The sequence below is a fragment of the Gorilla gorilla genome, chromosome 4 (assembly GCF_029281585.2).
Source record: "Gorilla gorilla gorilla isolate KB3781 chromosome 4, NHGRI_mGorGor1-v2.1_pri, whole genome shotgun sequence".
Lineage (NCBI taxonomy): Eukaryota > Metazoa > Chordata > Mammalia > Primates > Hominidae > Gorilla > Gorilla gorilla.
In genome coordinates this window covers 179,838,980-179,960,875 of record NC_073228.2, presented here as the reverse complement: position 1 = coordinate 179,960,875, position 121,896 = coordinate 179,838,980, and the positions used below count along the sequence as shown (strand labels likewise).

General features: G+C 46.0%; 2 protein-coding genes, 3 long non-coding RNA genes and 1 pseudogene across 26 annotated transcripts; 2 read left to right on the top strand and 4 right to left on the bottom strand.

Moving 5' to 3' along the window:
* Window positions 1-964: 964 nt before the first annotated feature.
* On the bottom strand, window positions 965-9,463 carry LOC129533405 (uncharacterized). The gene is made up of 3 exons (XR_008679619.2): window positions 9,015-9,463; window positions 5,526-5,643; window positions 965-1,831 (listed from the first exon to the last, which is right to left on the bottom strand). It is a non-coding gene; the product is annotated as an uncharacterized lncRNA (long non-coding RNA).
* Window positions 9,227-16,027, top strand: LOC129533404 (uncharacterized). Its single transcript, XR_008679616.2, has 3 exons — window positions 9,227-9,342; window positions 11,406-11,582; window positions 15,930-16,027. It is a non-coding gene; the product is annotated as an uncharacterized lncRNA (long non-coding RNA).
* Window positions 16,028-17,697: 1,670 nt separating this feature from the next.
* Window positions 17,698-62,423, bottom strand: LOC101130871 (protein FAM153B). Of its 21 annotated transcripts, none has more exons than XM_055386275.2 (28): window positions 62,102-62,423; window positions 52,735-52,878; window positions 50,469-50,527; window positions 49,576-49,600; window positions 46,690-46,769; window positions 46,196-46,220; window positions 43,070-43,140; window positions 42,586-42,610; window positions 41,408-41,478; window positions 40,921-40,945; window positions 38,845-38,915; window positions 38,378-38,408; window positions 36,680-36,750; window positions 36,195-36,219; window positions 33,835-33,905; window positions 33,373-33,403; window positions 29,155-29,192; window positions 28,667-28,734; window positions 28,473-28,578; window positions 26,183-26,832; window positions 22,733-22,887; window positions 22,432-22,617; window positions 21,447-21,591; window positions 20,627-20,696; window positions 19,466-19,524; window positions 18,754-18,877; window positions 18,442-18,611; window positions 17,698-17,846 (listed from the first exon to the last, which is right to left on the bottom strand). In XM_055386275.2, exons 1-19 carry the CDS (start codon window positions 62,421-62,423, stop codon window positions 28,485-28,487), a joined length of 1,347 nt encoding a protein of 448 aa, XP_055242250.1. In that variant the 3' UTR covers window positions 17,698-17,846; window positions 18,442-18,611; window positions 18,754-18,877; window positions 19,466-19,524; window positions 20,627-20,696; window positions 21,447-21,591; window positions 22,432-22,617; window positions 22,733-22,887; window positions 26,183-26,832; window positions 28,473-28,484. The 21 variants fall into 21 exon arrangements, with proteins under 21 accessions (XP_055242250.1, XP_055242259.1, XP_055242258.1 ...); XM_055386284.2 differs by having other exon boundaries at window positions 18,769-18,877; window positions 21,447-21,580; XM_055386283.2 differs by lacking the exon at window positions 19,466-19,524 and having other exon boundaries at window positions 20,627-20,718; window positions 21,447-21,580.
* Window positions 20,806-23,285, top strand: LOC134758617 (uncharacterized). Its single transcript, XR_010134009.1, has 3 exons — window positions 20,806-20,883; window positions 21,838-21,969; window positions 23,212-23,285. It is a non-coding gene; the product is annotated as an uncharacterized lncRNA (long non-coding RNA).
* An 18,074-nt stretch (window positions 62,424-80,497) lies between the features above and the next one.
* LOC115934561 (protein FAM83G) lies at window positions 80,498-88,906 on the bottom strand. 2 transcript variants are annotated; one of them, XM_031010664.3, is made up of 4 exons: window positions 88,817-88,906; window positions 83,030-83,189; window positions 82,649-82,809; window positions 80,498-80,776 (listed from the first exon to the last, which is right to left on the bottom strand). In XM_031010664.3, exons 2-4 carry the CDS (start codon window positions 83,049-83,051, stop codon window positions 80,654-80,656), a joined length of 306 nt encoding a protein of 101 aa, XP_030866524.1. In that variant the 5' UTR covers window positions 83,052-83,189; window positions 88,817-88,906; the 3' UTR covers window positions 80,498-80,653. The 2 variants fall into 2 exon arrangements, 1 of the variants encoding a protein (XP_030866524.1); XR_010134008.1 differs by lacking the exons at window positions 83,030-83,189; window positions 88,817-88,906 and having other exon boundaries at window positions 80,738-81,201; window positions 82,649-82,804.
* Window positions 88,907-101,092: 12,186 nt separating this feature from the next.
* LOC101132187 (olfactory receptor 1D2-like) lies at window positions 101,093-117,734 on the bottom strand (annotated as a pseudogene).
* Window positions 117,735-121,896: the final 4,162 nt, after the last annotated feature.

Genomic DNA, 121,896 nt, shown 5'->3' with positions numbered 1-121,896 from the left:
TGTACACCTGCAGGCTTAACACCATGTGGAAGTTGCCAAGGCTTACACTTTGCACCCTCGGAAGCAGCAGCCCAAGTTGTACCTTGGCCACTGTTAGCCATGGCTGGAGCTGGAGTGGCCAAAGTGCAGGGCATCATGTATTGAGGCTGCACAGAGCAGGAGGGCCCTGAGCCTGGTCCATAAGGCCTTTCAGTCTTCCTGGGCCTCCAGGCCTATGATGAGAGAGACTGTCATGGAGGTCTCTGAAATGCTTCTGAGGCTGTTTTTTCATTGTCTTGTCAATTAGCAATTGACTCCTTTTTACTTGGGCAAATTTCTGCAACTTGCTTTTAATACCTCCCCCTGAAAATGGATTTTTCTTATCTACTGCATGGCCAGACTGCAAAGTTTTCAAATGTTGGAGCTCTGCTTCTCTTTCAAATATAAGTTTCAGTTTCAAGTCATTTCTTTACTCAGGCATATGAGCATAGGCTTTTAGAAGCAGTTAGGTCAAATCTTGAATGCTTTGCTGCTTAGAAATTTCTTCCACAAGATACCCTAAATCACCTCTCTCAAGTTCAATGTTCCACTGATTCTTAGAGCAGGAGCACAATGCCGCCAGTCTCTTTGTTGAAGCATATGAGAGTGACCTTTACTCCAGTTCCCAATAAGGTTTTTATCTCCATATGAAACCTACTCAGCCTGGACTTCATTGTCCATATCACTAATCTGCATTTTGGTCACAACTATTTAACAAGTCTCTAGGAAGTTCAAATTTTTCCCTAATCTTCCTGTCTCCTGAGCCTTCCAAACCCTCACAGCCTCAGATGATTACCAGTTCCAAAGCTGCTTCCATATTTTAAGGTATCTTCAAAACAGTGTCCCACTCTGGGTACCAATTTTTGGTACTAGTTCATTCTTGCATTGTTATAAAGAAATGCCTGAGACTGGTTAATTTCCAAAGAAAAGAGGTTTAATTGGCTCATGGTTCCATAGGTTGTACAGGAAGCATGGCAGCATCTGCTCAGCTTCAATTATGGTGGAAGGCGAAGGGGAAACTGGCACATCACATAGCTGGAGCAGGAGGGGTGGGGGTAGGCACTACACACTTTCAAACATGATCTCATGATAACTTGCTATTGCCACAGAAACACCAAGGGGGATGGTGTTAAACCATGAGAAACTGCCCCCATGACCCAATCACCTCCCAAGAGGCCCCATCTCCAACACTGGGGATTATAGTTGAACATGAGATTTGGGTAGAGATAGAGTTCCAAACTGTATGACTCCATGAGCATTAAATATATGCAGAAAAAAGCATTAGACAGATTCAACATCTATTAGTGATGAAAACTATCAACAAATTAGGTATATAAAGAATGTGCAACTACACAATAAAAGCCACATATGACAGAGCCACAGCTAGCATCATCATCAACAGAGAAAGAAGATCCAGAACAAGACAACGATGCCCTCTCGCCACTTCAATTCAGTATAGTACTGGAGGTGTTAGAACAAAGGCAGCAGAAACAAAAGACATCCAAATTGGAAAGAAAAACGTTGAGTTGTCCATTTGCAGATGACATGATTTTTTTTTTCTTGAGACAGTCTCTGTCACCCAGACTGGAATGCAGTGGCATGATCATGGCTTACTGCAGCCCCCACCTCCCTGCCTCAAGTGATCCTCCTGCCTCAACCTCCCGAGTAGCTGGAACTAAAGGCATATGCCACCACACACGGCTTTAAATTTTTTTTTTTTTTAAGACGTTGTCCATGTTGCCCAGTATGATCTCAAACTCCTGAGCTCAAGCTCCATGACATTGATCTGGGCAATGACATTTTGGATTTTACCCTAAAAGCACAGACAACAAAAGCAAAAATAGACAAATGAGATGACAGCAAAGTGAGAAGCTTCTGCACAGCAAAGGATACAGTGAACAGAGTGGAGAGAAAACCTACAGGATGGGAGAAAATATTTGCAAACCACACATCTAACAAGCGGCTACTATCCAAAAAATATACAGAATTCAGACAACTCAATAGCAAGAAACAAAGAAATTAGAGGCTGGGCGTGGTGGCTCAAGCCTGTAATCCCAGCACTTTGGGAGGCCGAGGTGGGTGGATCACGAGGTCGAGAGATCGAGACCATCCTGGCTAACGTGATGAAATCCCATCCTACTAAAACAACAAAAATTAGCTGGGTGTGGTGGTGGGCACATGTAGTCCCAGGTACTTGGGAGGCTGAGGCAGGAGAAATGCTTGAACCCGGGAGGCAGAGTTTGCAGTGAGCCGAGATTGCACCACTGCACTCCAGCCTGGCAACAGAGCAAGACTCCGTCTCAAAAACAAACAAACAAACAAATAAGCAAAAAACAACTGAAAATGGGCAAAGGACTTGAATAGTCATTTCTCAAAAGAAGACATACAAATGACCAACTGGTGTCTGAAAAAAAATGCTCAAAATCACTAATCAGGGAAATGCAAATCAAAACCACAAGATATTTCCTCACATCTTTCAGAATGACTGTTACCAAAAACACAAGAGATAAGTGTTGGTGAGGCTGTGGAGAAAAGGGCACTTTGCACATTTTTGGGAATGTGATTGGTACAGCCATTATGGAATACAGTATGGAGGTTCCTCAGAAAATTAAAAATAGAACTACCATGTGATCCAGCAATTTAATTCTGGGTATATATCCAAAAGAAATGAAATCGGTACTTCTGCACTCCCATGTTCATTTCACCATTATTCACTATAGCCAAGATATGGAATCTTGGCTAAGTGCCTAAGTGCCCATCAACGGATGAATGGATTAAAAATGTGGTAAATATACACAGTGGAGTACTATTCAGCCATAAAATGAGGGAAATCCTGTCATTTGTGACAACATGGATGAACCTGTGAGCCGTTATGCTAAGTGAAATAAGCCAGATGCACAAAGACAAATACCACATATTCTCACTTATATGTGGAAGCTAAAATGATAGAACTTAAAGAAACAGAGAGTAGAATTATGGTGACCAGAGGCTGGGGTGGCTGAGATTGGGGAGGGCAGCATATACATTAATCAAAAGATATAAAATTTCAGTTGGATAGAAGGAATAAATTTAGTAGATCTAACCTACTACACGGTGAATTACACTTAATCACTTATACTCTTAAGAAATGCTTAGAGAGTAGGTGTTAAGTGTTTCAATCACAAAAATGATCAAAGTGAGTGATAATACATATGTTAATTAGCTAGATGTAGTCATTCCACAATGTATATATGCTTCAAAACATCATGTTCTACACGGTAAATACATACAACTTAAATCTTTTTTAGCATTAAAAAGAAAGGAATATTTCCTTATTTTTCTTCCCAGCCTACTGAAAGATGGGATGGGTAACAATCTGAGTTGTTAAAAAAAGCTCCATTATATAAATAGGACACCAAATGTTTGCCTTGCCTTTCCTCTCAGCCTTGGGCCATAGGAAGCCAGTTAGTAACAGTCTATCCGGAGTTCCTGATGTAGGGAGATTAAAATATTTCATAATCTTTCAAGTTTCATCAGAATTCATTTTCTAAATGTTAGTTTAGGTTAAAATTCTTCCATAAAGATTAAAGACCCTAAAGAAATCAAGCCCCATGCTTTTATTTTACACAATGTAGCATTTTGATGAAATTTCCTGTACAATAAATGTCATGGTATATGGGTAGGTGATTGGATGGTTTCAATTATCACTATTAACTGTTATTCACCAAGTCCTACTAATATTTCCTTTATGTTTAATGCATTTAAAGAAAAATAACTTTGTTCTGAGCAGAAGACAGTTAGCTTTGCTTCACTACTTAAAATTAAGCTGCATCATTTTTACCTATGTAGATTTTGTACACTGTGTTCAGACATAGGACCATATAAAATTATATTTGAGCCATTATATAAAGTAAGACATTATTGTTCATCTAATAGAAATCTCTAATAGAAAATAACAGAAACATATTGTTGGATTATACATATATCCTAGAAAATGCCTATACCACTATATTCTGAATGAGCTAAAATAATAAAGATTCATAACTCTATATAATGTCCAGATAGTCTTGTTTTGACTTCCTAATTTATTTGCTTTCATATTCCTTGATTTTATTGCTCTTTGCATATACCCTGGAATAAGTACAGTATATTTCATTTTGATTTTTAAAGAGAAGCTTATACTTTTTGTGCTATAAAATCCAGTAACGTCCCAGTTTCCAAGCTATGACATTTTTATGAGTAATTTTTGATATTTAATCAGATTTGACATTTGAGAGTTTAATTTTATGAGCATGGAAGTGACAGAAATCATATTATTTCTGATAGTAAATTCTTATAGACATTCCTTCAATGTTATTTATTAAATCTAAAAAGCACTTATTTAAAAATCTGAGACTAGGTGCAAGAATAGCTAAAATCTCTTATACAGTTATTAATATTTTATTAGAAAATGGTATGTTTGAAATAATACTATAATACATTATTTCATTTTATACATTAAAATTTAACTGTGTTTATTTGTCTTTTTTCTGCTATAGAACTTAACTCCAAGAAAAAGTATTTGTTTTCTTTTTTAAGTTCTGGAACTGCTTTAATTGGACCTTTAATGTTAAATATCCGTTTCAGTGAACAGATTCCATAGTACTGGACATAATATAAATTTTTAAAAACTTAGTTTTTGGCCGGGTGTGGTGGCTCATGCCTGTAATCGAGCACTTTGGGAGGCCAAGGCGGGAGGATCATGAGGTCAGGAGATCGAGACCATCCTGGCTAACACGGTGAAACCCCGTCTCTAGTAAAAGCACAAAAAATGAGCTGGGCGTGGTGGCGGGCGCCTGTAGTCCCAGCTACTCGGGAGGCTGAGGCAGGAGAATGGCGTGAACCCAGGAGGTGGAGGTTGCAGTGAGCCAAGATTGTGCCACTGCACTCCAGCCTGGGCGACAGAGCGAGACTCCATCTCAAAAAAACAAAACAAAACAGAACAAAACAAAAAACTTACTTTTTAAAAATTTAACTTGTAAGTTCAGGGGCACATGTGCAGGTTTGTTATATAGGTAAACTGTGTCACGGGGGTTTGTTGTACAGATCATGTCATCACCCAGGGATTAAGCCTAGTACCCGTTAGTTATTTTTCCTGATCCTCTTCCTCCTCTCACCCTCCACCCTCTGATAAATTATTCCAATTTTATAAAGGATAAAATTTACCTGGTTTGAAAGTTTTGTGTTCAAGAGTTGTTTAGGACTTGTGTGCCTAACACAATAGTTACTTGTAGTGGGATTTTTAAGGAATCAGAGAGATTGATGAGGTTCAGGAGGATATTTATTAATTATTTAGGTGCACTGGCTCAGTCAGATTAATATTCAAAGGACTGGGATTGTAGATTTGAGCCATCGTGCCCGGCCCTAAACTTTTTAATCATGTAAGTTCTATGCTCTGTACAGTTCCTCCTGTTTGCACTTAATTTTACCTGCTTAGCCAAATGCCCAGTAGTCATTTTATTCTTTGGATGTCTTGGGTAATCTCTCACCTTCTTCCAATTCTTTTTTGTTCATTAACTTTTTTCCACAGGGTCTTTAAATATATATGTGGCTCTGCACTTAATCCTTCAGCTCCTCAGTCAACAAACTGTTCTTCAGTTCTTTTCCCTGTGACAAAATACATGCATTTCATATTTACAATCTGGCAAGTATAATTTCCTTTATACATTAGCCTATTTACAATTGATATTGTATAATCAAACTCCATTTAACACCATCTGATATTGAATTGCAGTAGTTTAAATGGGCAAACTTATTTGATCATATTAAATTTGAGTGCATATTTATTTTATGAAATTTGAACACTCCTTAAAATAGAGAATAATATCACATTTTAATTTGAAAACATCAATAGTTACTGAAAGCATTTTAACTATGAAAATATGTGTGTAACCGTTGCAAAGGCATGGAATCAATCTAAATGCCCATCGACGGTAGACTGGATAAATAAAACGTGGCACATATACACCATGAAATACCATGCAGCCATAAAAAAGAACTAGATCATGTTCTCTGCAGGAACATGGATGGAGCTGGAGGTCATTATCCTTAGCAAACTAACATAGGAACAGAAAACCAAATACTGCATGTTCTCATTTACAAGTGGGAACTAAATGATGAGAATATATGAACACATAGAGGGGAACGACACACACTGGGGCCTATCAGAGAGTGGAGGGTGGGAGGAGGGAGAGGAGCAGGAAAAATAACTGTTGGGTACTAGGCTTAGTATCTGGGTGACAAAATAATCTGTACAACAAACCCCTGTGACATGATTTCACCTGTGTAACAAACCTGCACATGTGCCCCTGAACTTAAGATGAAAGTTAAAATAAATAAATAGGCCGGGCGCAGTGGCTCACATCTGTAATCCCAGCACTTTGGGAGGCCAAGGTGGATGGATCACGAGGTCAGGAGATCGAGACCATCCTGGCTAACACGGTGAAACCCCGTCTCTACTAAACATACAAAAAATTAGCCAGGCGTGGTGGCACACGCCTGTAGTCCCAGCTACTCGGGAGGCTGAGGCAGGAGAATGGCGTGAACCTAGGAGGTGGAGCTTGCAGTGAGCCAAGATTGTGCCACTGCACTCCACCCTGGGCGACAGAGTGAGACTCCGTCTCAAAAAATAAATAAATAAATAAATAAATAAAATTAAATAAAAAATAAATAAATAAAAGAAAGTCTGAATAAACTAAAACGTGTATAAACAGCCTCCCAAAGTGCTGGGATTCCAGGCATGAGCCACCATGCCCGGCCAGCTAGCATAATATTTTTACATAATTTTTTGCTGGTAGAATTTTCACATGGCATTATGACAGTAGCACTTTCCTTGTGTAGGTATTTAAGATTGTGTGCTGAAAAATTAATAGCATAAACATACTTTAAATTAGATAGAGATGACTAAGGGGTGTCAAGAAAGGGAGGCAGAGCCCGGGGTGCAGGCCCTCTTCTCCTTGGGGACAAAGAGAAGTCAGGGCCAGGCCTCCTGGGCAGTTGCAGGCTGGCACGTCTGCCTTGCACCCCACCTGGCCCCAAATTCCCCTTGTGGGACCTCAGGAGGGGCCCCGTTTCTACTCTGCTGGATGAGGAGTTCTTTCCTGCTGCCTGATGTTCTGGATCCTGAGCCCACACCCAGGCCCTGGCAGGGCTGAGTCTCCTCTCCCTGCAGCCTCCAAGGCCAGCAGGCCCCAGGCTTCAACTCTGTCCTCTACTGGACGACCCTCTGGTCAGGTTCCTGGACGTGCACGTGGGAAAAGATATACACCCATGGGCATGTGTGTCCACATATGTGGAGACAGGTGTGTGCATGTGTGCAAGCGTGCAGGGTGCACCCATGTAAGATCCCCTACAGACGTTTTTCTCAGGAGAAGGCTGTATCCCCCCATGGTGTCAGGTCTCCACTCAAGCTCCCCAAGGGTGGGGTGGAGAGACAGGGGAGAAGTGGTTCGGATTCTGGGAACTGCCATCTCAGATGGGCCTCGAGGCCGTCACAGAGCTGAGCTAGACATTCAGCTTGTGCACGTCAGCCAAGGTCTGGCCAGAGTGGTCCCTGGGAAGTGTGGGGAGGGGGCTATTCAGACTCACCCGCTTACCTCTTCATTCTCCTGGAAGACAGTCACAGGAGCTTGTTTGCCACCAAAAGTTCCACGCACCCCTCGCCCCCAGCCTCTCCCTCCTTATCAGTTCCCTTCCCTGGGTATAGGCGTGAGGGTGCAGCCTGGGTATCTGCTAGCCACAGAGATGGGACCCGTCTGCACCCTGGGGAGCTCCCTGTGGCCAACTGCAGGTTTGTCAGCCCCTGACGAGGGTGGGTGGCAGGCAGCACCTGGTCCCTTGGTCCAGGTTAGCCCTCCTGGGCTGGCTGCCCCTGCTCCCAGGCTCCCCCCACCACCTCCCCCTCAGCAGGCCGGCTCTGGACATATTGGTTGGCTGAGTCTGAGCCAGACCCTGTCTTGGCAGCTCTCCATCCTGCCTGCGAGGGCGACTTCACTTTGACTTCAAATCTGCAGAGTGATGTGCAGATTGCAGATTCAGCCCTGAGCCCCACCAGGTTCCAGGTTCCTGGTTTCTGGACGTGCACGTGGGACGCAGCAAGGACAGGAGCAGCTGGCCCGGGGGCACCCCAGGCTCAGGTTCCCAGGCCCTCCCACCCCAAGGCCGCATGGGCTTCCCTTCCTCCATCCCTCTGTGCCTAGATGCAGGCCGGACCTCAAGAGGCAGCTAGGGGATGGGGAGAGAACAGAGGACTTTCCCCACAAAGGCCCAAAACCCACTTCCAACCTCAGCCCACAACCCCCCAGCGCAGGCCCCCGGCTTCTCCTTGTGAGGTGAATATGTTCATGGCCATCATTTATTTGGGGGAAACTAGGGTCTTTGGGGCTCCAGTTCCTCTCTGCTGCCCGCTCTCCTCTGCTGCCCGCTCTCCTCTGCTGCCCGCTCTCCTCTGCTGCCCGCTCTCCTCTGCTGCCCGCTCTCCTCTGCTGCCCGCTCTCCTCTGCTGCCCGCTCTCCTCTGCTGCCCGCTCTCCTCTGCTGCCCGCTCTCCTCTGCTGCCCGCTCTCCTCTGCTGCCCGCTCTCCTCTGCTGCCCGCTCTCCTCTGCCGCCCGTCCCACATCCTAAGAGTGCGCCTGTGTAGAGGGGGGGAAGGGCGCCCACCCTTACAGCTCCCCCCGTGAGGCTGAAAGGTGCCCAATTCTCCCACAGACCCGATGTACACAGCTTCCTTGAATAAACAGAGAAATCGATCCTGTTACTCTTAAAGAAAGTTACATTTGTTTCATCTGAGGTCCCAGAAACTTACCAGCCCAGGACCTGGCAGTGAGAAGCCAGCCCCTCAGCCCCTGTGATTGTCTAAGCCACCACCTGCTGCCGGGTGACCAATTCCTCTTCCTCGCCCCTCCCCAATTCCTGTTTTTCCACACATGGTTACATTTCTTCCTGGCTAGCCCTGCAGGACCCCCAGCCTATCCACTAACCTGGATGTTGAGAAAGGGCTCTCTTGGCCCCCTTCCCTGCCCAGCTCTTTCCGTCCTCCTGCCTCTGCCCGGTCCCCACCCCTTCCGCAGAGACCCAGCTCCACAGGGCCTGGGCCTCTGAAAAATCGCGGGGGTGGGGGGTGGTGCGCTCTACCAGGGGAACCTGGGGAGGCGGGGCGGTTCTCCAAGTCCCCTTGGTCGCACCCCCAGCCATTCCCGATCTTGCATACCCGCGAGGCTTCCCTGCCCTCTCTGTGCAGCCAAAAGAGGTAAATGCACGACTTGCAAGCTGGCGCACCAGGTGAAAAGAGCGGCTGCGCCTGCAGAGGTACGGGGACCCAGGCTACTGGTGGCCTTTCCAGCATGAGGTTTCGATCCTACCCGCGTCCTGCACCCTACTCCTGCTGGCACCCCGCTCCTACCAACGCCCTGCCCTGCCCGGTCCTAACCGCGCCCCGCCCCACCGGCACCCTGCTCCTACCGCTCTGCTCTACCCACACCCGGCCCTGCCAGCACCACATCTTACCCGCCCCCGCCCCACAATCACCCTGCCCCTACCGCACTCCGTCGCATCCTCCCACGCGCCTCCAGGACCCCGATCCTACCCGCACCCCGCACCTACACGCTTCTCCCCACCAGTACCCCGCCGTGCCGTGCCCCGTCAGCATCCTGCTCCATCCGGACCCCGCTTCTACCTGGGCCCTGCGTCATCAGCACTCAGTTCCTACCCACACTCTCCTCCTTCCTGGGCCTGGCCCAGCTGTCATCCTGCTCCTACCCACACCCCGCTCCTACCTGCGTCCAGCCCCGGAGCACCTAGCTCCTACATGGACCTTTCTCCTACCTGCTGCCCTGCCCGGCAGCACCACATCCTACAGGCGCCCCAATCCGCCAGCACCCAACTGCTACCAGTCCTACAGCACCCCATCCTACACATGCTCGCCCCGCCAGAACCCCAGTCTTACCCGCACTCCACTCCTACCCATGCCGTGCCCCGCCAGCACCCTGCTTCTACCTGCGTTCTGCTCCTTCCAGTGCCGTGCCCTGCCAGCACCCCATCCTACACATGCCTAGCCCAGCAATCACCCTACTCCTACTTGAACCCGGCTCCTACTCGCACCCCACTGCTACACATGCCCCACCACTCCAGCGCCAGCCCCTACCTGAACCCTGCTCCTACCCACACCCTGCCCTACCAGTACCCCATACCACCCATGCCCCACCCCACCAGCACCCCAATATTACCCACACCTAGCTCCTACCTGCAACCTGCTCCTATCTGTGCCCCACCCCACCAGCACCCGACTCCTAGGAGCACCCTGCTCTGACTCGCCCCCCACACCTACCCCCACCCCTGCCCCACCAGCACCCCACTCCTACTGGAGCCCATCTGCACTGCACCCTGGTCCTGCCTGCACCATGATCCTACCCCTGCCCAGCTCCTGCCCGCTTGATGTCTTCAGACTATTAACGTTTAGACAACCACACAATCCATTAGATCCATTCAAAATGTTTATTGATAAACTAAGTAATTTATGACGTGAAAGTCACACACAACATGTTGCAGGAAACTGAGGACTGGAGAGACTGGTATGAGAGTACAGGAGGATTGTTTATTTTAGGTACACATTGGCTCAGTGGATTCGCATCCAAAAAGCTGAGCATTAAACAAAGACAGAGCGGGGTTTTTGTAAGTGGACTTACAATAAATAAAACAAAAGCAGCTAATCATATGACAGGTCACATAATCTAGAGCATAGCACAACTTGTGGCCTTGCATAGCCAGTGGCCTTGTAGCTGCATTGAAAGAAAAACAGGAACTAGCTAAATACGGACATTTGTAAAACATAATCATGCTTAAGAAGGCTGGGGAAAGAGTAACAGTAAAATAAATTGTCTTTTTCTTTTTTTTCCTTCATCCTTGCTCTGGAAGAGGGGGTGTCTGGAGCCCATTCCTTTGGCCTTGGCTTCTCAAACAGCCTTATCTAATAACTGTCCTTGAAGTGAGCTGCTAAGCAGAGGAAAACTTGTTCTTTTCTTTTTAACCCTTGCCTTGCCTGTTACTTTTCTTGGAGTGAATAATTGCATATTTATTTTTAAATTTCTGCCTCACACAAACAAAATATGCTGGAATTTAATTTAAAATTAAAGAAAGAGATCTAGGAAATAAGTCACCAAATTCTCAAAAATACATTTATTAGAGTAACATGTAATTTTTAAAAGTAGTTTTAGACAAAACGTAGTTTTAGACAAATCAAGACAATTTTATTTATGGCACATGAAATTCCGTAGTCTTGTGCATAACACTTTACAATGAGAACTTTTGTTAACCAGGACACATTATTTTCTATGTTCATTTTTTTGACACATAGATTTATATTTCCCTCCTAGACTTTCTTGCAAAAATGCCTGTTTGGGATTCCTCAGAGTACAGACAAAAAGGAAGGCTTGATCAGCATGTGGTGGATCTGAAGATTCAAAGAGGTGCCACAGCTCAAAAGTAGACATTTTGGTAAATGTGAAGAAGTGAGATTCAATGAAGATAAGAAATGAAAGGTGTTACCAAAAGTGAGTATGTGCAGCTATGCTTGTCACACAAAGTAGGCTTTAAGTCAAAAAAGCACAAAATAGAAAATAAAGGTCATTATAAAACGATAAAGAGATCAATTCAGCAAGAAGGTAGGACAGTTGTCAATGTAAACACACCTGACACAGGAGCCCCAGTTATTAAAGTAAGAGTTATTCGAGCAACAGACAGAGACAGACAATAATAGCTGGGGACTCCAACCCCCACTTTCAGCAACAGACACACCCTCTAGGCAGAAAAGTAACAAAGACCAGACTGACTCCAAGAGAAGTCAAAGGGACCTCACAGGTAATTACAGAACATTTCACCCACCAACTGCAGAACGTGCATTCTTCTCATCAGCTCACAGAACATTCTCCAGGATAGACCACATTTTAGGCCACAAAACAAATCTCAAAAAAGCATTTAAAAAATGAAAATCATAGCAAGTATCTTCTCAGACCAAAGAGAAACGTTGGAAACTCTCCAGGTACATGGTATATAAATAATGGTAATGGTCAGTGAAAAAATCAAAAGGACAAAAACATTTCTTGGAAAAAAAAGGAAACAAGAGAGAAAAAATGCATATAGTAGGTGTTTTTGAAGTAAAAAATGCAGAACAATAAAATTCAAAGATACAATGAAAGAAACATTTTCTGAACTAAAAATTGATTTGAATATGTTTTCTTTCATTGGTAACACAATGACTGGCAGGGAAAGGTGACGTCCCTGATTAGATAACTTTTTTTTTTGAGACGGAGTCTTACTCTGCCACCCAAGCAATTCTCCTACCTCAGCCTCCCGAGTAGCTGGGATTACAGTCATGCGCCACCACGCCCAGCTAATTTGCTGTATTTTTAGTAGAGATGGGGTTTCACCATGTTGGCCAGGCTGGTCTCAAACTCCTGACCTCAGGTGATCCACCCACCTCGGACTCCCAAAGTGCTGGGATTATAGGTCTGAGCCACCACACCCAGCCAATTAGATAAGCTTTTAAAGCCGCAGCGGAAGGGGCAGCAATGTCTGTAACCAGTGGCCAGTATTAAACTCCTGGGTTGTTTTGGGAGGAGTCACTACAACTACAGCCCAACTACATTTATTATGCCAGATAACACAGTGCTGGGGGGACATACTGGAGTTGACAAGATCCCCTGGGGGCACAAGTGGCAATGGCTGTGCACCAGTGGCTGGACATTCCTGAAAAATGAAATAAACATAAACTGTGGTCACCCAAGAAGATGTAGAATTAATGTACCAAAAAGCATTGATGAACATGGTCCAGGTCAACAGGAAAGCTGCAGGAATCATGTACACATTCAATGCCCACGCAGCCATTGTTATCACTGGTTTCAGGGTTTGGGAACAGGTACAGAATATGACCAGGCAGCAGAGGTGCTCTCTTTTTAAAAGTGCTTTCATGGGCAGGCATGCTGGCTCATGCCTGTAATCCCAGCACTATGGGAGGCCGAGGCAGGCAGATCACCGGAGGCTGTGAGTTCGAGACCAGCCTGACCAACATGGAGAAACTCTGTCTCTACTAAAAATACAGAAAATTAGCCAGGCGTGGTGGCACATGCCTGTAATCCCAGCTACTCGGGAGGCTGAAGTAGGAGAATCGCTTGAACCCGGGAGGCGGAGGTTGCGGTGAGCAGAGATGGTGCCATTGCACTCCAGCCTGGGCAACAAGAGCGAAACTCAGTCTCAAAATAAAAAATAAAATAAAAGTGCTTTCACATATGACAGGCATTACCAATAGTAGTGTCAAATAGCAGTTGGTGTCTTTTCATTTTATGTATGTTTATCATATAAGTCTGATCTTTTTTTAGTGTCTTGAATGGTTTTCTGGAAAGACAGTATTGGCAAGTGGCACAGGATGGTATCCCAGTTGTAAGAGGGTTGCATGATTCCTTTGTCTTTGATTTGAAAAGCCTGGTCTTGGACTGGGCTCGGTGGCTCAAGCCTATAATCCCAGCACTTTGGGGGCCCCAGGTGGGTGGATCACGAGGTCAAGAGATCGAGACCATCCTGGCCAACATGGTGAAACCCCGTCTCTACTAAAAATACAAAAAAATTAGCCGGGTATGGTGGCGGGCGCCTGTAGTCCCAGTGACTCGGGAGGCTGGGGCAGGAGAATCACTTGAACCCGGGGGGCAGAGGTTGCAGTGAGCCGAGATTGCGCCACTGCACCCCAGCCTGGTGAGAGAGTGAGACTCCATCCCAAAAAAAAAAAAAGAAAAGAAAAGCCTAGTTTTGGCACTCAAGAGCATCTCACACCCAGGACATTTTCTAGTACTGCATTCTGTTCAATACAGTAAGTGCTTCACTGCATAAAAAACACTGTGAAGACCAAAAGAAATCTTATCTTTTTGTAGCCTTCCTGATATTTACAGTAATACTATTAACTGTTTATTGACAGGAAAAACGAGATATTTGCAATATGATGTAATTAGGATTTTTTTTTTTTTTTTTTCGAGATGAAGTCTCACTCTGTTGCCAGGGCTGGAGTGCAATGGTGCGATCTCGGCTCACTGCAACCTCCACCTTCCAGGTTCAAGCGATTCTCCTGCCTCAGCCTCCCGAATAGCTGGGATTACAGGCGCCCGCCACTACACCCAGCTAATTTTTTGTATTTTTAGAAGGGATGGGGTTTCACCATGTTTGCCAGGCTAGTCTCAAACTCCTGACCTCGTGATTCACCCGCCTCGGCCTCCCAAAGTGCTGGGATTACAGGCGTCAGCCACTGCGCCCGGCCGGTTTTTTTGTTTTTTGTTTTTTTTTTGACCAAGTTTTGCTCTTGTTGCTCGGGCCAGAGTGCGGTGGCACAATCTCATCTCACTGCCACCTCTGCCTCCCGGGTTCAAGCGATTCTCCTGCCTCAGCCTCGCTAAGGAGCTGGGACTACAGGCACCTGCCACCATGCCCGGCTAATTTTTATAGTGACAGGTTTTCGCCGTGTTCGGCAGGCTGGTCTCCAACTCCTGACCTCAGTTGATCTGCCTATCTTGGCCTCCCAAAGTGCTGGAATTACAGGCATGAGCCACCGCGCCCAGCTGAAATTAGATGTTTTTTAGTGTAACAAGGAATTGCCTTCCAAAATGAAGTTCATGTATTATGCTCATTTGCAATATATAATTAACTGTGCAAAATGATTTTTAAATATAGTCAATAACAAAGATTGTTCTGTATATGGTAGTGTTTAATACCTTTTTTTTTTTCCCTGAGACAGAGTCTCACCTGTAGCCCAGGCTGGAGTGCAATAGCATGATCTCGGCTCACTGCAACCTCCTCCTCCTGGGTTCGAGAAATTATTCTGCCTCAGCCTCCCAGGTAGCTGGGACTACAGGCATGTGTCACCACACCCAGCTAATTTTTTATTTTTAGTAGAGACGGAGTTTCACCATGTTGGCCAGGCTGGTCTTGAACTCCTGACCTCAGGTGATTCTCCTATCTTGGCCTCCCAAAGTGCTGGAATTACAGGAATGAGCCACTGCATCCGGCCAATACATTTTTTAAAATCTTGTATATTGATTTCAGGCCTGTTTTCTTAACAGTAGCAGCTATTTCGCCTAATTCTGAGCAGTGTTTTGTTCTCTGGGCCAGTAGGATTTTATGCATGCTTTTTGTGATCCGTGTTCAAAATCTGGATTGCCAACATTGCAGCTCCAATGTAAGCTTGTTATTCAAATAAATATTTAATTTTTAAACTTGCTCCTGTATGGCTGGGTGCAATGGCTCATGCCTGTAATCCCAGCATTTTGGGAGGCTGAGGTGGGTGGATCACCTGAGGTCAGGAGTTCGAGACCAGCCTGGTCAACATGGTGAAACCTTGTCTCTATAGGTTCAAGCGATTCTCCTGCCTCAACCTCCCATGTAGCTGGGATTACAGGTGCCAGCCACCACACCTGGCTAACTTTTTGTATTTTCAGTAAAGACAGGGTTTCACCATGTTGGCCAGGCAAACTCTTGACCTCAGGTGATCCACCCTCCTCGGCCTCCCAAAGTGCTGAAATTACAGGTGTGAGCCACTGCTCCCAGCTGGGATACACATATTTAAAGTTGTTACCAAACTTCAAGGATCAAAGAAAGATTCCTAAGGAGGGTACATCCGAGAAAAGAAAAAGTTCTGTTCAAATAAATATTTTTCTGAGAGTTTTCCATAGCAATGTTTAATGCTAGAAAAAATGGAATAATATGACACATATGTGTGTATACTGTACATATAACTAAGGACATATACAATGGTCTGAAATTACAATGCACAAAGCCAATAGCATTAGTTACTTCTGAAAACTGTACTGGAATTGAAAAGAAGACATTGGTCTCGTGTAGAATTTTAATTTTTTAAACAGAGTATGAAACAATGTTAATAATCACCACCGCAACAATAAGAACAATGCTGAAGCAACCTCTTCCAAGTTATCAGGACAAGACCATGTGATCCAAACAGGTATGTTCAAGTTGTTTTTTAAGTAGAAGGAAGCAAACCTCATTTTCAAATATACAAGGATAGACCCATCTCATGAAATAATTTTGATAAGCAAGAAATGACTGGAGAAGCCATGACTTTTAAAAAATTGATAGTAAGCAACCAATCCATTATAAAATTGTTAGATGATTATAAAAATGGTTATAGAATTACATGCTGTAATTCCTCAAGGAGGAATATGGTGGGTGAGTTCTCATATATGTAACATTGATAAATGTGAATGATGTCTTACAATTTAAATTATGCCAAAAGAAGTAATGTGTTTTTGATGGTGTTATCAGATTAGATTCTTCCAGAAAGGTTGAAGGATCTTTTGGAAAGATTCGAACATTAAACAAACCAGAGAATAAGGTAATAGATAGCCATTGTAGGTTCCTGGATGGTATGGCAGATTATATTACTCTCAAGAAGCATTTGTTCCCTCCCCAACCCCAACGCCGCCTGCATGTACTACCCCATTTCATTAATGTTGGACTTGACCAGGTGACTTTCTTTGCTCAATGTAGCATTAGCAGACTTGGTTCTGCCATTACTGTTACAAGAATAACGGAAAGCTGACCATTCTTCTTCTTTAGTTCCAAAAGTAAAAATAAAATGACTGTTAAGAGACAGAATACAAGCCACAGACTAGGAGAAAATATTTGCAAAACACATGTCTGATAAAGGGCTTATATCTAAACTAGACAGAAAATTCTTAACAATTAAAAAACAATTTAAAAGTGAGAAAAAGATCTGAAGAGACATCTGAACAAAGAAAATACACAAGAGACAAATCAGCAAATAAAAAGATTCTCAGCCAGTTGCGGTGGCTCGTACCTTTAATCCCAGAACTTTGGGAGGCCAAGGTGGGCAGATCACCTGAGGTCAGGAGTTTGAGACCAGCCTGGCCAACATGGTGAAACCCTGTCTCCACTAAAAATATAAAAATTTGCTGGGAGTGGTGGCATGCGCCTGTAATTGCAGCTACTTGGGAGGCTGAGGCAGGAGAACTGCTTGAACCCAGGAGGCGGAGGTTGCAGTGAGCAGTGATCACACCATTGCACTCCAGCCCAGGCAACAGAGTGAGACTCCACCTCAAAAGAAAAAATAATGCAATTTTACAGTAAATACGAAATCTCATTTCTGAGGGCCCCCCCCCCCCACCTCCAGTTAGGTGATCCATTTGGTATGGTTGGGAGATGTGACACTCAAGGCTGGTATACCACGTGGTTACTGATTGAGAAATGTACATCACTGGGAAGAATGGATGGACTGCATATTCTCTCTATGCAGCTACCAGTACACCTCTCTCTAAGCTGGCTTTTGAAAAATATGGCTGTGAGTTTCAGGTGATAACACTACCCCCTCTCCAGCAGCTCCTGTGTCGTGGTGCATGTATCAGGTGGTCTTTGTAGCCAGTGAAGATAGAATCCGGATTGGAATATATGTTAAACAAAGGCTGAATCAGGACATGTGCCAAGCTGAAAGACTTTTCCAGTTCTGCACAACTGAGCCTCAACAGTGTGTTATGACAAAATTGTTCTCCAAACATTAATTTGTGGTCTGCTCCCATACACAAACAATACCAAATAATGGACTATGTGTCCATCTTGTCCATCTTTGACACTGTGTTCTACCAAGAGAGACACCTCCCAAAGCCAGAAAATGTTTATTAAACAAAATCAGTGAAATGTCTGAGCACAGTCCAGGTGGCAGAGGTTTACTTCTTGAATAAATGACTTCATCTTTTAACACCATTTCACACTGAAGTCCAAATGGCCTCACAAATGTTTCCTGGATCCTAACAAAGAAAATAATCTCAGTTGAAGATCCTGTATTCAATTATTTTGGCAACTATTTCTTACGTGTTTTCTTTTTCTTTCTTTTCTTTTTTTTTTTTGAGAAGGAGTCTCGCTCTGTTGCCTAGGCTGGAGTGCAGTAGCACGATCTCAGCTCACTGCAAGCTCCGCCTCCTGGCTTCACGTCATTCTCCTGCCTCAGCCTCCCGAGTAGCTGGGACTAGAGGTGCCTGCCACCATGCCCAGCTAATTTTTTTTTTTTTTTTTTTTTTTGTATTTTTAGTAGAGATGGGTTTCACCGTGTTAGCCAGGACGGTCTCGATCTCCTGACCTCCTGACCTCGTGATCCGCCCACCTCAGCCTCCCAAAGTGCTGGGATTACAGGCGTGAGCAACCGTGCTCGGCCATCTTACATATTTTCTTTGTCTAAATGACTGAGCTGGGTGCTGAGGAGATGATGTTGGCCAGGATGGTCTCTATCTCCTGACCTCATGATCTGCCCGCCTTGGCCTCCCAAAATGCTGAGATTACAGGCGTGAGCCACTTTGCCCAGCCAAGATTGAAATCTTGATGAAAAAAAGCAGTTTGGAAACTTACCTGTTTTTTATTCAAAGCCCGTCCTCTCCTTCCTGCTCATGAATGGCAGGCATCCTGTGGTGACTGAAGAAGGGCCTACCAGCGAAGGGACTCCATCGGCCCGAGGAGCAGCTTCCGCAGGAGCTCCGGCAGGTTCCTTGGAAAACGTGGCAGTGCCGGGCCATGGTGCCCTGTTCAGAAATACAAGACTCAGATTTAGTAAAGCCAGTTGTGTAATGTGAAATTCGTTTAAAAAATCCTTAACCAAAACATTTCATTTCATGAGACCGATGTATTCTATCAACAGTTTTTTACTGTATGTTCATACTTAACGGCATTAAGAATCACCGTGATGGGCTGGTGACGTGCATCTGGTTCATCAATGTTAGTGGCAAAGATTCCAGCATCTACAACTCTAGTCACCAAAATCAAGAATGTCTTTCTCTTCTCTTTTTACCTAATTACAAAAAAGGGATTGATTTATGAAAAGCAATATATTAACAAATAGCACAACTTATGTTCATATCATTGCCACTTCTAGCCACAAATTAGGAGTCAGGATTAAGGAAAACTTAGCTAAGTTTTCCCAGGCTATTTTAAAATTGCTTTTTTTCTACAAAAATAAATGTTAAATTCTTCTTTTGAGGTAGTCTCAATTAAGTTGCTGCTAATTGGAAAAGACTATTAGATCTTAAGCTGAACTGACAATTTTATAAAATAAATAGACTTCCTTTTCTACTATCAGAATGTTCTAATAATGAGTTCTATTATTATAGTAATACTTCTGAATTCCCTTTTAAAATATTGTTACTATCTTGGCATTTTTCAGACTTAACCTGAAAATGTTTTAAATATCAAAATAGACATATCCGGAGTTTACAACAAGGGTGTACAATCATGATGGGCACACTTCCTCAAACATGGGGGACCAACCCAACTCAGACCCATCACACCCTCAGCGTGTGGAAATGTTAAACTATACAGGAACCATGGCTGGAGACAAAACTCTGTAGGTGTCCCTGACATAAAATGCCATAGTACTTGCCTGCAGCCTGGACACACCCTCCAATATCCCTCAAGTCATCTCTAGATTACCCACAATACCTAATACAATGGAAATGCAACGTAAATGGTTGTTATACTTTACTGCATAAAGAATGACAAGAAAAAAAGCTTGTACATATTCAGTACAGATGCAACCATCCTTTTTTTTCTGGAATATTTTTGATCTGAGGTTGGTAGAAAGCAAGGATGCAGGACCCACAGATAAAGAGGGCTGACTGTATTTAACACACACACACATTTTCTCTTGCCTGAGTAAAAAACAAAATTGTACTTGTAACACAGCTAAAGGATGTCAACAACTGTTCTTCCCAACCTCAAATTGATAGAGACGACCTTCAAAGTCCACATAGAACCTCTTATTGCCTTTTGTATTTTTAGTAGAGACAGGGTTTCACCATGTTGGCCAGGCTGGTCTCAAACTCCTGACCTTGTGATCCGTCTGCCTCAGCCTCCCAAAGTGCTGAGATTACAGGTGTGAGCCACCGCACCCGGCCATCTCTATTTCTTATACACAATAATATTATAACAAGAAAGATATAAATTTGCTTAATATGCAGCTTCTGTTTCTGAGTTCTGTAGCTGTCACTCAATAAGATAAGAAAGCTACTGATCTCACCAAATCAAGGACACAATACTGTTCCCTCAGGTAGCACAAATTGCATGGGCTCAAAATATGGGAAAGACAATCAATATTTTATGAAATGGTGTATTTTAAGGCTGACCTACAGATAGGAATTTTTTTTCCAATCCAGGCAATAAAGCTTTGATGCGGATGTTCACTCCACATCCTGTCCTGATCCTCAGCTGCCAGAGGACAGCCTGTACTTGCCTTCACACTGTGTCTTCCTTCATGGCTTCAGGCTAAGATTGCCGGGAGCCTCCTATAAATGTGGTCATCTTATGGATTAAACACTTTTTTTGTTAGTTTTTTTTGTGTTTTAGAGACAGGGCCCACTGTCATCCAGCCTGGAGTGCAGTGGTATGATCATAGCTTTCTACAACCTCTAACTCCTCATGATCCACCCACCCCAGCCTCCCAAAGTGCTGGGATTACAGGCGTGAGCCACCATGCATGGCCCAGATTAAATACTTCTTTAGATGATGGACTAGAAATGGGTCATCAGAAATTGTTTTTACTTACATATGAAGAATTCTAATCTTCAAAAAATTTTAGAACTCAATCAGAACTTGAGAACTTCTTTCAGTAGGTGCTGTGATTCAATAACCAGAATTCTGCTTTACTTTATAGTTATACAAGTATTTCTGTCATTTTCCTACTAAATTACATGAAGGGGGTTGTCTGCTTATGAGCTGCACCACCGAGCAGCATGCCTATCAGTGAGAAGGTGCCTGACAATTCTCAGTTGAAATGTCCTGACCAAGTTCCCCCAGAAATTTGTGAGTATTCAACTGTATTAAAACTAAATATATTGTTTTTAATGACAAATAGTCACTATTTAGTAAAATGATTACTGTGCTATAATAGAACAAGTCCTTAGCCCAAAATTAAATGGCCACAGATTGACTTATGCATAAAGCTTATCAACTATCACATATCACATTTTAACAAAAATCAAGAGGACTAATAGATGATCTCTTCTTCTTTTTCTTTTGTGAGACAGGGTCTTGCTCTGTCACCCAGGCTGGAGTACAGTGGCACAATCATGGTTCACTGCAGCCTCCACCTCCTGGGTCCAAATGATCCTCCAACCTCAGCCTCCCAGGTAGTTGAGGCCACAGTCGCATGCCACCATTCCCGCTTAGTGTGTGTGTGTGTGTGTGTGTGTGTGTGTGTGTGTAGAGTCTGGTCTCAAACTCCTGGGCTCAAGCAATTCTCCCTCTTTGGCCTCCCAAAATGCTAGGATTACAGGCATGAGCTAAATCGTACCAAAGAAATTATATTTTAAAAGTGAAGTCAAAGGTAGAATTTAAGAACAAAGGAATTCTATTTCTATACTTACTAGTCCCAGGTAGACAAACAACACAGCCTTCCTCAGCCTCTACCCGAGTCGTTTCAGAAGAGTGTGAGCCATGAGAAATCAGAGCTGTTATTTTCTGGTTGAAACTGACACTTTAGGCTACTGTTTTCATTTGCCTGTTGAAAGACTAACTTAGCTGTATTAATCATTTAAATTAAAATTAAACATTTTGAAGGGGAAAACATGGGGAGCAGACAACATCTACCTTACTCAAGGAGGCAAGTAATCAATGTAAAAGGAATGAGAAAAATCGCCATTGGAACCATGGGAGTAATGAATGTTTCCAAGAGGCTTCAGCAATGGCGCTGAAACCAGCTTGTGAAGGTTGCCGGGGAGTAAGATGTTCACAGTGCTTTGATGTCTCATCCCACAGATGACTAATAACAAAAGGGAAAAGCTACCCTCACAAGGAGATGTCCAGTTGACACTACCTCAACCAAAATCATTAAACATAGCATCAGCAATCGCGGGACAAACAGACGCAAACATCTCCTGGTGTGAGGCGGTGAGTACGCAACACTGCCTAATCTGAATTAGGCATTATTCCCTGTTTAATCTGGATCCACTCATGAGAACACTGTTTAATCTGTATTCTTGCCAAAATGCTCAATCTATTCTAGTCAGGAGAAGAAAAAAGCAACCAGATATATCTAGATTATGGGTCACTCTACAAAACAAAGAGCCTAGATTTTTCAAAATGTTTCATGTATTGAAAGAACTACTCCAAAGTAAAAGAATAGAGAGACGTGACAACCAAAGGCAAGGTTAATCTTTGATTAAACTGTGAATCTAAAACAAAAATAAAGAACATTTTGGAGACAATTGGGTAAATCTGAATATGGGCTGTACATCAAATTACTGTATTATAGTTAGATGGTAGAACTGTAATTACATAGAAATATGTCATTATTCACAAGAGATAAATGCTGAAGTGTTGGGGTAAAACATCATGCTCTTTGCAACTTACTTTCAAATGATTCAGAGAAGAAAGTACTTATGGAAAGAGAAAGAAACTGCAAAGGTGGCAAATGCTAGCCACTGGTTGATCTGAATGAAGAATATGTAGATGTCCATTGTTTTGCCTTTTAATTTTCTGTAGGCAAGGGAAAGATAGGAAGGAGGGAAGGTGCAGGCATTTCTTATCAATTCATACCTGTAAAAAACAGAGTTAAAAGAAAACCAAAGGCTTAAAATTCATGTAAACATCCAGTGAGATCAACAGTGATTTTCTGTCAAATTTCTGACAAGCCATTAAGACTGTAACATACCTGACTAGGATCACCTGTAGGTAACTTAAAGTACTTTTTCTGGAGGTTCCAGTCCTTCTACTTCATATGTTTTATTCCATCATTCCTGGAATTGCCAGTTGTTCAAAATAAACCTCTAAATGATCATCGTAAGACATTTCATCATCAATATCATCCTTTAATAAAATTAAGAAAAAATAAAACAGGCTCTAAGGCAGTGACTAAACAATAAATAATTTGTAATAAAAAGGGCTGAGATATAAATGAGTCAATAAAATTAAGAAAAAATAAAACAGGCTCTAAGGTAGTGACTGAACAATAAATAAGTTGTAATAAAAAAGACTAAGACATAAATGAGTCAATAAAATTAAGAAAAAAATAAAGCAGGCTTTAAAGTAGTGACTAAACAATTTGTAATCAAAAATACTCATCAGACATAAATGAGTCAATAAAGTATACAATTTTTTTTTTTTGAGATAGAGTCTTGTTCTATTATCCAGACTGAATGCAGCGGTGTGATCTCAGCTCACTGCAATCTTCACCTCCCAGATTCAAGCCATCCTCCCACCTCAGCCTCCCGAGTAACTGGGACTACACACGTGCACCACCTCGCCTGGATAATTTTTGTATTTTTTTTTTGTAGAAATGGGGTTGTCCCATGTTGTCCAGGCTGGTCTTAAACTCCTGGACTCAAGCATTCCACCCACCTTGGCCTACCAAAGTGCTGGGATTACAGGTGTGAGCCACCTCGCCTGGCCTGTTTTTATACTTGACATGAGAAAACTGTTATAACTTCAGTCAATTATAAGTCATTATAAAAAAATATTTAACCTCTTTGAGAGGACAGGACAGAAAGATCCTGACACGTTATCAAAGCTTAGGGTAGGATAAATGTGCTATCACAAATGAATGCGGAAGAGAGCAGGCCCTTCAGAAAATGGTGTGGCAAATGGTTACCTCTATCAAAAAAGTACAGACGAGCCTATCCTAAGAGAAGTAAAAGGAAGAAAGGGAGGAGAGAGAGAGAAAGAGAGAAAGAGGGAGGGAGGACACTGCAGAAGGCTTCAATGTTGTAACACCCAGCTCAGCAAGGATAAGATAAACCAAGAGCTCTCAGTCATGGTCTAAGCTGGCACTGGCTTTTTTTTTTTTTTTCGAGGTGGAGTCTCACTCTGTCACCTAGGCTGCAATGCAGTGGCGTGATCTCAGCTCACTGCAAGCTCCACCTCCTGGGTTCACACCATTCTTCTGCCTCAGCCTCCTTAGCTGGGACCACAGGCACCTGCCACCACATCGGGCTAATTTTTTGTATTTTTAGTAGAGACGGGGGTTTCACCGTGTTAGCCAGGATGGTCTCAATCTCCTGACCTCATGATCCGCCCGCCTCGGCCTCCCAAAGTGCTGGGATTACAGGCGTGAGCCAGTGCGCCCGGCCTACCTTTTTAGAGGTTAATTTTGCAATTAACATTAAGAGTCTCAAAAACACTCATCACCTTTGACTTAGCCATTTCACCTCCAATAATCTAGCATACTAAAACACTCTAAGATCAGATACATTTAGGTCAATAATTCTTTACCCACCAATTACACAATCCAAAAAAATTTTAAAAACTCTTTTGGCAGCACAAGCTGTCCTCAATAAATGTGATACTATTTGTAGTTTCTATTTATACCACTCAGCTGGCCTTCAAAGCCATGCATACTTTTAATGTAAGTAGCCCCAGCCTACTTCTCTGGGCTTATTTACCAACACAGCCTCCCACAGATGCTGTAAACCTGACACAGAAAGCCCCTGGCTGTTCCCCAAACACTGCCCACATGCCTCACAGCAGCGCCTTTGCTGACACTGTTTCTGCTTCCTGACACGCCCTCCTTCTCCCACGTCTAAGGCCTGGCACAGACCTCGTCTCTTTTCGTAAAGCTTCAGCCGTACCTGCCTCAGAGGTAAATTTCTGACCCCCATGATTCCCAGGCACATTTTGGTGCTGCTGGGTGTACATAACACAATCTGAAATGCGGTTCTACATCTCTTCTTTACACCTGGCTGAGGTCTCAGAGAGCAGAGGCTAAATATTTCATGGCTCCCTCAATTTCTAAACACAGTGCTGTATATTGAGTGGCACCTCTAGGTGACTACTTTGTACCCTAAATGTTAAACTGAGGGATGAGTGAAACCATATCAGGATTAATAAATAAATACATTCTTGAATTCCATCACTTAATAGAAGTGGCCATTTGAATGCTGGCAGGTAGGAAGAAAAGAGGAGGACAAAGAACCCCAAAAGTTGGCATCATAACTACTGCCACAAGAAAGGAGAATCAAGCAGATTGATAAGGTAAAGACCAGGGAAACACAGGTCACTGCAGGACAGAAGAATCTTCCAAGCTTGTCAGTAATGTAAGTTTCTCATTTTCCAATAAACTAGTGTGGCATAGGTCACTGTTTAGAGTCTTGTCTTCAAAATGTTTTCCAGCATCAAGGAAAGCAATCTACAAGAAACAAAATGGTGAGAAAAAGCAGCACACTCACGGCTCTGAAGAGCACAGCATAAGGCTACAAAAAGGACCAAGCACCTTCTCAGCCTGCAATGTGCTCAGTGTCTGTAAATCACAAGTTAGGTGATGAAGGGCTGGTAGTTTCCCATGAATTAATAACTTTCCTTCTTGCCCCCGTGTTATCTCCCTCACCTGACCCCCCCAATAAAACATCCTTAAAAGGCTCTTCTCAAATTCCTTGCAAATATTAGGCTCCTCTCAAATTCCTTGCACATGCTTGGAGAAGCTCACAGTGGTCAGTACATTCATACACAACTGAACTTGAGCGACACAAAGCTTACAAGACAGCAAAGACAACAGCAAAGCTGGGCCCAGCAGCCATCACCTAAAGAACTCTTCACTCGTTACATTGGAGCAAGTGATCTCTCTGGAACCAGGAACCACAGAACCCTGAAGGACACAGAGCTGGTGGCTAAGGATTCAAGGCCTGCAGTGAAAATGTAACATTTCCCTCCAAGTGCTTATTTCTGCCATAAACTGGTTTAGTTTTGCAATGAACAACTAGATTTCTAACTGATATTCACATTAATAAACATTTTTCTTTTTTAAGACAGGGTCTTGCTCTGTCACCCAGGCTGGAGTGCAGTGGTGCAGTCATGGCTTACTGGAGCCTCAACCTCCTAGGCTCAACCAATCCTCCTGCCTCAGCCTCCCAAGTAGCTGGGGCTACAGATGGATGCTACCATGCCCAGCTAATTAAAGGATATTTTTTTTTGTAGGGATGAGGTCTCACTATGTTGCCCAGGCTGGTCTTAAACTCCTGGGGTCAAGCAATCCTCCTGCTTTGGTCTCCCAAACTGCTGAGATTACAGGCGGTAGCCACTGCACCAGGCCATTAACATTTATATATGTAAAATACATACAGAATATAAATCACCACAAAACATAAAAATACTCCATCTTGATGTAACTTACCGTACTATGGATTTGTTTTAAAAATGAGGTAAAAGTCATTAAGAAAATGAAAGCACAAAAGAAGTCTATCAAAATTACAAAAGCTTAAAACTGAGTAAACAAAACTTCAGAAAGAATGAAAACAATTGGAAAATAACTTCCAATGTAAAATGGAAACAATACAAGAACAATTTGTGCCCTCTGAAAAACAGAGGTTAAAGTCAGAATTTTTTTGTTCTTTTTTTTTTGAGACAAAGTCTCGCTCTGTCGCCAGGTGCTGGGGTGCAGTGGCATGATCTTGGCTCACTGCAACTTCCGCCTCCCGAGTTCAAGTGATTCTCCAGCCTCAACCTCCCAAATAGCTGGGAGTACAAGAGTGCGCCACCACGCCTAGCTAATTTTTGTATTTTTAGTAGGGACGGGGTTTCACCTTGTTGGCCAGGCTGGTCTTGAACTCCTGACCTCAGGTGATCCACCCGCCTCGGCCTCCCAAAGTGCTGGGATTACAGGCATAAGCCACCACGCCCAGCCAGGAAAGTATTTAAAAACAAATTAAGCAAAGATTATAAAAGTTTTTGGAGTAACACATTTCCCGAAATGATCACGATCCACATCAAGTCTGAGCCATGTTGACATCCCCACATCGGGGCCCTTCCTGGTGTTCGAGGAATCTGCAACACAGACAGAGGTGCAAGGGTCACTAGGGAGGCACAGAGGTAGAGGGAGGAGGGGCTCCCTGGGATGGGTGTGCGGGTGAGACCTCCTTGGGCCCTGGAAGGTGACCTGGGTCCCCTGAGCTCCCCATAATCAGGTCTACTCAGATGTCAAGGCACTGAGCCCTGTGTGCTGCTCTCTGCTGAGGGGTTATCTGTCCACAGAGAGTGTCTGTGAGTGTCATGGAGGAAGAACTGAACCTGGGCGCTCACACGGGCACCTTCAGGGGGCTGGTTCCCCGGAGGGTAAAACAGACACAGAGAAATGGGGGAATTTCAAGGATACCAGGATCAACAGGCAGAGTCCCATGCCCCTGGGCCCTAAGAGGAGCAGGAGGTCTCATGACACAGGGTGGGGGTGGTGACCCTGCCTTGCCACCCAGATCCTCTGTGCCACCCAGACGGAAGAGCTGCACGTTGAACATGCATAGCTTCCTGGAGAAGAGCTGCACGTTGAACATGCATAGCTTCCTGGAGAAGAGCTGCACGTTGAACATGCATAGCTTCCTGGAGAAGAGCTGCACGTTGAACATGCATAGCTTCCTGGAGAAGAGCTGCACGTTGAACATGCATAGCTTCCTGGAGAAGAGCTGCACGTTGAACATGCATAGCTTCCTGGAGAAGAGCTGCACGTTGAATATGCATAGCTTCCTGAAGCACGTCATTGTTATTGCCTAATAAGACCTGGTCTTTCTAGCATCCCCACTGGACCTGTCTTTGCTTTGTAATTTTTAAGATTATGCTTTGGTAAGACACAAATTTCTCATGTTTGTATATTCTAGCATAAAAGGGTTACAGAAGACATACATTTGAAAGAGTGAAAAACAGTGTGTATGTACGCACACACACACATTCATATGTGTACCTTATTTCAAGATTGGAAAATATATTTAAAAAACAGAGGCTCGCTAAATCATGCCCTCAAACCCTCCCAAGTGAGCATGGCCCTGAAATGTCTTCAAGGGTTTGTTTTGTTGGCATTTGGCCCAAGCCAGTGCCCTCTACATACAGAAGCCTCCAACCTCATCTTGAAAAATGGGGCCATGAGGCCACCCCAGGCCCCCACAGAGGCTGAAGGACCCCTGGAACTGGAGGTCCCCAGACCCCCCAGAGGCTGAAGGACTCCTGGGACTGGACACATTTCAGTGCTTCTTGGATCCTGCCGTGTCCCCTGCTTGACACCAGGACCTACTGAGGGCCTGCTGGCCCGCAATACTGGGTCGGGTGGGCTGCTCGCTTGTGTGACAAGGAGCCTGGGGGTGCCTCCATCCCTCTCACACCTTTCCCAGGAGGCCTGAACCAGGGGGATTCATGTCAACCCTAGTGTCTCCTCAGGATGAACTAGTGATGCTCCCTGTTGTCCTCAAGGGGCTGGGAGGACAGAGCTAGGTCCCCCCAAATGAGATGTTGGTGAGCTGAAGAGTTACTGCAGACAACACAGTGCAAAGCCCTTGGAGTCCTGCACATGGGGTGCAACCAGCACCTCAGTGTCTTCCTCACTAAGCAGCCCGTGGAGGGCTCAGCCCAGCAGGCTCAGGGGCTGCTATGGAGTGGGTGCCTGTTTCCTGGAGCATGTTCTCAGGGCATCCTTCACTTACCTTCAGAGGTCTCTAAAATATGTTAAAAATGTCCCAACATTTCAGGACATTCCACCGGCTTTTCTTGCTGGGCTTCCTGGTTTTCTTCTTGGGCTTTCTGGTTTTCCTGATAGGACAACAAGAAAGTGAGCGTAGCCAAGAAGAACATGGGCATGTGCCTGCTTCCCTCATCATTCTGCCCACCGCACACTCACACTTCCTCTTCCACTTTGGTCTTTTCTGTTGCTTCTTCTGGAGGTGCAGAGGAAGGACTTGCTGACATCTGTGAGGAATAGAACAATTGTGCATGTCCAGAGACGCCAGTGCAGGAAAAGACCTATCTGTGAAGGCGGTGCCCAGAGCAGACCCAGATGTCACTGGGGGTCCCTCCAGCAGGGTGGGGTCCAGCTCTTCTGACCCCAGCCCAGCCCCCTCCCCTGGACCCTGTAGGGTTGTTCAGCAAGATTCAAAGCTGCAACCTGGGGGCCAGTAAACAGGGCAATGCCAAGGCAGTGGGCAGGAGGGCTGGAGAGGGATTTTATCAACACTGAAGACCCGAGGACCTCAACTGTGGGATGAGACCAGGTCCTTCAGGAGAACAATCACAAGAGAGGGAAAGAGGAAAAGGACTAGAGCTAAAAAAGGAGCTCATGAGTCAGAAAGAGGATAAAAGACAGACAGCAGGTAAGAGGAGATTAATTACCTGCTGGTGGCTGCCTGTAATGGTGGAGTCTTCCAATTCTGTGAAGCAAGCATCAGAGTGTCCGGAGGAGCAGCAGTGATGGGGTTGCCATAAGAAGGAAAGGGGAGAGTTAGAGTCGAGAGAACCACTCAGACCCCGCTGTCCTGGGGCTGTGGAGCCAACCCCAGAGCCTCTGATGTGCTCATTTCTGGAGCCTTCTCCACAGCCTGTATCATTTCCTCTGTGCTATGAGGGAGGGACCTCTGACTTCCCACGTACTTTCCCAGCCCTCACATTCCATAACTGAGCCAAGGGAGGGGAAGTCGTGTCATTCTGTTCCTCCAAGAGGCAGCCGCCCTCTTCACAACGTTGTGCATGATGTGGAATTCCCTCCCTTCTCCTCCTGTAGGGCCTGTTTCTGTTCCCTCATGAATCCCATTTCCTTTCTCCCTGTGGACCTCCACCAGTCCTACTGTTCTCCAATATAAGAACACTGGAAAGAAGGTCAAGGCTGCACTGCCAGGGCCTCCAATCAACCCGCGGATCGCACCCTGGGTCAGCAGCACCTCCCACAGGCCTGGGGTTGTGTTGGGGCCTGCGGGAGGTGATGATGGCCGATGTCACTTATACAGTGACTGTTCTATGCCTGGAATGACCTTAGAGACTTGGAAAATATTCAGCCCTCAAAAGAATCCCAGCAGCTTCTGAATATTTGGAAACAATGGAACAGAATTCAAGGTAAAGCTTGTCCCAGTTGCCTTAATCTGCAGGTGAGGCCAGCAGTTGCCAGCACAGAAATGAGGGGACCCTCCCAGGGTTTGCCTGAGCTGTGGGAAGACTAGGAGGGAAGGTACCTGGAAGACCTGACACAGAGAACAAGCTGGGCCTGACTGGAGTGTGGGGAGAAAGGACAAGGCTGCTGAGCCAGAGAGGAGGGTGTGACAAGACAAGTGACCACTGTGCCAGCTGCCCAGAGGCTCTGCCCTGGGCCCAGTGGATTCCAGGGACCAGGCTACAGGGAGGGTGAGAGCCACTGCCTACAGCAACACAGCAGCCCCTCCACACATATCCCTTAGGATTCCTGCCAGCCACAGAGGGCCTTGAGCAACAGTTGGACTTGGACCTCTCCAGTGAAAGCCAATTTAGGTTTCATTCAAAGCACAAGGATTTGGGATTGGATGGGATTGGGTGAGGGGTGGAGGCCAAAACTGTGCTCAATCATGTGTTCTGCCCTCAGGACTCCAGGATGCTGGGGCACATGTAGGAATCCCAGAGGAAGGATTCCCTATGTCATCTGACCCAGGGAGCACCCTTAGAGCAGGAGCAGACAGTGAAGACAGGACAGGAAGGTGCTGTTGCAGGTCCCGAGAGTGTAGAGAAAGACAGTGGGCTCCTTTCACCTCCTGGCACACGTATGAAGGACTTTGTCTTCAGGATCACGTAGCGCCTGTGTGGGGCTGTGTCCCACCCCACACTCAACTTTACACCTGCATACTCATCTTGTGATCTCTATTCACAAAAAAATGCCACCTCATCAAAACCCAGGGCTCTGGTGCTTGCTGTGGCAAAGGCAGGAATGATCTGGTCTTCTGCAAAATGTAATCTTTAAACACCAGAGCAAGAAATGATGGTGACATACACAACTCGCACAAAGCCCGTGAGAACAAAACTCTTAGGACTTTCTCATTAAGATACAAAAAATCCCAAGTGAGACTTCTACACCTGTTTCATATTTAGTCACTTCACTGATCCCATCCTAGGCTCCAAAACAAGTGTAACCCAATTCCCAAGAACCCTGTCTCACTGGTCAACCCTGGAGCGTTGGTCCCTACGTGACCAGTCTATTTCCTCCTGGATGGATCCAGAGGTGGTGCCCATGAGCCCATGTACAGAGACACAAACATTAGCACTACTGCTCTGTCCACTGTGATTCTCCCTGGGCTCTGTGAACTCAGGGGCCTTTATGAAGGCACTGCTCACAGTTGTGAGCCTTCAGGTAAGACAGAGGACCTGAAATAATCCCTTTCAACTGTTCACCGACACTGGCTCATAGCATCTCTTACCTCCAATCTGAGAACCTGAGATTCCAGCCTTGATGCAAATGCACTGAGTTAGGTGGGTGCAGAGAACAGAACCTGGGCCAGACTCACAGCAGCTGCTTCCCAGGTGATTCTGGGAGAATGGAGATGCTCTCTTAAGAGTAGACTTTTGGCAACTGGGAACTTCTAGCATGGCTCTTGTGAGGAGGTTATGAATTTTTTCATTTATTTTAACATGAATGGGCACATATGCCACTGAGGACCATACTGGAATGCACAGGTCTAAACCCAAAGATGAGGAAGATGTGACTCTCCCCCCTGGTGATTCCTGGCAGAGTGGTTTGCTGCTCTGATCTGATCATTCATGGATGGGTACTTCAGGGGCACAGGAACAAGCTCCAGGCCCCCTGTGAAGTGCAGGGATGCCACAACAAAAATAAAAAAGCCTGGTCCAGCAAAGGAGGACTTGTAAACAGAAAAACAGCATCTTCTGCAAGGAGAAAAGCTGAACCAAAGTAGCCAGGGTAGAGAGGAGGGGGACACTTCATTGACTTCAGGAGCCCACCCTATTCTCCTGTAACCTTGGATCAGAATCCACTCAGGTTTCTAAATTACCATGAGAAACAACAGATTGAAGGAGATGAGCAGGAAGCCTTTTCACACTGGCGCTGGATCTCAGCAAAGGGTTTGGCAGCATTGGAACATTACTGGGGCCCAAGATGGGCTGCCCAGGGCTAAGCTCTGGGGTGAGAAGGAACGAGGAGGACATAGTCCTTCCCCTCCGTGACCAGCCATGGCCAGGATTCATCTACACATGAGTAAAGCAAAACAGAGTTTAGGACTAACAATTCCAAGACTATCTCAGAGAGAAAGGCAAAGTGATGTCTTATACGTCACGCAGGAGAGTTGCAAGGACCACCTGGACTCTGGAGCAGCCCCTCTCCCTTTGCCGAGTTCACCTTGCACTGAAGCAGGGTCCTTTCTCACCTCCCCTGCAACTAGTGTGGGGCAGGTATCCTGCCTGATGATTATTTCATTAAATACAATAGAATATGCCACTGATGATTGTCTGCTTTTGAACAGGAGCTGAGGAATGACTTCACCATTCTAGACCAAAAGCCTGAGGACTCTGTGTGTTTTACATTAATGATCACACTAAAGCCCACTGCGCAATGTACCTACTCAAACCCTGGGTTAGCTGACCATTGAGACAATCCGATAATGATAGTGTTTGGGATCTGAATAGCTTTCCATTCTCCCACATGCACACAGAAGTGCTGGAATAACTTGGCCTAGCAAGAAATTATACCAGGGCTTTGTGACAAATTCAGTGTAGTAGCCCATGGCATTAACCTTCCACTCATCCCCGAGTTCACATGTGCCTCTTCCACTTAAAAGACCAAGAGCTTGGGAAGTTCAACTCTGCAGCATGTCCATCTGAGGACTGCGGATATTAAACTTATCTTCAGGTACAGCTGTGGTGGAGGATGAATGGGTTGATTTATGCAAACTGTGCAGTGGTGATGGAATTTTTCTTGGACATTGATCCTCGTGTTGTGCTTTGAACATGGGAGTATGTTTTCTGGGGAAATGCACACACACTCGCAAAGACATCCACAATCATTCCATATAGACTCTCTCCTCTGTCCCTCCCAACTCTGATGTACTACCCCACCTTACATGACACTGCTGCTTCCAGGGGTGACAGTAGCATGGTTAGAGTACTGGACTCTTAGTTTGTTGGGGTGTTTTTTTTTTTTTTGAGACAGAGTTTCACTCGTTGCCCAGGCTGAAGTGCAATGGCACAACCTTGGCTCACCGCAACCTCTACCACCTGGGTTCAAGTGATTCTCCTGCCTCAGCCTCCTGAGTAGCTGGGATTACAGGCATGTGACACCACACCCAGGTAATTTTGTATTTTTAGGAGCAATGGGGTTTCTCAATGTTAGTCAGGCTAGTCTCAAACTCCTGTCCTCTGCTGATCCGCCCGTCTCCGCCTCTCAAGGTGCTGGGATTACAGGCGTGAGCCACTGTGCCCGGTGTGACTCTTAGTAGTTTTTAAACCAAACTTCCCAAATCTCATTTCTGGCAGAAAGCTCAAACCAGAGTGGCCCTTGAGCAAAAGCAGGTGAAGCAGCGCCACCTTTACAACACTATAAGATTTCAAACCTAAACAAAGAGATGATCCCAGAATACGTACTCTTTGCCGGTGTGGCTGGGTCCACCTGCATCTAGAGAAAAAGAAAACACTATGAGGGTCAGACCATGCTGTCTCCTGTGTGCGCAGGTCTTCACTTGTTGACGTTAAAAAGCCAGATGGTAAACAGTGGTTGAGACAATGGCCCCGGTATCTAGAAGACATGCGTGGAAAGGCACAGGATTTCTGTGCAACATTTTCAATTGTTTCTGTTTGACGATTCCAAATTCTTCTCAAGAAGAAGGCATTTCTCTTAAGGAAAATGCCTGTTGACACACAGTTTGTAAGTGTGGATGCCATCTGAAACCACTGTTTAGTTGATAATGAACTCTGGCATTTGCCCACCAAGAAATTCTGTCAGTCACCTATAGTGTACATGGTGAGATGTATACATCTTAATTCAATTGAAACAGAGAAACCGAGAGAAATAAAATTTCCTTTTCAGAGGAAAGAAGACGACTTTACCATGTGAACCCCTGTGGCTTCCTCAGAGACTGTCTGCCCTGGCACATGCTCCTCCAGGTCTTCCAGGTCACCTAGGAAACAGAGTCGCTATAAGCACATGAGCTCCACTGAGTGAATCCCTCAGGTGGTCTTGGAGCTGTGGACACGGGGCTGGCGTGTGTGGAAAGGTGTGTTCACAGCACAGACTCAGCTGCTGCTGGTCCATCCTCCATGGTGGAGAGCGAAGGCAAATGGTGAAGGAAGGCACCAGGAAGGCCTCAGAAGACAGAGCCTTGGTCCTCTAGCTACGTCAACCTCTTCGCCATGAAAGAGCCCATCGCAAACAGGGCACACCACACAGTGTTTCACTGCAGCATCCAGGGCTCCTCCTTCCTAATCTGACCTCAGCTAACTTGTCCTCCCTTCTTTATCCCCTCGAGGTCATTTCCTCCCAGGATCCACCTGTCCTGCTGCTGTGTTTTTTGTCCCTCCCAGAACTTGCTTTTTTTTTTTTTTTTTTGAGATGGAGTTTCTCTTTTCTTGCCCAGGCTGGAGTATAATGGTGCCATCTCGACCCACCACAACCTGTGCCACCTGGGTTCAAGTGATTCTCCAGTCTCAGCCTCCTGAGTAGCTAGGATTACAGGCGTGCATCTCCATGCTTGGCTAATTCTGTATTTTTAGGAGAGACGGGTTTTCTCCATGTTCGTCAGTCTGGTCTCGAACTCTCAACCTCAGGTAATCTGCGCGCCTTGGCCTCCCAAAGTGCTGGGGTTACAGGCGTCAGTCACCATGTCACAACTTTTCTACTAGATAAAAAGCAACCCTTCCTCAAAGAGGAGACTTAATTCTAACTAAAATGTCCTATGTATTCACTAACCTTTTGTTTTAAAGAAGACTAAGCCAAGATTTGAAAATACTCAATTATCCTACCATTTAAAGATGACCGCTACTTGGCCCGTGATGTTTGTGCTTCTGCTCTTCCTTTTAACACAGTGTTTGTGTGCCACGGGACCTGCTGCTCCTCATGCTCACACTGGCTCCAGCACTAGGACAGCCCATCATGGGGGCAGCGGAGGGGGGGGGGTGCTGAACCTCTCCAACCCAGCTGTGTAGAAGAGTCCAGCAGAGAAGATGAGGACCAGGGTAACATCCAAGTTTTTCCTTTGGTTCTGATTTGGTGCTGTGTCTTGGGGGTATGTGCTGAACTGCAGCATATGTAAGGCTTGTGGAGATTATGCCATTAAATACAATATAACACGCCTGATTATTTTGTGCTTTTGATCAGGACATGAGAAAATAACACAGCACTGCATGAGCCACCCTCCATCATGCTAGGAAGGCAAGTGCTCACCCTGCCTCTCAGACCCTAGGGCAAACCCCTTGGTTTTCTTTTCATGTTGCTCTTTCTGAGCTGAGCACACAGAAACCATGACTAGGCTGAGGGATACAAGGCTGAAACTCTACACGACCCTGGAATTATCCATTCTGGGCCCCATTATCTTATGGTCAATATGAGGCCTCAATGGAGAAAGTTGGGGTGATTTCCCCCTAACCCCGCCTGCAGGCTCCTCTCTTCTCAGTTTCCCAGCAGAACTCGCTGTAGCATGAGGCTGCTCCAGGGTCTAAATGCACAGGAAGAAGCCCTGCCCCACTCTCCCTGCTCAAGATGGGTGGTGGAGGGTCAATTCTGAGGGCTTTGGTAGATAAAAGGCTTGTAAAGGAGGGAAGGGGCTAGAGTGAGGTGTCATGACCACTCCAGTGGCAGAGGAAATAGAAAGGCCTGTGAAGAGGTGAGGTTTATTAGAAAATAAAGTATAGCAGGGAATTCCGAATGAAAAAATAAAATCAGCAGAGATCCTGACACAGTCCTGTTCTATGGGTGCGCAGTGAGAATTTGCCTGGGTGTCGAGAGGATTTCTTTTAGGTTAATTAAAGTGTCCTGTGCGTGAAATAAACTGTACACTTTGGAAGCTTACAAGTTAATTTTTTCATGTGCCTGCAACAGGACTGCAACGGTGACGGAAATCTCTGTTGAGAATGTGGACGCTAGAAAATCCGGGGATATGTAGTACGGAAACCCACACACACCCCCCCAGACACACTGACCACGGCACCACATGAATTCACAAAAGACATGAGCAGGCCCCTTGCACGGGATCCCACCCCACCTTCAGAGAACACAGTTGCTCCCGGGGACTGCAGAATGTGGCCACTGTTTCTTATCTAGAAAAACCATTTCTCCCATCACAGTCTAGGTCCTCATTCACAACATGAAGCTCAGCTCAGGCTGCCCGTCTACAGGAAAGCCAGTGAGACAGGGCCACATTCCTCAACATCTGGATTACTCATCAGTATGAGAGGGGTTCCCCAATACGTACCACGTTGTGGAACTCCCAAGGATGTCTGTAACGACAGAAAATAAATTGCTATGAGCATCAGACCATGCTGTGTCCTGTGAGCACAGGACTTTTCTTCACTTAGTGACATTAGAAAACAAGATGGAAAACCAGTGTTCAAAGGAACCCCAAAGAAGAACAGAGCAAATCAACTCATACTAAAGACACACATTTTTCTCAGAGGATGTTTCCTCTGAAGTCCATGTTGGCTGGCAAGTAGCTGATTTTGCTCCAAAGAGAACAAAATTGGTAAGGCTCACTGCTACACAACGGGTGACTGATGCTGTCATTTTCTCCCACTGTCTTAAATCAAGCCTCAGTGGGGACAGACTCTCACTTACCATTTCCCCCAAGGACACTGTGTAACTAAGATATATATCGTCAGATTCTCATATCTTAATTTAATCCCAATAAGATAAAGCTAAGAAAGCAACAGTTTTTTCTCAGACAAATCCAGGTGGCCTGACCTTCACCTCCTCTGGGTCCTCCTCCTCGCCGTTGTAACTGGACAGCTCCTGAAGTACATCCCTGATCAGAACTAGGAGAATACAAAGTGACCGTCAGCACCTTGGTGGTGGTGCTCATGAACAATTCAGTAACACTGCTTGAGGTGGGTTTGGGAGGAGGGTAGCAGGCACAGGAGAGATGCAGGAAGAAAGAGAATCAGGGCCTTTGGCTTCCTAGCTCCAGGCCACCTCATAAACATAAAATAGCCAGTCTCAAACAGTGCACACCACGCAGTGCAGGCTGTGTGTCCCTGGCAGTCTCTTAGGGCTCCTCCTTCCTAATCTGACCTGAGCTAACTTGCCCTCTTATTGATCCCTGACAAAGTCATTTCCTCCTCAGAATCCACATGTGCTGCTGATCTGTTTATCATCCCATCTAGAAGATTTTGTATGGAATAAGAAGTAAGCTTTCTTAAAATAGGAGATTTAATTCTAGCCAAAAGATTTTATTACTAACTTTCTGGTACAAGGCAAATAAACCAAGATTTGAAAATAATTTTCCTACCATTTAAAGAGGACCCCTACTTAGCATGTGGTATTTGTTCTTCCACTCTCCCTTTTCAACAGAATTTGTGTGCACTATGATGTTCACTGCTCCTCATGCTCACACTGACTCCAGCACTGGAGCAGCCTGTCATGGGGAGCAGCGAGGAGGTGTGGGGGGCGGGCACTGACCCTCTCCAACCCAGCCGTGCAGGAGATTCCAGCAGGGAAAATGGGTGCCCGGCTAACACCCAAGTTGAGCCTTGACTTTTTTTTATTGGATTCTGTCTTGGGATTGGGTTCCACTGAACTTCTAAGACTTGCCGTGATTATCTCATCAAATACAATAGAGTATGGCACTGATTATTGTCTGCTTTTGAACAGGAGCTGAGGAATGACCTCAACGCTGTAGACCAAAAGCCTGAGGACTCTGTGTGTTTTACATTAATGATCACACTAAAGCCCACTGTGCAATGTACCTACTCAAACAAACCCTGGGTTAGCTGACCATTGACACCATCTGATAACGATAGTGTGTTTGGGATCTGAATAGGTTTTCATTCTCCCACATGCACACGGAAGTGCTGGAATAACTTGGCCTAGCAAGAAATTATACCAGGGCTTTGTGACAAATTCAGTGTAGTAGCTCATGGCATTAACCTTCCACTCATCCCCGAGTTCACATGTGCCTCTTCCATTTAAAAGACCAAGAGCTTGGGAAATTCAACTCTGCTGCATGTCCATCTGAGGACTGGGGATATTAAACTTATCTTCAGGTACAGCTGTGGTGGAGGATGAATGGGTTGATTTATGCAAACTGTGCAGTTGTGATGGAATTTTTCTTGAACATTGATCCTCATGTTGTGCTTTGCAGATGGGAGTGTGTTTTCTGGGGAAATGCACACACACTCCCAAAGACATCCACCATCATTCCATATAGACTCTCTCCTCTGTCCCTCCCCACCTTACATGACACTGCTGCTTCCAGCGATGACAGTAGCATGGTTAGAGTGGTTTACTGGATCTTAGCATTCTTTTAAACCAAACTTCCCAAATCTCATTTCTGGCAGACAGCTCAAATCAGAGTGGCTCTTGAACAAAGGCAGGCAAAACAGTGCCATCTTTGCAACTCTGATATTTTGAACCTAAACAAAGAGATGATCCCAGAATACGTACGTTCGGCCAGTGTGTCTGGGTCCCCCTCCATCTAGAGAAAAACAAAACACTATGAGGATCAGACCAGGCTGTGTCCTGTGTGCACAGGTCTTCTCTTCACTTGTTTATGTTAAAAAAACAGATGGTAAATAGTACTTGAGACAATGGCCCCGATATCTAGAAGACATTCGTGGAAAGGCACAAGATTTTTGTGCAAGATTTTCAATTATTTTTGTTTGACAATTCCAAATTTTTCTCAAGAAGAAGGCATTTCTCTTAAGGAAAATGCCTGCTGACACACAGTTTGTAAGTGTGGATGCCATCTGAAACCACTCTTTAGTTGATAATGAACGCTGACATTTGCCCACCAAGAAATTCTGTCAGTCACCTATAGTGTACATGGTGAGATGTATACATCTTAATTCAATTGAAACAGAGAAACCGAGAGAAATAAAATTTCCTTTTCAGAGGAAAGAAGACGACTTTACCATGTCAACTCCTGTGGCTTCCTCAGAGACTGTCTGCCCTGGCACATGCTCCTCCAGGTCTTCCAGGTCACCTAGGAAACAGAGTCGCTATAAGCACATGAGCTCCACTGAGTGAATCCCTCAGGTGGTCTTGGAGCTGTGGACACGGGGCTGGCGTGTGTGGAAAGGTGTGTTCACAGCACAGACTCAGCTGCTGGCGGTCCATCCTCCATGGTGGAGAGGGAAGGCAAATGGTGAAGGAAGGCATCAGGAAGGTCTCAGAAGACAGAGCCTTGGGTCCTCTAGCTAAGGCAACCTCTTTGAGATGAAGTAACCCATCTCAAACAGGGCACACCACACAGTGTTTCCCTGGAGCATCGACGGCTTCTCCTTCCTAATCTGACCTGAGCTAACTTGCCCTCCCTTCTTGGTCCCCTAGAGGTCATTTCCTCCCCAGGATCCACATGTCCTGCCGCTGTGTATTTTGTCCCTCCTAGAATTATTATTATTATTATTTTTGAGATGGAGTTACTCTCTTCTTGCCCCGGCTGGAGTATAATTGTGCAATCTCAACCCACCACCACCACTTCTGCCTCCCAGGTTCAAGTGATTCTCCAGCCTCAGCCTCCTGAGTAGCTGGGATTATAGGCATGCATCACCATGCCCGGTTAATTCTGTATTTTTAGGAGAGATGGGTTTTCTCCATGTTGGTCAGCCTGGTTTCGAACTCCTGACCTCAGGTGATCCACCAGTCTTGGCCCCCCAAAGTGCTGGAATTACAGGTGTGAGCCACCACGCCTGACCAGAATATTCTGTACTAGAAACAAAGCAACCTTTCTTCAATGAGGAGATTAATTCTATCAAAATATTCTATGTATTCACTAACCTTTTGTTTTAAAGAAGACTAAACCAAGATTTGAAAATACTCAATTATCCTACCATTTAAAGATGACTGCTACTTGGCCCGTGATGTTTGTCCTTCTGCTCTTCCTTTTAACACAGTGTGTGTGTGCCATGGGACCTGCTGCTGCTCATGCTCACACTGGCTCCAGCACTAGGACAGCCCATCATGGGGGCAGCAGGTGGGGGTGCTGAACCTCTCCAACCCAGCTGTGTAGAAGAGTCCAGCAGAGAAGATGAGCACCAGGATAACACTCAAGTTTTTCCTTCGGTTCTTATTTGGTGCTGTGTCTTGGGTGTGTGTGCTGAACTGCAGCATATGTAAGGCTTGTGGAGATTATGCCATTAAATACAATATAACACGCCTGATTATTTTCTGCTTTGGATCAGGAGATGAGAAAATAACACAGCACTGCAGCCAAAAGCCTGACCTCTCAATGTCTGTTTCCCATTTGTCACCACACCAAAGTCCACTGTAAAATGTACTTATTCCTACACTGAGTTACGTGACCATTGAGACAATCCTATATGAGAGACAGTGTTTGGGATTTCTGAAGGCCATCCAACTTCCATATGCACACATAGGTGCTAAAACTCTCTGGCATAACAACAAATTATACCTGAACCATGTGATTACTTCAGAGCAGTAGCCCATGGCATCAACCTTCCACCCACTCCTGAGTTCACCTCTGCCTCTTGCACTGAGGAGATAAAGCGCTTGGCAAATTCATCTCTGCACTATCTCCAACTGCGTACTGGGGATATTAAACTGGCCTTCGGCTACAGCTGTGGTGGAGGATAAATGGGCAGATTGATGTTAAGGTGTGCAGTGGTAATGGAATTTTTATTTACAACACTCATCTTTGTGTTGAGCTGTGCACATGGAAGCATGCTATCTGGAGAAATGTACACATCCTCCCAAAGACATTCATAATCACTATACACAGACTCTCTCCTTATACCCGCCCCCCACCCTGATGCACCTCATTGGATTTCATAAAATGACACGGCAGCTAACAGAGACTACGTAGGATGGTCACCACTCCTCAGTACACTCTTAGAAATTTCTTCCCAAACCTCATTTTCCGACAGGAAGCTCCAATGAGAGTGGTTCTCCAGAAAAAGCAGGCAAGAACGTGTCACCTTTCTCAACACTTAGATTTTTCCTTAGCAAAAAGGCGATCCCAGAATACGTACCATTGGTTTGGGTGCCTGCGTCTGCCTGCGTTTAGAGAAAGAAAAACACCATGAGGGTAAGATCATGCTGTCTGTGTGCACAGGTCTTTTCTAAACTTGGTGCTATTAGAAAACCAGATGGGAAATTCTGGTGGAGGCAATGGCCACAAAAATAAAGCCTAGAGAACATCTGTAGAAAGGCACCAGGTTTTTGTGCAAGATTATTTAAAATTTATTTTGGTTGCAAATTCATAATTCTCAAAAAGGTTTTTCTCCTGAGGACAATGCTTGCTGACATAGTTTGTAACTGAAGCTGTCATCTATGAATGCCATCTTCAATCAGTTCTTAGTTAGTAATGAATTCTCATTTTACATTTTCCCACCAAGAAATTCTGTAAGTCATCTATAATGTACATGGCAGTAAGATTTTCCTATCTTTGTTCAAGTGAAATTGAAAGAAACCTAGGAAAATGAAATTCCCCTTTCAGACAAAAAAAGAACAACTTACATGGGCAACAGTGAGGAGACTCTCATTGGATGCTTCAGGTAGATATTCTGCTACAAACTCCTCTAGATGATCTAGGAGAAATAGGGTAAGTGTCACTGCATGGATTCCGCTGAGGGAATCCCTCGGGTTGTATTGGGTGGTGTGGACATGAGGCTGGCATGTGTGAAGAAGGTGGGCTACCCCAGACGGAGCCGCAGGCCCTTTCTCCTTGGTGGTGCAGGCAGGCAAATGAGACAACGAGGAAAGCCATGGGAACTAGAGCCTTGGTCCTCTGGCTAACGCAAGCTCAGCAATGGCACTCAGCTGATCTCAAAGATGGCACACCATAGGGGCAGGCTGTGCTTCCCTACAACGTCTCAGGTTCCTCCTTCCTAATCTGACCTGAGCTAACTTGCCCTCCCTTTGTGATCCCTTCTGAGGTCATTTCCCCCTCAGGATCCACATGTGCTGCTGCTGTTCATCATCCCTCCTAAAACATTTTGTACTGCATAAAAGCAACCTTTCTTCAAAAAAATTTAACCTTTGGTGATCAAGCCTGGCAACTACTCTGTGTCTGGCCTGACCCTGAAGTCAAAAAAACTTATGACTTCACTGAACCTTTGAGTCAAACGGAATTAAACCAAGATTTGAAAATGCTCAATTATCCTACCATTTAAAAATGACCCGCACTTAGCTTATTTGTCCTTCCACTCTTCCTTTTCAACACGATGTATGTGTCCATGGAGTCAGTTGCTGCTCATGCTCACGCTGACTCCAGCACTAGGACAGACCATCATGGGGGGCAGTAGGTGGGGGCGCTAACACTCTCCAAACTAGCTGTGCAGGAAATCCCACTGGGGTGATGGACACCAGAATAACACCCCAATTCTTCCTTGAGCTCTTATTCTGCACTGTGTATTGGATGTGTGGGCTGAATAAGGGCATGTGGAACACTTGTGGCCATCATGTTATTAAACATAGTAGAATATGTCCCTGATTGTTCTCTGCATTTTTTTTTTTTTGAGATGAAATCTCACTCTGTTGCCCAGGCTAGAATGCAGTGCCATGATCAAGGCTTAGGTGCAGCAAACTACCATGACACATTTACACCGATGTAACAAAGCTGCATGTTCTACACATGCATCCTAGAATTGCAAGCAAAATAAAAACAATAAAAAGAGTAAACCCAGAATACATACCTTCTGATGCAAAGCGTACACTTCTCTGCAAATAGAGAAAAGAAAAACATTATGAGAGTCAGACCACACTGTGGCCTGTGTGCACAGGTCTTTTCTGCATTGTTGACATTATAGAAAACCCAATGGAAATAGTGAAAATAGTCAACACAAGGGCCCCAAATTAAAGCCTAGAGGGCACGTGGAAAGGCACAAGTTTTCTGTGCATGATTTCCAAGTTTAATTTCATTGCATGTTCATTGCATGATTAGTTTCAAGAAGAAAGCACTTCTCCTATGGAAAATGCTTACTGCCCTAGAGTTTTTAAGTGAACCTGTCATCTTGAATTCATTCTTGCTGGTAATTGACTCTGACTTTACAGCTGCCCACCAAGACATTCTGTAAGTCATCTATAATGTACATGGTAAGATGATCATCTCTTATCTCAATTTCTATGGAAACTAAGAGAAATAAAATTCCCACCTCAGATAAACAAAAAAGACTTTACCTTGACAGAGCCTGGCAATGTCTCCGAGAGTATCTCGGGTGGACGCTCGCATGATGAGCTTTCGTCATGTTCTAGGAAACACAGAGTAATTGTCAGCACGTTGGGTGCACTGAAGGAATCCGTCAGGCAGACTCGTGCTAAAAACACGGGGCTGGCACATGTAGACAAGGGGGGTTAACTGCAAAAACGGACCTCCTGCCAGAACATCCTCCTTGGTGATGAAGCAAGGTCAATGAGACCATCAGGAAAGCCACGGAAGACAGAGCCTTGGCAGCACAGACATGCACTGCTGATGCCATGGCAGTGTCTCATCACTCCCCTATGCGTTTTGAGGCCTGGGAAATTTCCACTTTCCTGTTGAAATGTGACAATGTCATTTATCTTTCCTGGGTCTACATATGCCTCTCTTGCACTTTCCATTCATTTTATTGAACTTCAGACATTGTTGTGGTAAAACATATACAAAATTTATTATTGTAATCATTCAGTGCACACTTCAGGAACAGACAGACCAGAACCGCAGGGGCAGAGAAGAGAAAACCTCACTGTTTGAGGAGCCCACCCTCTTCTCCCCGACCCTGGATTACAACCCATGCAGGTAACTGGGTAAGTGTGGGAACCCGGAGACTATAGAAAATGAGCAGAAAGTTTTTGCACACTTGTGCTAGATCTCAGAACAGGAATGCAGGCATCGGAACATCACTGGGGCCCAAGATGGGCTGCCCAGAGCTGAGCTCTGGGATGAGAAAGAAGGAGGAGGACACAGTCCCTGCCCTCCCAGTGACCAGCCATGGCCAGGATTCCTCCACCTGTGAGTAGGAGACTACAGACTTTGGGACTGATGATTGCAAGGCTGTCTCAGAGAAACCGATCTCTTATGGATCACACGGGAGGGTTGCAAGGACCACCTAAACTCCAGGGCAGCCCCTCTCCCTTTGTTGAGTTCAGCCTGCCTTAGAGCAAGGTCCCCTCCTCGCCTCCTCCAACACTAGCATTGGGCAGCTGCCCTGCCTGGGAGCTGAGGCTCCCTCCAGTAAAACGGAACTCTGGGCCAGGACACTCTTGGCCAATAGTAGCTACACAAGGACCACCTGTCCAGCGACTCCCAGAAGCTGATCTTTGTCCCAGCCACAGGGTGATCAAGCCTGGCAACTACTCTGTGTCTGGCCTGACCCTGAAGTCCATCCCTAATGATCATGTCCTCTCTGGGCTAAGTTGAACATTTCAGGAACTCACTCCTGTTCTCTGTCTCTCACTAATTTCTGGTGGTGCCATTGCTGTCAACACACAGGGAGATGGAGAAGACAAGAAACAAGAAAGTAGCTCCTCTGTCCAGGCTTTTGGGAAGATGGCCAATGTTCAGGCCAGCCATGAAGTCGGAGCTCAACTCCTCCTTCAGATGAGGCTTGAACATTCCGGCCGCGCCCAGGTGATGTAGAACTGACTCTCCTGATGCTGCACCTTGGCTTCCCTCGTGGCTTTGCTGCCCTCATGCCTTCCTTCTGCTCCTCCAAATCATGTTCCTCTGCAGGCCCAGGCCAAGGCTGTAGCCTGCTCTCTCTCGCATAGAGCCCAACGGGCAGCTGTCTATGAATTTTTACAGCCCCAATGTTGGTAACACTGATTTGTACCTTTAATCACTCACAGCAGAAAGCCCACTGAGTACCACAAAAAACTATATTCTAGAGATTAAAGATGACTAGGGGAATCGGGTTATGAGGAGACAGTTTCTGAGGTCAGTGAAGGACATTTTAAAATCACACCAGCCTGATTGTTTTACAATGTGGGATAAGTAATGACACCTACACAGCAATCAAATTTGATTTATACACAGTAAGTTTCCACCAAATGCATACTCCAAGAAAAAACTCAAGCTAAATTTGGCTGAGTTTATATTCCTATTCACCGAAACCAACTGCGTTCACTTGTTTTTTTTTTTGTTTTTTTTTTGCAACAGCCTTCAGAAACAAACAAGCACCTTTGCCAACAGTCGGTTGAATGGGGACATCGTGGAGCCTCTGCAGTACCACAGTCGAGTTTGCTTTCCCACCTGCAGTGCATGAGCCACCCTCCATCATGCTAGGAAGGCAAGTGCTCACCCTGCCTCTCAGACCCTAGGGCAAACCCCTTGGTTTTCTTTTCATGTTGCTCTTTCTGAGCTGAGCACACAGAAACCATGACTAGGCTGAGGGATACAAGGCTGAAACTCTATATGACCCTGGAATTATCCATTCTGGGCCCCATTATCTTATGGTCAATATGAGGCCTCAATGGAGAAAGTTGGGGTGATTTCACCCCAACCCCACCTGCAGGCTCCTCTCTTCTCAGTTTCCCAGCAGAACTCGCTGTAGCATGAGGCTGCTCCAGGGTCTAAATGCACAGGAAGAAGCCCTGCCCCACTCTCCCTGCTCAAGATGGGTGGTGGAGGGTCAATTCTGAGGGCTTTGGTAGATAAAAGGCTTGTAAAGGAGGGAAGGGGCTAGAGTGAGGTGTCATGACCACTCCAGTGGCAGAGGAAATAGAAAGGCCTGTGAAGAGGTGAGGTTTATTAGAAAATAAAGTATAGCAGGGAATTCCGAATGAAAAAATAAAATCAGCAGAGATCCTGACACAGTCCTGTTCTATGGGTGCGCAGTGAGAATTTGCCTGGGTGTCGAGAGGATTTCTTTTAGGTTAATTAAAGTGTCCTGTGCGTGAAATAAACTGTACACTTTGGAAGCTTACAAGTTAATTTTTTCATGTGCCTGCAACAGGACTGCAACGGTGACGGAAATCTCTGTTGAGAATGTGGACGCTAGAAAATCCGGGGATATGTAGTACGGAAACCCACACACACCCCCCCAGACACACTGACCACGGCACCACATGAATTCACAAAAGACATGAGCAGGCCCCTTGCACGGGATCCCACCCCACCTTCAGAGAACACAGTTGCTCCCAGGGGCTGCAGAATGTGGCCACTGTTTCTTATCTAGAAAAACCATTTCTCCCATCACAGTCTAGGTCCTCATTCACAACATGAAGCTCAGCTCAGGCTGCCCGTCTACAGGAAAGCCAGTGAGACAGGGCTGCATTCCTCAACATCTGGATTACTCATCAGTATGAGAGGGGTTCCCCAATACGTACCACATTGTGGAACTCCCAAGGATGTCTGTAACGACAGAAAATAAACTGCTATGAGCATCAGACCATGCTGTGTCCTGTGAGCACAGGACTTTTCTTCACTTAGTGACATTAGAAAACAAGATGGAAAACCAGTGTTCAAAGGAACCCCAAAGAAGAACAGAGCAAATCAACTCATACTAAAGACACACATTTTTCTCAGAGGATATTTCCTCTCAAGTCCATGTTGGTTGGCAAGTAACTGATTTTGCTCCAAAGAGAGAACAAAATTAGTAAGGCAAAAGCTCCCTGCCCCACAATGTGTGACTGATGCTGTCATTTTCTCCCACTGTCTTAAATCAAGCCTCAGTGGGGACAGACTCTCACTTACCATTTCCCCCCAAGGGCACTGTGTAACTAAGATACATATTGTCAGGTTCTCATATCTTAATTTAATCCAAATAAGATAAAGCTAAGAAAGCAACAGTTTTTTCTCAGACAAATCCAGGTGGCCTGACCTTCATCGCCTCTTGGTACTTCTTCCATATGCTGTATAGGTGGAGCTCCCGTAGTCGCCGTATTTGCCGTTTCATCTCAACTAGGAGGATACAGAGTGACCGTCAGCACCTTGGTGGTGGTGCTCATGAACAATTCGGTAACACTGCTTGAGGTGGGTTTGGGAGGAGGGTAGCAGGCACAGGAGAGATGCAGGAAGAAAGGGAATCAGGGCCTTTGGCTTCCTAGCTCCAGGCCGCCTCATAAACATATAATAGCCAATCTCAAACAGTGCCCACCTCGCAGTGCAGGCTGTGTGTCCCTGGCAGCCTCTTAGGGCTCCTCCTTCCTAATGTGAACTGAGCTAACTTGCCCTCTTATTGATCCCTGCCAAAGTCATTTCCTCCTCAGAATCCACATGTGCTGCTGATCTGTTTATCATCCCTTCTAGAAGATTTTGTACTAAACAAGAAGTAAGCTTTCTTAAAATAGGAGATTTAATTCTAGCCAAAAGATTTTATTAGTAACTTTCTGTTACAAGGCAAATAAACCGAGATTTGAAAATACTCTATTATCCTACCATTTAACGATGACCCCTACTTAGCATGTGATATTTGTTCTTCCGCTCTTCCTTTTCAACACCATGTGTGTGCACCATGGAGTTCACTGCTGCTCATGCTCACACTGACTCCAGCACAGAGACAGTCTGTCATGGGGAGCAGTGAGGCGGGGCAAGGGGTGGGCACCGACCCTCTCCAACCCAGCTGTGCAGGAGATTCCAGCAGGGAAAATGGGTGCCAGGCTAACACCCAAGTTGAGTCTTGAGATTTTATTGGATGCTATGTGTTGGGATTGGTTTCCACTGAATTTCTAAGACTTGCGGTGATTATCTCATTAAATACAATAGAGTATGGCACTGATTATTGTCTGCTTTTGAACAGGAGCTGAGGAATGACCTCAATGCTGTAGACCAAAAGCCTGAGGACTCTGTGTGTTTTACATTAATGATCACACTAAAGCCCACTGTGCAATGTACCTACTCAAACAAACCCTGGGTTAGCTGACCATTGACACCATCCGATAATGATAGTGTTTGGGATCTGAATAGGTTTTCATTCTCCCACATGCACACAGAAGTGCTGGAATAACTTGGCCTAGCAAGAAATTATACCAGGGCTTTGTGACAAATTCAGTGTAGTAGCCCATGGCATTAACCTTCCACTCATTCCCGAGTTCACATGTGCCTCTTCCATTTAAAAGACCAAGAGCTTGGGAAATTCAACTCTGCAGCATGTCCATCTGAGGACTGCGGATATTAAACTTATCTTCAGGTACAGCTGTGGTGGACGATGAATGGGTAGCTGAGTAGCTGGTATTACAGACATGTGCTCCCTGAGTAGCTGGTATTACAGACATGTGCTTCCTGAGTAGCTGGTATTAGAGACATGTGCTCCCATGCCAAGCTAATTTTGTATTTTTAGTAGAGATGGGGTTTCTCCATGTTGATCAGGCTGGTCTTGAACTCCTGACCTTAGGTGATCCGCCCTCCTTGGCCTCCCAAAGCACTGGGAGTACAGGCATGAGCCACCATCTCCAGCCAGAACATTTTGTATGAGGTAAAAAGCAACCTTTCTTCAAAGAGGTGATATAATTCTAGCCAAAATATTCTACATATTCACTAACCTTTTGTTTCAAAGAAGACTAAACCAAGATTTGAAAATACTCAATTATCCTACCATTTAAAGATGACCTCTACTTGGCCTGTGATATTTGTCCTTCTGCTCTTTCTTTTAACACAGTGTGTGTGTGTCATGGGGCCCGCTGTTGCTCATACTCACACTGGCTCCAGGAATGGGACAGCCCTTCATAGGTGACAGCAGGTGGAGGCGCTGACCCTCTGTTACCCAGCTGTGCAGAGATTCCAGCAGACGAGATGGGCACCAGGCTAACAGCCAATTGGCTCTGTGAGATCTTGTTGGGTGCTGTGTCTTGGGTATGTGTGCTACTGAATTGGAGCATTTCTAACGTTTCTGGTGATGATCTCATTAAATATAATAGAATATATCTCTGAATGTTCTCTGCCCTTGACCAGGAACTGAGGAATACCCCATCACTTAAGACCAAAGGCCTGGCAGCTCCCTCTGTATGTTTCATATTAATGACCGCACCCAAGTTCACTGTACAATGAACCTACTCAAACTCTGGGTCAGCTGACCATTGAGACCATTCTATTGTGGTATACAGTGCTGGAGATCTTTATAGGCCAACATACTTCCACATACACATAGATGCTAAGGACTCTCTGACATGGTGACAAGTTACACCAGGGCCATGCTATAACTTCAGACTAGTAGCCCACAGCATCACCCTTCCACCCATTCCCGAGTTCATCTATGCCATTTCCATTTAGGAGACCAAAAGCCTGAAAAATTCATCTCTACATCATCTCCATGTGAGGACTTGGGATATTAAACTTACCTTCAGCTACAGCTGTGGTGAGGAATGAATGGGTTGATTTTTTGCAAAAATGCAGTGGTGATCAAATTTTGTTTCTAGAATATCAGTCTTTGTGTTGTGCTTTGCATATGGGAATGTATTTTCTGGGGAAAAGCACACAAACTCGCAGAGACATTCACAATCATTCCACATTGACTCATTCCTCCATACCTCCCAACTCTGATTCACAACACCCTCTTCTATCCAAATGACCCTGTTCCTTCCAAGCACCAGAGTCAACGGTCACATTTCTTGACCAGGTTCTTCACTTGTCAAGACAAAAGTGCTTGAGCCACATTTCTGGCAGGAAGTTCAAACCAGAGTGGCTCTCCAGAAAAAATGAGGCAAGAAAGTGTCACCTTTGTCAACACTAGAATTTTTCCTCAGCATAGGGGTGATTCCAGAATACGTACTGTCTCTCTCTGTGTCTTTGTCCACCTGCATTTAGAGAAAAACAAAACACTACAAGGGTCAGACCATGCTGTGTCCTGTGTGCACAGGTTTTCCTTTTCCCTCCCTCCCTTCCTTCTTTTCTCTTTCTTTCTTTTTCTTTCTCTTTCTTTCCTTTCTTTTCTTTCTTTTTCTTTCTTTCTCTTTTTCTCTTTCCTTCCTTCTTACTTTCCCTTCCTTCTTTCTCTTCCTTCTTCCCTTCCCTTCTTCCTTCCTTCCTGCCTCTCTCTCTCTCTCTCTCCCCTACTCCCTCTCTCCCTTCCTCTCTCCCTTTCTTTGCTGGAATTTCACTCTGTCACCCAGGCTGGAGTACAGTGTCATGATCATGGCTCACTGCAACATCCGCCTCCTGGCCTCAAGCGATCCTGCTCCCTTAGCCTCCCCAGTAGCTGAGATTACAGTAGCCGGTCAGCATGCCCAGCTAATTTTTGTATTTTTAGTAGAGATGGGGTTTCACCATACAAGTCTTTTCTTTACTTGGTGACATTAGAAAAGCAGATGGGAGACAGTGGTTGAGGCAATGGTCCTAAAGCCTCAAAGACACTTCTGGAAAGGCACAAGATTTTTATGCAAGACTTTCAAGATTGTTTTGGTTGTATAGTCACAATGTTGTAAGAAGAAAGCTTTTCCCCTAAAAAAATTCTTTCTGCCATACAGTTCATAACTGAAGGTGTCATCTAAGAATGCCATCTGAGATCATTTCTTACCTGGTAATGACCCTCACATTTTCCCACCAAAATATTCTGTAAGTCATGTATAAGGTACATGGTAAGATTTTCATATCTCAATTCAAATAAAATAAAAAAGAGCCAAGAGCAACAAAATTTCCATCTCAGAAACATAAAGAAGAACTTACCGTATGAACGCCCAGGACATCTTCAGATGAAGCTTCCTGCACCAGGTCCTCATCGTAATCTAGGAAACACAGAGTAACTGTCATCATGTTGGTTCCACTGAAGGAATCCCTTAGGCAACCTTGGATGCTAAGGACAGGGGGCTGGCATGTGTAAAGGAGATGGGTTAAGGGTAGAAACTTGGCTGCCACTGGGACACACTCCTGGGTGATGAGGGAAGGCAAATGAGACCATCAGGAAAGCCACAGAAGTCAGGACCTGGTTCTCTGGCTAAGCCCCCACACCACTGCGAAAAAGGCAGAGTTCACACAGGGTGGCACACAAATGCACTGCTGATTTCGTGACAGTGTCCCATCACCCCCTTGTGCATTTCGAGGCCTGGTAAATTTCTTTTGTTGTTGAAATGTTATAATGTCATTTATCTTTCCTTGATCTACATATGCTCCTCCTGTACTTATCATCCACTTAATTGGCTTTAAAATCAGTATTGTGGCCAAAATACATCGTATTTATTATTTTAATAATCAAGTGCACACTTCAGGGGCACCAGTGCCATTCACAATTCTGTGCAGTAAACTAAATGTAATCCAAATCCAGATGTCTTACTTTCCACCTTAGGAAACTAGAGAAAAAAGTATAGTGTAATGTAAACCAGGCAACCCTCCTCCCCCAAAATATAACAATATTTGCAGAAATCAATGTAATAGAAATAATAAAATAAAGAAACTCAACAAAACTAAAAACTGCTTCTTAGAAAAGATCAATAGAATTGGTAAACCTCCAGCCAGGCTAATCACAAAGAAAATACAGAAGACACGACGTACAAACAATATGAATAGAAGAGGAATTATCCTTGCTGATCCCATGATCATTAAGAAAATAATAACAATACTTTCAACAAATCTATGCCTGCAATTTTTTAAGTGCAGGAGTGAAAGTCTATTGAAAAGTTTGAGAGTAGGAATGACAGGAAGCACAGTAGCCTTTGATGAGAACCAAGCAGGCAACTTGTCAGATTCAAGTGTCTACACCCACAAATTTCCTAGCTTAGATGAAATGGACAAATGCCTTCAAAGGGAGAAACTACCATAACCACCCAAAGGAGAGATAGATAATCTGAGTAGGCCTCTATCATTATAGAATTTAATCAGGAAGTAATAACTTAAAAAAAAAAAGCCCACATAATTGTACTGGTGAATTCTACCTAACACAATGGAAGACATAGTCTTACCAGCAAGTGATCAAAATTCTACATATTTACCCAGCTAAATTAGAAAATTATGTTCATCTTAAAATCTGCACAAGAATGTGGGCAGCTTTATTCATAATTACCCAAATTGGAAGCAGCTGAGATGGTCTTCAGGCAGTGAGTGAACCAACTAACCCTGTTCGATGAAACCAATGGACTATTGTTCACTGATAAGAATTATTAAGCTGTTAAGCTTCAAAACGATACAAAAGATCTTACATGTATATTGCTAAGTAAAATAAATTAGTTATACGTAGCTACATACTCTATGATTCCAACTCTGTAAAATTCTGGAAAAGGAAACCTATAGAGGCAGTAAAATCATCCATAGTTGTCAGGAATCCTCAGAAAAGGAGAGGAATTAGTAGATGCAGCTCAGGTCATGTTTAGGATGTGAAATTATTCCGTCAGGGTGACAAAAGACATTGTCAGTTTGTCAAAACCCATAGGCTGGACAACACAGAGTGAACCTTGATGCTAACCCTAGATTTCTGTTCATAAGAATGTATCACTATTGGCTCAGTCACTGATGCTAACCTTGGACTTCTGTTCATAAGAATGTATCACTATTGGCTCAGTCATTGTTATGAGCGTTATCACACTCACAAAGACGGGATCACCAAAAAACACGGAGGAAGGTGGGTTTATGGAAATTTTTGTTGCCACTTCCTCCATTTTTCGGTTACTTCCAAATAGTTTGAAGTGATGTCCATTACTTTACAAACCTGGCAACACTGTCTCAGAAAAAGATCCTTTTTAATTAATGTTTTAACAATCAGCAAAATGTCTACAGTTTGCACTGAGATGTTATTTACTATTAAAAGTAAACCCAAATCTGGAATGGAAATACACCTTTACTCCTCTGGTTGTAGCACTAGTGATTGACTTAACACATTTAAATATGCACACATGAAATAAAGAATATAGCATCGCAATTTTATAATTGTCTGAAATATGAGACACTGAAGAATCTAGAAATCATATCATGAATGAACGGAATGACTGAATTTCCACAACACCTTCCATTGATGCAACTCTAGGGTATATATGGCCGGGATGCCAGTGATACCAGTGATAGCTGATTTTCTTCTCACGCTCGCGGTGGCAGACGGTGGATTCCCCTGGCATCCTAGGATACACTATTTCATCCTCGTCACAACACACTGGGAAATGAATTAAAATAAAGACAGGTGTTGGTGTCTTGCCGCAAAAGATCAGAGAAATGAGTAATTATTTATTCACAGCTTAAATGTTTGATTCCATTGTTCATCATCTGCAGAGCAAAGCCCTCTGAATCTGAGTTGGGCTTCAGAAAGACTTGCACTGTGGGTTGCACATATAAGTGTGCAGGCAAATGCCTGTATTGAGATGAGACATTACAGAAAGGTAGTAGATTGGAGTGACCAAGAGCATAGGGTCCAGAGCATAGGATCTGAGCTCAGGGACTTCTGAGAAGCTGCTAGAACCTGAGGAAGTTCTATAGATCCCTCTGTGCCTCCTAATGGCCTACGTTATGTTAAAAGGGTAAGAATAGTTAAATGGACCTAAAGCCTTAAAACGGGTGCTTCCTAAGTGCCATAAAGTGTTCAATTATTTCATATCTGGAAGAATAAGCCAGGCCCTTGGTAGTGGTTAATAGAGAAGCCACTTGGGGGACTCCAGGGCAGTGGAGGCTAAAATTCTTTTCATTCTTGACATGGGTCTCATGCTTTAGAACTCGTGAAAAGTTTTTGTTTGAATTTCCTGTGATGCCCACATCGGCCCAGAGAGATGGGCAGAGCAGGGGCTGCCACTCAGAGTTGACGGTTCAGGGAAGTGAAATGAAGAGATTGGAAGCAACCTGCCTAGGGTCACAACACTGACGAATGATAGATCTGGGACGAGAATTTGGTTGGTTTTCTGGGGACAGAGATCCCTGAATACCTGAGGCCTCTAAATCATGGCCTGGACCCTGAACCTGGAGCTCTTTCCACTCCCTTTCTCAATCCTCCTGCACCAAGGGCTCTTCAGGAAGGTTGATGTATTTGGAAGAGGTGGTGAGTCCAGAAAAAAGCCAAATCATTTAACAAAACAAAACTCCTGTCTCTAGGTTTTAACTCCTGGGCTAAAATATGGCACTTTCCTGCAAACGAAGCCTCTCTGAGGAACAAATTCAAATGTCTGGTCATCCTACCCATTGCCCTGTATTGTCAGCTGTCTGGCAGTGAGCACCCCTCCATGACCAACTGACCACAGCAAGGGACCAAGTTCTGCTTGGCACCCAAGGTAGTTCGGAACTTAGGACATTCCAAACTAACTACCACTTGATGGCTGTGCCAAGAATAAACTTCCCTTCAACTGAACCATTCTGAAGAAGCAATTAATGGCAATTAACTGAAAATGTGGCCCCCCAGTGGATTTTTCAGCAGTTTATTCTGTATCTAGTCTATGAAAGTGTGTGTGTGGCGGGGGAGGCCGGGTGTGGTGGCTCCCACCTGTATCCCAGCACTTTGGGAGGCCAAGGTGGGCAGATCACAAGGTCAGGAGTTCAAGACCAGCCCGGTCAATATGGTGAAACCCTGTCTCTACTAAAAATACAAAAATTAGCCAGGCATGGTGGCAGGCACCCGTAGTCCCAGCTACTTGGGAGGCTGAGGCAGGAGAATTGCTTGAACCTGGGATGCAGAGGTTGCAAAGAGCTGAGATTGTGCCACTGCACTCCAGCCTGGGTGACAGAATGAGACTCTGCCAAAAAAAAAAAAAGAAAAAAAAGAAAAGTCCAGGCACTGTGGCTCATGCCTGTAATCCCATCACTTTGGGAGGCCAAGGAAGGTGGATCAGGAGGTCAGGAGTTCAAGACCTCCCTTGCCAACATGGTAAAACCCTGTCTCTACTAAACATACGAAAACTAGCCAGGCGTGGTGGCGGATGCCTGTAATCCCAGCTACTCAGGAGGCTGAGGCAGGAGAATTGCTTAAACCTGGGAGGTGGAGGTTGCTGTGAGCCATTATCACACCACTGCATTCTAGCCTAGGCAACAGAGCAAGACTCTTCCAAAAAAAAAAAAAAAAAATTGGCATTGGAAACAGTGTATTTTCTAGAGAAAAGTATTTGAGGCAAAAATCTTGATAGAAGAATAAAAAAACACAAATTGAGTAATAAAACTCTGAAACATATTTATAAATCTGTAGACAAATAGGAGCTGGGGAAATAAAAAAAAATCAGAATGACATTTAACGTACAGGAAAACTGGCTCATCTGAAGAAATTGCAGTCAGAAGATGGAAATGAACATACATACCTTCAAGAAAACAACTATAAACACATCCCATTGTGAGTCCTCTGAGACAACTAAGCTGCGTTTACTGCCAACGTTCAGTTGCCAGAATGGCAGTTAAAATGAAAGGCAAGACCTATATCATCAGATCACCTCAGCAACAGGTCACAGTAGAATTTTCGCAAGCATCCATGTCACAATATGGGACCCAACTGCTGTGATCTAGACCAGTCCATTGTCACATCGACAAGGGGTCACTTAGACTCCATGTTTCATTTCAAAAACTGAATCTCAGACACACAGTATTATTCTATGTGTATGAAACAAACATTAAAGGAGGAAAAAGATTTGCCTCTCAAATATATTTGATAGTGAAAATTTCAGGGTAAAGATAAGAAAAGCTAATACATTGAGAATAAAGGGAGATTCCAGGCTTGATGTGAAATGCCTTCCCCACCAATTTCTACTATTCCTGAGTCACCAGAGAGTCCTAGCTTCAACAATTCTAAACTAGCTCCAAATTACATTTAAAATGCATTAGTGTAACTTCAATTTTAAAGCCAATCTCTAACAATATAATTCATAGTAATAAAAAAAGATATGATTCAGTACAACTTTCCATCACTGTTGATTCATCACAAGTTTTAAGAACTATTAAATCAAATGGGTCATTAATGAGGCACAAAAACTGCATTAATAGGGGGGTGGAGCCAAGATGGCCGAATAGGAACAGCTCCAGTCTGCAGCTCCCAGTGTGAGCGATGCAGAATACGAATGATTTCTGCATTTCCAACTGAGGTACCAGGTTCATCTCATTGGGGATTGTCGGACAGTGGGTGCAGCGCACCGAGTGTGAGCCGAAGCAGGGCAAGGCATTGCCTCACCCAGGAAGTGCAAAGGGTCAGGGAATTCCCTCCCCTAAGCCAAGGAAAGGGATGACAGACGGCACCTGGAAAATCAGGTCACTCCCACCCTAATACTGCGCTTTTCCAATGGTCTTAGCCAACGGCACACCAGGAGATTATATCCTGCACCTGGCTCGGAGGGTCCTATGCCCATGGAGCCTCGCTCATTGCTAGCACAGCAGTCTGAGATCAAACTGCAAGGCTGCAGCGAGGCTGGGGGAGGGGTGCCTGCCATTGCCCAGGCTTGAGTAGGTAAACAAAGTGGCTGGGAAGCTCTAACTGGGTGGAGCCCACCGCAGCTCAAGGAGGCCTGCCTGCCTCTGTAGACTCCACCTCTGGGGGCAGGGCATAGCCAAACAAAAGGCAGCAGAAACCTCTGCAGACTTAAATGTCCCTGTCTGACAGCTTTGAAGAGAGTAGTGGTTCTCCCAGCACACAGTTTGAGATCTGAGAATGGACAGACTGCCTCCTCAAGTGGGTCCCTGACCTCCAAGTAGCCTAACTGGGAGGCACCACCCAGTAGGGGCAGACTGACACCTCACATGGCCGGCTACTCCTCTGAGACAAAAATTCCAGAGGAACAATCAGGCAGCATCATTTGCTGTTCCTCAATATTCGCTGTTCTGCAGCCTCCACTGCTGACACCCAGGCAAACAAGGTCCGGAGTGGACCTCCAGCAAACTCCAACAGACCTGTAGCTGAGGGTCCTGGCTGTTAGAAGGATAACTAACAAACAGAGAAAGGACATCCACACCAAAACCCCATCTGTATGTCACCATCATCAAAGACCAAGGGTAGATAAAACCACAAAGATGGGGAAAAACAGAGCAGAAAAACTCAAAATTCTAAAAATCAGAGTGCCTCTCCTCCTCCAAAGGATTGCAGCTCCTCACCAGTAACGGGACAAACCTGGATGGAGGATGACTATGACAAGTAGAGAAGAAGGATTCAGATGATCAAACTTCTCCGAGCTAAAGGAGGAAGTTCAAACCAATGGCAAAGAAGTTAAAAACCTTGAAAAAAGATTAAATGAATGGCTAACTAGAATAACCAACGCAGAGAAGTCCTTAAATGACCTGATGGAGCTGAAAACCACGGCATGAGAACTATGTGACAAATGCACAAGCCTCAGTAGCCGATTCGATCAACTGGAAGAAAGGGTATCACTGATGGAAGATCAAATGAATGAAATGAAGCGAGAAGAGAAGTTTAGAGAAAAAAGAATAAAAAGAAGCAAACAAAGCCTCCAAGAAATATGGGACTATGTGAAAAGACCAAATCTGCGTCTCATTGGTGTACCTGAAAGTGACGGGGAGAATGGAACCAAGTTGGAAAACACTCTGCAGGATATTATCCAGGAGAACTTCCCCAATCTAGCAAGGCAGGCCAACATTCAAATTCAGGAATACAGAGAATGCCACAAAGATACTCCTCGAGAAGAGCAACTCCAAGACACATAATTGTCAGATTCGCCAAAGCTGAAATGAAGGCAAAAATGTTAAGGGCAGCCAGAGAGAAAGGTCGGGTTACCCACAAAGGGAAGCCCATCAGACTAACAGCTGATCTCTCGGCATAAACTCTACAAGCAATGACAATGAAAGCCAAAATTAACAAATGGGATCTAATTAAACTAAAGAGCTTCTGCACAGAAAAGAAACTACCATCAGAGTGAACAGGCAACCTACAGAATGGGAGAAAAATTTTTGCAATCTACTCATCTGATAAAGGGCTAATATCCAGAATCTACAAAGAACTCAAACAAATTTACAAGAAAAAAACAACCCCATTAAGAAGTGGGCAAAGGATACGAAGAGACACTTCTCAAAAGAAGACATTTATGCAGCCAACAGACACATGAAAAAATGCTCATCATCGCTGGCCATCAGAGAAATGCAAATCAAAACCACAATGACATACCATCTCACACCAGTTAGAATGGTGATCTTTAAAAAGTCAGGAAACGACAGGTGCTGGAGAGGATGTGGAGAAATAGGAACACTTTTACACTGTTGGTAGGACTGTAAACTAGTTCAACCATTGTGGAAGAGAGAGTGGCGATTCCTCAGGGATCTAGAACTAGAAATACCATTTGACCCAGCCATCCCATTACTGGTATATACCCAGAGGATTATAAATCATGCTGCTATAAAGACACATGCACACGTATGTTTATTGCGGCACTATTCACAATAGCAAAGACTTGGAACCAACCCAAATGTCCAACAATGATAGGCTGGATTAAGAAAATGTGGCACATATATACCATGGAATACTGTGCAGCCATAAAAAATGATGAGTTCATGTCCTTTGTAGGGACATGGATGAAATTGGAAACCATCATTCTCAGTAAACTATTGCAAGAACAAAAAACCAAACACCGCATATTCTCACTCATAGGTGGGAATTGAACAATGAGATCACATGGACACAGGAAGGGGAATATCACACTCTGGGGACTGTTGTGGGGTGGGGGGAGGGGGGAGGGATAGCAATGGGAGATATACCTAATGCTAGATGACGAGTTAGTGGGTGCAGCGCACCAGAATGGCACATGTATACATATGTAACTAACCTGCACAATGTGCACATGTACCCTAAAACTTAATGTATAATAAAAAAAAAAAGAAAAGAAAATGTGGCACATACACACCATGGAATACTGTGCAGCCATAAAAAATGATGAGTTCATGTCCTTTGTAGGGACATGGATGAAGCTGGAAACCATCATTCTCAGCAAACTATCGCAAGGACAAAAAACCAAACACCACATGTTCTCACTCATAGGTGGTAATTGAACAATGAGAACACATGCACACAGGAAGGGGAGCATCACACACCGGGGCCTGTTGTGGGGTGGGGGGTGGGGGGAGGGATAGCATTAGGAGACATACCTAATGTTAAATGACAAGTTAATGGGTGCAGCACACCAACATGGCACATGTATACATATGTAACAAACCTGCACGTTGTGCACATGTACCCTAAAACTTATAGTATAATAAACAAAAAATAAAAAATAAAAAAAACCAAAAAAAACTGCATTAACATAGATGTTGCAATTTTTTTCAGGAATTATCTAATTGAAGGGGTGGTTAACAGAATTTGGGAAGGAACACATATTACCTGTGTAAATGGAGAATTTTAATTGTCAACACTGAATAGAAAATTGGGCAGGTGTGCACATATATATATACACATATATGAGAGAGAGTGAGAAAACTCAATTAAAAAATACTAGACCACAGATTTATATCTCTTAATGCCAAATTGGGAAATACTTTTTTTTTTTTTTTTTTTTTTTTTGAGATGGAGTCTCGCTCTGTCGCCCAGGCTGGAGTGCAGTGGCACGATCTCGGCTCACTGCAACCTCTGCCTCCCAGGTTCACGCCATTCTCCTGCCTCAGCCTCCTGAGTAGCTGGGACTACAGGCGCCCGCCACTGTGCCCAGCTAATTTTTTGTATTTTTAGTAGAGACAGGGTTTCACCGTGTTATCCAGGATGGTGTTGATCTCTTGACCAAGTGATCCACCCTCCTCGGCCTCCCAAAGTGTTGATATTACAGGCGTGAGCCACTGTGCCCAGCCCCTGGAAAATACATTTTTAAAAACAGAATATGTTAGGAAGAATAAAAAGGAATGAGCATAAGGCTTTCCTTCCTGGTGCCACCTAAGTGTTCACAGTAAATGAAAATCAATGAGTCTTTTACACTGGTAGCCAAAGTCCTTTGACAAAGCTTTGTCACGGTGTCAGTGCTATATGATTGTTCAATTAATAAATCTGGAAAGATGTGCAGAAACTTAACAGTTGTTACTTCCAGAGGCAGAAGCTGGCAGGCTACAGAAGAGGAAAAGACAAGTCCAGATTTCGGTGTGCATTCTTCTGTACCTCGTGAATGTCCTACAAGTGTGTTATTCCTGATGTCTTTACTGTGATTATTTTTAAATAAAAAAAACTAATACCCCCAAATGCTGGTAGAAAACAAACATTTCAATTTGCTAATGCTTCACAGGGACAAGAATTCAGGTAAGACACAGAAAAGATAGCTTATTGGTCCTTGTTGCTGTCTGGGGACTGCAGAGAAGTCTTATGGAGCGGGACTGAATCCACAGCAGGAGGTTGGAATCATCTGGATATGCCGTCATGCACAGGTCTGCAGAGGAACTTGGGCTTGGCTGGAGAACTTACACGACTACCACCCACACTTCCACACCCGCTCAGCCCAGCTGCAGCAGCTTGGCCAAGATAATGGGCGCTCCTGCTCAAACGAGATTTCCCAGCTTTTGCGGAGTTCATCACCAGCCTCGCTAGCAGCGAATTCCCACTTCTATGCAAAGGAAACTGCCAACGAGGTTCCAACCAATTTTTTTTTCCTAGAGTGAGGCCTGGCCGGAAAAGGGCAGGCCATCCTAGTGGCCTGTGAATGACCTTGTGAGGGTCACCAGGCCCCCTCGGCTGCAGGGCTCCAGAGCCCTCCCCTGGCCGACTACATCATACACTGGCCCTAGCCTGGGGTGATGAGGCCAAGGCATCACCAGCTTTGACCCTGGTGCCTCTGGCCTGGGCAACTGTCCCCTGTGCACTCAGCAATGCACATGCTAATTTAATCCAATCTGTCAGCCCAGGCACCTGGAGCTGAAATGGCCTGCCCGCTTTTGCCCCACCCCAGCCCCTTTTCTTTTCTTTTTTTTTTTTTTTTTTTTTGAGACGGAGTCTTGCTTTGTCGCCCAGGCTGGAGTGCAGTGGCGCGATCTCGGCTCACTGCAAACTGCACCTCCCGGGTTCACGCCATTCTCCTGCCTCAGCCTCCCGAGTAGCTGGGACTACAGGCGCCCGCCACCATGCCTGGCTAATTTTTTTTTTTTTTTTTGTATTTTTAGTAGAGACGGGGTTTCACCGTGTTAGCCAGGATGGTCTCGATCTCTTGACCTCGTGATCCGCCCGCCTCGGCCTCCCAAAGTGCTGGGATTACAGGCCTGAGCCACCGCGCCCGGCCGACTCACGGTATTTTTTGATAGAGGAATGAGTTCTCTCATTAGGCACCTCCTATAATGTATATAACATCATGTTTTAAACGTGTAGGTTAAAAATAACACTGTGTATGCTTAGCTTTGTGAGTTAAATCACTCACATTCTCCACCAAGCGCTCCAGCTGGGGAATTATGAGGGAGGAAGAGCAGCTGAGGCTCTGTTTGGCACCACCCCTCTGAGGGTGCCCTCCGAGGCCCCATCCCAGGGGCTGCGGGGAAGCCGGGCCTGGGGACCCCCTCCCACCCTGGGCTGAGCCCCCACCCCACTGCCTGTGCTGCCTGTCCCCAGCTTCCAGGTCTCTGCTCCTGCACGCCAGGCAGCGCTCCACCTCCGCGGCTTCGCCCTTGACAGCGCCCTGTGGATCTTCCGATTCGGTACCCCGAACCCCTGTAGACGTGGCCTAGGGAGCCCCGGACCGCCGGCCCCTGCGGCTCCCAAAGCCGAAGAACTTCTTCAAGGTGGTGAGTTGGGGGCTCAGACCCCCAACCACTGGCTCCTGAGCCGCGGCAGCTCCGTGTCACCTTTTCACTCCCCCTCGCCCCACACCCAGCCCCAAATCCCCAATCCAACTCCAAATCCCCTATCCAACCGCCAATCCGCGATCCAACCCCCAATCCGCGATCCAACCCCCAATCCGCGATCCAACCGCCAATCCGCGATCCAACCGCCAATCCGCGATCCAACCCCCAATCCGCGATCCAAACCCCAATCCGCGATCCAAAAGCCCAATCCGCGATCCAACCCCCAATCCGCGATCCAAACCCCCAATCCGCGATCCAACCCCCAATCCGCGATCCAACCCCCAATCCGCGATCCAACCCCCAATCCGTGATCCAACTCAAAATCCCCGATCCAAATCCCAATCCGCGATCCAACCCCCAATCCGCGATCCAAACCCCAATCCGCGATCCAAAAGCCCAATCCGCGATCCAACCCCCAATCCGCGATCCAAACCCCCAATCCGCGATCCAACCCCCAATCCGCGATCCAACCCCCAATCCGCGATCCAACCGCCAATCCGCGATCCAACCGCCAATCCGTGATCCAACCCCCAATCCGCGATCCAACCCCCAATCCGCGATCCAAACCCCAATCCGCGATCCAACCCCCAATCCGCGATCCTACCGCCAATCCGCGATCCAACCCCCAATCCGCGATCCAAACCCCAATCCGCGATCCAAATCCCAATCCGCGATACCAAGTCTGCGATCTAGCCCAGAATCCGCGATCCCGCCTGGTCCACCCTTCAGCAGCGACACTGGCGGCCTCCGACCTCTCAGACCTAGTGAGCCTCGCAAAGCCGTTAGGCGCGCGCCTGCACCGCGGGGGCCGCCCGGCTCCCGGAAGCCGCAGGTGCAGGCGCCGCTGGGCTCGCGGGTTCTCCTGGGCTGGCCCGGGCTGCCCCAGGACCACGGACGGAAAATCGCAGGCGCGCGGCCCACCCCGCCTGAAGGGGAGGGCCCGTCTGGCCGTGTAGCCCGCCCCTTTCCTCCTTCCGAAGAGAGATCTGGTGCTGGCATGGGCACCCCGCGGCCACCGGGGTGGCTTCCCGGATGAGCCTGGCTTCAGCGCTGACGCTCTGGCCCTGGGGGCTGCCTGGCTGGTGTCAGGTAGCGGAAGACGCCTGGAGAGTCACTCGCTCCTTCCCCCACCCGCCCCCACCGCTGCTCGTGCCAGGACGCGCAGTTTGCAGTTGCAGCTCTGGCACTGGCGCGGGATGGCGGAGCTTCCCTTGGATGGCGTCAGGGTCACCGAGTGCACAGCCTACCTGGTCTGAGGGTCTGCTCCTCCTGGACACCTCTCCGGATCCTGATCCCTGGCGCTGGGCAATCCACAGGATGAGACTCATCGGCTGCTGGCGAAGCCGACCGCCTGACTTTGCTGCCTGGGCGGCTGGCCCCGGGATCCGCGCTGCTGGGGACGCGGGCCTGGTCTGCGGTGTCCAGCCACTTGCTGCGGGCGCGCCACGTCTAGGCTGGTGGCTGCAGCCGCAGCTCCGCGCCTGCGGGGGCTAGCGGGCCTGGTACCTGATGTCCTCAGGGTCAAGTGCATCGCTCACCCACCTGAGGGTCTGCTCTGCCTTGACCTCCTCCAAGAGCGCAGGGGCCACTGGGGAGGCAATTTAGGAATGCCTAAATGGAAGGAACTATCCTTTATCTGTCTTTAAGAAATAAGCGGCTTTTGTTTTTGTTGTTTTTGTGATACCCAGCTACAGCAGAAAGCAAAGGGGATGCAGAGGTGAAGGTCCACAGCCAGTTGTTCCTCTACTGATTCCCTCCAGGCATAAATGTTCAATCTAACGGCTTTGGTTGGCACTTTCACCTCAGCACTTACCTATGCCTACAGATTTGTTCAATCACAGCTCTTGGATTTTGAATTATTTAATACCCAATTATTTCATAATTTAATACCCAAACTATTTTAATAGTTTACCATCTCTGCAACCCTGAATTAATTTTTTCTTTGTTTATAAAACAATCACTATAGTAAGATAAAAATCACAAAACACTTCCACATTTCATTGGGCTAAAAAAGCATTAAAACATTATACGTAAAAGATAAAAAATATAGTTTCATCATAAAAATTATGGCTTTGCAAAATTTTTTTACCTTTAGCTACATTCTTACGATTCTTTAACTTTTCACTGTTATTTTATACATTTTTAAAACAATGCATACCAGTGTTTAAAAAACAAATGCAGCATTTCATCTAGGACTGAACATATAACGCTGGTCAGCTCTTTCAGCATCCTGCAGGTGGGGGCCTCAGGCTGCTTTCTGTTTACATGTATCAAATGACATGACCATCTTAACTGCACAGATACCATCTTCTCGGCTTCTTTCTTCTCCCCTAAAACTATTTAATGTTGCTTTAATGGCAACATCAATTTAACTAGTTTTGTAATTTCTGTATTTAATTGTCACATAACATTATATCCGTTTTTTTTTTTTAAAAAAGGAAAGCATACAATCTTAGTTGCTAGGCCAGTTCTTCTGAATCAATTTGAAATCACCTTTTTTCTCTTTCATAATAACTACTTATTTTAATCAACAAGTCAACTATTATTAGATATTAACTTATTTTTTCTAGTTAAAATTTTGCTATCTTTCAAATAATTCCAACTCTTACACACACATTTAATGTACATAACTGTAACATATACATATATAAGCACAGGTTAAGCCAGATCTAACATGAATTTAGATATGCCAAGAAAGCCACATGACCATTATTTACATAAGTATGACCAGTGTTCACATTTATCAAGGCCAATGAATATTAAGGTGATTGCTTCAATAAGAAATTAGGTGAAGAATTATTTGTTGAATATTGTCAAACACTGTTTTTAACCTGTTAAAGTTATTTAAGCCTGACCCAAATAATTTTTAAACTTTTTATTCTATCATGCCTATAGACAGCTTCATATATTAACCATTTCTGCTTTCATGGTCCTTTGAGAATGGTATCTTAGTATGTAAGTGCAATAAATAAACAACTTTTAAAGGAATAAAGAAAATGGATATAAATTAGTCTGGAAAATCTAGTCTGTAGCTGGGCAGCCAGGTGCCCAGCTAAACCTCAAGGGATGGTTCTGTTAAAATGAAGAAAAGAAGAATAGTATGTGACAGAAGCCTGCTCTGTGGCCCCAGGTTACAGCTGTGGACACCCAATCTGCCTTGTGCCTCCTTCTTCTCACACAGGACACACTCATCCCAGCCCCAAGCAAGAAAGACCAAAGTCCCTTGCCAGGCGCGGTGGCTCACGCCTGTAATCCCAGCACTTTGGGAGGCCGAGGCGGGTGGATCACGAGGTCAGGAGATCGAAACCATCCTGGCTAACACGGTGAAACCCCGTCTCTGCTAAAAATACAAAAAATTAGCCAGGCATGGTGGTGGGTGCCTGTAGTCCCAGCTACTCTGGAGGCTGAGGCAGGAAAATGGCGTGAACCCGGGAGGCGCAGTTTGCAGTGAGCCGAGATCGCGCCACTGCACTCCAGCCTGGGGAACAGAGCAAGACTCTCTCTCAAAAAAAAAAAAAAAAAAAAAAAGAAAGACCAAAGGCCCCTTCCGTTACTGTATCCAACCCACAGTGCAGGTCCTGTGGGCCATGTGCTGTGCATCCCACCTGCATTCCACCTGGTTCACAAGTGGCTCCTTGATGTCCAGTGACCTATGAAAAATCATTTGTTAGGCCGGACGTGGTGGTTCACGCCTGTAATCTAGCACTTTGGGAGGACAAGGTGGGCGGATCACCTGAGGTCAGGAGTTTGAGACCAGCCTGGCCAACATGGTGAAACCCTGTCTCTACTAAAAATACAAAAATTAGCTGAGTATGGTGGTGGGTGCCGTAATCCCAGCTACTTGGGAGACTGAGGGAGAAGAATCGCTTTAAGCTGGGAGGTGCAGGTTGCAGTGAACCGCTATTAAACTCCACTATTCTTTATTGGGCACAACCCAGGAGGTCAACAAATGTATTTTCCTGTTTTTATTTTATTTATTTATTTTGAGACAGAGTCTCACTCTTTTGCGCATCTGCACTCTAGCCCAGGTGACAAGAGTGACACTCCATCTCAAAAAAAAAAGGTAATAATAATAATAATAATTATTCGTGGACCTGCTGGGTTACACCCAATAAAGAATAGTGGTGTAGAATCAAAATAGTCCCAATAAAATTTATATATATATATATATATATTTATTATACTTTAAGTTCTAGGGTACATGTGCACAACGTGCAGGTTTGTTACATATGTATACATGTGCCATGTTGGTGTGCTGCACCCATTAACTCATCATTTACATTAGGTATATCTCCTAATGCTATCCCTCCCCCCACCCCACAGCAGGCCCTGGTCTGCGATGCTCCCCTTCCTGTGTGCATGTGTTCTCATTGTTCAATTGCCACCTATGAGTGAGAACATGCAGTGTTTGGTTTTTTGTCCTTCCGAGAGTTTGTTGAGAATGATGGTTTCCAGCTTCATCCATGTCCCTACAAAGGACATGAACTCATCATTTTTTATGGCTGCATAGTATTCCATGGTGTATATGTGCCACATTTTCTTAATCCAGTCTATCATTGTTGGACATTTGGGTTGGTTCCAAGTCTTTGCTATTGTGAATAGTGCCACAATAAACATACGTGTACATGTCTTTATAGCAACATGACTTATAATCCTCTGAGTATATACTCACTAATGGGATGGCTGGGTCAAATGGTATTTCTAGTTCTAGATCCCTGAGGAATCGCCACTCTCTCTTCCACATTGGTTGAACTAGTTTACAGTCCCACCAACAGTGTAAGTGTTCCTATTTCTCCACCTTCTCTCCAGCACCTGTCGTTTCCTGACTTTTTAATGATCACCATTCTAACTGGTGTAAGATGGTATCTCATCGTGGTTTTGATTTGCATTTCTCTGATGGCCAGTGATGATGAGCATTTTTTCATGTGTCTGTTGGCTGCATAAATGTCTTCTTTTGAGAAGTGTCTGTTCATATCCTTTGCCTACTTTTTGATGGGGTTGTTTGATTTTTTTCTTGTAAATTTGTTTGAGTTCTTTGTAAATTCTGGGTATCAGCCCTTTAGTCAGGTGAGTAGATTGCAAAAATTTTCTCCCATTCTGTAGGTTGCCTGTTCACTCTGATGGTAGTTTCTTTTGCTGTGCAGAAGCTCTTTAATTAGATCCCGTTTGTCAATTTTGGCTTTTGCTGCCATTGCTTTTGGTGTTTTAGACATGAAGTCTTTGCCTATGCCTATGTCCTGTATGGTATTGCCTAGGTTTTCTTCTAGGGTTTTTATGCTTTTAGGTCTAACATTTAAGTCTTTAATGCATTTTGAATTAATTTTTGTAAAAGGTGTAAGGAAGGGATCCAGTTTCAGCTTTCTACATATGGCTAGCCAGTTTTCCCAGCACCATTTATTATATAGGGAATCCTTTCCCCATTTCTTGTTTTTGTCAGGTTTATCAAAGATCAGATACTTGTAGCTATGTGGCATTATTTCTGAGGGCTCTGTTCTGTTCCATTGGTCTATATCTCTGTTTTGGAACCAGTACCATGCTGTTTTGGTTACTGTAGCCTTGTAGTATAGTTTGAAGTCAGGTAGCATGATGCCTCCAGCTTTGTTCTTTTGGCTTAGGATTGACTTGGCAATGTGGGCTCTTTTTTGGTTCCATATGAACTTTAAAGTAGTTTTTTCCAATTCAGTGAAGAAAGTCATTGGTAGCTTGACGGGGATGGCATTGAATCTATAAATTACCTTGGGCAGTATGGCCATTTTCACAATATTGATTCTTTCTACCCATGAGCGTGGAATGCTCTTCCATTTGTTTGTATCCTCTTTTATTTCATTGAGCAGTGGTTTGTAGTTCTCCTTGAAGAGAGCCTTCACATCCCTTGGAAGTTGGATTCCTAGGTATTTTATTCCCTTTGAAGCAACTGTGAATGGGAGTTCACTCATGATTTGGCTGTTTGTCTGTTATTGGTGTATAAGAATGCCTCTGATTTTTCTACATTGATTTTGAATCCTGAGACTTTGCTGGAGTTACTTATCAGTTTAAGGAGATTTTGGGCTGAGACGATGGGGTTTTCTAGATATACAATCATGTCATTTGCAAACAGGGACAATTTGACTTCCTCTTTTCCTAATTGAATACCCTTTATTTCCTTCTCCTGCCCGATTGCCCTGGCCAGAACTTCCAACACTATGTTGAAGAGGAGTGGTGAGAGAGGGCATCCCTGTCTTGTGGCAGTTTTCAAAGGGAATGCTTCCAGTTTCTACCCATTCAGTATGATATTGGCTGTGGGTTTGTCATAGATAGCTCTTATTATTTTGAGATACGTCCCATCAATAACTAATTTATTGAGAGTTTTTAGCATGAAGGGCTGTTGAATTTTGTCAAAGGCCTTTTCTGCATCTATTGAGATAATCATGTGGTTTTTGTCTTTGGTTCTGTGTATATGCTGGATTACGTTTATTGATTTGTGTATGTTGAACCAGCCTTGCATCCCAGGGATGAAGCCCACTTGATCGTGTTGGATAAGCTTTTTGATGTGCTGCTGAATTCAGTTTGCCAGTATTTTATTGAGGATTTTTGCATCGATGTTCATCAGGGATATGGGTCTAAAATTCTCTTTTTTTGTTGTGTCTCTGCCAGGCTTTGGTATCAGGATGATGCTGGCCTCATAAAATGAATTAGGGAGGATTCTCTTTTTCTATTGATTGGAATAGTTTCAGAAGGAATGGTACCAGCTCCTCCTTATACCTCTGGTAGAATTCGGCTGTGAATCCATCTGGTCCTGGACTTTTTTGGTTGGTAAGCTACTGATTATTGCCACAATTTCAGAGCCTGTTGGTCGGTTCAGATATTCAACTTCCTCCTGGTTTGGTCTTGTGAGGTTGTATGTGTCAAGGACTTTATCCATTTCTAGATTTTCTAGTTTATTTGTGTAGTGGTGTTTATAGTATTCTCTGATGGTAGTTTGTATTTCTGTGGGATCGGTGGTGATCTCCCCTTTATCATTTTTTATTGCCTCTATTTGATTCTTCTCTCTTTTCTTGTTAGTCTTGCTAGCAGTCTATCAATTTTGTTGATCTTTTCAAAAAACCAGCTCCTGGATTCATTGATTTTTTGAAGGGCTTTTTGTGTCTCTGTTTCCTTCAGTTCTGTTCTGATCTTAGTTATTTCTTGCCTTCTGCTAGCTTTTGAATATGTTTGCTCTTGCTTCTGTAGTTCTTTTAATTGTGATGTTAGGGTGTTAATTTTAGATCTTTCCTGCTTTCTCTTGTGGGCATTTAGTGCTATAAATTTCCCTCCAACACACTGCTTTAAATGTGTCCCAGAGATTCTGGTATGTTGTGTCTTTGTTCTCGTTGGTTTCAAAGAAGATCTTTATTTCTGCCTTCATTTTGTTATGTAGCCAGTAGTCATTCAGGAGCAGGTTGTTCAGTTTCCATGTAGTTGAGTGGTTTTGAGTGAGTTTCCTAATCCTGAGTTCTAGTTTGATTGCACTGTGGTCTGAGAGACAGTTTGTTATAACTTCTGTTCTTTTACATTTGCTGAGGAGTGCTTTACTTCCAACTATGTGGTCAATTTTGGAATAAGTGCGATGTGGTGCTGAGAAGAACGTATATTCTGTTGATTTGGGGTGGAGAGTTCTGTAGATGTCTATTAGGTCTGCTTGGTGCAGAGCTGAGTTCAATTCCTGGATATCCTTGTTAACTTTCTGTCTCGTGGACCTGTCTAATGTTGACAGTGGGGTGTTATGGTCTCCCATTATTATTGTGTGGGAGTCTAAGTCTCTTTGTAGGTCTCTAAGGACTTGCTTTATAAATCTGGGGGTTCCTGTATTGGGTGCATATATATTTAGGTTAGTTAGCCGTTCTTGTTGAATTGATCCCTTTACCATTATGTAATGGCCTTCTTTGTCTATTTTGATCTTTGTTGGTTTAAAGTCTGTTTTATCAGAGACTAGGATTGCAACCCCTGCCTTTTTTTGTTTTCCATTTGCTTGGTAGATCTTCTTCCATCCCTTTATTCTGAGCCTATGTGTGTCTCTGCACGTGAGATGGGTTTCCTGAATATAGCACACTGATGGGTCTTGACTCTTTATCCAATTTGCCAGTCTGTGTCTTTTAATTGGAGCATTTAGCCCATTTACATTTAAGGTTAATATTGTTATGTGTGAATTTGATCCTGTCATTATGATGTTAGCTGGTTATTTTGCTCGTTAGTTGACGCAGTTTCTTCCTAGCCTTGATGGTCTTTACAATTTGGCATGGTTTTGCAGTGGCTGGTACCGGTTGTTCCTTTCCATGTTTAGTGCTTCCTTCAGGAGCTCTTGTAGGGCAGGCCTGGTGGTGACAAAATCTCTCAGCATTTGCTTGTCTGTAAAGGATTTTATTTCTCCTTCACTTATGAAGCTTAGTTTGGCTGGATATGAAATTCTGGGTTGAAAATTCTTTTCTTTAAGAATGTTGAATATTGGCCCCCACTCTCTTCTGGCTTGCAGAGTTTATGCCGAGAGATCAGCTGTTAGTCTGATGGGCTTCCCTTTGTGGGTAACCCGACCTTTCTCTCTGGCTGCCCTTAACATTTTTGCCTTCATTTCAGCTTTGGCGAATCTGACAATTATGTGTCTTGGAGTTGCTCTTCTCGAGGAGTATCTTTGTGGCATTCTCTGTATTTCCTGAATTTGAATGTTGGCCTGCCTTGCTAGATTGGGGAAGTTCTCCTGGATAATATCCTGCAGAGTGTTTTCCAACTTGGTTCCATTCTCCCCGTCACTTTCAGGTACACCAATCAGATGTAGATTTGGTCTTTTCACATAGTCCCATATTTCTTGGAGGCTTTGTTTGTTTCTTTTTGTTTTTTTTTTCTCTAAACTTCTCTTCTCGCTTCATTTCATTCATTTGATCTTCCATCAGTGATACCCTTTCTTCCAGTTGATCGAATCGGCTACTGAGGCTTGTGCATTTGTCACATAGTTCTCATGCCATGGTTTTCAGCTCCATCAGGTCATTTAAGGCCTTCTCTACATTGGTTATTCTAGTTAGCCATTCGTCTAATCTTTGTTCAAGGTTTTTAACTTCTTTGTGATGGGTTTGCACTTCCTCCTTTAGCTTGGAGAAGTTTGATCATCTGAAGCCTTCTTCTCTCAACTAGTCATAGTCATCCTCCATCCAGGTTTGTTCCATTGCTGGTGAGGAGCTGCATTCCTTTGGAGGAGGAGAGGCGCTCTGATTTTTAGAATTTCAGTGTTTCTGCTGTTTTTCCCCCATCTTTGTGGTTTTATCTACCTTTGGTCTTTGATGATGGTGTCGTACAGATGGGGTTTGGGTGTGGATGTCCTGTTTTTTAGTTTTCCTTCTAACAGTCACGACCCTCAGCTGCAAGTCTGTTGGAGTTTGCTGGAGGTCCACTCCAGACCGTTTGCCTGGTTATCAGCAGCGGAGGCTGCAGAACAGCAAATATTGCTGAACAGCAAATGTTGCTGTTTGATCGTTCCTCTGGAAGTTTCGTCTCAGAGGGGTACCTGGCTGTGTGAGGTGTCAGCCTGCCCCTACTTGGGGGTGCCTCCCAGTTAGGCTACTTGGGGGTCAGGGACCCACTTGAGGAGGCAGTCTGTCCGTTCTCAGATCTCAAACTGCGTGCTGGGAGAACCACTGCTCTCTTCAAAGCTGTCAGACAGGGACATTTACGTCTGCAGAGATTTCTGCTGCCTTTTGTTTGGCTATGCCCTGCCCCCAGAGGTGGAGTCTACAGAGGTAGGCAGGCCTCCTTGAGCTGCAGTGGGCTCCACCCAGTTCGTGCTTCCCAGATGCTTTGTTTACCTGCTCAAGCCTCAGCAATGGCAGGCGCCCCTCCCCCAGCCTCGCTGCCGCCTTGCAGTTTGATCTCAGACTGCTATGCTAGCAATGAGTGAGGCTCCGTGGGTGTAGGACCCTCTGAGCCAGGTGCAGGATATGATCCCCTGGTGTGCCGTTTGCTAAGGGTGTTGGAACAGTGCAGTATTAGGGTGGGAGTGACCTGATTTTCCAGGTGCCGTCTGTCACAGCTTTGCTTGGCTAGGGAAGGGAATTCCCTGACCCCTCCTGCTTCCCAGGCGAGGTGTTGCGTCACTCTGCTTCAGCTCACGCTCAGTGCACTGCACCCACTGTCCTGCATCCACTGTCCGACAAGCCCCAGTGAGATGAACCTGGTACCTCAGCTGGAAATGCAGAAATCACCCATCTTCTGCGTCTCTCATGCTAGGAGCTGTAGACTGGAGCTGTTCCTATTCAGCTATGTTGGAACCCTCCCAGTCCCAGTAAAATTTTTCATTTGGAAAATAGAAGATGGGAAAAAAACACAGAAGTCACTGATCCATTGCAATAGTGGAATTCTGTAGGTCAGATATTATAAAGATTTTGTTGTGTCCATGTACAAAGTTCTTCGTTCTGACCCTGGATCCACTCTCTGAGGAACTGCCTTGTTTTTTGTTTTGTTTTGTTTTTTGAGACAGAGTCTTGCTTTGTTGCCAGGCTGGAGTGCAGTGGCACAATTTCGGCTCACTGCAACCTCCAGTTCCACTGCCTCAGCCTCCCGAGTAGCTGGGACTACAGGCGTGCACCACCATGCCTGGCTAATTTTTTTGTATCTTTTAGTAGAGATGGGGTTTCACCATGTTGGCCAGGACAATCTCGACCTCCTGACCTGATGATCTGCCCACCTTGGCCTCCTAAAGTTCTGGGATTACAAGCATGAGCCACGGCACCTAGCCTTGCCTGATCTTTTTAAAGATCACACTATATCTACTCAAAGCACACAGAAGAAATTATACAGAAGAAAAACTTAGAGAGAGAGAGATCCTCAGCTTCCTGCAGGACAATGCTAAGTTGAGTTTCTTTGGTCATACTGAAGAGTTCTGATCAGACACTCTCTGGTAGAAGAGCACACAGGCATTCCAGTATCTTCAGCATACAACACTGTACAGGTCTGCATTATAATAAAACATTAAGTAAGAAGTCTGTAAAAGTTTTTCTTGTCTTGAAAATCTAAAACAAAGGGTCCATAAATTCAGCAAAAATAACTACTCACTAAACTTGTTAAATGCACAATATAAAGAAAATGTGGGTCTCTGTAGAGTACTGCTTCGAATGGAGCTCAGGGTACTTCAGTTCTGGGACTAAAACCAATCCCTTACTTGGGAGTGATACTGGGGGGGAGGAGGAAGTAAGGGAGTTGTTCAGTAATGGAGTAAGGAAAAGAAATAGCCTAGAAAAGTCTACATTTAAGCAAATAGCAAGTAACCTTTTAAAATATGTTCTATGGATCTCTTGCTACAGCAATGCGAGTGGGAGAGCCAGGAACCCAGTCTCCGAGCGGGACACCACGGATTGTTTTATGAAAATGGCAGCTGGGACGTGGAGGAAGAGCCACCTGCCAGTTGGACTGGAGCCACAAGCTGCACTGTGAACCAGGTCACTCGGCACCAATGCCATCGGCCCGTGGGTATCTGAGGGGACCTGCCAATTGGACTGCCAAATTCCCCAGTTTGCTCCCAGATATTATAGAAAATTATTTGTATAAATAATGTAAAGAAAACACACCTATGGCAAAAACATATACGTGTTCTTTAGCACAGGGTGAAATCATAACTGGCGTCATGTAAACATTTCCTCAAAGATCAGCCAAATCTACGTAAATTCTGGTAAATATACTATATTCAACCTTAAAGCTTACCACCATTACATGCATGGCTATGATAGTATGGTATCAACATCTAAACTAGTGAATCTAACACAGGTAAGAATTTTAAAATGTCCCCAGATGACTTCAAGGCCAAATTTCTGCTAAGGTCTCCACAAAATGGCTATTTTCAAATATAGCATATTCTGACTGGGTTTTCTGAGGTACTTTCCCTCATACTTTTTTTGTTCTGGGACTGGGGGCTGTGGAAGGAAAGACTGCTTTGCAATGCTGCATAATAAATATGGTTTTAAAAGTGCAAGCGTTACAAATGTCTTCCCTAATTAATCACACTCCTATATAAGTGAAAAGGTAATCTGAAATTTTGGTGGAAAATTACTTCTGCTGAAACTAATCTTAAGGTTGGACTTCTTTATTCATTAGTTTCTCTTTGATATTCATATCATCCCCTTAACTTACTCCTCTCTCACACCAACATGCACCCCCGCCAAGGCTGTCGTAAAGAATTATCTTTAAAAAATCTTATAAGCAGCTACAACATTTTCATTCCAGTTATCAAAGAGGTCATTCATGGTTCTGTAACTAGAATAGAAGTATTAGAAAAAGGATAAAATCTATTGTAGTTGTACATAAAGAATATTACTTCCAATGTTATACAGAACTGCAAATTAAAAATAAACTAATGGAAAATATCTATTTGTAAATAATTACTTTGATCATAAACTTCTGATCTATATTCTCCTCCAAAGCATTCACACTTCAGGGTCTCACCATTTAGGTCAAAGTCTCCTCTGTGTCATTAAATGTATACCACTTTCCCTTGCCACTCCCCATAGAGCCCAGACATCAGACAAATAGAAGGTTAAAAAATAAACATCCTGGCTGGGTGCAGTGACTCCTGGCTGTAATCCCAGCACTTTGGGAGGCCAAGGTGGGAGGATCACATTGTGCTCTGGAATTTGAGACCAGCCTGGGCAGCGTGGCAAGACCCCGTGTCTCTACTAAAAATACAAAAAAATTAGCCAGGCTCGGTGGTGCGTGCCTGTAATCCCAGCTACCCAGGAGGCTGAGGCAGAGAATCGCTTGAACCTGGGAGGTAGGGGTTGCAGTGAACCGAGATCACAACACTGCATTCCAGCATGGGCGACAGAGCAAGACTGTCTCCAAAAAATAAATAAATAAATAAATAAATAAATAGAAAGTAAAGTATTATTAACTACTTGTTTTAAAAACAAAATTATTTCCAATTTATGTTCCCTCACATTTCTAAATTTTTGCAAGTGCTATCTCTTCTATCTAAGAAAAGTGTTTCCACTTCATTTCCTGCAAACGTTGATATTAGGTAACACTCCACTCTGACCTACAAAGAATAAGTCTGACTTCCTATGACATTCGAGGAAAAAGCGAAAGGCAGCTTGAAAAGCATCCTCCCGTCCCTGGTCTGGTATTCCAGTGCACCCACAACTTACCTCCCTCTTGCAGATCCCAACACATACTGAGCTGTTCATGGCTCCATCACTGGGCTCACATTCTTCTCATTGCCGGAATGGAATGACCTTCCTCTGCTTGCTTCACTTGGCTCGATAGCTTTTAAGGCTCTCTTTTAAATTTCACCACCAGGCCCTAAATTTCATCCACCATACATGAGGACAATCCTAGGTGGACATCAGAACCCAACTGGACATCCCATCTCCAGGTGAATACTAGGCCCCCAGTCGATATCTGGCCCCAGGTTGACACCAAGGCTCCAGGTAAACATGAGGCCCAAGGTGAACATTAGGCTTCTGGTAAACACCAGGCCCATGTGGATTACTAGCACCCGGGCAGACGTCAGGCACCACGTGTACCCTCGGGCCCCAGGTGAATATCTATGCCCCAGCTGAACATCAGTCAACAGGTGGATGCCCAAGCCCTTGGTAAATACCAGACAACAAGTGAACATCAGGCCCCAGAGAGACATTTGGTCCAGGTGGACACCTAGGTGGCCTGGTGAACATCAGGCTCCTGATAAAAACCCAGGCAACAGAAAGATAACAGGCCACACCTAAACACCCAGGCCTCAGGTGGGTGTCAGGCCTCAGCTAAATACCAGGCCCCAAGTGGACACTGAACTCAGCTGCCAGGCTGACACCCAGGCCCCAGTTGCACCCCAGGTCATAGGGGAATATCAGGCCCCAGGAGGATACCCAAGCCCCAAGTAGGTATGAGGTCGCAGGTGAACACCCACCCCCAGAAGAATACCACGCCTCAAGTGAACACAAAGCCCAACGTGGATATGAGAACCCAGGTGGGCACCTGGCCTAGGGAGTATACCTAGGCCCCAGGAACTCATAAGGTCCCAGGTGGGCATCAGCCAGGTAAACCCTCAGGCCCCACGTGCACACGTGGCACCAGGTGAATAATCAGTCCCAATGTGGACACAGGACCACAGGTGAACATCAGGCTCAAGGTTGACACCCAGGCCCCAGGTTTACGTGAGGACTCAAGTGAAAACTTCACTCCAAATGGACATCAGACCCCAGGCGAAATTCAGACCCAGGTGGATACCTAGGCTCCAATTGGACAGCTAGTCTCCAGGACTTCAGGCCCTAGGGTGACACCCAGGCTCCAGGTGGACACCAGGCTCATGGTAGAAATTAAGACACAAGTTGACACTAAAGAACTCAGTAAACACGAAGGCACATGTAAACTACTAGGCCCCAGGTGAACACCCATGCCCCAAGTTGACACCAGGCCCCAGGCGAACATCAGGTCCCAGGGTGACACCAGGCCTCACATGGATACCTAGATGCCAGGTGAACATCAGGCCACAGATTGAAACCAAAGCCACAGAAGGGTATCAGATCCCATGGAAACACCCAGGCCCCAGGTGGGAGTCGAGACCCCCTGGTAAACACCAGGCTCCTAGTGGACATTAGGGCCCAGCACAACGCCTGGCCCCAGGTGAACAACAGGCCTAAGGTAGCTATCAGGACCAAGTGGACACTGGATTCAAGGTGTACATCAGGTGTACCATAGTAATCCACATGGGACCTGGTGTTTACCGGTGTCCAATGTCCCAGTTGGACACCAAGTCACATGGGGACACAGACTCCAGGTGGACACCCAGTCTCAGGATGGAAATCAGGCCCTAGATAAACAGAAGGCCCCAGGTGAACATCAGGCCCCAGGGTGACACCCAGGCCCCAGGCGGACATCAGACCCAGGGTGAATACCCATCCCTAGGTAAACACCAGACCCCAGGCAGGTTATAGGTCCCAGGAAAACACCCAGGCCCCAGGGAGAAATCAGACCCTAGGCGAACTCTGGTCTGCAGGTGCACATCAGGCTGGGTATACATCTGGGAGCTTGTGTTCACCGGGGGCCTGTGTCCACCCCTTGGGCCTGCTGTTCATCTGTGGCCTGGCATTCACCTGGGCCCTGAGAGTCATCCTGATGCCTGATATCCACCTGGGACCTACACAGCCACCTGTGACCTGGTGGTCACTTGAGGGCTGGTGCCCTCCTGGGGCCTGATGTCAACCTGCAGTGTAGGCATCCATTAGGGGCCTGATGTCCACCTGAGGTCTGGGGTTCACCTGGGGCTTACTGTCCACGTGGAGCCTTGGTGTCACTCTGGGGCCTAATGTCCACCTGGAGCCTGGTATCCATCTAAAGCCTGGGTTCCACCTGGGGCATTATTATGTCCACTTGAAGACTCGGTATCCAACTAGAGCCTGAGTTTCACCTAAGACCTAATATCCACGTGAGGCCTGGGTGTCCGCCTGAAGCCTTGGTATCCTCCTTGGGCCTGAAGTCCATCTGTGACATTCAGTTCACCTGGGGCCTGGGTGTAAACCTCGTGCCTGATGTATACCTCAAGTCCAGTGTGCACCCGGGACCCGATGGCCACCTGAGGCCATATATCCACCTGGAACCAGAGTGTCCATTTGGGGCCTAATGTTCACCAGGAACATAACTATCCACGTGGGGCCTCATGTCTACCTGAGGCCCAGGTGTCAACGTGGGGCCTAGGCATCACCTGGGGCCTGATGTTCAACTGGAGCCTGGTGTCCATCTGGAACCTATTTGTCAACTGGGAACCTGATGTCCGCCTGGTGCCTGATGTCCATTTGGAAACTGGAGTCCACCTGGGAACTGGCGTACACCTAAGACATAGCATCAATCTGGTGTTTGATGTCCGATGTTCACCTGGGACTGTCCACTTGAGGCCTGATGTTTGCCTGGAGCCTAGGTCTCCACTTTGCTCCTGAATATTGACTGAGGCCTGGGTGTCCACGTGGGGCCTTATGCCTACCCAGAAAGGGCTGTGGCACAATGCACCTCGCCCAATTCCTGGGAAAAGTTTGTGGAGAGTTGCTGAACACCCACCCCTCACGGTTCAGGAACATGCCCTCCTGAAGACACCATCCAGGAAAGTGACTTCTTGGCCCAGGTCACTGCTCAGGGCATGAAGATCTGGAGATGGCACTGGGAACAGAGATGCAGCTGCAGTCGCTCAGGCTCGCCTCCACCACCGTCGTGCCACAGGCCGCTGGATGCTTCCAAGTCAGGTGCTGGAATTGGGGCCCTGGAGCTTCGCCCCATCCTGCTGCCAACAGGAAAAGGGCAGCGCCAGAGAACGCTGCCCTTACCGCTGCTCCAGGCCTAAGTCAACCTGCTGGGCTAATCCTCAAGGGCAAAGGCCACACGGGTCATCAGCCACCGCCACCTGATACAAAGAAAGGCAGCTGAGAAAAGGCTGCCTGCTGGCAAAGCAACCACAGAACCAGCCAGCCAGTGGCGCCCAGGGCTGCGAGAACTTTCTCCAAGGTAAGCTCTTGGCCTTCTTTGGTTTTGCTGTACTTTGCAAGTTGTGATTTTCTGAAAAGTGAGTAGGATGTTTTCGGGGCGGCCTTAGCAATTTCTAGGCCTAAGAGTGATGTAGGAGAGTCCCAGTTGCTCCCATCCCCGCTGACACTGAGCGGCCCACTGGGGAAAATCCAGAGATGGCTTGATTCCGTCTGACATTTCATTTCAGTGTGGTTTCCAGTGTTTCTTAGGAAACTGGGCCTAGGTTGGTTTGTGTCTTCTTCATACCATCCTTCTCGTACTTTCTTTGTGTTCTTTCCTGGTTGCTATTTTCACTTTTCTTATACTGAATACGTAGGTCCCACGTTTCCATTCCTTCTTCCTTTCCAGTCTGTGTGTATTCTGTGCAACGCCTGTGCTAGGTAACTTCAGGCCCCAGGTGAACACTTTTGACCCCAGGTGGATGTGAGGCTCCAGGTGAATACCCAGCACCTACGTGGACACCAGGCCCCACATGGACAGCAGTCCCCAGGTAAATATAAGGCCCCAGTTTGAAACCCAGCACCCACCTGAGTCAAGATGACACCTTCCCTACCGCGTTGGCAGGAGGGGCAATTCCCAGATGACAAGGGGCAGGGCCAGAGCAACTCTCTACACACTCTCCCCAGGACAAGGGCAGGTGCATGGGACACATCCCCTCCAGGTGGGCATAAGGCCCCAGCAGACACAAAGGCCCCAGGAAAACATCGGGCCCCAAGTGGACAGTGGACTCAAGGTGGACATTGGACATCAGGCCCCGGGTGGACAACAGGTCCCAGAGGGACTCCAGTTCCTGCATGGACATCAGGCCTCAGCTGGACATCAGGTAGCAGTTTGGCATGGAGGCCCCAGGTGGATATGAGGCCCCAGCTAGACATCAGGCCCCAGGTGAACGCCCAGGCCTCAGGCAAATACCAGGCCCCAGGTGGACCCAAGGCCCCAGGTACGTACCAGGCCCTAGGTGGAAACCTGGCCGCAGATGGACATCAGGCATCTTGGTGGAACACCAGGCGCCACTTGAACCCCAGGCTCCAAGTGGATGTCCAGGCCCCAAGTAAGTATCAGGGCCAAGGTGAACAGGGGGCCCCAAGTGGACAGCAGGCCACAGGTGGATGCCTAGGCTCCTGGTGAACAGCAGGCCCCTGGTGAAAATTAGGCCCCAGATGGACACCCTGACCCCAAGGGAACATCTGATTCCAGATGGACATCGGGCCCTGGATAAACACATGGTCCCTATATAGACATCAGGCTCCAAGTAGACACTAGTCCCCAGATAGACATAAGGCCCCAGGTGCACACGGACTCAAGGTGTCCATCAAGCACCAGGCTCACACCCAGGCCATAGCTGGACACAAAGTCACAGGTGGACAGCCATCCCACAGAGAATACCAAGGACTCAGGTGGACATCCAGGCTCAAGGGGAGCATGAGGCCCTATGTAGGCAGCAGGCAGAGGATGGGCATCAGACTCCAGGAGTACAATAGGCCCGAAGTGGATACCAGGCCCCATCTGAGTATCAATCCTCATGGGACAGCATGCTCCATATGGACACCAGGCATCAAGTACATGCCTAGGCCCCTGGGGCGTATCAGGCCCCATGGGGACACTCAGACCAGAGCTGGACATGTGGCCCCAAGTGGACACCCAGGACCCAGGTGGATACCTATACCCAGGACTTCAGGCTTCAAGGGACCACAAGGCCCCAGGTGGCTGTGGAGGCCCCAAGTGGATATTAGGTACCAAGCTGACACCCGGGCACAGGTGGACACAAGGCCCCAGAGGATCAAGAGGTCCAAGGTGGGCAACAGGTCTTAGGTAAACAACAGTAACCAGGTGGATACCCATACCCCAGGTAGAAACCAGGCCGAAACCAGGCCTCAGCAGCACACCAGGCCTCAGGAGGATACCTAGGAACCTGGTGGACATCAGGCCCCAGCTGGACACCAAGACCCCAGTGGACATCAGGCCCCAAGTGTTCACTGAGGCCCCAGGTCAAAACCAGGCTCCTGAAGGACACCTGGGCCCCAGGTGGACATGGGGCCTCAGGTGGGCACTTGACTTCAAATGGACATCAGGCCCTGGGTGGACACAGGCCCCAGGTAGATACCTTGGCTCCTGGTGAACATTAGACCCCAGGTACACATCTAGGTCCCACGTGGACATCCGGGCCCAGGAAGTCCTCAGGCACCGAGAAACACTCAGGCCCCAGCTGGACATCTGGTCCCAGGCTGACACCCAGGCCTCAGGTGGACACCAGGTGCTAGAACTTCAGGCCCCTGCTAAAATCAAGCCCCAGGTGGATACCCAGGCCTTATACCAGGTCCCAGGTTTTAGATTTTATAAAAATAGAAAAGTTAGCCAGGCATTGTGGGGCATGCCTGTAATCCCAGCTACTTGGGTGGCTGAGGCAGTAGAATCACTTGAATCCAGGAGGTGGAGTTTGCAGTGAGCCAAGATTGCGCTACTGCACTCCAGCCGGGGCGACAGAGGGAGACTCCATCTCAAAAAAGAAAATAATATTCTCTGCATAATTAATTTGTGTTTTTGACTGATAAAGCACACCAGAGTTGAACATATTCTTATTAATATAAGTCATGTTTAAGAAAAACTAGAATTCGAAATTTGAACCTCAGCAAATCAATACCAGTCATTACTCAAATGGCATAAAAATAAGAAAAAGTGGCCATAGGTTATTACAATATTTGTGTTTAACTTGTAGAGAATATACACATTTATTTAAATTCTAAGGTTAAAATATTTTGTGAATGATTAATTTTCTTCTTGCAAAATCCATTGAGAATATAGTAGTCCTCCTTTATCCATAGGGGATACATTTCAAGATCTTCAGAGGATGCCTGAAACCACAGATAGTACTAAATCCAATATAGACTATCTTTGTTTCTACACATGCATGCCCTATGATTAACTTTCACCTTTTCACTTAAAAGGAACACTTTATGGCTTCTCTTTGGCATTTGTGAATTGCCAGCATCAGTACTTTTGCACTTTGGGGCCATTAAGTAAAACAAGATTTCTTTGAACACAAACTCCGTGATATCTCAACAGAGGATTTGATGACCCAGAGAGCTGCTAAGCGACTAACAAGTGGGAAGGTAGACAGGTGGATGTTGTGGGCAGAGAAGATTCACGTCCTGGGTGGGCCTTGAGTAGAGGAGGTGACAGGAGCTCCCACCACACTACTTGGAACAGCACAGCAAGTTAAAACTTGTCAGTTGTTTATCTGTTGATTTTTCATTTAATGTTTTCAGACCAGGACTGCCTGTAGGTAAGTGAAACCGTGAAAGCCAAATGCAGCTTACGTGGGACTACGGTATTAGAAAGAGATGTTAACAGAAGCGATCATGCTGTCACAGCCCCTGGTGTGCTGTTACTCACATTTTAAAACAAAATCATTCATTATAAAAGCTAGTCTGTTTAAGTGAGGAGTATAGTGCTACTATGTTAGATTGCACATGCTGGAAAATATTCTCTGTAAAAATGCAGCCCTCAATTTCAAAGCTGTTTTTTCAGTTTTAAAACTGGCTTTTATTGGCTGGGCACAGTGGCTTACACCTGTAATCCCAGCACTTTCGGAGACCAAGGTGGATGGATCACAAGGTCAGGAGTTCGAAACCAGCCTGCCCAACATGGTGAAACTCTTGTCTCTATTAAAAATACAAAAAAATTAGCCAGACACTAGCTGGGTGCGGTGGCTCACGCTTGTAATCCCAGCACTTTGGGAGGCCGAGGCAAGTGGATCACGAGGTCCGGAGCTCGAGACCAGCCAGGCCAATATGGTGAAACCCTGTATCTACAGAAAATACAAAAAGTAGTTGGGCGTAGTGGTGCGCGCCTGTAGTCCCAGCTGCTTGGGAGGCTGAGGCAGGAGAATTGCTTGAACCCAGGAGGCAGCGGTTGCAGGGAGCCGAGATCGCACCACTGCACTCCAACCTAGGTGACAGAGCAAGACTCGGTCTCAAAAAAAAAAAAAAAATTTAGCCAGACACCAAATGCCAGGGTGTCTGGGCAGAACAGAGTTGGAGCAATGAGATGTTGTATAGCCCAGAAAGGGGAGGTGACATGCCCAGGGACACACAGAAAAGCAGCGCTGGGGACCTGCAGCCCACCTTGACCCCACTGGCAGCCGTCTCTGATCCACCTCTGTTCCGTGCTTTCTCCCCACCCTAAAGGTTCCACTCTGCTTATGTGCCTCAAATCCACTTCAACTGTGCAGACATCAAGGAAGCCTTCCCTGGCCTCAGCCTGAGGGAGAGCTGCTTCTGTCTGAGCCAGATCCTAAAACCAGTAAATGGACATTCTAAGGAGACAGGTTTTGGCTTAACCCAAGAAAGACTTCCTGGGAACTGAATCTCTCCAGATAGGCCACGAGCTACCTGAGGACATAGTGAGCACACTATGACCAGGGGTATGCAAGCAGACAGGTAACCAATGTGGCATGGGCTGCTCTGAAATAACATATGATGCAGCACTTGGCATGAGCTCCAGCACCTGGTCAGCAAGCACCTCATCAATGTTTATCTTATCTCTGTCCCATCAGACATGGCGAGTATCCTGTCCCTCAGGGAATTCAAGCAGAGGCTCTAGGATTACTGGACTCTGAGTGCCTGGCACAGGACTCCGTCCAGAGCAGGCAGGTACTCGAGGTGTTTGACAAACTGAATGACCCCTGCCATCTGGCCACGTAGGCAAGTGAGGAGCCTGCTCACCTTGAGGTGCCCCAGGTGCATGCGGGTCCGCTCACACATATGCAGAACGTACTTGACTTTACTCTCGTCCACGATGATGTACAAAGCTGCTTTCCTCTTGAAGCCGGCGTCCAGCAGGTCTTTGAAGATGTCCACATGGGTGAACATGTCCATGACCACAGCTATCACCCAGGAGCAAGAAGAGAGACAGGGGCCTGTCAGACAGCACAGCAGTGGGGACACGGTGCCTCAGCAGAACACACAGCCCTCCCATGCCACCAGCTTCTCACGGGTGCCCACTCTGATCCCACTCCTGGAACCTCAGGACCGGGACCAGGAAGTGAAGGGCATGGGGTCTCTCTTGCCCTGAAGTTCTAGCTGCAGCCCCAGCTCTGGACTCACCAGGGACCCCATGTTGGTGCATTCCCAGGCCAGGGCTGGCTACACTCTGCCCTCCTCATAACACCTAGGGATGCTGAGGTGAACCAGATGTGTCAATGGCCAGGGGAGAAGGGCAGCAGCTGGCGTGGCCACTTGCTGGGACCTCCCCTGCATCCCTGGGCTGGTGTGGATAGAATGATAGAAAAATAAGAAACCTGAACAGACCAATAATGAGTAATGCAATTAAAGCAGTAATAAAAAGTCTCCCGTCAAAGAAACCCACAAGAATCATGGTTTTGCTGCTGAATTCAACCAAATGTTTTAAAAGAGCTAATACCAATTTTACCAAAACATTCCCCCAAAGAATGAAGAGGAAGGAATACTTCCAAACTTGTTCTATGAGGCCAGAATTACCTTGGTACAAAAAGCAGACCAAAACACAACACAAAAAGAAAACCACAGGGAAATACTCCTGATGAACACAGATGCAAAAATCCTCAGCAAAATACTTGAAAAATGCATTTGACAAGACAATAAAAATATCATCTGCCATAATCAAGTGGGATTCATCCCAGGAATATGAGGATGATTCAATAAACACAAATAAATAAATGTGCTACACCACATTCAGTGAATCAAGAAAAAAACATATAATCATTTCAGTAGATGCTGAAAAAAATTCAACATTCCTTCATAATAAAAATTCAACAAAATGAGTACAGAAAAAAAACATATCTCAGCACAATAAAGGCCACATATGACAAAAACACAGCTAACATCATAAACAATGGGAAAAAGTTAAAAGCTCTTCCTCTAAGATCTGGAACAAGTGTGGCTTTTTTTTTTTGAGATGGAGTCTTGCTCTGTCACCCAGGCTGGAGTGCAGTGGCGCGATCTCAGCTCACTGCAAACTCTACCTCCCGGGTTCACGCCATTCTCCTGCCTCAGCCTCCTCAGTAGCTGGGACTACAGGCGCCTGCCACCACGCCCAGCTATTTTTTTTTTTTTTGTATTTTTAGTAGAGATGGGGTTTCACTCTGTTAGCCAGGATGGTCTCGATCTCCTGACCTCGTGATCCGCCCGCCTTGGCCTCCCAAAGTGCTGGGATTACAGGCATGAGCCACTGCGCCTGGCCCGAGTGTGGCTACTTTTACCACTTTTATTCATCATAGTACTGGAAGTCTGAGCTAGAGCAATTAGACAGGAGAATGCAATAAAAAGCATCCAAATGGGAAAAAAGGAATTCAAATTGTCTCTGTTTGCAAGTGACATGATCTTTTACATATGGAGAGAATCCTAGAGATTATACAACAAAACCTACTAGAAACAATAAATATAGTAAAGTTACTAGACACAATATCAATATACAAAAATGAGTAGCACACGCATGCGCCAATAGTGAAACACCTAAGAAAGAAATCAAGAAAGCTATTTCATTAATGCTACCACCAAAAAAATACCTAGAGATAACCAAAAAGGTTAAAGATCCCACAACAAAATTATAAAACATAGATGAAAAATATTAAAGCAGACACATGTAAATGGACAGATATCCCATGTCCAAGCACTAGAAGAATATTGGTAAAATATCTGTATCACCCAATGTGAGCTACAGAATCAATGCAATCCACGTTAAATTACAAAACACATTCTCATAGAAATAGAAAAAAAATTCTAAAATTCACATGGAAATGCAAAATACCTCATATAAAATAATCTTGAATAAAAAGAAAAAAGCTGGAGGCATCACAATACCTGGTTTCAAAATATACTACCCAAATACCATGGTACGGGCAAAAAAAGGGGCAAGGAGAGACAGAGACAGACAGACAGACATAGATGAATGACAGAGACAAAGACAAATGAAACAGTATAGAGAACTCAGAAATAAATTCACGCATTTACAGTCAACTCATTTTTAACAAAGGCACCAAGAACACACCTTTGGGAAGGACAATCTCTTCAGTAAACGCTAGGAAAACACAACACCCACATGTACGAGAATAAATTTAGATCTTTATCTTACCATATACAAAAATCTACTCAAAGATTGACATGTAGAACCTGAAACTATGAAACTACTAGAGAAGAAGACATAGGATAAATGCTTCATGGAATTGGTTAGGACAAGGGATTTTGAAACAGACATCAAAAGCACAAGCAACAAAAGCCAAAATAGAGAAATGCAATTACATTAAACTTAAAAGCTTCTGCAAAGCAGAGGAAGCAATCAATAGAATGAAGAAACAAACCAGACAATGGAAGTATTTGCAAACTATACATCAGGCAAAGGGTTAATACACAAAACATATAAAGAACTGAAGCTACTCAAAAGCAAAAATACAAATAATCTGATTTAAAAATCAGAAAAAGATCTACTCAAAACCTTTGTCCCCCGCCATTATTTCCCCATCTTTTTTTCCCGACCACCTCTGACCCCCTCTCTTTCACCACCCTTTTTCTTCCTCCATTTACCCAAAACCTTTTCCCCCACCATCTTTTCGCAAAGCCTTCTCTACTCACCCGCTCACTACTGCTTTCCCCACCCATCTACCCAAAAACTTTTCCCCACCGTCTTTTCTCCCTCTCCCTGGCCACCCTTTTTTGCCCCTCCTGCTCTCATCACCCTCTTTTGTTCCTTCATCTCCCCAAATACATTTTCTCCCATCTCTTCCCAAAGCCTTCTCTCCACTCCTGCTGCTCGCCACCCTCCTTCCCCCTCCATCTACCCAAAAACCATTTCCCCATCGTCTTTTTCTCCTTTCCTCCTTGCCATCCTCTTTCCCTTCTCCATCTACCCAAAAACATCCCGGCCATCTTTTTGCAAAGCTGCCTTCCTACTCCTCCTCACCACCCTCGTTTACCCATCTACCTCCCCAATTTTCCCCCACCATCTTTTCACAAAGGCCTTCCCTGCTTCCCGCTCACCCTCTTCTTTCCTCTATCCTGTTTGCCACCCTCTTTTTGCCCTCCATCTACCCCAAACTATTTTCCCCATCATCTTTTTCCCAACTCTCCCCACTCCCCCTGGGCACCTTCTATTCTCCTCTCACTTGCCACCCTCTTTTCCCCCTCCATCTACCCACTTTCTACCCACCGCGTTTTCTTTCTGCACTTTCTTTTCTGCCCACCGGTTTTTCCCAAAACCTTTTCTCCCCGCTCGCCACCCTCTTTATCTTTCTCCCGCTTGCCACCCTCTTTTCCCCTCCATCTACCTAAAAGCTTCTCTCCTCACTGCCTTTTCACAAAACCTTCTCTCCCTCCTGCTCGCCACTCTCTCCTCCCCCTCCCTCTCTGCACCCTCTTTTCTCCTCCCACTTGCCACCCCTTTTCCCCGCTGCATCTACTCAAAATCTTTTTACCCACCCTCTTCTTTCCCTTTCTTTTTTTCCCAACTGTATTTTTGCAAACTTTCTCTCCCTCCTGCTCACTCCCGTTCCCCCCCACCACCCTCTCTTTCCCCCTTCCATCTACCCAAAAACTTTTTCCCCACCATCTTTCCGCAAAACCTTCTCTCCCTCCTGTTCACCACCGTTTTTCCCCCTCCACCTACCCCCAACAGTTTTTCCCCACCATCTTTTCCTCACTGTCTTTTTGCAACACCTTCTCCTGCTCGCCATCCTCTTTTCCCTTTGGCACTAACCACCCTCTTTACTCCTCCATCTACCCCAAAACCATTTTCCCCTTCCTACTGCTCCAGCCACATTGCAGTCTCCGTCGCTGCCACCAACCGCAGTGAGGCGAGCTGTGGTGCCGCAGCCACAGCCTCCAGCATGCAGCGGCGGCTAGCCCTTGTCCTGGTCCTCTAAGCCGGGAATGGAGCAGCCCCGCGCGCAGACACGCATGAGCCTAGAACAGCCTGACTCCCCTTCGGCACCATTTATATACTGAGGTTATGCATATGAGGTTCCTGGACTACATGTTCCAGGATTGGGTAAGAGAAAACTCAGAGGCCTACTCTGATTGGACTTTGTTAGCATGTTCTGATTGGATGAGAGCAAGTCTTAGGACAACCAGTCAGCGTATGAAATAAAGTCCAATCAGAGAAGGCCTAGAGTTTTCTCTCATCCAGTCAGAACATGTAGTTCAGAATCCTTGTGCATAACCCCATGTGCATGCTGAGGAGGCCTCACGCCATCCTAGGCTTTCCTAAATCGGCCGGTGGAGCTACTCTGTTCCCAGCTTAGCAGATCAAGAGAAGGGGGATCTGGATGCTGGAGCCTGCAACACTGTGGCTCGCCTCGCTACAGTTGGCGGTGGTGACAGAGATGGCAGGCAGCACGGCCAGAGTGGTAGAAGGGAGGATGGCAGCGGGAGCTGCTCTTGACTGGCTAGCGGTCTAGAAGAAGGGGGGCCCCCTGCTCCAGGCTGGAGGCTGGAGCCTCGGCCACCGAGGCTCCTCTGGCTGCGGTTGGTGGTGGCGACCGAGACTGCAGGTCTGTTAGAGTGGTAGAAAGTTTGCCGGGTAGGTGCACTCTTTGCGGCTGCGCTGCCCTCCTGCACGGGGTTGGGGGGGAATATTTGGTAAGCTGTTGAGGCTGCACTGCCTGCCGCGGGGGTAGGGAGGGGCTGGTGGGGGTGCTATCTGGCATTGCATTGCTGTGGGGGTGGGGGGCAGGTTGGCTGAGTTATCAGGGCCTACAGTGCCCAAGGTCGAGGGGTTGGAGGCAGGTTGTGTGCGCTATTGTGCACAGCCAGCGGCTCATGGGGGCAGGTTAGGGGTGTTATTTGCTGCACTGCCAGAGGCAGGGGGCAGGTTGGGTGTGCTATCCTGGGCTACAATGCCAGCAACAATGTGGGCCGGTAGTCGGAGGTTTAGGGGAGCTGTCAAATGCTGCAGTGCTTGTGGGGGAAGGGGGAAAGGGGAAGGTGGGGTGGGGGGTTTGGTTGGGTGCACTATCCCGGGCATTCACTGCCCACGACAGGAGCAGGTTGGGGGCGCTATCCAGGGCTGTGCTGCCTGTGGCCCTGGTGGGGGGCTGGTTTGGGGCGCTGTCAGGTGCTGCAATGCCGGTAGCGGGACGGGCTGTGGACACCATCAAATGCTACACTGCTGGGGGCAGAGTGGTGGTTTGGGGGCACTATTGGGGTTACATTGCCTGCTACGGTAGTCTCTGGGTGTGTTGTGGGTGCAATCCGGGGGCTGCATTGCCGTCAGCGGGGGCCAGGTTAGGGGCGCTATCGGGGTCTGCACTGCTGCCACCAGAGGCAGGTTGTGGAGGTGGCCGGGACAACGGTTGCCTCCAAGGAAGGGGACCTTCTCCTTTTCTCAGACTCAGGGCTCTAGAGAGAGAACTCCTCCTGCTCATGTGGGAGTGTGGCGGGTGCACAGAGTTTTCATGCCAATCCTCTAAGCATGGCAGGGCCCCCACACCCACTGTGGTTCCCCAGCCCTTGCCCTCTCGCTCCATGTTGTGGAGACCATCTGGGACCCCCAGGCATGGAGCAGGAGTAGTGGGCACCACGGGGGCTCAGGGCCTGTGGGTGGAGGAGTCAGGAATGGGAACCAGTACTTGGGTGGGGACTACTGGCTGAGTGTGAGTTTCTGCTGTTCCTGCTCCCCAGGGAGTGTCGGGCACTGTGGTGTCTCCAGTCCCCACCCCAGGTCAGGAGGCCAGCTTGGGCCAGGAGGAGAGGCTGGACATTGGCAGGTGAGTGTGAATGCCTTTGCTGAAACTGGCCACTGCCACCCAGTGGCCAGCATGACAAGGCGAGGCTTTAACACTACCACTTTCTGCATCCCGTTGTAGGTTTTTCTGGCTTTTCCTCTCCAGCTGTTCCAAGCCAGGCTGGTGAAGTAGGAGTCACCTGTGGTGAGCTGGAGGTTGGAGCCTGTAGATGGCGTGGCTCTGTGGCTCACTTCCTGTGGTTGTGGCAGCGACAGCGATGGAGACTGCAGCTCGACAGGAATGGTAGGAGGGTGCCCGTGGAGGCCAGGTGGAAGGAGCCCTGGAGGGTGGGTGGGTGCATGGAAGGTGACAGAAGCACTGGTTGTGTTGGCATTGGCGGTAATAGTGGTAACAGCAGCAAGTCTGGGGGCCGGGAAGGGGGAGTAGGAGCGCTTTGGGGCCTGGCCTGGCCTGGGGTGTGTAGGAAGCTGCTGGTTCTGTACTGCAGGCCTCAGTGACAGTGGTGGAGGTGCAGCCAGGGCAAGGAGGAGTCCTCCCCCTTCTTCTGCAGTCTCTGGAGGGTGTCCTCCTCCTGCTGGTGCCTGAGCCAGGAGTGAGTGGCAGCATTGTCTCATTCTTAACAGAATTTAGGGGGTGACTAGTTGTGTGTCTTTTTGCTTGTGTTTGTTTTGATAACTTATCCCTTAAGGAACAAAAGGCTTCTTTGGCTGGGTTTTGGTGTGGTGGGATCCCCTTCCCATGCAAGATAAAGGGTGCTTTCCTGGGAAGCTGTGTGTTGGAGGGAGATCACCAAGGAGAAGAAAGGGAACCTCCCAGGAGGGTGGCTGCTGTGGCAGGTCCCCTGCCTCTGGGCAGCCTCTGGGCCACCTAGTTTTTCCTGTGGAAGAAGGGAGGCTTAGACCTGTATCACCTGTATCATCAAAGAGGTATCCTGGCTGGGCCAGTTGATTTGGCCTTCCCACTTCTTCAGCCCAACTGCCCATGGTGTCACCTGGGGGAAGTGGATCCTCACACCACAGGGGCAGAGGCTTCTCTGGCAGGCTGATTGCTGAAAGGGGTTCTGTCCTGCCTGCTGCTCGGGAGGGCTTCTATGGCCAGGAACTGATGCTGGGACTCTCCTGTTCGTGTCCTGCTGCCTCTGTGTTGTCTCTGGGTTCTCAGGGACTCTCAGATCTGTGATGACAAAAAGGTTTCCTGGCTAGTTTGCATGGTGTGGCTGGGGTCACTTTTGCTACATGCCCCTCAGGCACCCCAGTGCCTCTGGGGAAAAAGGGAATTTTAGATTTACTAGAGAAAGAATGTGTCTATGTTGGCTGCTTATTGTTAGCAAACTTCTGAACAGTTCTACTCTAAGATCATGGCAGAATGGTTGCCTCTTGTTGGATAGACTCCGGCTTCACTGGGGAAGAAACGAGCTTACCTGGACTGTGTTTCTTGCTGGCTTGAGGGTAGAAAACGCTAGGTTTATGTCTCCTTTTTCAGTTGACTTAGGGAAGTGACATGCAGTGCCCCTTCAGTTCTGGAGTCCTTAGACTGCCTTCTTTGTAGCACCATCCAGCATTCTCCTTCAGTGAGATAATAAGGGAGAGTTCCTAATCTAACAGGAAAAGTGGAATGGCGTTCTTATATTGTACAACAAGAAATATGAACTAATTCTGAAAAATTTAGTCGTTCTTCTTTTAAATTTAGAAACCCCTTATTATATTTATAATATTTAAAACCATTAAAAATTAAGATGTCATAATTAAGATAATCTTTTAACATTTTACATTAATTAGCATTTAGCAGATGACCATAACAAATTATTTTTATTATGTTACATTAATTGCCAATACAGATTTCTTTCTGGTTATTACAAATCTGTTTGCAAAATTTTATTTTGTCATTTATTAAATTTTTGGATAATTAGTTGCTACATTATAGGTATACAAACTTATAGTGTTAATCATGGCTACAAATACTTAAATTCAGTTTTAGTATCTTTTATTAATAGTCTAAAACTTATAAAATGCTTTGTGCATTAATATTGGTAACATTTTTTAGTATGAATTATCATTTCAAAAATGTTAAGAACATAGCTTTTCCATCTTTTATTTATTTATTTTTTACTTTTTTGAGGTGGAGTCTTGCTGTGTTGCCCAGGCTGGAGTGCAGTGGTGTGATCTCAGCTCACTGCAACCTCTGCCTCCCGGATTCAAGCGATTCTCCTGCCTCAGTCTCCTGAGTAGCTGGGATTACACGCACGCGCCACCACACCCGGCTGATTTTTGTGTTTTTAGTAGAAATGAAGTTTTACCATATTGGTCATGCTGATCTTGAACTCCTGACCTCAGGTGATTCACCTGCCTTGGCCTCCCAACGTGCTGGGATTACAGGCATGAGACACCACGACTAGCCTATTTATTTATTTTAGAGACAGGGTCTTCCTCTGTTGCCCAGGTTGAAGTGCAGTGGTGTAGTCATAGCTCACTGCAGGCTCAAACTCCTGGGCTGAAGAGATCCTCCTGCCATGGCCTCCCAGAGTGCTGGGATTACAGGCATGGGCCATTGCGCCTGGCCTAAATTGTAATAATTTTACAGTTTGCCTCAAACGAGGGCTGACGTCTGGGCAAGGTCTGCTGGGGGCCTCCCACATGCAGGCAGTCTCTCTGCTGTGCCCTCCACCAGCTCCGAGGGCCCCCTGCCACAAGCACCACTCTCTCCTTTCCCCTCTGGGGAAGGCCAGGAGAAGTGACTTTTGAGGTTACCTGAAGGACTTCTGTCTGTTTGGAAAAGGGTGTGAAGCTGAAGCCGATGGCCTCAGTGCCCAAAGGGGAACGCTTCCCACTGGCCTATGGAAGCCACTGGCCTGACAGTGGGGTCCTGGTGTTGGGGGTCTCAGCCACGTGGCCACCCATTCCTTCCTCACTTAGGCATCCACCTAGCGGGCTGCTCACACCCCCTTCCATCTGTCTGTGTTCAGCCAATCAGGCAAGCCAGGGTTATAGCCCTCCCTGCCCTGGGCCCTGGCTCCATGAAGCACCATGGGCCTTGGAAGACCTCCCCAAATCATCCCATCTCCCCAGTACCTTCTGCCAAGGCAGAAGTTTCCCCGGGCCCCTGCTCTGGTCCGCTTCCTTGGCACAGTTTGTAGCTGTGCCTGATACGGCCCACCTACCTGGCTTCTGTCCCAAACCCGCAGCCAGGCCATGTGACAGCTGCTGCCTGTGCCCAAACATTCATCCAGCCCCACCCAGGAGAGCCAGGCAGGCACTCACACCCTCACCCGCACACCCTCACCCACACCCCCCCACCCCACCCTCCCCCACACACCCCACCCACACCCTCCCCCACACACCCCCACCCTCACATCCCCACACCCTTCCCCACACCCTCACCCACACACCCCCACCCTCACATCCCCACCCACACCCTCCCACCCCCACCCACACCCTCACCCACACCCCCCCACCCACACCCTCCCCCACACACCCCACCCACACCCTCCCCCACACACCCCCACCCACACCCTCCCCCACACCCTCACCCACACCCCCCCACCCACACCCTCCCCCACACACCCCCACCCTCACATCCCCACCCACACCCCCACCCACACCCCCACCCACACCCTCACCCACACCCTCACCCACATCCCCACCCACACCCCCACCCACACACCCTCACCCACACACCCCCACCCTCACATCCCCACCCACACCCCCACCCACACCCCCACCCACACCCTCACCCACACCCTCACCCACATCCTCACCCACACACCCCACCCACACCCTCACCCACACACCCCCACCCTCACATCCCCACCCACACCCTCGCCCACACCCTCCCCTCCCCCACACACCCCCACCCACACCCTCACCCACACCCTCCCCCACACACCCCCACCCTCACATCCCCACCCACACCCTCCCACTCCCACCCACACCCTCACCCACACCCTCCCCCACACACCCCCACCCACACCCTCCCCCACACCCTCACCCACACCCCCCCACCCACACCCTCCCCCACACACCCCCACCCTCACATCCCCACCCACACCCCCACCCACACCCCCACCCACACCCTCACCCACACCCTCACCCACATCCTCACCCACACACCCCACCCACACCCTCACCCACACACCCCCACCCTCACATCCCCACCCACACCCTCGCCCACACCCTCCCCTCCCCCACACACCCCCACCCACACCCTCACCCACACCCTCCCCCACACACCCCCACCCTCACATCCCCACCCACACCCTCCCACTCCCACCCACACCCTCACCCACACCCTCCCCCACACACCCCCACCCACACCCTCACCCACACCCTCACCCACACCCACACATCACCACCCACACACCCCCACCCTCACATCCCCACCCACACCCTCGCCCACACACCTCCACCCACAACCTCACACCCCCACCCACACCCTCACCCACACGCCCCCACCCACAACCTCACACCCCCACCCACACCCTCACCCACAGCCCCCCACCCTCACACCCCAACCCACACACCCCCCACCCTCACCCTCACACCCCCACCCACACCCTCACCCACAGCCCCCCACCCTCACACCCCAACCCACACACCCCCCACCCTCACCCTCACACCCCCACCCACACCCTCACCCACAGCCCCCCACCCTCACACCCCAACCCACACACCCTCACTTGCCTGGCCCTGCCACACCCCACCCTTCCTCTAAACCTACTGGGGCAGCAGCTTCCCCTACCTTCCGCCTGCTCCACCTCCTCCTAGAGTTGGGTCACACACAGTTTCCCACACCCCTGGCAGGTTGGTCATGGCCCTGGCAGGTCTGAGGACAAGATGGTCACAGGACTGTGTGCAGCATAGAAAAGTCAGGGAGTGCAGCCTCCTACTCTGTGCCAGCTGCCAGCCCCTGGAGCTTACTAGGCTGATGGGGACAAAGAATGCACCAGAGGGGACAGTAGTTCACCACAGGACTGATGGGAAGTTCACAGATGCACTGAGTGCCCTGTTGCATTGGTCCTCAGGGGTAGATGCTGAGACGGAGTTAGGAGAGCAAAGGGGAGGAAGGGAGCTGGGCATGGTAGCTCATGCCAGTAAATCTTAGCACTTGGGGAGGCCAAGGTGGGAGGATTTCTTGAGGCCAGGAGTTTGAGACCAGCCTGGGCAACATAGCAAAACCCTGTCTCTACAAAAAAAATAAAAATAAAAAAAATTAGCCTGGCGCGGTGTCTGTATTCCCGGTTACTCAGGAGGCTAAGGTGGGAGGATCAGTTGAGCTCAGGAGTTGGAGGCCACAGTGAGCTATGATCATGCCTGCACTCCAGCCTGGGCAACAGAGCAAGACTCTGTCTCAAAAAGAAAAATAAATGGGGAGGAACTGGATTGGGCAGAGGGCACCAGCAGAGGAGCTCTGGATCTAAGTGCCTGACAGAGGAGTCCCCTGTTAGACAGAAAAGGCCCTGATACCACTTGCTCAGTCACTGGCCACCAGGGAAGAGGGTGGCCTCGATCTGAGAGCTGAGGGGACCCGGAAGGTGCTGACAGCTGGGCAGAGAGTGAGTCCTTTTGAAGGGGCATATCGCCTTCCCCACTCACTCCTGCTGGGCCAGGCTGGGTAGTGGGCGCCCTGGGTTGCAGACATTAAGCCTTTAGAATGGAAGCTGGTTGATGGCAGGACTGCGGCCACCTAGACTCTGTCACCCCCGGTCTGTCACAGGCCAGGACCCACAAGGCCCTTGGCATGCTTAAGTGAATGTGTGCAGGAGTGAGGGAATGAACTTCCTCGAAAGAATCCTGGCGTGGTGAGATTCTGGAACTTGACCTCAGGCACCTGCATTCACATTCAGTCCTGGCCCTTCTAAGCTCTGTGGCCTTTAACCTGCCCTAGGCGTTAATTTCCCTGTTGGTGAAATTAGAGTGATGATGCCTGTCATGATGTTTCTGTTTTCTTTTTTCTTTTCTTTGATCCTTTCTTTCCTTTCTTTTCTTTGATCCTTTCTTTCCTTTCTTTTCTTTCTTCTTTCTTTCTTTTTTTTTCTTTTTGGAGTCTCACTGTGTCACCCAGGCTGGAGTGTAGCGGCACAATCTCAGCGTACTGCAACCTCTGTCTCCTAGGTTGAAGCAATTCTTGTGCCTCAGCCTCCCAAGTAGCTGGGACTACAGGCATGCGCCACCACGCCCAGCTAACTTTTTGGTATTTTTAGTAGAGATAGGGTTTCACCATGTTGGCCAGGCTGGTCTCGAACCCACTATGAAGAGATCTACCACCTTGGCCTCCCAAAATGCTGGGATTACATGCATGAGCCACCGTGCCAGGCTGTCATGATATTTCAATAAAGTGATGTAGAATCGTGTAGGCCATGACCTTCCTTAGGTGGAGCAGAAAATGTCACCTCCATGTAAAAAAAGGAACAGGGACCAAGTGCGGTGGCTCACGCCTGTAATCCCAGCACTTTGGGAGGCCGAGGAGGGCAGATCACCTGAGGTCGGGAGTTCGAAACCAGCCTGACCAACACGGAGAAACCCTATCTCTACTAAAACTGCAAAAAATTAGCCGGGCGTGGTGGCGCATGCCTGTAATCCCAGCTACTGGGGAGGCTAAGGCAGGAGAATCACTTGAACCTGGGAGGCAGAGGTCGCAGTGAGCCGAGACCGTACCATTGCACTCCAGCCTACACGACAAGATTGAAACTCCATCTCAAAAAAAAAAAAGAAAATAAATAAATAAAATAAAATAAGGAACAGGAGCAGGAAGAAAATACACCAGCCAGGAATGTTAACAGTCATTGTCTCTGGGTGATTTTTTTATAAGTTTGGTTTTTTTTGAGACAGAGTCTCACTCTATCACTCAGGCTGAAGTGCAGTGCGGTGATCTTGGCTCATTGCAGCCTCCACCTCCCAGGTTCAAGCAGTTCTCCTGCCTCAGCCTCCCAAATAGTTGGGATTACAGGTGCCTACCACCATGCCCAGTGAATTTTTTTGCAATGGTTTGAGATGTTAAATCTGTTTCTGAATATTTGTAGGGCTTTGAATGGGAATTTAAAAGAGTCGGGTCATGGAATATTAACAGTGCATTTTAAACAGATCCCCAGCAATAATTACTTTTTAAATTTTATTTTTATTTCAACAGTTTTTGGGTACAGGTGGTTTTCAGTTACATGGATGTGTTCTGAGATTCTAGTGGGTCCGTCACCTGAGCAGTGTACACTGTACCTAATATGTAGTCTTTTATCCTTCATCCCCCTCCCATCCTTTCCTCTCTGAGTCCCCAGCATCAATTATATCATTCTTAGGCCTTTTTATCGGTGTAGCTTATCTCTAACTTTTAAGTGAGAACGTATGATTTTTGGTTTTTCATTCCCAAATTACTTCACTTAGAATAATGGCCTCCAGCTCCCTCTAAGTTGCTGCAAAAGGCATTATTTTGTTCCTTTTTGTGGCTGAGTGGTATTCCGTGGTGTATATATACCACGTTTTCTTTGTCTACTCGTTGGTTGATGGACACTTAAGTTGGTTCCACGTCTTTGCACTTGTGAATTGTGCAAACATGCATGTGCATGTGCCTTTTTCACAGGATGACTTCTGTTCCTTTGTGTAGATACCCAGTAGTGGGGCTGCTGGACTGAATGGGAGTTCTACTTTTATTTCTTTAAGGACTCTCCATACTGTTTTCCACAGTGGTTATGCTCACTTACATTCCCCACTAGGAGAGTAAGAGTGTTTCCTTTTCACCACATTCATACCAACATCTACCGTTTTTTGACTTTTTAATTATGGCCATTTTTGCAAGAGGAAGGTGGTGTCTCATTGTGATTTTGATTTGTATTTGTTTGATGATTAGTGATGCTGAACATTTTTTCATGTGTGTCTGCTTGTGTATCTTTTGAGAAGTGTCCATTTATATCTTTTGCCCACTTTTTAATAGGGTTATTTATATTTTGCATGTTGATTTAAGTTCCTTACAGATGCAGATATTAAACCTTTGTCAGATGCATAGTTGGGGAATATTTTCTCTCATTTCATAGGTTGTATATTTACTCTGTTAATAATGTCTTTCGCTGTGAAGAAGCTCTGTCATTCAATTAGGTCCCACTTGTCAACTTTTGTTGGTGTTGCAATTGCTTTTGAGGACGACCTAGTCATAGATTGTTTCCCAAGGCCGATGTCCTGAATGATATTTCCTAGGTTTTCTTTTAGAGTTCTTATGGTTTGAGGCCTTACACTTAAATCTCTGATCCAGTGGCAAGACCCACCATCTTCAAGGACTCATCTCACGTGTAACAACATCCACAGGCTCAAAGTAAAGGGATGGAGAAATATCTACCATGCAAAAGTCACCATTTTTTTTTTTTTTTTTTTTTGGAGATGGGCTCTGTCTCCGAGGCTGGAGTGCACTGGTGTGATTATGGCTCGCTGCACTCAACCTCCCAAGTGATCCTCCCACCTCAACCTCCTGAGTAGCTGGGACTACAGGCATGCACCACCGCACCTGGTTAATTTTTGTATTTTGTGGTAGATATGGGGTTTTGCCACGTTGCCCGGGCTGATTTCCAACTCCTGTGCTCAAACAATCCACTTGCTTCAGCCTTCCAAAGTGCTAGGATTACAAGTCTGAGCCACCGCGTCCAGCCCAGGCATTGCTATTCTTAGATAAAACAAACGGTAAAGCAATAAAAATTAAGTAGGACAATGAAGGCCATTATATAATGATGAAGGGTACAATCCAACAAGACTTAACTATCTTAAATATATATTCACCCAACGTTGGAACAACCGATTCATAACACAAGTTCTTCTTGGCCTACGACATGACTTAGACAACCACACAGTTGAGGGAGACCTCAACTCCCCACTGACAGCGTTAGACAGATCATTAACACAGAAAATTAACAAGGAAACTGGACTTAAACTCAACACTTGACCAGTTAGACCTAATAGTTTTCTACAGAACACTCCACTCAACAACCACAGAGTATACATTTTTCTCATCTGCACAGGTAAGACTCTCTAAGATCAATCACATGCTCAGTCATGAAGCAAGCCTCAATAAATTTAAAACAAACCTGGACGGGTGCGGTGGCTCATACCTGTAATCCCAACACTTTGGGAGGCCGAGGAGGGCGGATCATGAGGTTAGGAGTTCGAGACCATCCTGGCTAACACAGTGCAACCCCATCTCTACTAAAAATACAAAAAAAAAAAAAAAAAAAATTAGCCAGGGATGGTGGTGGGCGCCTGTAGTCCCAACTACTCAGGAGGCTGAGGCAGGAGAATGGCATGAACCCGGGAGGTGGAGCTTGCAGTGAGCCGAGATCGCGCCACTGCACTCCAGGCTGGGCGACAGAGTGAGACTCTGTCTCAAAAAAAAAAAAAAAAAAAAGAATGTAAATTTATTTTCTGATAGTTCTAGAGGCTAGGAAATCCAAGATGAAGGTGCTGGCAGGTTAGGGCCTGGTTTCTCTGCTTCCAAGGTGGTGCCTTGAGCACTGTGTCTTCCAGAGAGGAGAAACACCGTGTTCTCACATGGCAGGAGGTGGGGGCAGGGAGAGAGAGATAGAAACTGCTTCCATGGGCCCTTTTTATAGTGGCGTTTCCATTCATGAGCTATACACCTCCCATTGGTCCCCACCTGCCCATACTGTTCCATTGGGCATTAAGCTTTCAACACATGAGTTTTGGGAGATACATTCAAACCATAGCATCCATTTGATATTTAGGAGTGTGACATTTAATTTTTCTATGTTTGTGAATTTCCCAAATGGTCTTCTGTTATTGAATTCTAATTTCTACTGTGGCCACAGAATGTACTTTATATGATTTCAGTCTTTCTAAATTTATTGAGGTTTGTTTTACGGCCTAGCACATGGTATGTCTTGGAGAATGTACTGTGTGTGCTTGAGAAGAATGTGTGTTCTGCCTCTGTTGGTTGGAGTGTTCTGTATATATCTGTTAGTCTGGTTGGATTAACAGTGTTCACATCTTCTATATCCTTGTTAATCTTTCATCTAGCTGTTGTATCTGTTCTCGAAAGTTGGGTATGGAAGGCTGGGCGTGGTGGCTCACGCCTGTAATCCCAGCACTTTTGGAGGCAGAGGCAGGCAGATCACGAGGTCAGCAGATCGAGACCATCCAGGCTAACACGGTGAAACCCCATCTCTACTAAAAATACAAAAAAAAAAAATCAGCCCGGCATGGCGGCGGGCACCTGTAGTCTCAGCTACTTGGGAGGCTGAGGCTGGAGAATGGCGTGAACCCCAGAGGCGGAGCTTGCAGTGAGCCAAGACAGAGCTCCATTGCACTCCAGCCTGGGTGACAGAGGGAGACTCCATCTCAAAAAAAAAAAAAAAAAAAAGAAAGTTGGGTATGGAAGTCTCCAACTATTACTGTTCAATTGTCCATTTCTCCTTTCAATTCTGTGGTTCATTTTTGCATCATATTGGGTCTCTTTCGTTAGTTGCATATGTTTATAACCATTGCGTCTTCCTGATGAATTGACACTTAGTTCATTATAAAATGTCCCTCTTTATCACTTGTAACATTTTAATTTATTTTTTATTATTTATTTATTTATTTATTTTTTGGGACAGGGTCTCTCGCTCTGTCACCCATGCTGGAGTGCAGTGGTGCCATCTCTGCTCACTGCAAGCTCCGCCTCCCAGGTTCAAGTGATTCTCCTGCCGCAGCCTCCCTAGTAGCTGAGATTACAGGCACTTGCCACCAACCCAGATAATTTTTGTATTTTTGGTAGAGATGGGGTTTCACCATGTAGGCAAGGCTGGTCTTGAACTCCTGAGCGTAAGTGATCCACCCACCTCCGCCTCCCAAAGTGCTGGGATTACAGGCGTGAGCCACCACGTCCGGCCTCTTGTAACATTTTTACAGTCTATTTTGTCTCATATTGATATAGCCATTCCAGCTTGCTATGGTTGCTGTTTTCACGGTATGTCTTTTTCCCATCTTTTTACTTTCAGCCTGTTTGTATCTTTGAATCTAAAGTGTGTTTCCTGTAGACAGCATATAGTTTGTTTTTTAACCAAGCCTGACATCTCTGCCTTCTAATTGGATTGTTTAATCTGTTCACATTTAAGGATTTTGTTATATGGTTGGATCTGTGTCTGTCATTCATGTTTTCTATGTCTCATGTCTTTCTTTGTTCTCTCCTACCTTATTTACTACTTTCTTTTGCATTCAGTAAATATTTTCCAGTGTCACATTTTGGTTACTTTAATGATTCTTTAACTATATTTTTCAGTTCTTTTCTTTGTGGTTCCTCAAGAGAGGGGATGAGAAATGCTGGCAGCCCGTGCCTCCCAGTGTGATATGGTGAGCTTGAGTGGCAGCTGAGCAAGGAGGGAACCACCTACTCTTAACCCGACCTACCTGGAGCAGAGCCTCCATCACTCTGAGCTGGGGGAAGGAGGAGAAGGGAGTGGGTTGTAGCTCAATATCACAGAGACTCATGGTTCTTTCTGAATTTTTGTAGATTTTCTAGAATAAATATTTCTTCATTTGCTGTATGCCCTTAGGACAATTTCCAGACACTTTATTTATTTATTTATTTATTTATTTATTTAGAGACAAAGCCTCACTTTATCACCAGGCTGGAGTGTACTGGCACGATCTCGGCTCAGTGCAGCCTCGAACTTCTGGGCTCAAGGAATCCTCCCACCTCAGCCACCTGAGTAGCTAGGACTGCGGGTGCATGCCACCTTGCCTGGCTAATTTTTAAAAATTAGGTGCCTGCCACTGTGCCCAGCTAATTTTTGTATTTTTAGTACAGACAGGGTTTCACCATCTTGGCCAGGCTGGTCTCGAGCTCCTGACCTCGTGATCCGCCCGCCTCGGCCTCCCAAAGTGCTGAGATTACAGGCGTGAGCTACCACACCCAGCCTGCACCCAGCCAATTTTAACCTTTTAAAGAGCTGGTGAGAGCTGTGGCTCTTGCCTTTTAATTTTAAGTTCTGCTGATACAGACAAGACTTGACTCTTTTTAGAGGCAGGTCTTCAAAGGTTGCGTCGTCGTCCCCCAGCTCCCCGCCGCAGTACACTCTGCTTCGATTCTAAGTCGGGGAGGAGGAGGTTCACCCAGATTGGATCACAGCTTTAATTTGCATTGCTTACAAAATGGATGTCCCTGCAAGCTGACAGAAGCTGTTGTGTGCATGTGTGCACGTGTGTGTGTGTGAATGTACACAACAATTTAAACAGATAGTGGCAGACTATATTTAAAGCCTACAGACTGGCTGTTCATTAAGGAGAAGATGGGAGCAGACACTCACTGGGTTCCCAGGGGAAGCTGACTTTGATGTTGCCCAGGAGCTGGGCTGAGTCTGTGAGGAATAACCAGAGACAGGATTTACCAGGAGAGGCTGTTTTCTGGACGATGTTGAAATATGTGATGCCATTGACTTTGAAACCTGCAGATCATTCTCTTTGTCTTAAGAAAAGTTCTTTCAACATCTTCAAACCAATCTGTCCAGTGGTGGGGGTTGGGGAGAGTGTTCGCAGCACGGCCACTGCGTGCGATCCCCGACCTTCCCTGGAGGACTGATTCCCGCTCGGAACCCTTGTTCCTCCTCCTCCCGGCCCCTGTCCTGGTGTTGGTTTCTTTTCTGTGGTGTCCACACATTTCCTTTGCGTTCTGGTTCTGTGTGGGAAGAACCCTGCAGCTTGGGGGCTTTCCATCCATCTCTATTTTTTTTGGTTGGTGACTCTTGGTGGCTCTCTGTGGGGACATCGGTGCTCTCCAAGAAGGTACTTCTTGAATCAGTGACCGACTTCTTCCCCTATAGGTTAATGTCACCAGTTTTAAAACTTCCTACGAATGGAATCATATAGTCTGTGCTTTATTTGCATCTGGCATCTTTCATGAAATTATATCACTCATGAGATTCATGTGTGCTGCCCTGCGTAGCAGTAGTTCCATTGTCATTGCTGTGGAGTATTGCACTGCACACACAGACAATTTGTTTCTCCAGTTACCATTGATGGATAATTCCATTGTTTTGAAGTTATTGTGAGTAAGGCTGCTGTGAACATTAGTGTACAAGTCTTGTAGTGGACATGGATTTCATCTCCTGTGGACAAATACCGAAGACAGAATTGATGGTTGTTAGTTAGGTATATTGGTCTGCTTGTGTGGCCATAGCAGAATGCCATAGACTAGGGAACTTAACAGAAATTTCTCACAGTTCTGGTCTGGGCAGTCCAAGGTCAAGGTGCTGGCAAGGTGGATTTCATTCTGAGGCCTCTTCTCTTGGTTTGTGCCTACAAGTTGTCTCCCTATGTGTGTACCTGTGATTACTTCTTTGTGTAGGTGCATGGTGTAGTGAATTCCTACAATTTTATGTTGCCATGGAATCCATTTTTGTTGTTGTTGTTTTTTGAGACAGAGTCTCACTCTGTCACCTACACTGGAAGTCAGTGGCGTGATATTGGCACACTACAACCTCTGCCTCCCGAGTTCAAGCAATTCTGCCTCAGCCTCCCGAGTAGCTGGGATTACAAGCATGCACCACCACGCGTGGCTAATTTTTACATTTTTAGTAGAGATAGGGTTTCACCATGTTGGCCAGGCTGGTGTCGAACTCCTGACCTCAAGTGATCCATCCACCTTAGCCTCCCAAAGTGCTGGGATTATAGTCATGAACCACCATGCCCGGCCCCCGTTTTGAATTTAAGTTGGACTTTCTCATACCAGAAGCATGGCATAATTACCCTTAACACCATTTCCAGTTCTTTAACTCCTTCCAGTTCCTCAAAGTGGTCAACTCAGATATCTGCCATGTACAGCCACCTCCCAGGCACCACCTCCCTGGAGGGGAGCTGGATACAACGTACTTGACTCACCCTCTGACCCCTCACCCTACGTGGTCTGCCCAGATACACCACAGTGCCCACTTCCCAGTCACAGCATGACCACCTGGAGCTCGTGCCTGCTTGCTCTAAACAATCAATTAGAGCTTCCTATGGGAAACTTGCTGGGGTCACACCCTGGACCCCAATAAAGGCTTTAGTCCTAGAGGTCCTCTCTCTTTCAGTCCCCACCTGCTGGCTAAACGTGGCTATTCTGAATGGCTCCCCACTTCCTGCTGGCCCTGCGAGGCATGGTGCCCTCCTCTCTCTGGGATCTGTGAGTAATCAACTACTCCTGCTATTTCATGTGTTTTATTGCACACACTGTGTCTCACCTGACTGACACACCCGAACCCAACCCTCCTCATCAGGGCTGCCCTAGAGAGTGGCTGTCTTGGTAGGAATGAATTGAACACAGGTCAGACAACAGCTACAAGGGCATCGTCCTCTATATACAAGCTTCCTGTGAAAGGGACATCTGTCACAGGTTGAGCACTTGGGCATGAGGCCACCTGCCAGGATCAAGAAGGATCCTGTGAAAGGTAAACTGTAAACATTCCTTTTATGAGCAACATGCTTGGTGCCCTGTGAGGGCAGGGTTATTGTTTGTAGCCACTCTCCAGAAAGAGATGCCTCAAGACCACATTAGAAAGAAATTACAACACAGGAAGAGAGAGGGCAAGTTCTCTGGAGTCTGTTTTTATAAGGATGCTAATCCCATTGCAAGGGCCCCATCTTCATGACCTCCTTTAACCCTAATTATCTCCCAAAAGCCCTGTCTCCAAAACCATCACAGTGGAAGTTGGGGCTTCAAGATATGAACTTAGGAGGGGACACAAACATTCTGTCCATAGCAGTAGGTGATGTTTAACTCTATTCCAAACTGCTATAGTTTTCCAAGGTGGTTGTATCACTGTACACCCCCAAGAGCAGTGTATGAGAGTTCTGACTGCTCATATACTCACCAGCACTTGCTAGTGGCATCTTTTTCATTTTAGCCTGACTATATAGTGGTATCTCATTGTAGTTTTAATTTGCATTTCCCGGAAGACAGATGACGTTGAGCACCTTTTCATGTGTTTACGGGCCATTTGTGTATATTCCTTTGCAAAATGTCTGCTCAAGTCTCTTGCAAATTAACATCTCAGTCTTAGAAGTCTCTGTGAAACATGCTTATTTGGTAGGAAAGGATACAAGCAGGTCTGAAGACAGTCGAGAACTGCAGTGATGCTGGATGTCCCCAAGTAGACAGAGCAATTTCTTATTCTCCCAGCTGTAAATTAAATTTCATTAAACCTCTAGTTGCCGTATAAACTTAAACTGTCCCTTAGCCGCTTGTTCAAGTTAACTCAACGTAGCCTCTCTTAACTTTCTCCTGGCAAATTTACTTTTCCCAAATGAGGGTTCTACTGGTGGGAAAGGCCCCTGAAAGGCCCAGCTGAATTTTATCAAACTCAGTTCAGTTATTTCATGTTGGTTAAGAACTTTCATCTCAAGTAATTTACCGGAGGAGAGGCTCTGCATTCTGCTGATATGTTTCTCAATGTTTAGCTGTGGACCTGAGCTGGGGCACAGCCTTGTGCCTTCAGATGGTCCCAGTTGGGAGCAAATTGCTCTACCGCCAGCAAGACCTCAGTGTGTCACGTTCCGCTTCATCCCACGGTTCCGATTCTGCAATCATCCTTTACACTTTTCTTATATGACATTTAACAGAAATTGTCTAATAATATAACAAATAACGACCTGAACCTGTAATCATATTACAGGTTCACCATATCATTATACCCATGCCAGTTAGTAACACTAATTGAAATCCAAATCTAATCTTATTGAAGAAGACTAAAGCTATTAGGTTTGAGCAACACGTTTGTAATCGAGCCAGTTCTAACAAGTGGTCCACACTTACTCTATTCTCATTCACATTATTATTGACATTATCTTAATACTTTCCATTTCTTGGTTTGGCAATACATCAGTCTGAGAAATATGACTTAGTGGTGCAAATAACACGGACTTATGCTGGTCTTAGTCACCTCCAATGAAGAATCCTATGGGTGGCAACATTTCAATCTTCGCTGCCTGTTTGAGATGATATGATTCTTTTTTCTTCTGAGACGGAGTCTCACTCTGTTGCCCAGGCTGCAGTGCAGTGGTGCCATCTCAGCTCACTGCAACCTCTGCCTCCCGGGTTCAAGCAATTCTCCTGCCTCAGCCTCCCTAGTAGCTGGGACTATAGGTGCGTGCCACCATGCCCGGCTAATTTTTTGTATTTTTAGTAGAGATGGGGTTTCACCATTTTAGCCAGGATGGTCTCAACCTCCTGACCCCATGATCTGCCCACCGTGGCCTCCCAAAGTGCTGGGATTACAGGCGTGAGCCACCACGCCCAGCCCAATATAATGTATTTTAAGCAGGACAAATTCATAAGAGTCTTAAGAGCTCCTTTCATTAACAAACACCAAGTAGCAATAGCTTGTTTAGCACAGACCAAGTAGCAGCAAAGTGTGTTATGTTAATGTCTTGCTACCACAGAATATTCTCTGCAAATATTTCAGGTTAACCTTTAAAGTTTTACCCTGCAGCTGAATGCCTAAAGCAGCACATTCACAAAGCGCATGATTCTGTGTTGGAGGAACAGAGCCAGGGTGTTCCCAAGGCTTCCAGACACCAGGCAGCTAGCTATGACCCACACAGAAGGACAAATCTGAGCAACAATCTTTAAGTTGAGGTAAACGTTTTCTGTCCCAAGAAGGAGAGGTTAATACATATGGTTAATAAACATATCCATGGATCTTAACATGAAGAGCTTAGATGATGGATTAGAGCTTCAAAGATTAGATAGGTGTAACTTTTGGGTGATCATCCTCCTGACCAAGTGTTCAGAAATATCTTCTGGCTCAGCAGCCACAGCTTCACCTACTACATTGCCTCACACTATTACATTGCTTCAATGATGTTTGGATTAAATGCAGGGAGCACAGCATGTGAGATTGTCTGTGTCAGACATTGTCCATCAGTGAGAGTAGTCTTTTAAGAAGCACATACAGGCTGGGCTTGTGGATCACACCTGTAATCCCAGCACTCTGGGGGGCTGAAGAGGGAGGATCACTTGAGCCTAGGAGCTCAGGACCAGCCTGGGCAACATAGTGAGAACCTGTCTCTTAAAAAAAAAAAAAAAAAAAACCACACACACCCCCCTAAAAATTAGCTGGATGTGGTGGGGGTGGTGTGTGTCTGTAGTCCCAGCTATGCAGGAGGCTGAGGTGGGAGGATTGCTTGAGTCCAGCCGTTGGAGGCTGCAGTGAGCCATGATTGTGCCACTATACTCCAGCCTGGGTGATGGAGAGAGACCCTGATTCCAAAAAAGGAAAATCTAAATTAAAAAACAAACAAAGAAAAGCAGCTAAGCGCAGTGTCTTACACCGGTAATCCCAGCACTTTGGGAGGCCGAGGTGGGTGGATCACCTGAGGTCAGAAGTTTGAGACCAGCCTGGTCCACATGGTGAAACCCTGCCTACACTAAAAATACAAAAATTAGCCAGGTGTGGTGGCATACACCTGTAATGCCAGCTACTCGGGAGGCTGAGGCAGGAGAATCGCTTGAACCTAGTAGGCGGAGGTTGCAGTGAGCCAAGATCCCTCCACTGTGCTCCAGCCTAGGTGACAGGGTGAGACTCTGTCTCAAGAACAAAAACAAAAAAAGCACGCACAGGTATTCAGCAGCTGTTTCTTCTGATGTGTCAAATGACAGCTCAGGTAAGAAGAACTCACGCTGGCTTTGAAGCCCTAAGCCCTACCAGACCCACTATCTTATAATAACCTATGAATATAGTGAGTGTGGTTTTCAGTGTTCCTGCAAGGGGCTTGCCAAGTTCAGATACAGTTTACCAATCAGGAGTCAGGTTTGTCATAAGCAGTGTTGCCTAGTAGTGAAACTGATGAGTGTTTTTAGCAGGTTACCAAGGCAACCGGAACTATAAATAAGTTGCTTTAGGAACATAGTTGACATGCTTTCTTGGTAGGTAGGGGAACTGCGGTAGTAAGCTAACTAACCCAAGGTCAAATTGTTTTACAGAGATGGATAAAGGATTTTGTTAACTCATTTCGTATCCCTATCATCTATCCCCTTGATCTTTGGTTAATTTTTTTTTAATTAAACTTTGATTTTTGAGATAATTGTTGGTTCACATGCTGGTATAATAAATAATCAAAGACATCCTATGTATGCTTCACCCAGCTTCTGCAATGGCAACATCTTGCAAAACTATAGTGTAATAACACACTGCTTATTTTTTTAAATATAGAAAAGAATATAAGTTAATATACTCATGATCACCAGGATTTGAATTATAAAATGGGCCATTAACATCCCACTTATTCCTTAAATAATTAGGTCATTGTGGCCAGGTGCAGTGCCTCAGGTCTGTAATCCCAGCACTTTGGGAGGCCGAGGTGGGAGGATTACTTGAGGCCAGGAGTTAGAGACCAGCCTGGCTAACATGGTAAAACCCTGTCTCTACTAAAAATACAAAAATTAGCCAGGCATGGTGATGTGCACCTGTAATCCCAGCTACTCAGTAGGCTGAGGCAGGAGAATCGCTTGAACCTGGGAGGCGGAGGTTGCAGTGAGCCGAGATTGCGCCACCGTACTCTGTACTCTAGCCTGCCTGGGCAACAGAGCGAGAGTCCACCTCAAAAATTTAAAAAGAATTAAAAAAAAAAATTAGCCAGGTGTGGTGGCACATGCGTGTAGTCCCAGCTACTCACGAGGCTGAGGCAGGAGAATCACTTGAGCTCAAAGGCAGAGGTTGCAGTGAGCTGAGATCACATCACTCGTTCCAGTCTGGGTGACAGAGGGGGACTCTGTTTCAAAAGAAAAAAAAGAAAGGTCATTGTTTGGGTCAAAATAATTTGATAGTATCCATAGTATTTTTGTAAGCAGTGTTATCTAATAGTATGACAGTGCTTAACATGCAAAATGTAGTATTAATTGACAGAAATAACATATCAAACCAGAGTATAGTATCACTTGTTTTCTAAAAATAAATGCTATTGTGTGCACTTGAGGATTACAACATATTATGGGATACATATAGCTAGTACAGCAGTTACTGTAATGAAGCTGATTAACATATCTATCATCTCACGTAGTTACTTTTTTGTGACGAGCAGCTAGAATCTATCGAACACAAATCCCTAGTACATTACAATTGTATTAACCTTAGCCCTCATGTTGTACATTAGATGTCTAGACTCGTTCATCCCACGTGTCTGCTATTTTGTGTCCTTTGACTCACATCTCCCCATTTCCTCGATCACTTTCATACTTCAGCAAGTGTGTCTTTTAGGTATCTCAAAATTAACATGTTTTTAAAATAGGATATTTTGTCTTATCTCCCAAATCAGTTTTACCCATATTTAAAAAAAAGATTGTATTTTTTAGAGCTGTTTTTAGGTTTACAGGAAAATGGAGCCAGAAGTACAGAGAGTTCTCATAGCCCCTTGTCCCACACACTCACAGCCTACCCGTTAACATCCTGCAAGATTAGTACATTTGAGTGGCCAGGTGCTGTGGCTCATGCCTGTAATCCCAGCACTCTGGGATGCCGACGGCGGGAGGCTCACTTGAGCCCAGGAATTGGAAACCAGCCTGGGCCAAATGGCGAGACCGCATGCGCTTGTAGTCCCAGGTACTCAGGAGGCTGCAGTGGGAGGATTGCTTGAGCCTGGGAGATCAAAGCTTCGAGAGCAGTGATCAAATCACTGTACTGCAGGCTGGGTGACAGAGCAAGACCCAGGAAAAATAAAAAGAGAGAGGGAGAAAAGAAATAAAGAGAAAGAAAGAGAAGGAAAGGGAAGGAAAAGAAAGAAAGGAAAAGAGAAAGAAAGGAAGGAAGGAAAAAGAGAAAGAAAAAGAAGGAGAAAAGAGGGAGGAAGGATAGGGAAGGAAGGAAGGGAGGAAGAAAAAGAAATAAAGAGGTACATTTGTTACAACTGAATAACCAACACTGACATGTCAGTATCACCCAAAGTCCTGTTGACATTAGGACAGGACTTGGTGTTGGCTTACTTTTTTTTGTTTGTTTTTGTTTTTGTTTTTCTGAGACAGAGTCTCGCTCTGTCACCAGGCTGGAGTGCAGGGGCACGATCTCGGCTCACTGCAAGCTCTGCTTCCCAGGTTCAAGCGATTCTCCTGCTTCGGCCTCCCTAGTAGCTGGGACTGCAGGCACGCGCCACCACATCCAGATAATTTTTGTATTTTTTAGCAGAAACAGGGTTTCACCATGTTGGCTGGGATGGTCTCGATCTCCTGACCTTGTGATGCGCCTGCCTCGGCCTCCCAAAGTGCTAGAATAATTACAGGCATGAGCCACCACGCCTGGTGTTGGCTTACTTTAAAAAAAAAATCTCAGTTAATGACAACTCTGTCCTTTCAGCTACTCGGGTCAGAAATTTGAGATTCTCTTTGGTCTCACTCTTTTCTCACACTCCATGTTGATCCAGTAATAAAGTAGGATGTTTCCAGATCTGGAAGCACAACTCTCCCCAGTCCGAAAAGAACAAAGTTATGTTCACATCTCGCTGGTTCATATTGTTAAAATACCCAGTCAATATTTTTATAGTCTCTCAAAAGCCTATTTTAATTACTACTTCAGGAAAGCTTTTCTTTTTTTAGTTTGCATCAGCAACATTTTTCCTTACATGGCAGCACAGATCATTGGTTATATTCCAGCCAACTTCGCCAGACTTCTTGCTGGGCTGTTCAGGTTACTGCCATCCACAGAAGCTCAGGCACCTTTGCCACGTTCCCACCCGTGGTGCCAGGGTCACATCACACTGAGCAGCTGTTTGAGTCAGGCCATTCTGCCGTCCACCCAGCACTGTGTGCAGCTGGCAGACATCTGCTCTTCTCTCTTGCATGCCCTGCATGGAGAGTTCTTGGGTGCTTCTCCTAGTGGATTGGAGATTAGAGAGGACCCGGCCATTTCATATATAGCACACCACGCAATGGTGTCCTAGGCCTCCTGCCCTCCTTCCTCTTCGTCCACATGCCTGGTCCTTTGGGCTTGCACATTGCAGGGTGGGAATGATGGGGGTGAGATGTAGTTGCCAGGTGCCACTCTCCGAGGCTTTCACATGGGGATGAGCCCAAGCGTGATCGGAACCACCTTGTGGTTGCCCCCCATCCTTTTCTTTTTTTTTTTTTTTTTTCGAAATGGAGTCTTGCTCTGTCACCCAAGTTGGAGTACAGTGGTGTGATCTTGTCTCACTGCAACCTTCGCCTCCCAAGCTCAAGCAATTCTCCCACCTCAGCCTCCCGGGTAACTGGGATTACAGGCGCCCACCACAATGCCTGGCTAATTTTTATATTTTTAGTAGAGATGGGGTTTCGCCATGTTGGCCAGGCTGGTCTCCAACTCCTGACCTCAGGTGATCCACCCGCCTTGGCCTCCCAAAGTGCTGGGATTAGCACCTTGCCCGGCCCATGATATAGCCTTTACACTGTACTAATGAGGCAATAATTCTTTGTCCTCTTATCATCAAAGATTGCATGATTTCCACCTCTGGTCACTATCTGATCTCACCCACTAATCGGATGAACTGTGGGATCAGTTTGGAACTCAGCTTGCTACTCCATGGATCCCAGAATATAATATCAAAATAATATCAATTCCAGGCTGGGTGCGGTGGCTCACTCCTGTAATCCCAGCACTTTGGGAGGCCAAGGAGGGTGGATTACCTAAGGTCAGGAGTTCAAGACCAGCCTGCCTAGCATGGTGAAACCCCATCTCTACTAAAAAAAATTACAGAAATTAGCTGGGCTTGGTGGCATACACCTGTAATCCCAGCTACTTGGGAGGCTGATGCAGAAGAATTGCTTGAACCTGGAAGGTGGAGGTTGCAGTGGGCTGAGATCACACCACTGCACTCCAGCCTGGGCGACAGCATGAGACTCCATCTCAAAAAAAAAAAAAAAAAAACAAATCAATGCCAAATATTTCTACAAATGTGGGTTAGTTGACAGCAAAGGGTTTCAGCCTGTCTAAAGAGAGTCAGGAGTTTGCTGATGCTGGAGGCCCCAATTAGAGCTGTGGCTTTCTGTTTCCCTAGCCATCAATTCAACTTCATTGAACCTCATGACAGTCTATGAACTTAAACTGCCTTTTGGGCAGATTTACTTATAGTTAACTTCCCTTAGCTTTTTCTTGACAAATTTATTTGTCTTTTCTGGGCATCACAGATGAGAAGCACTCTGAAATGCCTGTTTGGATTGTATACATTAGCAGGTGCATGTGCACTGTTACTGAATATTTCATGTTGTTTATGAACTTTTACTAGCAATCATTCACTGTGAGCAGGCGCTATGTATGTCCAGTGTTGGCATAGCTTCATGTCCTTCAGGGACCTGAATCACAGCTAGTCTGCCCTGACCCAAATCACAAGGAGTCCTTTGCCCATTTTTATTACATTGTTTGTCTTAAATATTTGTGTGAATTGTTTATATATTCTAGGTAAAAATCCTCCCAGAATACATTATATAAACAATTTTTATATTGTATATATATATATATATATATATATATATATATACTCGTATTCATTCTCCTGGTCTGTGGCTTGCTTTTGCCTTTTCATTTTCTTAAGGATATCTTTTTTTTTTTTTTAATTTCCAGACGAAGTCTCACTCTTGTCCCCCAGGACAAGAGTGCAATGGCGCGATCTTGGCTCACTGCAACCCTGCAACCTCCGCCTCCCGGGTTCAAGCAATTCTCCTGCCTCGGCCTCCTGAGTAGCTGGAATTAGAGGCACCTGCCACCACGCCCGGCTAATTTCTGTATTTTAAGTAGAGACAGGGTTTCACCATGTTGGCCAAGCTGGTCTTGAACTCCTGACCTCAGGTGATCCACCCATCTTGGCCTCGCAAAGTGCTGGGATTACAGGTGTGAGCCACCATGCCAGGCCAAGGATATCTTTTGGTGAAAAGAAAATTTTAATTTTGATAGAGTCCAATTTATCACTTTGTTCTTTGATAGTTACAAGTTATGTGTCCTATTTAGGAAACCTTTACACCCACTAAGGTTGTAAAGATTTTCTCCTTTGTTTTCTTATAGAACCTTTACAGTTTTGCCCCTTACATGTGTTCCATTTTGAGGTAATGTTCGTGTATGACATGAGATAGGGATTGAAGTTTACTTTTTCCGCATGTGGAAATCCAGTTGTTCCAGCACCATTTGTTGCAATGACTGCCCTTTTCCTCAATTAATTGCATTGAGGTCTTTGTCAAAAATAAATTATCTAGGCCGGGCGTGGTGGCTCATGCCTGTAGTCCCAGCACTTTGGGAGGCCAAGGCCGGTGGATGACTTGAGGTCAGGAGTTTGAGACCAGCATGGCCAACATGGTGAAACCCCATCTCCTCTAAAATATATGTGTGTGTGTATATATATACACACACACACAAAAATTAGCTGGGCGTGATGGCGTGTGCCTGTAGTTTCAGCTACTTGGGAGGCCAAGGCAGGAGAATCACTTGAAGCCAGGAGGCAGAGGTTTCAGTGAGCTGAGATCACGCTATTGCACTCCAGCTTGGGCAACAAAGTGAGATTCTGTCTCAAAAAAATAAAAATTAATTGGACGTCCACTTCTGGCTAGAATGGAGTAACAGTGAACTTATCTTCTGGCTGAAAATGGACAAAATATATGAGTTGATGGTTTTAGGACACTGGGCATCAAACGGTAAAGGACAGTAATTCCTGAGAAAAAGGAAAGAAACGAAGTGAGCCCTCCACTTGCATCAACTGATGAGAGTCCCTTAAATGCCTGGCTCCAAAAAGGCGACAAAAAGGGGCTTTATCTCTTTAAGGGTTTGGAGAAGCGAGAAGCTACTGTAGCGAAGTGGGATGAAACCAAGGCTGATGTCTGCTTTGGTCCCTCAGAATACTATTCAGATCACCCAATACGTATTATACAATCTCCAGATTTGCAAGACAAGGTCCCGGCTTTCTGATCTGGCAGCAGCCTGACCCTCCAGTGGGGCTGAGAAATGGTGGGAGGAGGGGTGGTAGCTGATTATGCATGCTGCTCTCGTACCAAAGCGCAGTAGCCTCCCCCTTCGTGAAGCACTCCACTGGTTGTTCCAAGGGTCCAATCAGGTTCCAGGATTCCAAAATCATTGATTCCATTTGCTCTTTCAAGGTCAGTCATTGCTTTGGTGGGGGTGCTGACCCTGGAGCTCCCTACTCTGCCCTTTTGCATGATATCCCTCTCTCCATTCTGGCTTGCCCTGTAGAACTACTTCCTCAAGCCTACCACCAACGTGCTGCTCCATCGTCTATCACCGCTGGGCCTTCCTCCTCAGTCAGGCAAACTGGAAGGAACATGTAAGTGACAGGCTTCTGTGTACTACCCTCAGTATTTTTGTAGTTTTTAAATAAATAAAACTGCTTTTTTTCTGATTATAAGAGAAAAAACACTCCCTTAAAATATTTGGATGCAAAAACTTTATATGAAAATTACCCTTCGCTAAGAGATACTCATCCTTAAGATTTTATATATAACTATTAACATTTTTCTGTGCATGATTATGTGTACAGAGTCGTTTATTTTGTCCTTTTACTTGCTTTTTTAAAAAACTGAGTGTATCTTTGACATCTTTCCATGTTAGTAAGTATAGATTGTCATGATTTTTAAGAACAAAATAATAATTTATTTAACACTTCCCAAAGCAATGGACATCTAAATCTTTTCTTTTTATTATTATCAATATCGTATAATGAACGTCGTAACAACTTGTTATGTTTCTTTAATGATAAATTCCTAAAATATGATTTGTTGAGCCAGGTTTTTTTGGCTTTGGTAAAAATTGCTACATTTTCTTTCAGAAAGTTTGTCCCAGTTTACTCTCCCATTGAAAGTGGAGAGGTCCCTTATCCCCCTGGCAGGACATAGCAGCAGGAGTATGGCTGCTCCAGCCCGTAGGGGGAGCATGCAGACGGGCAGATGCAGAGGCTGTGGGGAGTGCTTTTGGGCTCCGGCCCCATGGCGGTGCCTAGGGTGGGGTGTCTACGACTCCTGAAGCCCACGTGGACATGTGTTACAGTGTGTTCTTTCAGCTTTGCCATCTGCAGACGGCTTGTGTTAATCAGCTCAATAAACCCTCTGCCTTTTTGCAAGGGCAGTGGGCCAGTGTGACAGCCTGAGTTCTTGCCCAGTGTACCAGAAAAATCAGATCACACGTGGGCTGAAAGGATGAGTGTACGGTTTTACTGTGTGGCAGAGGTGGCTCTCAGTGCGACAGATGGGGAGCTGGAAGTGGGGATGGAGTGAGAAGGTGGTCTTCCCCTAGAGTCAGCCCGACCATCCGCGGCTGAACTCCCCTCAGTGTCTAGATGTCCTCTTCTCCCTTTCTCTGCTGTGTCATTCCACCATTGCTGGTCTGCTGGTGTTTGCTGGTCTGTTCCTCTGCTCCTCTTGACATTCAGCCCCTTCTGTCTGTACCCCCTAAGGTCTTGGGTTTATATGGGCACAGGGTGGGGGGCATGGAGGGCCAAAAGGCAACTTTTTGGGCATGAAAACAGAAATGCCTGTCCTCACTTAGGGCTGCAGGTCTTCAGGCTGGAGGGGTGGGGCCTTTGCCAGGGAGCCACCCTCTTCTACCCAGTATTTCCCTGTCTCCTGTTTGTATCACCATCAATCACAGTTTGATTAACCTTTGATTCACACCTTAAGTGCCTGCTTCACCACTCCAAGCATACTGGATATTCTCAATTATAAAACTATCACATCAGGGCTGGGTGAGGTGGCTCACGCCTGTAATCCCAGCACTTTGGGAGGCCGAGGTGGGCAGATCACTTGAAGTCAGGAGTTCGAGACCTGCCTGGCTAACATGGTGAAACTCTGTCTCTACCAAAAATACAAAAACAAACAAACAATCACATCGGGATAAACATGTTCCCGGGGTTTGTTTTAATCAGGTATGGTAAGACACACAGACACAGAAATGACTGCCTTGAAGGAAGAAGTTTTTATATCACAGATTGCTAGAAACAGGAGGCACAGCATGCCACGGTGGGCCACATGGGAAGTACTAGCGTTGGTCAGGAGGTAGAGGAAGCAAGAAGAAAACATGAGGAAGATCCTTTGTTATGGTTTCTGCAGTTAGGAATGGGAGAGGCAGGCTACACAGGTTTAGGATTGGCTGGTTTGAGTAATTTCAGTGAGCTCTGGGCATAGGATCTGTACCTAGTGGCCTGATACCTGGACCTGGGATGATTATGGAACGGGAGTGTTGGCCCAGAGTGAGGAGCTGGGAGTGATCTGGGTTCTGGAATGATGAGCTCGCATGTCAAAGGCACCACCCTGGTTGAGTTGTTTGCTATCTCTAGGAATTACCTAACTCTCAGAGGCACAGTCCCTCTCCCATTATAGAGGTCCTCGATGTCAAAACATCAGACTAAGAAAGCATAGCAATTAAAAAGTCTCTTGCAGCTGATTTTTTACAAATTGTATTGATTTAGCCCTTGATATTGGACCTAGAAATATATGTTCCACAAAGCCTTGTGAAATATTTGCTATTTTACTATATGCTTCATTGTCTCCTTTATTACATTTGGGGTATTTTGGTGCTTTATTTTAAGAGCAGTTTATATCAATAGTACAATGTGCAAAATTTTAACAGTATAAGTTTTCCCCCATATTAAGTTCCCACAGAGGGGCTGGGCGCGGTGGCTCATGCCTATAATCCCAGCACTTTGGGAGGCCAAGGCAGGCAGATTATCTGAGATCAGGAGTTTGCAACCAGCCTGGACAACATGGTGAAACCTGGTCTCTACTAAAAGCACAAAAATTAGCCGGGCATGGTGGCGTGCACCTGTAATCCCAGCTACTTGGGAGGCTGAGGCAGGAGAATCACTTGAACCCATGAGGCAGAGGTTGTGGTGAGCCAAGATCGTGCCACTGCACTCCAGCCTGGGCAACAAGAGTGAAACTCTGTCACAAACAAACAAAACACAGAGGTTCCCACAGAGGAAAAACAAATCTCAAATAAAATCTACTCCTCCTTAAAAAAATTATAGTCTCACAAAAAGTTAATGCCACTAAATCTGCCCATCACTTTTTCTCACACTGCTTGTCTCCACCAGAAGGAACCTCACTCTGATGTTTGGGAGAACTGCGGGATTTGTCTTCAGATTCTGTAGCCTCAGGAGTGTGGAAACCCGTCTGGTTTGTCTCCTAATACACAATCAGTCCAGAGGGAATCCATGTACAAAACTCCTAAAATAACAATATGACCTCACATCTGTGAATGTGGCAAAATAAGTCAGGTATTGCATTTCTTCCCTTTGTTTGTCCATTATCCACTTCCTTCTCATCCTTTCTAAGATAATCTATATTTTATTGGAAGTGGCGATGTATCTAACCCTAACAAACAAGTGAACAAACAACAGCAACATATGACAACAACCTTTCCCAGCCTGCGTGGCAGGCAGGTGGCCATTGAGATGTGAAAAGAAGATGCTGAGTGGTGATTCTGGGAAATCCCTGGAAAGTGATAAACTTCTTTTGCCCTTCCTCTCCTCATCCTTCCACTGAGACAGGACAAGATGGTGGGATCCCCAGCAGCCATTTTGGAAACACAGGGATGAAAGCCTCACTCTATGGCTGGAGGAGGAGGGATCTAGAAGGAGCCATGTTTCTGGCGTTGGACTTCCCATTCTGGAATTGTCATTATGGAAGACAAAAATAAACCCGTCTTGTTTAAATAGATGTAATTGGGATTTTCTGTTACCTGCAGCTGATTTAGATTCCTAGAGATAGGCATATCTCTTCTAATAATAGTAAAATTCTCTTCTAATTCTTCTCCCACTTTCAGTTTTTTTTTCCCTTCTCTAAAAATAGTCTAAATTGGTGTGTGGAAGGAAGTGGTGTTGAGGTGACGTCCAGAGTCGGGTTCTGTTTCCTCCTATCTTGAACCTCCCCAGACATCGGCCCAGCACTCACCAGCACCACGATGGGTGTGAGCCCCTACTGAAGAGCCTTCTCACGGCCTCCTGGACCTCCTTGTTCATCAGACTGTAGATGAAGGGGTTTAGCATAGAGGTCACCACAGTGTACATGATGGTTGCTATGGTGTCCTGGGCTGAGAAGGAGTCTGGGGGTCATATGCAGATCCCCAGGACAGTTCCATAGAACAGGGTGACCAGAGACAGGTGGGAGCTACATATGGAACATGCCTTGCGCCTTCTTGTAGGAGATGGAATCCGGAGGATGGCTGCAGCAATGCGGATGTAGGAGACCAAGATGAGCGCACAGGGAGCCAGGAACAGGACCACAGCCCCCAGGAACACATGCTGATTGACATGTATGTGAGCAGGCAATCTTCATGAGCAGGTAGGCGTCACAGTAGAAGTGTGAAATCTGGGCGGAGGAGCAGAAGGCCAGTCTGCTCATGGTGACCGTGTGGACCAGGGAGATGAGGCTGGAGCCTACTCACGCTAGCACGGCCAGCCCCTGACAGAGCCGGGGGTGATGATGGAGCAGTACTGCAGGGCGCTGCAGATGGCCACATAGTGGTCCAGTGCCATGATGGCCAGCAGAAAGGTGTCCACTTTGGCAAAGGAGATGAGGAAGTACATCTGAGTCAGGCACTGGGGATAAGAGATCGTCCATAGGCCGGGCGAGGTGGCTCACACCTGTAATCCCAGCACTTTGGGAGGCCGAGTTGGGCAGATCATGAGGTCAGGAGATGGAGACCATCCTGGCTAACACGGTGAAACCCCGTCTCTACTAAAAATACAAAAAAAAAAAAAGTTAGCCAGGCACGGTGGCAGGCACCTGTAGTCCCATCTACTTGGGAGGCTGTGGCAGGAGAATGGCGTGAACCCGGGAGGCGGAGCTTGCAGTGAGCTGAGATCGGGCCACTGCACTCCAGCCTGGGTGACAGAGCAAGACAGTCTCAAAAAAAAAAAAGAGATCATCCCTGTTCCTGCCACATGGTTGACCAGGAGCTTGGGGATCAGGTTGGTGATGAAGCAGATGTTGACAAAGGAGAGATGGGTGAAGAAGTACGTGGGGGTGTGCAGGCGAGGGTTGGAGCCGATGCCCAGGATGATGGGTGTGTTTCCAGCCTCAGTGACTAAGTGCATACACAGGAAGAGCCAGAAGAGGGCCTGCTGCTTCCCTGAGTCACTGGTGATGCCAAGCAAGAGGAACTCGCCAACTCCTGTCTCATTCTCTTTACCCCTGGACATCCCACTACAGCTCAGGGAGGTAGCAGGCTACACAGACCACAGGGGAAAATCACTTAGCAGAGTCTGGGCTTGCTTTATGTTCAGAATCAGATTGCAGAATCAGAGGGGGAGGTTGCAGTGAGCCGAGATCTCACCACTGCACTCCAGCCTGCTGACAGAGCGAGACTCCGTCTAAAATAAATAAATAAATAAATAAGAAAGTAAGGGTTGTTTCAGGAAGTTTATTTTTCAGGTTCATTGCAGCCCTAATTTTCAGTCTCTGGTGATAAGGGACTATTTTCTTGCCATGTCACTGGGAGGAATCTTTATGGCTGGCTGCATGCAGGGAGAGACAGGTCAGCTAGCCCTTTCTGAAGCTACAATTTCTCCAATGTTTTTCATTCAAAATAATCAATATACCGATTAAGCATATTTGGGGATAGCACGTCCTTGACTCCGTTAACTACCATTATGGTTTTGGGGGAAGAACCTCAGAGAGGTGAAATATTTTTATCATACCAGAGGTACGTGATTATCAGCATGACTTATCACTGATAATGTTAACCTTCCTCACTTGTTTAGGGTAATGTTTCCCAGGCTTTTCCACCATAAAGTTTGTTTTTTCCCATATTCTATACTTTGTTCGTTGGAAGCAAGTCACTAAGTCCAGCCCATCCTCAAGTGGGAGGAGAGGATTAAGCTTCACCTTCTGGTGGGTGGGTTTGGGGGTGGGAAAAGTGTTCACAGATATTACTTGGAATTCTTCTGTAAGGAAAATTTGTTTCTTCTCCCACACTGATTTATTTAATCATCTGTTTTCATCAGTATGGACTCGCTTATATTTATTTCATACTTTGGGTTATAATCCGATGTGAAGGTCTTCAAAAAGTTCATGGAAAGTATGTATTAATATTATGAAAAAAACTATACACGGATTTCAAGCATTTTTTCGCATCAAAATAAACTCATACTAACATGTTATAACATGTCTGAACAGAATCTAGTTTGAGGCACTAGGAAGGATAAGACGTCAGTTTGAAAAGAGCCCCTATCAGAAAAACATAAATTCTGCTAAATTTGAAACAGGGACAAACATTAAATTAGTGGAACAGAAACATCAAATTGAAGCTTGGGTGGAAGAATGGTGAAATCATTGATGCTTTTTGAAACGTTTATGAGGACAATGCCCCAAAGAAATTAGCAGTTTACAAATGGATACATTGTTTTAAGAAGGGAGGAGATGAGATGATGTTTAAAATGAAGCTTGCAGTGGCAGACTATCTGCATCAATTTGCAAGAAAAAAATTCATCTTGGTCTTGCCTTAATAGAAGAGGACTGGCAATTAACAGCAAAAGCAATAGCCAGCACCATAGATATCTCAACTGTTTCAGCTTACACAATTCTGACTGAAAAAGTTAAGAAAACTTTCTACTCGATGAGTGCCAAAACCATTGCACCCTGATCAGCTGCAGACAAGAGCAGAGATTTCCATGGAAATTTTAGACAAGTGGGATGAAGATCCTGAAGCATTTCTTCGAAGACATGTAACCGGAGATGGAACATGGCTTCACCAGTACAATCCTGAAGACAAAGCACAATCAAAGCAATGGCTACCAAGCGGCGGAAGGGGTCTAGTCACAGCAAAAGCAGACCAGTCAAGAGCAAAGATCATGGCAACTGGTTTTTGGAGATACTCAAGGCATTTTGCTTGTTGACTTTCTGGAGGGCCAATGAACAATAATGTGCTTATTATGAGAGTGTTTTCAGAAAATTGGCCAAAGCTTTAGCAGAAAGCTAAAAAAAAAAAAAAAAAAAAAAGAAAAAAAAAAAAAAAAGCTTTAGCCCAGGAAAGCTTAACCATAGAGTCCTTCTCCACCGCAACAATGCTCCTGCTCATTCCTCTCATCAAACAAGGGCAATTTTGCAAGTTTCGCTCTTGTGCAATGGCGCACTCTTGGCTCACCACAACCTCCGACTCCCAGGTTCAAGTAATTCTTCTGCCTCAGCCTCCTGAGTAGCTGGGATTACAGACATGTGCCACCATGCTCGGCTAATTTTGTATTTTTGGTAGAGTCAGGGTTTCTCCATGTTAGTCAGGCTAGTCTTGAACTCCCGACCTCAGGTCATCCATCCACCTCAGCCTCCCAAAGTGCTGGGATCACAGGCATGAGCCACTGCACCTGGCCTTGCAAATGTTTCTATTGGAAATCATTAGGCATTCACCTTACAGTTCTCATTTGGCTCCTTCTATTTTTTTGTTTTCTAATCTTACAAAAATCTTTAAAGGGCACCCATTTTTTCTTCCATTAATAACGTAAAAAATGCTACGTTATCACAGTTGAATTCCCAGGACCCTCAGTTCTTTAGGGATGGACTAAATGGCTGGCATCATCACTTATAAAAGTGTCTTGAACTTGATGGAGCGTCTGTTAAGAAATAAAGTTTGTATTTTTAATTTTTACCTTTCTTACTTTTTTTTTTTTTTGAGACGGAGTTTTGCTCTTGTTGTCCAGGCTGGAGTGCAATGGTGCAATCTTGGCTCACTGCAACCTCTGCCTCCTGGGTTTAAGCCACTCTCCTGCCTCAGCCTCTCAAGTAGCTGGGATTACAGGCACGTGCCACCACGCCTGGCTAATTCTGTATTTTTAGTACAGAGGGGGTTTCTCCGTGTTGATCAGGCTTGTCTCGAGCTCTTAACCTCAGGTATTCCGCCCACCTCTGCCTCCCAAAGTGCTGGGATTACAGGCGTGAGCCACTGTGCCCAGCCCTAATTTTTATCTTTCAATTGCGTTTTTTCCATGAACTTTTTAAAGCCCCTCATACTACTCATACTACTCTGTTTATTGCTTGAATTGTTCCAGTTTTGACCATTGGTAGCTTTTTTACATTGGCTGCTGTATCTCTTTGACATGTACCCATCCTCTGTTCTGGTTTCTGTTTCTTCATTGTTGGTTTTTTTCTTTTTTTTCTTTGAGACAGAGTCTCAGTCTGTCTCCCAGGCTGGAGTGCAGTGGTGCAATCTTGGCTCACTGCAACCTCCGCCTCCCAGGTTCAAGTGATTCTCCTGCCTCAGCCTCTCAAGTAACTGGGATTACAGGCACCCATCACCACGCCCAGCTAATTTTTGTATTTTTAGTAGAGATGGGGTTTCGCCATGTTGGCCACGCTGGTCTTGAACTCCTGACCTCAGGTGATCTGCCCGCCTCGGCCTCCCAGAGTGCTGGGATTACAGGCATGAGCCACTGCACCTGGCCTGTTGGTTTTTTTAGTGCTTTCTTACTTTCTTACACTACGAGATGCCCCAGGCTCATCTTACGCTTTCCCTGCCTCAGGCCTAGAATCAGCCATTTATTCAAGGAGCCCAAACCAGTAATTTTTGACCAGCAACACAATAAACATGAAGTTCAGAGCAGCTAAAAGATGACCTGTTTGAAAATAGGCTCAGCATACAAAAATTAGCTAGGCATGGTGGCGGGCACCTGTAACTCCAGCTACTTGGAAGGCTGAGGCACAAGAACTGCTGGAACCTGGGAGATGGAGGTTGCAGTGAGCCGAGATTGTGCCACTGCACTCCAGTCTGGCTAATTAGTAAAAAAAAATTTTTTTTAAGATGGAGTCTTACTATGTTGCCCTGGCTGGTCTCACACTCTTGGGCTCAAGCAGTCCTTCAACCTGGGCCTCCCAAAGTGCTGGGATTACAGACATGAGATACTGTACCCAGCCTCATTTTTTTTTGCATATGGATATCCAGTTGTTTTAGCACAATTTGTTGAAAAGATTGCTTTCTCCACTGAATTACCTTTGCACCTTTCTCAAAATTGATTGTTTGCTTCAATAGCAGTTAGCACACCTAGTACCCAGATCTTGGTTTTTAAAACCATTCTTCAGTAAAACAATCTAGAGCTCCTTGAAGTGGCTGATTTTAGGACTGAGGCAGGAAATACACAAGATGAGCCTGGAACATCTTGTAGCACCAGAAAGTAAGGAAGTACTGAAGAAGGAAAACCGTATTTGATGGGGTTACATGACAGGAGCCGACTGAAAGAGCTCCCAATGGTCAAAGCTGGAACAACTGGAGCAGCAGAATAAAGAGAGTAGTATTGGATTATAACCCAGAGTATACAGTAAATATCCATGAGTTCATACTCATGGATATTTTGGTAAAAGTTTCTTATGCAGTTG

Bases quoted from the DNA above. Each gene is read 5' to 3' on its own strand.
- LOC101130871 (XM_055386275.2), bottom strand. From the start codon at position 62,423: ATGCCAGCACCAGATCTCTCTTCGGAAGGAGGAAAGGGGCGGGCTACA. The intron at 28,735-29,154 runs GTAATTAATCTC...TATTCCTCACAG, and splicing joins TTACAGGCAGCCACCAGCAG to ATGTCAGCAAGTCCTTCCTC. The intron at 28,579-28,666 runs GTGAGTGTGCGG...TTGTCCTATCAG, and splicing joins ACCAAAGTGGAAGAGGAAGT to GAAAACCAGAAAGCCCAAGA.
- LOC115934561 (XM_031010664.3), bottom strand. From the start codon at position 83,051: ATGCACCAACATGGGGTCCCTG. The intron at 82,810-83,029 runs GTGAGTCCAGAG...CCTGGGTGATAG, and splicing joins GCACCAACATGGGGTCCCTG to CTGTGGTCATGGACATGTTC. The intron at 80,777-82,648 runs GTGAGCAGGCTC...CTGTGGTTTCAG, and splicing joins TGCACCTGGGGCACCTCAAG to GCATCCTCTGAAGATCTTGA.